At 41.1% G+C, this 144,179-nt stretch overlaps 1 protein-coding gene across 2 annotated transcripts; it reads left to right on the top strand.

The window, feature by feature from the left end:
* The first annotated feature begins 38,102 nt into the window (after positions 1-38,102).
* On the top strand, positions 38,103-131,184 carry PTCHD4 (patched domain containing 4). 2 transcript variants are annotated; one of them, XM_052810100.1, is made up of 3 exons: positions 38,103-38,654; positions 63,469-63,949; positions 125,789-131,184. In XM_052810100.1, the coding sequence occupies exons 1-3, from the start codon at positions 38,229-38,231 to the stop codon at positions 127,420-127,422; spliced, it is 2,541 nt and encodes an 846-aa protein (XP_052666060.1). In that variant the 5' UTR covers positions 38,103-38,228; the 3' UTR covers positions 127,423-131,184. The 2 variants fall into 2 exon arrangements, with proteins under 2 accessions (XP_052666060.1, XP_052666059.1); XM_052810099.1 differs by having other exon boundaries at positions 38,103-38,828.
* Positions 131,185-144,179: the final 12,995 nt, after the last annotated feature.

Here is a 144,179-nt window from a genome sequence, read left to right as displayed (position 1 = left end):
GAATATTTCCACTCCGTCTCTGGCGGAGGTGGCCGTTGTTGTGCGCCCAACCATTTACCCTGGCTAGTCAGGCCTGGACATCCACAATACGTGTCTAAAGTATTTAGCATTGATAGGTATGTAAGTGCCCAGTGAAATCCAGGAGGGATTATTAGCTTTAAAGGATCCTAGGCATCCAAATACCTTTGAGAGTTTGAGAGCAAGCTTTTTTCTTTCTTCAATTAGTCTACACTGACCTTTATTGCTTTCCCTCGGCTTTCCCTCTGTTCCTTCCATTTCTTGAGGTCTCTGTGGTGCTGCGAGTATTTGAACCTGTCTCTCAAAAGACACAAATATCCTGATCCTATGGCTCTCTCTGCATCTTTTGCAGGTCTCTTCTTCCACTGAATTCTTAAAATAAAACTCCTTTTAATTACACTTTGGCATTCATTTTTGGGTACAATACTAGGATAGTTGCAGTATTTACTAAAACTATAAAAAGAACATGAAAAGCTGATGTGATGAAGGAGTAAAATAAACAGGAACACAATACTCCTTAAACTAACCCTTTTAAACTTAGTTATTGCATTCTAAAGATGCCAGCAGTGCAGATAAAAAGGAATCACATCAAGAAATGTGAATCACAACCCCGTTCGAAGGACTGCACTGTAATTAGGTTTTCTTCCTCTTGGCAGACTCACTAAATAACTGTTGAAAGAAACACTGATGGCATCGGAATGCAGGAGTGCAGAGCCCATGCCACCACAGCACCGTAGCCATCCTGCTACCCTGCTGCGGGGTGCAAGGTCACATCATTACACCGATACCCACTCTGAAAGGGAGATTTCAGTGTGAAGTCAGGCATTCTTCTGTGGATCCGGGAATGGTTTAAGAGGTCACTGACCCTCAAGCTCTCCGCTACCTATGCTAGCTGAGAAATGATAACTGATTAGAGCAGTCCTAAATCCATGCCAGCGCAAAGTGAAACAGGTTTTATAAAGAAAAGCCTCTCAGTCTTTTCAGTTCACATCTCACTCCAGTCAATTAAGAGCCATTTTTCAGCTCAGGGTAGGAAACAGCTCTTGAGGCTGAAGAGGTGAGTCGTGCTAGTCACCTCATTTACTGTTCATACAGATCCACCTGAGAGGTGTACCTCAGGAAATAACAATTACTGGTGTCAGCTACCCCTTACAGGGCAGTTTCATGGCAGCCAGCTATTGCATAAGCAAATATTCATTATTTATATTTACTGTAGCTTCAAGAAGATTAGTGCAGCTTTTTAGGCTATATATAGTGACTTCCAGACATGAGCTAGAAATCAAGGAAGTCAAGAAATGCTGTTAGAAACATAAATGTGCATTACCTGTGTTTAAATAGGGTATATTGCAGTATTAGTAGGCATGAAGAACAGTCATATGGCATTTATAAAATCAATAATTACAGGGATAATTACTTGGTAGTTTACATTCAAAATTTCAGGTTGACACAAGCAGGTGGTCACTGTACTGGGAAGAAATCTTACCTAATTTACCTGAGTTCAGAGACTACTTTGCAAAGGTTTCAGGGGATCTGGAAGTCAGAACCTCAGCCTGATCACAAGTTCAGTGCCAGGGAATGGCATCTCAGCACAGAAACCTTCTCTTATTGCCGTATCATCTAGTATAAAATCATCTGACTCTGTACAATTGTCAGGTGTTCTTTGTATTAAATTATTTTAGTCTGTATAAAGTAGATAACTGCAGACGTTGGTATTGTAAAAATAGTAAACAAGTGTATCTCATGCAAGCTGGCTTTCTGATCAGCATGAGAAAAGCCCCAACCCATTACTTATTTTTTAATATTCTTACTTGCCACGTTTTCTCATCCTCTTTATTTCCTAATAAGTAGCAGCTTTTCATTGACATTTTATCAAGCAGTTTTCATATTGTTATTTCTGATGTTATGCTGCTGAAATATTGAAGTACACTAAATGAATAGTTTAAATGTTAGGCTTCATACCTTGCAGATGCATCAGAAAATTGACAGAAGTTGTCCTGTAACATACAGTTAAGAGCATTTAAAGAACACAGAACAAAAGGACAAAACTAGTCAGCTGATCTCCTTCAGTGAGAAACAGGGTTTCAAAAATACCTTATGTGGAAGCCTGCAACCAGACTGGCTGATCTGAAAGTGAGACCACGTGGTCCTCCTTGGGCTGAATAAGCATCCTGCATTCACTGCCCAGGAGATGAACAATGTAGAGGTCTATTAATCATAATAAGAATTGCAATAAATTGTAACAAGGATTCTGTCCCAGCCAAGGAGTGAAGCAAACTCCGAATCTGGGGCTGAATGCAGAGACAAGTTAATTCATCAGTGAATTGTCAACAAAGAATGTGCCTTAATCTTAATTACTGGTAGACCACCGTGTCAGAGCCCTGAAACATGTCTGAGTATTAATACAAAGAGCAAACAAGGTGTCAGCATGGAGTGATGTACTAATTTCACATCTTGAGGTGATACTGGCTACAAAAGGGAATGCGTCTTAGATTCACAGGTACCTTTAGTTCTTGAGCATCCTCTCCTTTATGCGCCAAGCTGCACCAGGTGTAGCATATCAGCCAACAGCAAAGTCCTTCTCTGCCTTCCACGTTAGAAGCTTATGGATCTCAGGCTGCTAAGGAAATGGTATTTTTTAATTTGCCTTTGAGCATGACGGGGGAGAACTTGTGGCTTCTTGCACCCAGACAAGGTAATCTGTACAATCTTACCCCTGGTGGGGTATTAAGGCAAATATAGTTGACAGTAATGAAGATTTTTATATGCGACACAGCTGTCCAGATTCCCTTTATAATAATGGAGAAAGGATTAGATGCTTGTAAACTGAAATGTATTTTATCCTAAGATGGATGTTCCATGACTAATTTTTTAAAAGTGCTTATTTCTCTCCACTGATAATTAAGAGAGTGCTGGTAGCACAGTTGCAGATATCTGCACAGGAAACTTCTGAAGGCAAGTGGGGAGAATCTCCTCCTGGTTTCTTGAAGACTTGTTGCCTTTGGCAGCAAGTACTGTGTGGCGTGTTCATGGGTTCAGCAGGGAGACACGTGATGTGCAGCAGAGCTCCCAGCACAGACCAAGAAGTGCAATGTCTCTGTCTTTCTATTAATCACTCTTAGGAAAGCAAGAGAAACATTTTTAGAAGAAGTTACCTACATGTGTAGGCTTACACTCTACTACTCTGAGATCAGTGTTCTCTCTGTCTTTAAAGTGATGCTGGCAGAGGAGGCCTAAAGTCCTCTGTAGCTTTGTCTATAAAAGGCACAGACATTTTTATTTAGTCCCCAAATACCTATTTCTTACCCATTTTTATATCCCATGCATTAAGGTCACCAAAGTATGATGACTTGCAGGCATTTAGTTATCAGCAAACCTGATTGGATTCAGGGATAGTTTTTCTTCAACCAAGAAAGTCTCCTTGATATGTGTCTGATGAATGAAGTTTTGCAGTTTATATTTTCATCCCAAGAGGAGAATCCATGAATTTGTGAGTGTTAAGTGCCTGAACTGTCATAGACACCAGCTAGCACTAGTTTCTGATCAAATTTAGGGTTTTTTGGTTAAGAAAATGAAAGAAGTAATCAATCAAAACATTCTGTGCTTTCTTGCCAACATCTTCATCTCTAACTAAGTGCCATCTTCAGCAGTGTATTGTCAATTTCATTTATTTTTTTGTCTAAATGCTATACCAGAAACTTCTCTATCACTTTGGATTTTCAGCTTCAAACATAGTCAAGCGATCTGTGTTCTCTTTCAATTTCTGCCATCATGACACTCCCATCTTTTGGACATTAAAGCCTGGAAGCTCATGCAGAGCAATTATTGCTGTAACTTGGCAATTTTTATTTGTAGTTCATACAGTTTTCCTTTCAAACTTTTTTCCTCCTTACTGCATTTTTTATTTTACTGATGACTGTGAGCTGCTCCTTTCTAAGGTGACCTACAAAGGATTTTTTTTTTAATTGGACTTACACTTTGTCTCTTTATGGTGTACAAAGATATTCTTTCTTTTTGTTTGTTTATTCATAGCAATTATTTTTGCTTGGCTATTTCAGGAATGTCAGTGCTGGCCTTTTCTGATTTTTCTGGATGCTACTTTGAATCTTCCCAAGGACAGTTATTATTAGCTCTTACATTGCAGCTGACTGGATATGGGTGTTGAAAGTTTAATCTGTTATCTCCATAAAATATAATTACTTGTACCCACCAACCTTGAAACGAGCCCATATTTATATAAAAAACCCAACTATTTCTCAGTGAAAGCAAAATTTACTAGCTACCTCGTATCTTCCAGAAATGTTCTCCAAAACTGCTAGCTTCATTACATATATATCATCTTGACTAAATCTCAGCCAGGCTTTCTTATCTATATACATGTGCCTAATATTAATAAAGTAAAATCTTGCAACCTCCCACTCCCTATTCCATAAAGAAACATGTTGTATCTAAATTCCTTCAAAACTCCCAAAGAAAGATTTCACTGACACTGTGTAGTTGTCTAGCTTGCAGTTTCTTATCTTAATATTAGTGTTTAAAACTGATCAAGTGAATCAAACCTTAAATGCCTATTTCTCTTCCTTGTGTACAAAGAAAACTGCTGGCTTTTACAGCAATACACTTTATTAGGTGAGATGAATCCCATGTCTTGTCTCCATTCCCTGTTTTCCCTTCCCCAATATGTTCCTCTTATCCTCCCTACGTAAGGCTATATGGTTTACATTGGATCATACAACATGCAATATACACGATCGATATTGGCCTCTGTGCTGTCAGAAGTAGCAGTCAACTTGTGTATGACCCTGAAAACTTTATGCACAGGTTGGCCTTGACATACACGGACCACATGCAATCTATGACACTGGAACTCTGTAAAACATGTGGCCAAGTAGTGACTTCTGCCAGCCCTAAGGGAATGCAGCCTGAGCTGTAATGCACCCGCATCACCACAGTGAAGCATTGCCTAAAGGAAAAGATCACAGCTCCTCGTGTCTCTGATGCTTACATTTTCCACAGCTGACTTTAAAACCATTTTTGGTGACTATTTGGGCCTTTATGGTAATTAGTTCATCTCACTCCCCTGCTTTATTTTTTTACCTCAATGGATTCTCATCCCTCTCTTCACAGTTTGTTTTATTACACTGAATAGGCCAAGATCCTCTAGTCCTCTCTTGACAGGGACACCCTTTTTCTCTGATCTTCCTTGTAGACCTCTGTAATTTCTCTTCCCTGGTGATGCATGGCCAGGACAGTATTCTAGATAAAGCCTTACAGGGACTTTCTGCAGGGCCATTAATAAGAAATCCCTCTCAATGGATACTAATACTTAGCTGTTAAGTAGGAAAGTGGACATCACTGAGGAGGAAATACGCAGGACTGCTCCACTCAGTGAAATGCCTTTTCTCAAATTTTGCTACTATTGCTTTGTGGCCATTTGCCGGAATAAACAGCAATCCTGTGTTAAAATAAAGGAATCCATGGCTCAAACACCAGTGAAGAGAATTAGCTGTTGAATTGTGTCCTCACCTGCTGAGGCTGACAAGCTCAATGACAGAGATAAATGTAAGTTGGCAGCATTACTGGATCCATATTTTAAGCAAAAATTGAAACCTCGCTTCTACAAAGTGCTGACATGGCTATCTGGGAGGATGAACCTTTAAGTGCAGGATCCAACCTCCCCCACCTGCTGTGCAGAGTGCTCTGCAAGTTGGTATTTCACATGCCAGTGGAAAGAGCCACTGATGTAGCTAGGCACTCTTCTGAGTGGAAATAATACCCTAAACCCAATCAAGGTCAAAAGCTCTGTAAGAAGGGACAGTGAGCCTAGGGCAAAGGTGTTTGGGGTTACAGTCTGACATGAGACATGGGCTGGGCAATGTACAGCATCAGTCGAACACAAATCTAATTCTGTTGTCTAAAAATAAGCGTCCAGTGCTCTCTGGGATGCCCCAAGATACTGTGTCTGGTCTATAGCTGCTGACTGAAAAGGGTGCAGGTTTCCTATATATCCAACATGGTATCGCTTAGCCCTGTGCTAATGTCTTAGAGGGTCTAATGCATCTCATATGCCACCAGGCACTTATGTGCTGAGAAATGAGTTGATCCCCTAATGCACCAGACCCCTAAATGTAAACTGCTAGATTTAACTGTCCTCACCTCAAGTTGAATCCCACCATTGTACTTGGTCAGCTGAATCCCACCTCATGTTTGTGTCCTGCTGTACATGCTTGCAAAGGGAGCCTGTGGGCTGATCTGAAGGTGTGGAGGCAGGACAGGAGATGAAGCATGCTGAGCTGGTCCGTTGGAGGACTCCTTAAGACCAAAACATTGCCATTTACGGTTTTTTGATTACTTGGTCCTAACTGGAGGGAACATACCACTTGTTTCTATATAGGGCAGCAAATTATATTTGTGAACAAGACTCTGTCTGCTTTAATCCTGTCTATTCCAAGAACAGGTTGATTAGAATATCATTCATTTTGTATAATAATTTATTTCTGGTTTGTCTTAGAAAGAGATTCATCCATCCATCCCTCAGGAGCAATTTCCACATTTTTCCTACACTTCCAGAAAATCCTGTCTGATTTCAAATAAGTGGTTGATTGCAAAGTGATGACCATTTGTAGATGTCATCACCTTCAGTCAGATTTCTGAGTGATCAGCTATTCTGAAAATTAGGCATATATTGTCTGATGGAGAAATTCCTACTTCTTGTGTATGAAATGAAATATCAGGATAGTCCATGTAGGCTATGTTTCCTACATTTTTATCCCTATACCCATAATTTTCATTGACTAGTTGGCTGTATTTCATACATGCTAGCTATCCAATTGTTTATACAAACAGTAATACTGATATCAAATTATTTGGAAATGGTAAACATACTTCACTGTTAAATATCACCTATAGGAAAGCCCAGAAGAAAAGGTTTAGGGATTAATCTAAAGGAGGATCTTGACTAAAGCTTTACATTGAATTAGAGGGGGTTAGAGCTGTAGGGCTAATACAGTGATGATTCTTCAGTATTTCCCAAAGCCAGTGTCCCTTTGTGCTGCCTGCTAGGTGATTCTTTAGAATTATATATTACCTTCAGCTATATTCAGTTTATTCCCATACGACTGGTGTCTGACAACAACAAAAATGTGTGCTCTTAAAAGCATAGCCATTGTAGTATCTTCTTTTATTGTCTGGTAGTTGCAGTGTGTTCTATTACATTACACGAAAAATAGAGTCTGTCTCTTCTCTGATTAGATAGAGAGGAAAGATGGGTGCTGTATTTTGTCAGAATTTAGATAGGGGTAAATGAATAAAATATTCTAAGTTAGTGTTTACCTTGTTTCTTCCTTTGCTGACTATTGAGATTGCTTCATATTCTTTCCTTTTATGTAACAGACTTAGCCAAAAGCACATTTTTCTTTTTTTCTGATCTTCATCTTATTTATTGAATGCTGGAACTTATGACAGTGAATCTAAGTTTTGCAGCGGATGGCTGCTTTTTGAGCGGGCTGAGGGAAGGATTTTTCTTGCACTCCCTAAAACGGGTCATTTAAATAAAAGAGCTAAAACTGATGACTAGTATTGACCCTTAAAATCCTATAAAATCATCACCATCTAAGGACTGTTTCCTCTGCTACTCTATTTGTGTGTGTGTGGAAGTGGAGAAGTTCTGTGATGGATAAATCTAAAGCCAAAAACCAGAAGTGAAGATTTTTCTCCCAAGAGATTTAGCTTTTAATGCATGCATTGGTTTCCTGTTTCTCAGAAGGCTTTGGAGACTTTCACATGAAAGCTGCCATAGCAAAACCACCACAGGAAGAAAGTATAGGTGAAGCATGCCTGGTATCTATTACTAGCTCTACCAAAATGCAACCCAATGGAAGAATATCATGGTCTACATTTCTAAAGGAGGATAGTAGTTTTTGGGGGGCTTAATTTTCAAAGCGGCTGAGTATCCAGAGATACAAGTTAATTCCATTGGAACTATTCTTGACACCTCACAGTCATGTGTCTTCCTTTGGTCATGATAAATTTTTTTGCAAGCCTGAAAAACAGAGACAGCTTTGGAAATGTGGGAATTTTTTTGCATTTGAGAGAGAAAAGATTCCATTCATGAAAAGCAAAGAAAAATGAAACAAACTCTTCTATAAATGAGCCATAATCCATCTCCCATGCCCAATTAAAATGTCAGTATATCTCTAGTTTGACTTATGTCTCAGTTCAAACTCAACATTGCTAAAACAATATTCCTAATCTCCACCCCTTTCCTGTACTTGCATTCTTCTCTCCTTTTCAGTCATTCTCAAAAATAAGACCATCATCCTTGTCAATCAAGCTTATCATTTGGTCATGATATTCACCCAGATGGATTTCTCTCCATCACATCAAGCTGTTTCTAAATCTTGCAGACATTTCCTGAAAAAAGATGCAGTTTTTCTAATCCACCCACCCAATTAAATTGTATCCAGGCTCTGAGTAACTACCTGATGTCTCAAGCCTCAATAAACATAGTTGTGTCTTATTGATGTCTATCCAGAATTTGGGTGCAAAAGTAACTTTTCTACTGCATTGCTTTGATCACATAATTTATTTCTGTATATTTCTTTAATCATGCTGTGTCTTTTCTGTTGCACCAAATATAAAAAAGTTCTCTTTTTCATGGTTTTACTTAGCTTTCTATATCTTAATAGTGAGAGATCTGCTTTCAAGCCTCTGCTTCAAACATAATGCCAGCTTACAGCTTTATGTTTTGTCCCAGATGCTTGGGGTTAGTTCCCCAAAACAAGCTTTGGTTTAATATAGTCTGAATATGAATAAAAGTCCAGAATATCGATTTGGTACAAGTCAATGAGGTTACTGATTAGGAGTGGGAAGACTGTGACCAACCAATAACATAGATGATATTATCAAATTCTGGTCTGGTATGTGCCTCGGTGACTGTAAATGAAGACCAGTTTAAGAGATGTTCTTGGACAGAAATATTTTTTCACCTTGTTGATGGCATTGAGTTTAATAGAAAGTTCCAATCTCCACCCAAGTCAAGAGCAAAAGTAAAAAGTATTAGGGTAACAGGCATGCAAGCTGTAGGTCTGACTCAACCAAAAGCAATTATTCAGTAATTCTTAGACCGTCCATCGTAGTAAAAAGCTATAGAAAAAGTTTGGCTGATCCCTTAATATAATTGTGTTTACAACATAACACTATACAGACCATCTGCTAATAAGCAAAGAAGCTAAATTAAAATAGCCAAATAGCATCATATGCCAATGATTTGCAAGGTCATGTCTTCTTTCTTCTTCATATTTTTTCTTGACTCTCTTCTCTCCTGTGATGTCTATAAAAACTTGATAGCATTCAGATTAGATGGGTGCTGCAAACCACTGCCTGTAACATCATCAGTTTCTTTGTAAGTGCCTTTTTTGCTCACATATTAGAAATTACCTGCTTAAGGAATCACTTTTTCTTTTATATTTGTACAGTAGCTGTAGGCACTACAGTAAGATTTAAAACAAAAAAAAAAGATAGCTACTATATTTAAACCGAGTTACTCAAAACATTTCTAAAAGTGAACAGCTTTTAAAAAAATGCTTTGAAACAGCTAGCTCAATTCTAGCCAAATATCAGAGTAAACTTGTGAAAGCCATCCCCGTCTTTATTGAAGATAATGACCTTCAAATAAAGGTAAATCTGAAAACATTTGCAGTCATCCTTCTCTATAAGACTCCAAGGCACACATTTTAAATGGGATCAGTGTTTACCTCTCATCTTTACTGAACTGATCATTGACTTTATTCCAGCTTGGTTACTCTACAAAATGAAACTAATGCCTTCTAATAACGGTTGGAACAGAATGCCGTGCTACTTGGACATGTTTACATGAATTTTACATAAATGAATAAGTAAAATAATGGTGGCTGTCAGTGCAGTATTTATCATTACTTGCTGAATTGCGAGTGCATAGTTTAAAGGACATAACTTACTAGCAATGAGAATCTGCACAGGTTGCTCTAGCAAATGTCATCTTTTGTGATTTTAGCTTCAGTTGCAACCTAGCAGCCAGCTGTATTAGCTATAATTCATTTGTCGGTAAAATGGAGTTGTATTGGTAGAAAACATCTGCAGCCTCACTGCTCTTCAGGGCTGTATCGTTGTGATCCTGCACCAGAACCACTCAGGCAGGGAAAACCCTGTCCCTTTGGATCCCTCCTGGAAGGAGGTGCACGAAGCTGCCCCATAGGGTTCCTGTCACATCTGCCAGAGCCAGGTGGGTGTTTCAGATACTCTGTTATTAAAGTTATTAAAGCCTAATGTGTGAGCAGTTGTATTGAGTTGCTGGGTCGTACATAAACATGTCTGTAGACACCTGCAATTAAGTGTCCATCTAGACTGGAATACCATTCGAGATGTCTAGACGATGTTACCATACGCCGACTGACAGGCAGACAGCGGAGAGAGGGGTATTCCCTGAAAGTGAACCAGTTCCTCTTAAGACACAGGGAATGAAATAATCTCTGGACATACCTTGAAGATTTTTGCATCTAGTTAACCAGCCTAAAGTAACCATGTAACAGTTAGACATATAAAATTTGGGGAAATTATTGCTGGCCCTGCCCATAAAAAGGAAATAACAAGGAAATGGAGCTCATGATTTTTATCTAATAAAATCTGACTGCTGACACAGAAAAAGGATTGAAGTGGGGGTCATCAGCACTGAAAGAACATGACCCTATCAGATGAGCTGCAGAAATAGCTCCTAAGGATTAGTACAGGCCAGTCTGAGTAGCCTGGAGGCTGTGTTTTAGAAACATGCCTGCATGTGCAGAAGCCCAACATAATATGCCTGTATACACTTCATATTGTTGAATTTCCCATGTACTTGCAGATGTTCATGAACTGGGACTGAGCTTGAAAAGAAATCCTCACATCACTTCACAAGTCATTCCTGACAGACTGAAAAGGTGAAAAAATCAACCTTAAGGAGCTTATTTCTGAATCTACATGTGCAGAATTTGAGGATGACTGTGATACCAACCTACCGGGGGGGAACCCAGCAAGAGATGTCAGGAATTGATACCTGAACCAAACCCAACCTCCAGGAAGACAGTAAAACTCACTTCAGAGGAAAAAGTTCTTACTAAATATAGCCAACTATGCATGGTTTTTGGTTTGTTCCTTTTCAGTTTCCTCGTTTAGTGCTTTGTAACTAGAATAAGAGAGGTGGCACCTCACCCAGATCCCAGAGTATATGCTTTCAGAACACAATTCATTTCACTAAACTTCTGCTGTCCAGCAGTTAGCCAGATAGTCTAAGGTGGTTGTCTCAATTTCTGCTGCAGTCAGCTTACCTCTGGGGATGGATTTATCAAACCTGTTTTGACACCTGCCTTTGAATGGGATGAACTCACTTCAGGAGATGCCCATCTCTGCTGTCCATGAGTGTTTCAGACCAGACATCCATCGCGTGATGGTCAATGTCAGACTGGACAAACCATACCTTCCACATAGAAAGTCTTAGCAGTAACTGAAGTAGACCAAAACAACAGCCTGCAGGTCCGCTTTACAGTGCGTACCTTGAGTTAGGAAGTGATAGATAAGGATAGATTCATAGTAATAAGATTTCCTTTGGCATATTTCCAAACTGCACAGCCTGGTGTGGTGTAGGATCCCAGTCTTAGGATGGGAAGAAGCTCCTCCGTTGAGTTACCTTTCCCATTCCCAACACCCTGTACAACACCACTACATCTGCATTTAGCCTTATTGCTCAGGCTTAAATTGGCTTACTGAGTGGCATTGATTTGAAGCGAGAATCACGGGGGTGGGGGGAATGTACATCATAATTTTTCAAGACTTTTTGCTGATTAAATTCTGAGTTGCCAAACACTGGGAGGATAGTCATAGATTCTTAAGAAAAATTGAGTGGATATTGTATTGGAGCTTTGCCCAAGTTCTACCCTACCCCAAGCTACTTTTAATATTAGCTCAAGTAGTTAATAAAACAGGAGTGGTGTTTTAAAACAGTCTTATCCGAGCAGCTTGTTGTGATGCCTGAGAGCAATTTCTTATGCCTGCCCAAACTGGAGCCATCCTGGCTGTAAGTCAGTGACACATCGGATGCTGGGCTGTTCTCAGCCGGCCTCTGGGAGGATGTTTGCACCCATTCAGAGCTTGTCCCATCGAACACAACCACAGTCTCTTCTCTAGAACTGCTTGGACTTCAAAAGGTTTTAGGAGATGGTTCCCTGTATCAATGGACTTCACAGTGTTGCTTCTTATCGATGAACAAAATTGTCACAACTATTAGTTTTTGAGCAATTAGGTTTCCAGCCTCGGTTCACACAAGAGATAGGTTTGGGGCAGGATCTAGGTTTGTCACAATTCTCAGAGAGAAGAGGAGATGCTAAAAAGCACTGACCCATCAACAAGCTCTCTGTAATTTTCCTTGCATGCAAAGTGATCTGTTCTGAGTTATTTTAGCTGAGAGACCACATTCAACATGCAGAGCCAATGTTTGATTACACAGTTTATCACACCTCTGAGTTTAAATCAGGAGTAACACTCCCCAACGCTTATCACGGTCACTGTGCTGCATATAAAACCTACCAAAGCTCCTCCTCCATGAAGCGAAGGAAATACGTGTAAACATCAACAATCAAGGTGGCAGACCCAGCTGTGCCACAGCGCCTAGTTTATAGATATAATTATAGCTATAATATAGCTATATTTTATATATATAACATTATATAAAAATATGTATAATATAATAATATAATGTAATGTAGCATAATATAAAATTGTAGCTATAATATAGCTATATTATATATAAGATCTTATCTATGCAAGAAAAAGTATAAGCTATGAGCATATATATAAAATCATAGCTTATATTCTTTCTTGCATAGATAAGTACTAAATCAGGTCTTGCTATGTATCTAGTTAGATGCAAAGAGTGTCTTCACCAGCTTTTCTGTTGACTTACCTACATCCTTGGTGTATGCTCTCTTCCTGGAGGGGCAGCTGTTTTGTGTTCGGGTATAATTTGCACAGGATATATAGCATGCATGGCTGTGTGCCGCAGTTGTCTTCCACAGGGACCGCATTTTGATTATGATTTTCCCTCTAGATAACACAGAAAACATCCTCTTTGAGATTCTTTGGCTACTGCTTGTACATGGAGCAGTATTGCAACGTCTATATTTTTCCCAGTGACCCCTCAGGCAGCTGCATTCCCTTAAACACCTGGATGTTCCACATTATGCCGTGTTCTCTGTAAATGGCTGGGATAAATGATGAGATTCAACTGCTGGGGGAGTAACCTGATCAACACACATGGTCACATTCAAAAGCTTGAATGTAACTTCCCAGTTAGAGCTATGTATCAGGTGGAAGTCAGGAGATTAAATATTGATGATTTTCTTCACTGGCTAGTGATCTTTTTTCAGGGAAGCAGTTACAGTTTCTCGGCCGGTGTCCATGTAAAAGATGCATTCTTCCACTAGGTATTTTTTCTTCCCTTAAGTCAGTAAAATAAATCTCAAATAAAATCTGAAGAACTACCCTGCAGTGAAGACAAACTCAGAGGTGGTTTTTTTCCATTATTCACATTGTGAATTGAAATCGCAAAGATAATTGGCTACATTCTGTTTCCAATTACCCCTATTTCTACTCCATTGATATCATTAGGGATTGCATAGATGCTGCAGAACTGAATTAAGTTCACATCTCTTCAAGGCAGTAGGTACTTCCATGTGGTGGGTAGATTGTTCAACAGGAGAGGTTTCTGATGGGAGGGATAAACAAGATCTAGAGGCAGCCTTGGTGCACTGAAACAGCTGAATCTGAGCACTGCGAGAGGCGTTCGTTGCAAGGCTGTTCGACCACACTAGCAGCGAATAGGGCTTTCCCCCTCTTCTCCTTATGAAGAGTGGTGTGGCAGAGTATTTCAGTGACCAGAAGAGACTTTCAGGCTGCATCTTTCATAACGCCTGTTTCTGGGCTGTGGCTGTCACCCATCCTATGCAGCCATAGATTTGCTGTTCATTGTTTTCCTACTCTTTTACCCATTACCAATAATTCATTGCCTTCTCTCAGCATCATACATTTGCACTATTTGCATGATATTTTTCAAACAGTAGACTCCTTGAACAAAGGGTCCAGAGGTGTTTGAAAGTTTGCATGCTATTTGGAGGACAGTTTTTTACTACAAATACTGACATTTATTTGAAACTAAGTGTTTGTTTTCAAAGTGAAGTAACCCATACCCCCACCCCAAAATATTATGTTCCCACATCCCCTGGTCTTATGACATGATCTGAAGAAAAGGAAAAGGAAAAAAACCTAAAAGTTTCATGTCAAGTCCATCTACACTGAAAATATAGCTTAGATATAGTCACAGGGCAGTACCTGAACTGAAAATACTTTTTTGCAAGCTCCCGTTCTTTGCATAGGCTCTTCATATTTGTTGATAGCTGGAGATTTTCTTGCTGTAACAACTGCTTCATTGTGTAATTAATTTTACTGGAGAATTCATTCACACTGTTATTGCTTTGCATTTTTCTGTAATTAATTCCTAGTAAAGAGGTTCATGTTTTTTGTATATTCCCTGTATTATTCCTGAATTGTCTTCACTTTGTTAATGTCACTGCAACAATCTTCTTCCCAGCCCTTCTCTCTGTCCTTGTCTTGTCTCTCTTATTCTGTCGTCCAGTCCTCAGCCCTGCAGCACCCTCCAGTCCTCACTCTTGACAGAGCAAAGACAATTCTCATTTCTTGCGTCATGGCCAAATGAAGCCAGTTTCAGGACACAAAAAAGAGTGGATGGATGAGGCGGTTACAAGGCTTTTTGGAGAATGAATCAAGCAAATGCCTGGCTGGCTCTGGGTTTCTTGGCAGTGGTAAGGTGGTCCCAGGGACAGCAGGGTGGGCTGGAAGTAGCCAGTCAGGGTTTGTGAGGTCTGAGGTTAAGGACTGGGAGGACTTTAGGAGACTTTACAAGGTTCCAAAGACCTGGAGTGAGTGAAGGGGCCAGGAGGGAGATTTCAAGGTGCCTAGTGGGGGGAAACATAGATGAGACCACTTAGCAGGGTTTCAGAGGGCTCTTGGTAGAAGGAGGTCCCTTCTGTCTCCTTACTGTGAGGGGTCTCAAATAGAGCAAGTTTGGTGAGGTCATTTCTCCTGGGAGCTTCAGCAGATACTCTTTGTTTTTCTGGATCATAGCACTCAAGTCTTACACCTCATTGTGGCTTTGCTTTGAATTTTGATATTCACAAAGTTTGCATTTTCTTCACAGGTTGGTTATTTCTCAAATACAGGCTTGATCTCAATACCTGTTTCTTAATGTCACAGAAAGATGTCTGCATTGTTACATTGTTTATTAGTTGATTTCCCCCCATTTGTAGTGCTTGATCAAACAAATCAATGGTAGGGCAATATTTTATTATTATTATTATTATTATTATTATTATTATTATTTTCTGTGATACTTTTTTTCAATTATACATTATACTGATCACTGTCAATAAGTAAATGGCTTTTTGGTATAACTTTAGCTTTGCAAAATTGAATGTGACCTTATACTTTTTTTGTCCTGGACAGGAGTTATGCCAGTGTTACACAGAGTGGACTTTTTATACGCCTTCGGTGGATACAGTTAGGTGGGATGGATCCTCCGCACGGTCTCTTAGAAGAATTTCTTAAATGAATTTGCATGTTTACAGGTTTGTGATTTTGGTTTTGCAAATATTTTCTATTTCCCTCAAGCTCATTTTTTTCCAAGTAAAATTTCTACCACAAAGTTTGATTACTCCAACGTTTGTCTAAAGGAGATGAATAAAACTCAAAAAGTTAGAGCAACATTATTAGTTGACTCCTTTGCTTAGTCTAAAGGGTACAATCCAAACTTTCCTAATGACTTTATTTGCCTTTGGATTAAGTTCTGACTGCAAAGTTTGGTTTTCAGGCACATTTCTGAAGGACAGGACACTGTGTTCAAATCACCAGCTCAAAAGATATCTGTGCTTCAGGGAAAAGCAGTCAGAGCACAATTAAAAGATGATGTCTGGATTTATCAAGCTTATGGAGACCCTTTGTATCAGAGTAGTCTTAATATGTCAGGGCTCATCTACCTTAAATAGTCCATGATATTCCAAATATTATGTTCTAAGTTGCTTATCTGAAATATTCTCAGTAACCATCGTTAGAAAAGTAATACACTCTTTAGGGATTAATCCAAATATCACTGAAGTTACTACAAGCTTTACTTTAAATACATTGGATTGGAGATACACCTGATTAATCTGCCTGTAATCTGCTTGTTTTGTAGCTGATTTCATGGCCTTTTGCAGATTGGTATGGGTTCATTCAACCCACAATCTGTAATGGCTAGGAGCTATTAATAATGGCAGCATGACATTGACTTTGAATTATGGTATCTTTTTTCTCCATATAGCATCAGATCTAGTTTCTCACTGATCATGACTCTGCAGCTTCTTGCCAGCTTGAAGTGTGGACACTGAATGAGCTCAGGTCTGCCCGCAGAAGATGCTGCAGCACATTGTCCTCCGGCGGTAGAGAGCCTTAGCAACAGAGAAAGAGCAAATGTTTCAACCTCAGTCATTCAAGTCTCATCCTTTGAAAGGCTCTGGAAGGACAACCTTGTGCCATTCGCACAGTGCAACAACAGACTGGATACTTGGCCCTGTTGGAGGCACAAAACCTTTGTTGTTGAAGTTGTTTATGCAGGTATAGCCCATCAGGATCAGCACATTAGATGGACTCAAGATGCTCAGAAAGTCTGTTCTTGCTTATCCCTCATTAAAACAAGATTTAATATGAACTTTATTTGAATTCATTAGCATACATATATTACCATTATTCCTTAATATTTTATCATGACAACACATTAAGATGGCTATATATGGGAACTGAGTCTCTGCTGGATGAAATTTGACTGTATAATACACTCACACAGGGTTCAAGCTTTCCCTCATCCCTGCCAGCATAAGGTGTTCTTAATAACGTTAAAATAAAATTTAAAAAAAATTGAGCTAAGACAGAAGTGTAGTGGCACATGGTTCCTTGCCATGGAAACAGAAATGAAATTTATAGTTCAGGAAAGTTTAATTACAAAAAAAAAAAAAAAAAGGAGAAAGTAATTTAGGTTTAACATTTCTCAATTAAAAGTGACAATTCCAAATTGAAAAATTATGAGTTACATGATAATTTGTTTAAAATTTTCATCCTGGATTAGGATGAAAGCATTTGGGAAAATAGTTTCCAAATGTGTAAATCTCAGTATTTCCCTCAGGATAGAACCTCACATTTGCTATTCAGTCGCAGACTCCACAAATGCTATGTACAAATGCTTGCAAATACTGTGTCCTCCATCAGAGACAAGGGAAAATGTTCTCACTTGGCTAAAGGTCTTGCTCCAGGCTCAGTGAATACCTGCAACAGATCTCCAGTTCCCCAGCATTTCTCGCTTCTTGCTCCTGCAACGACCTGTGTCCATGGTCCCTGGATGCAGCCTATATCCCTGATGAAGGTATATATCCCATGAGCCTACTTTATTCTGTGAATTAGTAATGGTATTAATTCTGACAATTAAAATCAAACCTTGGCATGCAGTTTTCTGGTAGCATCCTAATCATGAAGATTAAATACGTGTAAACTATGCTTTCCTTGGTGTTTCAGGGAGGCCTTTCAATGAGATTGAAACTATAAACAACTGCACTTGAGAAACTCGTATCAGCTTTAATCTGAGAGATGTGCAGACTATATGCTCAGCCATCTTTGTCATTAGAGCTATTAATTTCTGCAGCTGCTGCTGCAGAGTTTATGGGCCCTATAGGTTCCTTCCTTCTTAGGAAGACAGACATGACTATCTGGATAAAATTTCCTCCTGTAGCGGAAACTCATATTTTCCTCAGCAATTTTGAAGCCATGTAAGTTCTTCAGGAGAATGCAATTTTCAGTGAAGGATTAGTTTCTTCACTGAAATGGATTCCTGTGACAGTCTGTATTAACACTGATTCAATTTGATTATATGTTATTTTAACAAAGCCACATATTCCAAAGGAAAAATTGTTTCCAGTCAAAAAAGTTGACCAACTTTGATATTAGCTGCAGAAATCTATCTTCCTTTTAATTTCTGGATGGCTTTCAGCTTAACTTGTTCTTTCTTCCCACCATTCAAACACACTGAATCCAGGAAGAGTAGCTGTGGCCTCCAAGAATATAAAAATATATAGCTGCTTCGTTATTTAAAAAAAAAAACACCACACCTATTTACCTCTCGCTTTAATTCCCTTTCACTTGAATAGTAGCATATTAAGCTAATTTTTTAGAAGATGTTAAGAAAAAACACATTTTACACTCTTTGTGCTTTTCTCCAACAGTTGTTTCAAGCAGTGATGTTCTCTTTCCTCAGTTTTCTTTCTGTCTTATGTCTTCCTGCTCTTCACTTGCCATTACAAGACAAACTCACGTGATTGTTACAGTTACGCTCACCACCAAGGTATGAAAACATATCATGGTTTACTTTTTTGGCTAAAATACCCACGTAATTTTGCATCTGATGTTTTTTGACATGTATTGATCTGTGAGACTTGGTGTTAATGTGGCTGTCATGCCAAAAAATTTAGAATAAAGCAGAGATTAGTGGCCTAAAGCTAAATTGATTTCTTCCACACCCTCCTCCACCAGCTGTGTTTTGCATTATGTATTAGGCTTTTTTTTTAATGCACATAATCTTTAATGTCACTGGAAAGTTAGGGAGGAAGAAAAGGGAATGTGTTTCAGTGTTGGATGGCAGCCAAAGTTTTTTTGGCAGGTCTAAGTTAAGAAAGCAAGAGTGAAGTTTTCAGAATCCTCTTTTGAAGATAGAAGTTTACCAAGAAAAAAAAAAAAAATCAGATTGCCTCAGCATATTCAAAAACACCAAAAATTTTAGAAGTTACATCCTGACTCCATTGAAATCCCTGGCAAAACACCAACTTGTTTCAATGAGGCAAAGGTATTTGTTGTAAAATCTCTGATCTTGGAGGAGTTTGCCTGATGGAAGTAATTGCAGATGATTTGTTAATCTGGACAAAGAACAATCAATTAAATGATGAGGAACTGCATAATGTTCAGCAGCCCACTGAAGAAAAAAGTCTTAGCCTGAAAAAGACCAAATATCGAGTCAGGTAGGGTTTGTTGTACAGAGCAGGATTAGCCTCACCCAATCTCTTTAAAAATCAGGAATCTCCTCTGAGCTTGTCATAGAGGCTGGGATTCAACCTGCAAAGCGATTTGACTCATGCTACACTCAATGCCATGATGCTGTTTCCAGTCACAGGGAGGAAAACGGTATCTCTGGAGGGCAATTTATCCCACTAATTTTGACACAAGATGGACGGAGCTCCCCCATGGGCCATTTGCCTCTCCACTGACCACAGAGAGAGCCCAGAAAAAACAATTAAGATTAGACCTCTGAATTGCTGTGCAAAATAAAAGCATCTTGTAACAGGAGGGCTTTTGCAAATGTTTGTGGCAGGCTAACATGTTAATCAAATTGATTCCTAATCATTACGGATGTGCTGCTTGACTCCAGTAGCTTTGTGGCAGATAGAGGATGGTGCTGGGATAATTGCCTGGGGTAAAATTTCTGGACGGGAAAAAAAAAAAATTGTCAGAAAACCACTGGCATTGAAACTTTGAGATCACTAAGATGCTTGAGATTTCTGTGGATGTAATATATGTGAATGTGTATATCAGCCTTGAGCACCGTGGTCATGCAGCATTATACCTTCTCCATGGAAATATGCTTTGGAGCATTTTCCTCCCTTGACACGGGACTTTTTTTTTGACATCTGACTCCTACCTAAGAATGACTCCTTAGTGTGCTTCAGAAGGGAAGATGGCTGAAAATAGAAGGAATACTGTCTTAAAAATGGGAAAGCTATTAAAAATAGGACGGTACAGCTTGAAAAAATGAATCTTTTTATAAGTAATGGCTATTTTTAAAAAAGCAATTCCATAAGTCTAACATTCACAAGCTCTTCCAATCCCAAATTTAGGAAATGACAGGGATGTAGTGTAGAAAGGTTATGCACTTAGAATTGGAGATAAGGAAAAAATGGAAAATAGATAATACTTACTTTGTCACTGAAAAACAGGACAGATTTTTATGTCTAGTATGGTGGCTATACATGTTACCTGAAATCCATCAAGAACTGTGCATATTTGTCAAAGCTAGGCAGTACCACAAAGCCCTTAGTGATGAACCTTCCCCTTCTGGAGCTACAGATAACCAATTTGGAGGTGGTCAAACAAAACCTGAGGTACTGGAAACTAGAAAGGATGGAGGCAAGCACGACAAGATCGCCGTCTTTGCAAGTAGGAAATAGCATGAAACTCTAAAGAGAAGAGACTGTAAAGCTGCCAGATTAATACCCATAGCTTCCTCACCATGGCTGCACATCATACACTAGAAATTCAGTCCCTCAGTAAGAAGTGAAGCCTTCTTAATAAAACTAAAAATATTGCCTCTGCTTTTAAGAAACATCAAAATCCCAAAGGTAGGTCTCATGTTCTCTGGGTGAAGGCTCGCAGGAAGCCTCTATGCTTGGATTATGAAGGGTAACAGAAGCAGGAAACTTAGGCTGCAGGTAAAGCATAAATAAAAGTGGTCAAACTGGAGAGGGAACAGACTTGCAAAGCTAGCTGTCAGATTACGAAGGAGGTAGGAGTTGCTGTATAGGAGCTATGGTGCATTTTATAAATGAAATTGAACTAGATGGTCAAAACGCTGCTACAGACTCTCAGTGTTAGAAGATTTTGATCAGCAATATATCCTGGGAACTAAGTCTGTGGATTTTATTAATTGGCTGCAAAGGGCTACGGTCACTGCTTTTCATGGATTTCTTTTTATTACAACATGAGAAATCATTAGTTAGGCTAACAAGAGGGATGGTTCTTATGGGTCTCTGGATAGAGGAGTTATCAATTCCCCTAACACAATACATCTTTGAGATATTAAGAAACTGTCTCTCTAGTTTCTTCCAGGAAGCACATATTTCTTGAGGTGTTAGCAGGCTATAAACAGTAGCTTTTCACTGAATCCACAATTTAATAAGTGCCTTCAATTTTTTTTTTTGTTTGGCATTTGAAATGCCACAGAACACTATAGAGAATGAACATCATTTTCATGTTGTACTGGATGGGTTTTGTCAGTAACCGTATCTGGCCAGTCTTAGAATCTTTTATCTTCATACAGAAGTAAATTGATGCAAATTAATGCTGGGTTTTATTTCCATTCTATTTTAAAATTTCATTACTGGCCACATGCTTAGGGTGATAGTGCCCCATAAGATGCATGGTATTACCAGGTTATTCTCTTACTTTGTTTCCAGGCACAGCAAAAGGACTATTAGCATCCACTGAGAGGCTGTGATTCTGCGGTCACAGTTTATCCCACGCTGTTCGTGCATGTAGCAAGCCCTGCTCCAGTGCAAGGAAGGAAATAGGCCTGCGGTCTATCCAATTGCCAGGACTTTTCCCACCAGCACCCATTCTTCTTTACCAGGTACGTGAGCTGGTCCATCCCATGAACCTTGGTGCATTCCCATCATCTGTGTGTTCAAAGACCTGCTCTACCTTGCTGTGAGCCTTCAGCAGCGTGAGGCTGGAAATACCCACAGAACTGTAAATTCAATACCAAATTTGCTTAAGAGATAATGTCAGTGCAATGCAGTGCTGTGACAGGATAATGGTCTCCTGACACAATAAAACTGCCAAAAAGAAGCCAAGCAGTTTATAGATAATAAATGTCAAGACAGAGGTAGATGTTTATTTTCAGAGCATCACAAGCCTATTATCCTATCAGACCCTCCTGTTTCGATTTCTTTATTTCCATTATACTAAATGAATAAAGAACAGTAAGGCATGAGATATCCCACAGGCCAATCACAAGCCCGTTCAGCCTGATGGCTCCAGCAAGACATTAGTTCATGTCAACGTATGTCTTTATTGAGGAGCTGCATTGCTCTGAATCACTGACACATGAGCTTACAGATGAACAGAAGTCCCTCCGTCTCTTCCAGGAGGTGTTTACCTGCCAACCATAAAGTACCTGTTGCTGTTAAACCATCTTCACTTCAGTGAAGGGGAGCACATGTGGAGGAAATAAGGAGAAAACATTTGTCCCTGCATTACACTACTGGTGTCTGTATCAGCTTGGCAGAGATAAGCATTAAATGGGTCTTTAGAGGGGGTAGATGAGGGTTGAGGGCAGTCAAACAGGTATATATTTGTGTAGGTACAACGGCCACAAGTATCTAGAAGGGGAGAATGGGTCTCCCCCATTATGTTTATGGAGAACATAAATCTTCATTTGTGTCCACATTGCTAATAGATGTGGGTTGAGTAAATCCACTGTAAACTCTTACCTTGACATATGTTTCCTCACATGAACATTTTGCATCATTCACTCATCTTTTGTTGTTGTTATTGTTGTTATTATTATTATTATTATTATTTAACAATAAGTATGTGTTTTATGGAACGGACTGGTAAAAATAATCTCTGCCCCAAAAGATGGCGCAGTCTGGAAGTGAAAAAAAATCTTGTATGTGGCTGAACAAAAAAGGGAAGTGGAAAAGGAGCTGGTTGTGCTTTTATTTGCTGCTGCATATAACAAATAAAGTTCAGAGCTGCTGTAGTGTTTAAGATATCATGAACAGGCCATGCTGGCATGGGTCTGGAGAATGGATCTAAAGGGAAGCAAGCAAGAGTATCTGAAATGAGGTGAAAAGGGTGTTTCCAAAGGAAAATACACTGAGAAGTAAAGACCATCAAGCAAGAAGAATGCTGTGGTGACATTTGGTCTCAAAAACATTATTTATTTCCTCTGCAGCTTTCCATTCACCAACTAAGTGAAGTCAAAAGGCCTCCAGAAAAAGCAGCGTGACAAAGGAAACTCTTGGCAGCTTTCCTATGCAGAGAATGCCAAGGGCAGGTATTAACCTTCAGACATTCCGCTGGTCCCCTTCTCCTCCTTTGCTGGTTCTCCTGAGGCTTCTTCTCTTGGGGGAATGGCATTGCATTAACATTTTTTTACTCTCCTTCTTTCTTTATGACTGAAAGAAAAACACCCACCATAAAAACCTTCCACAGAGGAGTGCTCACCTGGAGATGAGCCCTAATATTCCCTGGACAGCAGCCTGAACTTTAACTCACGTACTGCCTCGGAATGCCTGAACATCCAATGGTCGGCGTGTGAAAAATGCACTTCCAGGGGGAAGATTGATCTGGGCACCAAGGGGAAGTGCCAGCCTGTCATGGTGAGGCTGTTTCAGGATTATCTCACAGTAGATAGGTGCAGTCCTTTGTGATTGCTGTGAACTGTAATTGCATTCGTCCACAGAGCCATGTTAAGTAACATCAATACAGAAGGAGGACAGACTTACTGAAACATGCCAAAATTTCTGCCCAGAGGGAATTTTCCATGCCCTTCCTGGCCAGGCTTTTCAGCCCCATTGCAAGGAATGATGTCTTTGGTAGACCACCTGGATGAATGATGGTAGCTGACAACGCAAGTGACCCTCATAATCTGTAAGAGTATGTTCATCTTACCCGACTTCAGCCGTCTGAAGGTTAGGTATCTGGTCTGAACTAACCATCAAGGAGCCATCAATAGTCCCTGGAGGCAGACAGTCACGTCCAAGCACTATTTCATCCCCATCTAACAAAAAGTTCTAAGATAAATCTAAGATGAATCTCCTGGTGAAGATGTCTTTTTGATGATTATTAAGGGACCTACCTAACTAGATGAGACTAGGCACATAATTTTTAAACAGCTAACGTTAGGTGAGTTGTAACCCATCCCATAAATTAATTTCATGACTTCTTATTGCATATTATTTCAATATTGCAATACAAAATACACTGTGTAAACTGAAATCACAGTAAAAATAGATAGATAATAAAATGCTAAAACCCTATTTTATCAGATGAAACGATGGGATTTTCAATTATGTTTTTATTTCAATAATAGGTGTCCTTAATATTTAATTTTTAATTCTGACACTTCTGTTAATCTACTTAGAATAACCTAGAACTGACATATATAGTTACTGCCATTTATATAAATCATTTAAATTAAAACAACTTCAAGCAGTTCAGGGTTCTTACCAAAGTTATGAAAATGTGAAATCATTTAACCTGTGAAAAGCACTGAACAAGTAGCAGGAAGTGTAATTTGTTGAAGAGCTAAATTAATGCCAATGTCTCTAAGCTCTTTCTCAGTGCAGAGTATTTTCTGTTTATACCACTGATAGAGTCAACTAGTTTGGGTTCTAGCATGTTCAAAGTAAAGAAATCAACTGGGAATCAAAGAAGGGGGAAAATTCTTTATTCCCATCTGGAAGGATGAGATCTGCTACTGTAACGCTATGGTAAAATCTTGTGGAGTTCTGAAGCAATCTGTTCAATTTATTCGTACAAATTATAGTTTAACTTCATCCTAGATGCAAAACATGTTGTTAAAAGCTCTCCAACCCTGCTTATGCATCTAGGACATTTAAGATAATTTTATTTAACTAATAAAAATGATTTTTAAAAACTTTGGTTTCTGTACTTTAATTAAATTCTTGGATCCTTGTGAAAGCTCTTTGGCACTTACTATGCGGGGGGAGGGGAAGTTAATTACATCTTTAGAAAATAAGAAATTTGTCATTCACACTTTTTCAGCAAAAGAGAAATGAAAAAATAAAGAACCTAAATGAGGTTATTCTGGGTTATTCTGTGTATTTTCTTATGTAAATGCAGATAGATAGAGAATATCCAATATTTGCAAAAGTGTGTCCCAGATTCTGCCGACCACTGAAAATGAACATAAAAACATCTATATATTGCAAATGTTTTTTTCTTTCTCTGCTAGTTTTAGGAAAAAAAGTAACATCCAGGTTTTAATTTTTTTCATCCCTGAGGAAGGTGAGATTGGAGAAGTATGATCTGCTCCACAGCTGATGAGTTTTGCACGCATATTCCTCCATTAGGAGGAACTTCAAGACAGGGACTACTAGGAAACTCATAGCAGACTCATAAAACCTTCCAGTGTTGGAGATGGGACTGCTTCTCTGGGCAGCCCGTGCTAGTGCACTTTACCTTTTCTCTGTGTTAGAAGGTTTTGGTGCAATATCCAACAACCTGCTTGCTGAAGTTTATTACATGTTATCCTAGTTACCAAGGACATGCAAAACACATTAATTCTTCTTTTATATCTGCTTTCCATATATTTGAAAAAGACCAATGTCCCCTTTGTTCTTGCCTTTGCATATGTATACTGCAAGGAATATTTTTCTTAAAGGGAGCAGTGCTGTCTCAAGAGGAAAGTAAATAGGTAAAGCATAAAGAATGGACAAGTTTGCAGAGGGAAGAAGGTTTAGGATTAGGAAGAAATCTCATAAATACTTGGGAAGGGGAAGGAGTGTGATATTGTCAGAGTATCATATCATATTCGATAAGTTGGTCCTAATATGCAAAGTACTTCATGAACTTGGCATGGCATTCCTAAAACAGAACCAAATTTTCTCCTTTTGGCAAGATGGAGCCATTCACAGCAGAGAGAGGTCAATCAGGTCAGCTTATAGCAGAGCCCTGTGCAATTAGTTTACTGAAATGCTACTTCATAGTCCCTCACCATGGGACAATGTGTAACTGGAATCAGCTCAGCAAAGGTGAACAAGGCACCTAATGAGTTTCATAGCCACTGACATTTCAGCTGGGCAACTTGACTTCACAGGAGATAGAACCAGAAATATTTAAACAGAGATAAATTTGCTTTTGGAAAGTTTTGTTTATCTTTTATTGCAATTTAATTAAAAGCCATTGATATCAAATGATGAGGTTTCTGCTGCAGTAAGTTGCTCAAGCAGTCATTTTCATGCTGATGGTGACAGAATCTTGAAGTCAAACCCAATAATTAAATTCAGCAAAGAACTTCAGAGGAAAAATATTGACTGAAGCATCAATTCATGGTTTGTTGAGGTACGATATCGCATGCCTTGCAGTGGAACCTGCTTGTAGTGAAGTCAGTCTGATGCATCTTGCAGCTGTTTCTTGGGTAAATGGTATGAGAGAGGTGAGCACTGGTTCCTGAAACTTGCTATCATACAGATGTGAATTTTCAAGGCAGAGAGGAAGAGGGCACTATTGCAATGATAGAGATTTCTACAACTTGAGGAAAGTACAGAGGCAGTGATGATTTATGTCCCCTTTGGGATGGGAGAAGAGTGACAGTCACATTGCATGACCACCCGACTTATGTTGTCTCCTCATAGTTTCTAATGTATAGGCAATGGAAATAGTCCTTCAACAAATGAAACAGGGGTGACCTTTTTTTGCTAGAAATTAAAGCTCAGAGTAGACTGGCTATCATGAAACAGCACTGAGATAGGATCTTTCAAACAGCGTCTGGTCCTTGAGCTGTGTCCTCAGAATTAAAACTTCAAGTCCGGACTGCACTTTACACTGGCCAAATCAAGTGTGTTTCTGGTTCATATCTTTATAACTTGCAGCAACACTGAGGCTAAACCATATCGGGCCTTAAAGTATAAGCAGAAGGATTATGTGACACGTCTTAGAGACATGTTCCATATAATGTTTGGCTACTTTGGAAACTCCCTGATTTTGTTGAAACATGCCCAGATTGTGATGCAGTAAAAAACCCCTTTATTAAAAAATATCTATTAATCCAGACATTCCATATCCTGTCTTAAGGTGATTATTATCTGAGTGTACAAATGTGCATTTAGTTGAATCGCATGCATTTCTTCCACCCTGTTCTGATTTCTATTCCGTTCTCCAGTCCTTTCAGCCCTTGCCCTACTCAATCCCCTTTGCAGGTGTAATACTCATACTCCCTGTTTGATCATCAGCATAACTCAAAATATTTGGTAATACCAGACCAAAGAAAGAGTCTTGAGAAATCTGTCACAGTACATCTATTTGGAAAATGAACCAATCATAATTACTTTCAGGCAGCCATTTTTGAACCAGTTTTTCACCCACCTTACTTTAGTCTTATCAGGAAAATCTTTCTCCAGTTTGTTTGTGAGAAAATAATATGAAACAATGTCAGTAGACATCCTAAAGTTTAGTATTTAACTACTGCTTCTTACCTATCCTGAAGCCTGCTGTAGAAGGAATTGACACTTTTTTTTTCTTAACAAACCCACATTACTGCTCATTTCTCTCTGTGAGCTTTCAGATAGTTATTGTTCCATTATGCCTGGTTGGCTGGCTGGTCAGTATCCTTTGGCCTTCTATTCCTCCTCTTCCTTTTTAAAAATGTTCGCTTTATTTGCTGTTTCCTATCTTATGGGACCTCATCTGACTTCTAGGCATTCACAGGCAGCCAACAATAACACCAAGCTGTTTTTCCATAAATTATCTGAGAATCCAATTTAAATTCATCTAAGTGTGCAACCTCTACTATTTTTGTTCTACTTTGATTTTTATTCCTTTGTTTCTGGCATTCACTTTTTTAGCTCTCTGATTTGATTACACCTGACCCTCTTGCTGAAAATGGAAGAAAAATGCTATCAAATATTTAAACCTTCTTAAGGCTTCTAACAAGTAAGGGAGAAAAGCAGTTTATGAAAATATCCATCTTGCTGAAGGATCAAGAGGATCCAATCTAAGAAAATGTTAATGAGTTTGATGTACAGCAGTGTCCATTCCCTCCTGGGATGAACTAAACCATCAGAGATTTCCCTTCTCCTGGCCGAGAATAGTACCAGATTCTTGCAGCAGTGGATGTGGGCTGAGAGGAAGGACTCTCTCCTCATATACAACAGCTCTTAGAAACTTGAGGTCTTTGGCGAGGGCTAGGATCCACCAAAGGCAGAAGAAGCTGGTTAAAGTAGACGGTTTTAGAGAACCTCTAAATGCACAAGCAGAACGGAGGGGAAGAAGGAGAGGGGGGAAGCATTTGTGTAGTGGGATGGTCTGAGACTGAAGTGACAGAGTTAAATTTTCCGTGGATAGGTGCAGTTCATGTCAGGTCATAATTGCCTATTAACCTTCTCACTATTCTAGCTCTCTGTACTAATTCTCACATGTCAAAACTAACAGGCTCATTGGGGACTGGAGCATCTTTTCGGCAGTCGCTACCTCTCTCCTTTCCTCTGTATTCCTCATCTCCCATAGAAGTTGTCTGAAATGACACCCCTGGTTTTGACACAGCTACTCAACGCAATCACAAAAAACTAGAGAGGCTATGTATCGAAACACAGGAAAATTGCAGGCTGAGGCAACCTTTATGCCCAAGAGTTTCTAGAAAAGCATTTTCCAAAAGAACAGAATCCAGGGGATGTTCGAAAGGGTGGAAATTGATTGATTGATGTGTGTCTATAATAACAAATGATGAATGAGATCTCCTGGGAAAGCCAGTGTAACATCAATAATAGAACTGATACAGGAAAAAAAAAGACAAAATTAATACAAAATTAATAAAGAATAAATAAGTAATAGGGAATATAATTAATTAATAGTAGTCACCAAAATTTTACAGAAAACATGCCTCTTAAAACAAATGCAATTTAAATATTTGATGATTTTCCAAGGCTGGCTAATTAAGGTAACAACAAAGATATAATCTATTTAGACTTCTGTACGATGTTTGACTTTTTGCTGCAAACATTTTGATTAAAAAATTAACTCCACATAATATCAATACAGCACACGCTAAGGAGAATAAGAACAGGGTAATTCACAAACCCGCAAAAGGGTTTGTCAATGGGAAACCCTGATGGCGAGAGGATGCTCTTAGTAGGGTTCTGCATAGACTGTTGCTAGGTCTGTTGCTATCCCGTATTTCTGGAAAGCAGTTTGCAATCACCGTTGGTAATATTTGCAAATAGCACAAAGGCTGTCAGCATGCTAAATAATGCAGAGAACGGAGCAACAGTGCACAGCAATAGACATCACTCAGCAAGTTGATCCCAGACAAGGTTATGGAGCCAATGACAAGGAGGAGTGGGGAGGAGGATTGTCAGGGCTTAGCATGCGAATCACTCAACAGGAGCAGTGGCGTGTCAGGAAAGGGACTGCAACCTCTGCAGAGAGCAAGCTAGCAAATAGGGCAGAGAGGTGAGTCTTTGTCGAAGGACACGCTTTTTTCCTTTCATTGCCACCCCAACACTTGCAGGGGATTTTTCTAATATATCTTTTCCTGAGGAGGGATCCACTTTGCTTGGGTTGACTCTCTAAGCAACACCTGTACTTTTGGCTCCTATCAGAGCAGTCCTACAGTAAGTACCTAAGTTCCCAGGCAAGTAGTGATGACAGATGCCCTGAAGGCCTTGAAAGGAAGATCCACTTTATCTAATTTAGGTGATTCAATTTAGGCAGGCAAGATCTCTCCTTGGAGGCCTCCAGAGCACCCTGCCTATCTCCACTGACTATGTTGGGAATTTCAGCTCTTCTTTTGGGAGGAACTTGACGCCGAGTCAGATAAACTGGATCACATTCCCTGTGAAGCTGCTTGGCCTATATAAATCTAGAGTCTCTACTGATAGGGGAATCTGTATTGTGCACTCACAGGTATTGGCTAAGCAGCCTTTCTTGCTATTAAGTTCATTAAATTAGTCTAGTGCCACAAAAACCTGATACCATACATGAGAATCACCTTTACTCTATATAGTGCATACACTGTGTCAAAAGTTAAGAGTATCCAGAGTTTTCATCAAGGCCAAGATATGTCCTGAATTAAATTCATGCTTTGCCAGGAATTTAGGACATGAAAATTGAATTTCCAACTGGTGTAAATGGGGACAAAATCACTGAGTTCCTGGTTTTATGGAGAAATAATGGTACCTCCTTTTTCTAATGGTATGCTTTTCTTTTCTCTTTGCCTATCTCTCGGTTCCAGTCATTCATAATCCGCTCTTCTATTTTTCTATTTTATAGCCATCCCACAGGAGTAATGTGAAACATAATCAATCAGTATTTGTAAAGCACTCTGAGGCTATCAGGTGGAAGGAAGTGTATAAATGCAAATTGTTACGATTGCTCCTACATTGCTACCAAGGGACCTGCAAACAGAATCAGGCCCTCATATATTCAGATATACACAGACTTAGTCACATCTTGTGAAAGCAGCCAGAAGATAAAACCTGAGGAAGCACAGGAAGATAGAAGTTTAATAAAATATAGGAAAAGACGGTTCAGGGATTGTTAAGACTAAGTCTTTGTTCTGCCACAGATTTTTGCCCAGTTTTGCTTCTAGCACTGTCTACAATACCTACATTTGGAGTATAATTACCCTGTGTCGTCTATATTGGTCCATGTTGTTCATAATGTAGTGACCTACTCTTTCTGGGCTCCTCTTACAGTCAGTGTTATCTAATACAGCTTTTATGGTGCAATCCATGTGACCGTTATTAGACATCCACTTAATGATAAATAGATCTCATATGAGTGAAATTATGCCCAAGTGTTTCTCTTCATTGACTATACATTGTCTGGGGTAGACCCAGACAACTGTCTCAGATGTAGGCATCTACATTTGATTAGGCAAATCCCATCCTATAATTACCTCTGTCAGTAGATTGAATGGTGCCAGGGAACATTCCCAAGCCCTGGAATTCAATCATCTATATTCTTCAATTTTTAGAATGCTGCCTGGAATAATTTTGGCCCAAAACAACCAGCACTTTCCTGAGTGTGGGTCAGGATCCAGCACCAAGCAGGGACTGTTCTGAGCTGTCGATTTGGATGCAGCTACCCTATTCCGGAGACTGCGATGCTTTAATGCTGTAGACACAGCCAGGCTGTGCCAGCTGGCCCCAGAGCTAGAAAATGGGCCCTGGCACTGCCTAGTTTACAAGGATAGTCATATCCACAGCTCAACACCCATCACAACTGCAGCTGGGAACGTGCAGTTGTTCACCAAAATAGACCTGGTGATCCCAAGTCGACAAGACTTACAGCCCTGCTGGATCTAAGCTGTTTGAGTAGGATCCCATTGGAACAACGGGGCAGAGGCAGGAACAGTACCAGATCCCCTCCAGGCAGCATTCAAATATTTCACACTCCTGCAGCCACTGTCCCACTGGTTTCAGTTTGGGGTTTGGGGTTTGTTTTGTTTTGGGGGTTTTTTTGGGGGGGGGGGGGCGGGTGTTGGTTTTTAATTCTGCATTACTCTTTAAAAGACAGAAAGAAAGAAGTTGAGACATTTTGCATGGACTCATGACCATGTAGGTTTGCTCTTCATGAAACATATTCTCTGGCTCTCTATTATAAATATCTTAAGGCAATGCAGCTTTTAGGAATAATAAAGTACTTTATCTTGAGACTCCTTTCCTAGGTAATAAATTAATTAGTTTTTAAGCTCCTTTTTACCTCTTGTTGAAACCATCATGCCCTTCATGTCATTAAACAGCCAACACCACCACTAGGTGAGATTTATTGCATATCTCTTGATTTCATGTCAGTCTAAAGAAATGAAGTTCTGAAGTTGACTGCATTTTCCTCTTTCCCATCGGTTTCTGTAGCAGCTTCTCTTACGGCGTTCAGCCCTGTCCTCACAGGACTCAGAGGCCACAGGCCATCTGAGGCCACCTCTGACAAAAGGCTGGCAAAATTAGCAGAAGTAGCCTGCAGTAAAGGAGAAGCAGGAAACCTCTTAGGAGGAGTTTTATGAAGGTGGTTTCTTCTAAGAGACCTATGGTATTGCCTTTCCATTCTGAACCCACCACTCTAAACAGAAAATAACACTGCAGTATGGCACCACCCTCTGATTTGGGCTAAAAACCAACACTACCCTCCATTCTTAGTAAGGAGGTGAAATAATACAAGGCAAGTATCCAAGATGTTGTCAGACCAAGGATTATTATCATCTATTTTCTTACTGGGATTCCTGTGCTTAGGTTTCTCTTTTCCAGCTTCCTTTGGATCCGTAGCATTAAAAATACATTACAGTAGCTTCCCCTGTCAGCTTGAAAACCCACAGGATAGACATTGTCTCTGTATAAATCTCTTAAGGATGATGAGGGTAGCAGGTGTAATTTACAGTTCCACAGATCTCCATCTAGAGATGGGTTGTAGCAGACACCTTTGTTTTCAAAGTAGGCAGGGACATGAAATAGGCAGGGACATGAAAATAAAGACATATGGTAATGGAAGAAATGAATATTCATTGTTAGTCTTTTATGATAGTAGGAAGCACAGTAACAAGAGCTGAAAAGATGGGGCTTAATTTTTGCAGAAGCGATAAGGAGAAACACATGTGGGAGCATATTTGTTCGATTTTTTCACTCATCTGAGGTAGCTTCCTCAGTCATTTCCATTTTCTCCAGCTGAATCAATATTTTCTCTCTCACAAAAGAAAACAAAACCACAACTTAACCTCCCCACCCACACAAAACATATTACTTAACTGCCTGCTGCTCCCAGCTATCTTTGCAAGTTGTCTTCTTTCCCCATTTTGATTTTTCAGTCCTCTCCAGAAATTTAAAACATCAGCATTATGCATTTGATGATGATCTTATTTGTCACAGATCTCACAGCTCCTTGCTGACACCAGAGGCTTTTATCAGGTAACAGTGTGAATTAGCTATAGTTGCTTAGAAAATGGCAAGTATATTTTTGCAACCAAAAAAAAAACCCTAACCAGGAGCAAAACCTGTTTTTTTCTTTCTAATAAATTCCCAAGAAAGCTTACAATTTTTGGTGAAAAACTGAAATTTTAAAAAGAGTTGCAGAATTAATCAGAAGAAAAAATGTATTTTATATCAATTCCCAAAAGCTTGATTTTTGAATTGACAGGTTTTGCTTTTCAAAACTAAAATAACTTGTTTGTTGTAGGAGAGACAAAACAATCCACTAAATGTAGAATAAAACGGTGGGTTTATGCCCAATATTTTTCAAAATCTGTTTTTCATATGTGAAAGTATTGACCAATTTTATTCAACAAATATTAACCCTTTGAAAACACCGGCTTGGCAATTTTTACTTATGTGAGTAGTATTTTAGCAACTTCACCAACTGCCCTGCAGCTACTTAAGGAAATAACACCTAATTGGGGAATAAAACTTTTATAATTTTCATGGTTTAACCCCAGCCAGCAGCTAAGCACCACACAGCCGCTCACTTCCCTCCCCACAGCAGGATGTGGGAGAGAACTGGGGAAAAAAGTGTAACTTTTGGGTTGAGATAAAGACAGTTTAATAGGACAGAAAAAGGAAGAAAATAATAATAATGGCAATAATAATAATAAAAGAATTAGAATGTACAAAACAAGTGATGCACAATGCAATTGCTCACCACTCACTGACCGATGCCCAGTTAGTTCCCAAACAGCGGCCCCTGGCCAGCTTTCCCCACAGTTTATATACTGGGCATGACATCACATGGTATGGAATACCCCTCTGGCCAGTTTGGGTCAGCTGCCCTGGCTGTGTCCCCTCCCAACGTCTTGTGCCCCTCCAGCCTTCTTGCTGGCTGGGCATCAGAAGCTGAAAAATCCTGGACTTGGTATAAACACTACTCAGCAACAACTGAAAACATCAGTGTGTTATCAACATTCTTCTCATACTAGATCCAAAACACAACACTATACCAGGTACTAGGAAGAAAATAACACTAGCCCAGCCAAAACCAAGACAATAATAAAGCTGAACATTTGAAAATATATCAATACATAAAGGATCTGATACTTGCTTCCTCCTCCCATACAAGAGTTTCAAAGGCTCTCTAACATCTACTCCTTTTGTTATTACCACTACAGCCTCTTGTGTCCTCACTAACAGCCTGACTGTCCTTGCTTTTCATCAGTCTCAGGTGTTTCTGTTTAAAATCTCCAAAGTCAATGGGTGCAGGTTTCTGGTCCTACAGGGCCTGACATCCTTCCTAAAAGGCATGAGGCACCTCAGTGTTTCATGCCTTCCATTCCTGCAGCTGGCACGGTTTTCTCAACTATTTTCAAAACCACCTCATAATGCAAAAACAAACCAGCAAATTCAACCACAGTAAGAAGAGTTCATTTCTTTTGCCCCTGAAGGGTCACCCCAGCTCTTACATTCTTTTTCCAGTGCCCTCATCCCCCCAGTACTAAGCACAGACCCCCTCTGTCTCCCTCTTTCCACCCCTGCCCTCCCTGCCTGGCACCTGTGTAGTGCTGGCCCTGCAGTTCGAGGAAGTTCAGAACTTAAATAAGACTTGCTAAGGGATTTTCTCTTAAAATCCACATTTCTAAAACTAAACTCTATATCACAATAGAGTTTTTCTTTCCTGTTCAAGGTAGAAAATCATATAAGTGTATGAACATGAACTGCTAGTTGGTCTGAAGTTTGTTTTATTTACTCTTATATACACAGCCTCTGTGGCTATTCTAAATTATTCCTCTGGTTTTTCACTATTTAAAGTCTTTTTGTACAATTAATTTTTATTATACCCACCCAGCTATTAAACCATAACAACTTAAAATCACTATGTCAATAGGACTGTTTGTAGCTTTACTTGCTTGTGAATCAATGTATGGCAATCTGGCTCCCGGGCACCCAACTCTACCTTCTTCAGTACCTAATCAGTGCACCTATGCCAACCCCTCGAGCCCGTTAATAATTCTTATTTAAACTATTGACAAGTTTACTGTGTTTTAGTAACCCTCTGAGCTGAACACGGTCCCCCAGTGCAGCCACATCAGAGTAACACAGAGGGGCTGTTCCTTCCCTGCTTTAGGATATCTCTGCAAGTACATTTGTGTTGCTTTGACTTTCTGCTATGTAATGTTTTTTTCTGAAACCATGTCTACCTTGCCCTGTGCTGTAATCCCATTTTTTTTGTGCCAAATCGTTTGTTCCCAAAGTTGTCTCCTTCTGGGAGTAGGCAACCCCAGTTATTTTCCCCAGATACAGTTGCATTTTTTTCCAAGCTGAATCTTGTTTCTGAGTGTTTCAAATCTCTCTGTGGTTTGTTATTTCTCTGGGCTCCAGACTCTGTGAACCATCATTCAGTTCCCCCAGCTAACATCCCTGACATATCGGTTATTGCCCTTTAAAGAAGCTCTGTTGGATGACACCAACGCTGGTGCTGATGCCCTGCTTGTTTCTGAGATGTGCTTCAAACTGACTTTTTAGATCCTCCATGGATTTTGCCATTTGAGATGACCAATGCAATGCATTGGTCACTTTATCATCCATGTTACCTGCTGGGGCTCTTATGCCAGATCACACTTTCTTATCGTGTACTCCGAGAGACAGGCAAGACCAACTGCCAGTGCCCTTTGGCAATATTGCTTTATTTTCTTGCTCGGGAAGGAAGCAGCGTGTGCTCAGTCGCACCTTTCATTGCACGTATTTCTTTGCCCTCTCTGTGCATGGTCTGTGCTTCAGCAATGCTGTGTCTGAATGCTCCACTGCAGCATCCTGGCAGACAGAAGTTGTCCAAAACTGCGAGAAGCTGCATAAAAACCCATCCATTGCCACACCTTATTTAGGCACTAGAGGGACCTGCTCCTCCTAGGGCAGTCCGGATTGCTTGGACTGTGTTCCTGAACTCTGCCTGTGGTCAACAGGAAGATCTGGCCAACCTCCTGAGCAATGACCAGCTCTGTGGAGGGCTTAATGGGCAAGGCCATGGCAACCAAGAGAAGTGATTGCAGCTTTCTCCCTGCCAGACTAGGTACCAACACCGTGTAAGTCACAGAAGCGACGAGTACCAAGGACCCAGAGCTTCTGCAGCTTGTGCTGAAGCCCACAGGGCTAAGGTATGTCTGCCAGTAGCACCCATAGCTTAGATATAGTGACATACTCTGTCAAAGGCTATTATAAGCCTGCATGTATAGAAATGAGGAATCAGGTTCTGACTTCCCACTCAAGGTCTCACTTCTGTGTGTAAGTACAAAGGCTCAATAAAGCCTTTGCCTTTAGACTTTATTCACTGGGAGCACTCAACCATTGGCATAAGTGCATCATAAAATAGACAAAGAGCTGTAATTTGTACCAATGGAGCTTAGCATTTCCTGGGGTTGTTGAGGCAGATTTCCATCACGGGCAATGCTTTAAGATGAGCAAAGAGGAGGCTGATAGGGTCTTTTCTACAGAATTTCCCACCTTCGACCTCTCCTTCTTGTTACCTGTAAGAACTCCAGCCCACATTTGCAAGGACCTCCAGACAAGCAGTATCTAGGCCACTAAATAAAAACAGCCTGTATCTGAAAGGTGTGATGCGCTTGCAGCACCCATTCAAATATCTAAAAATGAAGCCAGTTTTACCAAAGCAGTTGTGAATCTTAGCCACTGACTCCAGACAGGTAGGTTTCCAATCCAATGCTCCCAGCCTCTCTGTTGCATCCCTTGGAAGAATTTCACATTTCTGCACTTCTGCAGGACCTCGAGCTCCCAATCGGAATCACTGTCTCTGCGACCTAACACAAGCCCTCCAAAGCCCTGAAAGATGGGCTCCTTCTTTGTATGTCCTGTTCATCCACACAGAAAAGTGTGTGTAGGTGTGTCAGCATGAAAGGGATTGCTGAATATGCCTTTTTTCTCCAAAACACTGATAATTACTTCAAGCTGAGCATAGCCAGCTGTTTGCCTAGTCCTGGATCGGGCAGAGTCTGCTAACTGACGGTCTCAAGCTCCCCAGTTTCCACTCTCCCTCCTTCTGTTTCAGGAAGGGTTTATTATGGAAGAACCTTGCTCTCTCAGGCTTTGCACAACGTCCTTGGTCCCATCCCAAAATAAATCAGTTTCTGTTTGAGAAAACTAGCTAAAATACAGCAGGAATTTGGTGGAGGGGGAGACACAGAGCAGAGATCTGCATTTTTCGGGTTTTGTTTTTTAATTACATTTCTGCGATTTAGACTTAAGTGTTAAGTAGAAAGCTCCTGCAAAGCAAGCCTGCCTTTTCTCCTGCCTTGCCTGCAAGGGGCTGTCAGGTCTGCTAGGGCTGGATCTGCTGTCCCAAGCAGTCCTGGCTGAAGCTCCTGGAGGAGCAGAGCTTGCTGCCTGGAGAGTTGGTGGGCAGCTCTCCTACTGCAAATGCACGCATTTCTCTGCTGCTCTCCTTTGGTCTGGGGAGCTGCAGAATTTTTCTCCTCTTATGTAATGGTCTGCTGATGTCTTTGCTTGGAAAAACCTCTTTCTCAGCTGGAGGGTGTCAGGAGCCCCGTCCTACCTCTCTTGGGTCACTGCTCGGGGAGCTGCTGGCCGGGGATTTGGGGGGGGGGGGGGAGAAGGTACCGGGCTGTCGGGCAGCAGAAGGGAGCAGCTCACTGCCCCTTCCTCCCCTTGCCCCAAACCTCGTCCCGGAGTCACTCTCCCCCCCCGTGGGAGCACGGGGCAGCTCCGCCTGGGTGACCTCGGGCTGCAAATGGGGGAAAGGAGAGAGGTGGCACTTTGGGCTGGGAGCTTCGCCTGGGTGGGTGGGTGTCCCAAGGACCACGGGGCGGCTGGGGCAGGGCTGGGTGCGGCGTGGAGGGGGGGATGCAGCAGCCGTGGGACCGGGGGACGGAGAGCGAAGCTCGGCTGCTGCTGCTGCTGTGGGGAAAGCGCTTCGCAAAGTCTCCGGGCAAAGCTCTCCCTCCTCCGGCAGCCGGAGGGGAGCAGGGGTGGCCGGGCAGGGCGAGGGGGGGGGCCGGCGAGGGAGGGACACGGTGGGGTCGGGGGACGTTAAAATGCAGCATCATCCTCCCACCCCCGGCAAATTCCCCGTGTGTGTGTGTGTGTGGAGGGAGAAAAGCGAGCAGCGGTGCTTTGTAGCGGGGGGAGCCGGGGGAAAAGGGGGGGGGGGCGGCTGCCGGCGCTGGCTGCACCGCCCCGGAGAAGCGGTGCGCACCGCGGGGCTGCGCGGAGCGGCCGCGGGCGCGGAGCGGGCACTGCAGAGCCGGCAGAGCTCCCGGTGCGACGCCTGAGCCTCGCCGGTGAAAGGGGGGCACCCGGGCGGGGAGGGGGGGCGATGCTAGTTGGCTGGGGGGGAGGGAGGAGAGAGGGGAAAAAAAAAAAAAAGAGGGAAAAAAAAAAAAAGCAAGGACCCCCCCCTCCCTCCCTCCTCTGCCCGGTCCCTTCCACCCGCGACACGCACACACACACACGCGCGCACACACACACACCCCATTGATCAATATTTGGCTGTCTTGCTGCAACTTGCTGCAGTCTTTTAAAGGAGTAGTAGAGAGAGAGGGAGAGAGAAAGGGGAACTGACAGGAAGGGGTAAGGAGCTACACATGTCACATGTGCTTTCTAAGACGGCCAGGAGCATCTGCAGGCTGGATCTGGTGGAGGATGCTGCGGCAGGTGATACACAGAGGGCTCCAGTCGTTTTTCTACAAGCTGGGCTTATTCGTGAGCAGGCATCCGGTGTTTTTCCTCACTGTGCCCGCAGTCCTGACCATCATCTTCGGCTTCAGCCTGCTCAACCGCTTCCAGCCTGACACTGACCTGGAGAGCCTGGTAGCCCCCAGCCACAGCCTGGCCAAGATCGAGAGGAGCTTAGCCAGCAGCCTTTTCTCCCTCGATCAATCCAAAAGCCAGCTGTATTCGGACTTGCACACCCCGGGGAGGTATGGCAGGGTGATTCTCCTCTCCAAACCCGGAGGCAATATTTTGCATCAGGCTGATGTGATCCTGCAGATCCACCGAGCCGTGCTGGAAATGAAGGTGAACTACAAAGGCTATAATTATACTTTTTCCCATCTGTGTGTGTTGAGAAATCAGGATAAGAAATGCGTGCTGGATGATATTATTTCAGTGCTAGAGGATCTGAGGCAGGCTGCCCTCTCCAATAAGACAACAGCCAGGGTGCAAGTGAGCTATCCCAACACTAAATTAAAGGTATGCTCTTACTGCATGCTTTTGCCAATTAAAGAGGCAGCACTTCATTTCTTGTCCTAAGCAGCAAAGAGAAATATAATCATATCTATCTCTCTCTATCTAAATGTGTGTGAGCTGGGCTTTCCTCGGGAAGCAGCTGAAACCGGTGCCTTGCTATTGTTCTGTACGAGGAGGGAGGGTGGGGGGACCGTACGCTAACCAGGAGAAGCAGGGACTGGAGAACAGCCTCGGGACCGGGAGACCTTGCATTGCCTTGAAGGGTTAATACATCGGGGAAAAGGGGCAGGAGGTCGGGGGAGGGTGAGAGCAGGGGGGGGGTCACTATCACCTTTTCCACCCCCACTGCCGTGGTGGGGTAATTTATCTTTAATATGGCCAGAAAAGGCTTTCCTCAAATGCACAGTGAGCTCCTCTATCTCCCTGCCTCTGCGAGTGCCGTAGGAGCAGCAGGAGGTTTGGGCCAGAAGCGATTTCAGGTGTCCTGCCTTCTTTTTCTTTACCTGCATGCAAAGGGGATGGGAGGTGGAATTTTTTTCTCTCGGTGTGAAAATAATTAACTCTGCCGCTGATGGATGGGCTGGAGTTTTGGGACGGATCCCATCAGCTAGAGGCTTCCAGCAAAGGCGAAACAAGGTAAAAGGTGAAAGAAGTTTCAGTCCTTCCAATTAAAAGAATAAACAATTCGGCACAAATGATCTCGGGAATATTTCCCTGGCACACAAGCACCCATCTGCTTTCCCTCTCATCTGGAGCAATCCAGTTCACCAGGACTAACCTGCCGTGAGCAAATAAGGTGCAAAGTTTGCAGGTGGCTGCCGAAAGAAGTTTCTGTGAATTACTGTGTATCTGCATGCTCCCCCGGACATTGTGCCAGAGGCAGGATTTATTTAACAGAGTGTAACAAACTCCCTAGCACACTAGTTACTCATGGCTCAGGTCATAGGGAAGAGGATACGGTCCTTCTTGTAAACCAGAGAGGCTCTTGGGGTTACCTGTCCCCCTTTTTTCAAAGAGCTCCTCAGGGATGAGGGGGGTAGGGCTCTTGCAAGTACTGGCCAGATCCTGAAGTTATCATTTGTTTCTTACTGTTCATTTACCAGGAAAAAAAGTAAAGCTAGTCCCTGCCCCAAAAACTGAAGCAGAGACATAGATTGATTTTATTGGTCTTTTTGCTTCAGTAAAAGGGCCGGGTGGGACCGGGGACCCCGGACCAAAAAGTTGGGGTTTGGTCCCGTCGCTCTAGATGTCACAGTAATTGCTTTGTGCAGAGTTGTGGCTGTTTGAGTTGAGAGTGTGGAAACAAAAAGGTGTCCTTGCTGCTGCTGGAAAGTCCTGAGTGCAAGGAGTGCTCAGAAACACAAATTGTTCTGGACTAAATATCCCTGAACAAATTTTATCTTTCAGTTTGCTGGGAAGACAATCCTGCTATGGCAGAATTAAAGTGCTTTCTTTCCATTTGGTTTATTTTTAAAGTCAAGATTAAGTTAGTTCCGTGGAGAACACTGACAATCTAGACTAACATCATTATAAACCAGCTTTATACAGAAATAGTCATTCTACTCCCACAATCCAGGTTAATTTCCTTGTGTAGAGAAACCCTAACTGAGCTTGGCAAAACTGGGATGGGGTCACTTGCAATGTAGTTTTTTACTAGGAGAGTGCCTACATCTCCTCCTTTTTTGAAGATAAAAGCAAAGGAAAAAAATAATGTGGTCTGGATTCGTGATTTATTGGAATAAAAGTGATCGGTAGATAATTCACACAGAGAAAGGTTTTTCCAAAGCATTGATGTCTGACTCTGAGCACTGCCGAATACCAGCCCGGCACCTCCAGTCCCCCAAGTAACTGTTGTGTATCATCTTCTAGATGAAGGAATAAATGCCCTTAAGTATCTAGGTTTAAAGTTGGACAGAGCAGGCAGCCTTCTACCCACTTGTCAGTGAAGGGAGGTAAAGCCACCAAAATCTGTGACTGCACCTTAGAGAAAAGCTAACAGTTACAACCCATTTCTGCAGACAGGGAGAGTCCCTGGCATTACTAAGACAGAGAAACACACTTTGCCACAATTTTTCTTTTTCTGGTACGATAAGGACTCTGTTGTGGAACTGTGGTCAGCCCTGAACCCGGACTGCCCTTCAGCTGTGGCGTATCCTCAGAGACTCACCTCCTCCGGTCTCTTCGGCTCCAGCTGCTGGGAATAAATTACTACTTTGTATAGATTAATTCACTAGGTCATCTCTGTCATCTCTCTTGTCCCATCTACCAAGGGTTACAAGTTGTGGGCAAATGTCTCTTGCTCTCCTTCAAGCCATGGCCAAAATCTTGGTTTAGTCCAGGCTCCAAGGCTATTTACTGACCTCCTTCTCTCTGCACCTCTGAGCAAAGGCTGTAGAAACGCAGGCCTGTGCTGCTTGTTTTGGGGTGTCTAGATGTGTTTAACCAGAAACATCTCAGATGCTGCACCCACTAGGGGAGATCAGCCTCTGGATGTTCAGCAATGGGAAACAACCCCTATGGCTGTAGCTATGAGGTTTTTTATTTCTTTTCACTTGAGTCATGACATGAAGGAGCGGTTGTGGCTAGACCTCATGGGAACGTAAACGAGAGGGCCAAATCTGCCTGCCCTTATTCAGTATGGACCAGTGTTCACCACACTCACCAGTCCATGTCCTTGGGAGCTTTCTCAGCTAAACTTCCCTGCACCATAAGGACCCGCCAGGATCTTCTAGGTTGCCTCAGTTTCTCAAAGGACACGCTGCTTGGTTAATACTGGTAGATTTTGCTCTGTCTTGTTCTTTTAGTAATGGCCTCAGATTGAATAAAATTCTTCTAAGAACAATACAGTGGGTTTACAAACTGTGAAGGTGTCCCAGATGTGTTTAGTCTGCAGCCGACATGGGCCAAGTGTCAGCCTGTACTGGTTTGGAAACCACAATGACAACGTTGAGCTGTTCCAACCCCTCTCCTGCTCCATCTGGGAGCTGCAAAATCATCTTGTAGGTTTTTTCATCAAGCCTTGTGAGCACCACTCACTTTGTCCCTCTTCTCATCTCCTGCTGGAGGCCAAATTGGTTTGATTCTCTCAGGTGAGGCTGGCTGTGGGAGAGCTCTTGCCAGGTCTTTCACGGGAGCTTTGTCGGAGCCGTACGAGCAGGTTTCAGCAAAAACTGCTCTGGTTTTGAAACAGCTGTTACTGGGCTGCAAAATCTAATGAAACTGCTTGGCTTTTCCTAAGAAAATCTGGCTGTGAAGGGTAATGATTGTTTAATCGTTACTTGCTGTAGTGTTGGAAGAGCTTATAGCCTTGAATGCATCTATCTTCACTGCCCCTCTGTAAGTTGGGAAGTCTTGGTCTCTCCGCTCGCCAGATAAAGAGCAGAGAGATGGCACTTCCATCCAGAGTGCAGACTGCAGTGTGGTTTCAAATGCCTGAGATGGGATTAAAATCCACTCTGGCAACACAGGGTTCATTGTAGGCTAGTTTACTCTTCTGAAAGGCCAGGTGAATCAGGCTGTAGGAAAACACCTGCTCCCATTGCTTTGGGGACACTGTCTAGCCTGTTCACCGTTATTGCTACGCTACGCTGCAGTCTGCAGCCCAGCCAGAAGAGTGACTTGCCCAAGGTCATGCAGATAGACCGTGGCGGAGCAGGAAAACAAAGCTGGATGTATGAAGTCTTGATGAAGACTTGTGAGATACGTCCTGGAGTGAGATTTCTCATGCTTTCCCCAGCCCGGGACAAAACGACAATGTTCCTGTGCTTGGGGTCTGGATTGTGCCCTAGCCACATGGACTGGACAAGTCTACACTGAGCACTGAACATCAGTCATTAAATTGTTAAATCACAAGTTTTGACAAATCCTGGCATAATTTTTGTCAATTAAGACTTCCAGGACAGTGCCTGGACATGATTTGGGAGGTAACATGGGAAAGGGTCCGCTCCTTGTTGGTGTATTTACTCCGTTCTGGGGATAACCGTGTGTATCTGCTTGGATATGTTGTACCCCTGTCCCCAGGGCCAGAGTATGGTCTGAGGCACATTATATTTATTGGTATAGACAGAATTATTGATTACATGGGGATTACTTCTTGTGTACTACCAGATATGAGGAAGGAGATTGTGTTTTGACCCTGATTTGCCAGTAATCCTAGCAAATTTGCTGTCCTTATCAGGAAAAAAGAAAAACAAAAAATCACTACAAAGAATGAAAATTATTTCTGAACACAGTCCTTACCCAGAGGAAAAAAAAAGGCATGAAAGCATTTTTTCAGGTATTTCACCTTTACTGTTTCTTTTCATGTTTATTTGCTAGTTTGTCTGAGAAAAGATAATAACTTAGAACTTATCTCTCTCTGAGATCAGAATGAATATGACAACTGCTGGTTAAAAGCAGCCTTTGTAAGCAGATTGGTTTTTGTAATACCACCTCCAATTAATTAAGTATCAGCCATTTATGAACACTAGGCTAAACAGCAGCCAATAAAGCAGACATCTCCATGACCACATTTGTGATAAACACATCAACTGGATATTGAATCCTTTATTGTGTAAGTAGAAAAGTTACTTGGATTCACATAGCATCTTGAAACCTGTAACTGCAGATTTGCAACTGCCCAGATTCTCAATTTTTCTTACACTAACAGCTGTACTTTTAAATGACTCTTGCTCCATTTGCGTTCATGGAGTCTTTCCCACTGCTCTAAGATCAACCCCTCCTTAGATGACCCCGAGGCACCAGCCACCTTCATGGGACAGAGAGGATATAAAACCAGAGCCCACCTACATCACAGTAGGCATATGTGTATCAGTAATATCCAAAACCTGATTATTCCTCCAATACAATTGGTCCAAGTATAAGATTACTCTGACTCCTAGGACCATATGCTTCCTTGGAGGCAATGTGGTTCTGTACCCATTTGTGATACTACCCGTCCCAATCCAAGCCTATGGCGCAGGATGCTGTGAAGTGCTCTGTGGCTGGCAAAAGCTGCTAAGTCAAAGCAAAGTAACGAAACATGAACAGGGAGAAGATCAGGAGAGGAAGGCTGGAGGCTGCAGATAGTTTTCATCTCAGCCTCTCGGATCAAGACAGGATTGGGCAGGCTGAGCTCGGACTAGTTACTCAGTAGCATGAAAGCAAGTGGAAAATGTTTGAAGGCAAGTAACCTCTTCTGGCTCACAGGTTAGGAAACTTATTTGGAGAAAAAGAAAAAAAAAAAAAGAGCCCCTTGCTCTTCCAGCTGTGTTTCCATACTGTCCGGCAGGACTAGGAAGGGCTCCTCACCCTCCTCGCCTGGAGGGACCGGCAGAGCTGGTGTCTGTGCCGTGTCAGCTGTGCTCTTGCTGGGAGATGTCCCTGCAGCTATCAGCTCCGGAGGACATGATCAGACAGCCTGCCTGCTCCGTGTGGGCAAGAAATGAAGTGTTTCCCTGCATTTTTTAGGAAAATTCTCCACTCCTTCCTCTACTTAGTACATTAGGAAAGGTCTCTTTCTTAGCTCTGATAGACCAAGTGTTAAGACAACCCTCTTGCCTAAAAGGCAGGACAAAGTATGAGCCCTGACTGCACCAGGGACACGAAACCAGGTTACCCTGTACAAGGACAAGCTATCCCAACATAAACAAACAGCAGAAAGACAGCAGAAACCTATCAAAGTAAGGATGGGGTTTAGGGTTCTCTTTTTGCATTGCCATTCTTCAGTTATGAACTTAACTTTCCGTACCAGTCCCTGGGGTAAATTCCACCTTCACCCCACCAGGGCTGTAGACAGCAGGTTCCTTGGATGTGGGGCTCATTCATTCCCAGCTAGCAGCTGAGAGCAGTGGCCATGTCGAAGACCGCAAAGAAAATATTCTCTGTTGACCTCTCGGACGACCTTGTCCAGCTGCTTCTTGCCTTTCCCTCCCAGCTATTCCACTTTTTAGTTGTGTCAGCACGTGCTGGGGCACATGGCCTTTTATGCAGTGCCAGGCCTTCTGGAGACCTTGCCATGATGTGAATAATAATAAAGAAGCAATTGGAAGGTTGTCTGGGTAGAGAGAAAAGGAAGATGCAATTGCAAGCACCTTCAGTCAGTAACGACTGCTCATCGCTGTGGGTCTGGGTGTCAACCCCTTGCCAAAGGTAGAAAGTCCAGTAGCACTTTGCCATCTTCCTACAATAGCTACTCTGCTGTGGACAGGAAAAAAAAGTTATTTCCTTTACTAAATATTCAGTTAATGCTTGGCAGTGTTTCTACACTGACATAACATCTTCTAATCTCAGCCATCCCTATGCCTTTCCAAAATGTCTTTGGAGCCCCTTACTGTAGTGACTGTGTGAGCTGTTGGAGGGCTCTGAACTTCTCCCTCTGGATTTACAGCAGATGGGTATTCTTGCTATCTGTAATAAGAATTAAACCAAATTCAGATACTGCCATGCTACCAAGGTGAGAGAATACAATTGACAAGCCTTAGTAAAGAAGATGTGGGATCTTCCCAGCCAGAGAAAGATGCTTTTGAGGAGAGGAGAGGAGAGGAGAGGAGAGGAGAGGAGAGGAGAGGAGAGGAGAGGAGAGGAGATCCTTAAACTAACATTAACTGATTAAATATATATGTTCTGTGGGAGAAGTGGGAGGAACTTTGCAAGGTGAAAATTAGACTAATAAATTTGTTGAGAAAAGTTCTTAAATTATTTAATGACCTTTATGTATATGTAGGTATGTATATTACATACAGGTCTGTCTTAGTCAGTAAACAATGATGTAGATAAGGTTGTGCTAGACATTTTGAAAATAATAATCTAAAAACAAAACCTGTATTAAACCTTTCCAGCCATTAAGAGATAAAAGACCCCTATGCAGAGCTCTGCACAGTTGTTATTATAGAAGTCATGGTGAAAAAACCTGCTGACTGTTTTTCCGAGAGGAGTGAATCGAGTTATTAAAATAATGATCTTGCATTTCTACAGAAAAATTTTAATTTATGCAGACCCCGCATCCATTGCACACTCCTAGTGCAAGCAGTGAGACATGCTGTGCATGGCTGGGACTTGAGCTGAAAAGCAGCTTTAAATATAGATGAAACAAAGTCTTCAACAACATAGGAAAGCAGGTGCTGTGTGTGATGGAAAAGAGAGGGGAAGACAACGGGAGGCAGAAAGGGCAAGCTATAAAGTCTTTTATACCTCTGTTGCTTACTATATTAGTCCTGTTCTCTGTTTTCTTACCTACTAAGGCGCAAGATGCTCATGTGGAGAATAGATAGCAATGGAACTTCTTGGTAGTGGGGCTGCGAAGCATCCTACAAAGGGGGAGATCAGTGACAGAGCTCCTGAGCATTGCAGAGATGATCACATGCAGTGGCACATGTCATTGCCCTAGCCCTGGATTCACTGGGTGTGAATTACCCTCACTTTTACACTGGTCAGGCCATTTAGGAGCAGGAGCTTTGGGTCAAGTGCTTGGAGATCGTTGATGACGCTAGCAAGTGTGATCTGGTGGCAGCGGGACAATTTCCAGCTGAAAAGAATTACCATGGAACCAGCTCAAGGGCAAACTGGGAATAACTTGTTGGTGGGCAGCTCTGGTATGGCACCAAAATTTTGCTGAAGCTTTTTTTCCTTCTTAACCTCGCTCACTCGTTAGTGGGTAATTCCTGCACGATGCCAGTTCTGCATGCCCAGCAGCGGCTCTGTGAGATGTCGGACAGCCCTCCCACAGCTCTGAGTCGACCAGATCAGCTTTTCTACCTAGTTTTGTGTTTTGGCACCAAACATGCCCTCCTCCAGTCCACTCTCACTAGCAAACTGGTACCACGGCCAGGGAGCTGCTGGGGGGATCGCAGGTTGTGAGACCAGCATGTCACTACCTGGCTAATATTGCAGAAAGGTTTTGGTCTGATAATGGGCTATAACTAAGATGGAAAAAGTCAGTCAGCACCAGAGGTGTATAATGTTTCCTGAATACATATGATGGCAAATGTTTTGGCGTCTCCCAGAATAATTATTCTTTGAAAATTTGCAATTGCACAAGCCCTAAAGCCCGCTTGTCTGCTCTGAGGGCATCTGAGAAGGCAAAGGGCAGTCCTGCCTGCCTGCCCCTTGCTGTTGAAGGCAATGCACATTGCAAAGACTTTAAGTTTAATGCAGCCCACCTACCTAGGGTATGCAAATTGAGATTAAAGGTCAAGCTCCTAATGGGCCAGTCTGCCATAATTAGTTTCCTTGTGCAGTCGGTGGGAAACCCTGGAGGTGCCATTGAATACCTCCACAGGGAAGCCCAAACACCTAATGTGTATCCTCTTGCAATATATAGGGAACATAAACATCACCTATAGGACCGGTTCAGTGGGCACCCAAATCTTGTGCCCAAGTTAGGTACCTAAGCAAGACAGAAAAGTTGCCCCCGTGTAAGACAGGGTCTTGCTTTTCTTACACCTTGCATAATTGTTTCCACCAGTGTTACACAAGTGTTGTCAGTCTGATGCGGAGGTGTTATTCTTACCACTCACATGGTGTGGTTTTGCACATGTGTCAACAGCTTCGTAAAGGGTGCTACGATTCAGAAGTGGTCATGGAGCATTTTGCTGCTTCTGTCCTAAATCATGTATTACCTGTGCTAAATCATGCATTACTTGTGCTAAATCACACATTACCTGTGCTGCATATAGGGCCGGCCTATAAAATTTCAGCTGATTTTTTTTCTGTCAGAAGTTACAGTAGTCTTGAAATCAAAAGCATCTGTGAAACAATGTCTACCTTGCCCTTAATTTTGTCTTGGAGGAAGAGAAGGGCACGTTCCCATAGTTTCATTTTGACATGCTCCCAACAAAACACTTCCATTTTTTGTGTTGAAATGGTTCTTTCAAAGTACTCTTTCAAACTTCTTTCCAAAATATTTTGCTCTCACATTATACTTTAGATTAGAAAATAAAGGAGAAAAAAAAATATGTTACTTCAAAAGGAAATATCTTCCCATGTTCAGACTTTGGAGAAGGAGAAGTCGCTCTGGTTTGAAAATCGCAGAGAAACGAAGTCACCCCACCAGCGCTGCCTGGCAGGATCCCTCCACGGCTGAGGACACACCCCAGTCCCCGTGGATACGAATGTATCCCCTAACAGGGTGCTCTGGCTCTTGTTAATGACATTTTTCTCTGGAGACCAAGGCACCATATTGATGGGCCAACTGATCCTCACTTCCAGTTTTCCAAGCAGGTTTAGTTTGTAAAACAGTTTGCAGTTCATTAAGAAGGAAGATGCTGTTAGCAGTACTTCATTATGCAACGCAATCTCTTGTTTGATGGGAGCTGTGACTTAACCATAAATCACCCTTTTCCTAACCATTTTCCAGGATGGTTTCTTAGAGTAGATTTTGATTCATTAACAAAATACATTAACAAATTCAATGCTGAGCAGATGCAACATGGAAATATTCATGTGCATTTTTCTCCTAAAATCCACACTTCACTTTTTGCTCATGTTCTTAACTCCTGTCCCACTGAGTGAAGATTTATTTACGGAGAAGTACAAAACATCCTCCAAAAGATATTACACCACATAAACTTTTGGATCCAGATGACAAACCTGCTTCTCTTCAGGACTGGGTGGAAAGTGTGGTAATAAATGCTCTACCAGTGGTGTTTCTTTGTTAACTAACATTAATTTTCCTGTCCAGAAGGGATTTTTCCACTGCACATAAAAACCACTGGCCACCCAGTTGATGCACAACAGATTTATCATTGTAAATTGCATAGAAACTTGGGACACCAGCAAAGAAACATGAACATTTCTGAATATTTACAAATGTCTCTCCAATCCTTTCTTTCCCCAGGCTTCAAGATTAGCACAAGTATTAGGCTTTAGGTATATAGCCCAAAATAAATTTCACAAGCTTGACAAGCTTAAAAGCTCCCCTGCTCTCATAAAGTATTTGATGTTTTGTTTTTCAGAAGAAATTAATTTTAAAGAAAAAGTATTTTGTTCTCCTAAAAGAATAAAGCTAGTATGCTTACAACGTTTACCATCTTCTTGCATCTAGTGTAAGATTTTGGAGGTGGGAGAAAGAGGAGGACATCCTTGAAGGGAAATTTGTGTTACCTAAATGCCAAATACTGTCATTGCATATGTTCAGTGGTCTTTTCATCAGAATATTTACCTCAAAAGGAAGGTTAAAACAGGTCATTTGTCACTACTTAGCAGATCTGAACAAAGCTCCTTTAGGAATGATTCTGATACTTTTCTTGTGGAAAACCCAATTACTCTTAGAAGTAGCAAAAATGACAAGGAAAAATAAGGCAGAACAAGACGTTTTTTCACTTCCTTTAGAGCAGCTTAATAAAAGGTAACCAGGATAGAGAATAGCCCAGAATGAAACTCAAAGAAATTCAAGTGCACCCTTAAACCATTTGAACTGGGTCTCTGAGCTGAACTATAGCCTCTTTGATGAGGATACAGTGGACAGAAAGGACAACATTTCAGATGCCGTTTTGTGAAGGAGCGGTTTGGGCTGTGGGATGGTGATTTTGGTGCAGAACCATGTATTCAAGAATTCATATTCTGCTGCAACTCAGATCCTTCTCTCCCTTACATTGATTTTCCCATCATAAAGGAGTGCTGTGGTGCCGCTGGAGAAATTCACAGAGCTGTTGGAGTTTTATGAGCAATCTCATGCCTCTTCCATGTAACATCAAGAGGTCAAAGACATAAAAAGTTTATAAGGTCAGTCTAGCCTATTCCCTGGCCTGTGCAGGATTATGGGGAAATCCTAATAAAAAAATTAATTCAAATTGGCTTGGATGGGAAATCAGTCATGTGGGTTGGAAACTGGCTGAAAGATTGTAAACGAAGAAGAATCATGATAAATGATAATGTAGCAAGTTTATGGAAGGTATCTTGCAGGGTATCTGGAGAATTTGAGTTAGGCCTGGTCTCATCTAACATCTCTATTAATTATCGGGAAGTGGAATTGAATTGCACAGGAATGAATTTCACAGATAATATTAAACAAGGAGGACATGTCAGCAGCAGCTGAGTCAGAGAATTTACACAGACAGAACCGGAGCAGTCAGAAACCCGAACAGAAAATAAAACAATTTTCTGAAGAGTTTTGGTTGCATTCTGGTCCCCAAAGGGCAATCTAGGTTTCTCCCTTGGAACAGATTCCTGTTAGCTGAGTTTTGCAAACTTCGAATTGAAGATACAGTGCTTAAATGATATGACCAAGGTCAAAGACAAAGTTGATGTTAAAATTGGGATTTTACAACCCTCACAGAAAGGGCACTTAGTTTTACTTCTGACTCTGACTCTGCTTTGCAAGTATGGACATTTCACTACTCGGTGTTGTCCTTCATCCTTCACCTTCTTGCAGATCAAGTTCTGCAGGACAAACACAGCTTAGTATGTTGAGTTTGAATGGTGCTTTGGAGGCTGTAGATGATGTGTTAAATGATCAGTGAAGCCTTGATAGATTGTTGCTTTGCCTTAGTCCTTTTGTTATCTTTCTAGAGTGAAATCGGTTTTCTGGAGTTTTGTGCCGACTGTGCGGATTTGGAATGGGCCAACCTTGAATTTTTTCTGCCATGTGCATCATCTGATTGTTCCTCAGCACTTCAAATATTTTCATACCCCTAATGTCACAAATTGGCTCCATTTTGTCCCTGTTGAATTTTGTCATTCATTAATTATATTCTGGTTGTGCCAGGGAAAAATTCTCGTAGCAGACAGTCTTAAAACTCAGTTGAGCAGCATAGTTACAAAATATTCAGCTGGATCATTTCTACTGGTTTTCGTCCAGCTTGAGTGGGATTGCAGACCAAGTCTCTAGGAACAGGTTGGTGATGTTTGTGAAATGGATTTTGGAATCAGGCCACTTCTACTCCTCTTCTTGACAAACGTCCACAACGTCAGGGCATTTGCGGCAGCAGATGGTACCTGGTCTGGTCTGCAGAGTTAGGCTGTGACCCTGACCTGGCACTGAGGGTCCATGATGTAGCAGTTTGTGGAAGCTCCTACAGAGAGTCACGATCAGAATATTCATCCCAAAGATGGGATATATTTCTTCTAATTTCAGCCCTTTTATGTTCAGCATCTAATCTAAACTGGCCCCAATGTGCAATCAGAGGAGAGAAGGGTGAACCTCCAGAAGCAATGCATTTAACTTTTTCTAAACAACTACATTAGGAGGGGATGAACTCACCCTTCAGAGGCATCATGGACCAGAGACACCAGAGTGTTCATATTATGCATTTACCTTTCATATGGTTAAAATTAGGTGAGCTGAATCCCACCATACATTTATTTGAAACCACAAAAACAAAAAAGTTCCATGAAATTTCCATAAGCATGGGAATATGCTAAATTTGAAGATCTTTATAGAAAAGACTTCTGTCAGGTGAAGCGTTTCCGAATGACCTAGGGAATAATCTATGTTTGTACTGACATGAGAAAAAACATCCCAGAATAATTTAATGGGGAAAATCAAGGCTTCTTCTCAAGTCCGTTGCAGCTTTGTCTCACACCAAATCTCTGACAGGGTTTTGAAACACTCTTTTTGGGAATTATTATTAGACAGTTGCAAAAGAACTAAAATACATTAATCTGAATAAGGAATTAACTTCCACTGAAGGAACCGGAATAAAATGCCATCCTCCTGAAAAATAGATTGCTAGATATTGGCATTTTATTGCAGCAGGGAGACTGAGATTTTGCAGAGTACTCAGAAGACAAATGCTGAGGTTCTGTCATCTGGAAGTGCTTTACCATCTGATTACTCTGGCTTATTTTATCAGAATTTTTCCCTAAATATTTATTTGTTTGAAATCCAAAAGTGGCTAGATACCACAAGGTCCCACCATCTGCAGCACTTTTTTTAAAAATTAAAAGTCCAATCCTTCCTGTTCTACCAGAATCAAACCCTTTCCAAATAGATTATACTAATGTAAATTGAAAAATCACTTTGCATTCCAGGGAACTTTGAAAAGCCTTTTTTTTTTAAACATGTGTTATATTAAAGTAACTGTAAAATGTCTATTTGGGGAAAAAAAAGTTTTGATGTCGTGCAGGGAAACATCTCAGATAAGTTGAAAAGGCGGTTGTTGCTGTTATGATTATTATTATTATTATTATTATTATTATTATTTACAATGAATATACTACATTTCTTCAGAAGTGCTTATACACAGTAACTAAATACTCATCTTACTTGGTATCTTGAACTCATTCTTAACAATAGCACTACATTAACATACAAATCTATGTACACATATAACCCAACTTTAAGCATTTAATGAAGGTACTTAAAATAGAGTTTGGGACATTGTAGGCTTTAGGAGAACTACAAATCCTAAGAATGAGATTCAGTCCATTTAAGATCAAGCTTGCCCTCTGGAGATGCCCCGTTTTTCTCTTCTCCTTGAGCAGGCAGCCTGGTAGTCCTGGCATTTCTAACCTGGCAGGTTTGGTTAGGCAGCCTGACTCAGGACCGCAGAGCCCAAATTCTGATTTTTCATGTTTTGAGTCTTGTTCTGGCTGAAGAGGCACATCCAAATCAGAAACTCTGCTTGAAGTTAATAGCTACTGTGTACTCGCACGAAAGGACAAATACTCAGCCGTGAAATACAGCCACCTTGAGGATGAAGCTATTCAGGTGTTGCATAGCTGACACCACCACCAGACTATGGGGTTTGAGCACAGGAATTAAAGAAATCCTCTGCCAGCTGGCAGCAAGGAAGGGATTAAATCTTTCTTTCTTTTTTTTTTTTTTTCTTTTTTCCTTCCCATTGAGTTTGCATAAACCTGGATTATTTCTCCAATCCATTTCACCACATGCCACATGAACTGCTGCTCCCGAGCTTGGCAGGGAGGAGGTGCAGGCTCAGAACGGGGAGGGAAGGGACCTCTCCTTTGCCGGCATCACCAGTTCATCCTGTGAAATACAGCGACTAAAGAAACTCCAGCATCCGATGGGAAGATCTTTGGAGCATGGGCAGATTCTCCAGTTGTGCGTTTGCATGGCACCTAGCACAGCGGGGTCCTGCGCCATGCCAGAACCTCACTGGTGACCAGGGATTATGGTCTGAACCAAGACCTCAGCATCTGCTGTACCTTGTGTGGGTCCTCCCGGGCCTCCGCAGCACAAGGGCTGCATCAAGATGAATTGCTCCCAGCACGTGGAGCTTGATCAGCAGCAGTTGTTAGCAGCTCCTGCAATCTCTAGATGAAAGTTTTGGGCTGATGCAAAATTTTCAGGTTGTTGCACGCTGTTGTTTAACACTTGTTTATCATTGCAAATGTGCTCTGTGCCGTCTGAGACAGCACGAGACACCCTCTCTCACAGAGTATGGCTAAAAAAATAAAGAGAAGCTGGCCCTCGTAATGTCAGCAAACTTCCAGTGGGAGAGCTCTCCAGTGATGGGAGGCAATGAGAAGACCAAAGTGGAGATAATGACATGAGCTTTACTTTTTTGACTGGAATAAGAATTAAAGAAAACATGTTAGAGAATCATACATGACAGCACCTTAATCTCTATGAGCTACTAAGAACATAAGATTTTATCATGAAGGGCACACGTTACAAGGTGATCTTGAGACAGATATTACAAATATAAAATCTACCTGCTGATGTTCATAAGTGGGGGTGAAAAATCTCTTTGAACATACTGAATTCAAAAGTACCTTGGGTGGGAGTCAGCTGTCTCATATGCAGATCCAGAACCCCAGCTTCAGTTATATCTTAATGCATAAATACAGGCCTACTTAAATGCCTCATTCCCACTCCCCCTTTCCAGATTCTGGTCCAACATTATGAAAAAAAAAAGGAAAAAACATCTGAAATTAGACATTTTTTTGGCTCTCTCCAGCTAACAAATGTCCAAACTCATTAAAAACCAGTGTGTGCTGGAGGGAAGGGAAGGATGCTTCAGGGTAGAGAAATTGCTTCACAATGCCAAATTTGAGATTAAAAAAAAAAAGAGAGAGAGAGAAAACTGATTAATTATCTCTTAAAAAGGAGGAATTTTCAGCTGGAAGTGTTAAGTGTCCTTAACTGTATCTGCTTTGCGCAGTGCTTTGTTATATCTTATTGAGCACTGCGAGAGTGGAAGCTCCTGATAGGACTTGGGTAAGAGCAGAGCAGCACCTTGCATTTGAAGGCTGGGCTTAGTTAAGCCTGAAAACTGCTTAGCTGGAAGTTAACCTCAAGACCATGCTAGCCCCAAAATCTTGCCACATCACACTTGGCTTTGTCTGATTCTCAGTTATTTCTTTTCTTCTTGCCTTTGATAAAACATTATCGCAATGTTTCAGTACTTTGGCTGCTGGTCCCCAGAGAAACCATGAAGAGCAGAGACAAGAGAAAATTAAAGAGATGTTTGCCAACATAAAACATAATTTAAAAAGAAAAAAGCACCCTTTTCTGTGTCATTATTGAAACTTCAGATTGTAAGAGCTTAAATGATTCCCGTGGATCTGCTTTACTCCTCACTTTTTATTCTCTGCTGTTTATTTTTTAATATTTCCTTTAGATGGAGTAATAAAACCAGGCAAATCCAATTCCTTTTGCTTCCTGGCAGGTTTTCTTCCTATTTCTTGTGTGTATTGGACTTCAAGCGGTGTAGGAAAAACAATTAGAAGAGGTACACAGTGGGGTGCATGCAAAGCAAGAGGACCTACAAACCTAGCAGTGAAAACGTGTGACCCCTCTTTAGGATCTCCTTTTAGGGACAATTGTTGGATCCCATTCTTATCCCCCCAAAACCCTTCAGCTTGGGCATATGAAGCGCGTGGTGAAATTTTGCAAACAGTTTTGTGCCTTTTTGCTTTTGTTGATAAGGAAGACGACAAGAAAGGAGGTTTTCTTGATTTTTAGTGTTTCCTGCTGTCTTTTTTTTTTTTTTTTTCACTTTAGGGATTAGGTTCTTGTTTAGCCTATAATTCCATAGACTTCAAGAAAACTTTAAGATTAGACCTTCACAAGAGACAGAAAGTATTCTGGTGGAATATTGTGCTGTTTTCTCCCATTTGGAGAAAGCCATGACCATCTTCAGATAACAAAACTCTCTTGGATTTCACTGAGGCACAAGATATCTTTAGTTCATTAGTCTCGCTCACTTTTTGTTGCCAATTTCATTCAAATCCCTGCATTTGGGAGAAGGATTTCTTGGTTAAAAAATAAACAGTTGCATTATTTCTCCCCCTTCCCAGCAGCTCACTTCACTTTTTTGTTTGTTGAAGAGCTGGAAAATCCACAATAACTATGAGACTCCCAAAGGTGTCTTCCAGCCATGTTATGGAAGACACTGTCTTGGTGTGTCGTGCTTTAGAAATGCACAGAGACTGAAAATTGGGCTAGATGGACCACTGGCTTGCACTGAAAATGCATTTCTTGTCTTTCTATGCTCTTTGTAATTTTCTTCCTTTCCTTTGAACATTTTTTAACATTGAATTTGAGCTATGGATGAAATCAGAATTAATATGGAGAATTCATTAATATAAAGTACTCGTGCTACAGATTCTTAGAGTTTGCCAAATACGAGAGATGGTAAATGTGTTCTTCATACACATGCCTGCATACATGAGTGTAAGTGTTTAACTGTATATATCCAAATATTAGTGTTTTGTGCATCTCCCTTGAGGACTGCTTTCTCCTTAGTGATTCATTCCTACATTTTTCCTTGGCACAAACAAAATCCTTTGGGATGAACAGTAGCTGTGCACAAGACCACGGAGGCAGGCACAGCTTTTTTTTTAATTGGAGCTGGGTATTCTTCACGGCTTAGCACCTGGCAAAGGCCTAGATGTTGTCCCAGTTTGCACAGGTGGAGGGCCACAACTGTACCATGCAATGCAGGAGCTTGGATTTCCCCTCCTAAAGCCATGTGGCACCTCCTTGCAAAAGTGTGTCATAAAGCAGAATTTGAATATATGAAAAATATGAATGCTGTCCTGCTTGGTGGTGTGAAGCATGGAGGTCCTGGGGTAGAAAAACAGTTTCTGAGGAAATTCCCACACCTCAGTGCAAAGCTCTGGTTAGCTGAATCAGCTTGCCGTGATCTGGAGCTTGCCTGCAAACAGTGCAGGCTCCGTTCAAAAATCTCCAGTAATCAGGTCATGGTCCCGTGCAGGGTGGGAGGAAGCCACTGACCCAAAACCCAAGTCGCTGCTCCTTCCCAGACCAGAGACAGAGATGGAGTTACTCATACGACCCTCTCCCTCTTCCCCCACTGCTCACCCTTTGTGTCTCGACCTGTTACCGGCCGCTGGGGAGACCCTCCGAGCTGGGGATGGGCTTTGAAACCTCCCACGCTGTGTTCTAGGGCAGCACAGTACGGCCACACAGGGCTTGTGAACCAGACGTCCCAGAGCACGTAGACATCAGCAGGAAGAAAAACCACATGTGCTACCCAGCCTGAAGTGTGACTTTTGGAGTGGAAATACTTGAAATTTCCTGTTTTCTGTTGAGGGGGACGTCAGTTTAGGGTAGCTAAACCCAGCCCTGCATCATTGCTGCTCTGCTCGGTGCTACCGTGTAGTGTAGCCTGGGGTCCTGCGGGAAGGTGGGAAGGAGGGAGCTGGAGGGGGACGGGAAGGCATCGAGTGCTGAAGCAGGGACTGCAGTGCAGGGCTGTGCTCGTCTGCTGCCACCGGCACGGTGGCACAGGGCACGGGAGACGCAGCTCTGCTGTTTGCAGGAGGGTGTCAAAGCTACTTTGCTCCCACCTGCCTTCTCCTGCCCTCTGCCCGGGTGGTCAGGGTGCAATAAGAACTGCTGCTTTTGTTACCCCTCACCCTGTATTTTCCCTCTCCTGGCTTCCTTTTTCATACCTCCAGTCTCTTCAGGGCACCCGGCTCCATAGTCCCACTTTTATTTCACAACCACTACCAACTCCACTTCTTTTGCATCACTGACCACTTTCTTGCCACACAAATCCCCCCACAAAGCATACATCCCACTCGGTTTGTCTGGCCACTGCCACCCCTCGGACAGGAACCCATTTGTGGATGGGCAGGGAAAACTCTGTGCTGGTGTGCAGTGATGATTTTTGCAGTCATCCTTCGTCCTGGGGGATTTAGGGGCCACAGTGCCAGGATGCAACCTGACTTTTTGCTCCGTGATACCAGGGAAGCTCCACTGGCAGGAACAGGCTGTGAAAAGCAAAGGGGCTGAGCCCAAGGTTACTGCCTCGAGGGCTTTTGATCCTGGACAGGACAGAGCAGAAAATCAAAGGACAATATAAAGCAGGGAGGGAGCTGTGGCTCTGTGCTTGCTGGAAACAAGAGGACAGCAGTATTTTAAGATCTGACCTGGTAGATTTACACACCCAGGCTTACCAATGACTTGAGAGGTCCTGCTGACATGAATCTCCTGTGGAAAGCAAACTGGTGTCACCGACACCAAGTTGTGCTGAGCCACCCACTCGCAGGGCTTCCTATCCTGCCATCCCACCAGTCCCTAGGCCACTGGGCACCCAAAGCCATCTGCACCCTTCACCCCTGGATCCATCTCACAGGTCTGGGGTGCAGCCACCGATTCACCAGCCGCTGCCTGAACTGTCAGTGCCAAAGCTATTTCACGGCTGTGCCTGTGATTCTGCCTCTGGTGGAGCGGAGAGAAGAAAAAGGCAGATAGGCCAGCTGTGCCCCAAAATTACCTCCCAGTGCTTGTGGTCCTCTTTGTGCTGTCTGTAAACCCCCGTCTTCCAGCAGTACCCTTCCCCATGGAGGGGAGGTGTGTAATCACAGCCAACATGGGTATTACTTTAGCAGCTTCAAGGACACAACTGTGTCCTTGACTGCATGGGCGCAGTTTAGGACAACCGGGGCCAAAGTTGGGCTGGGAGTGAACTGGGCAGTAAATCCCCATCCCTTTTTTCCCAGAAGAACTGGAATGGGACCTGAGATGGACCAAACAGGAGTCTGACCTTGGGAGTGAAGGAGTTACTTGAATGATGAAGAACTTGACAGTAGGACAAAGAATACAGGAGGCTTAAGAAGAATGTAAAAGTGAAATACAGTCTGGGAGGCAAGGTTTGGTGTGGAATGGAGCCGGTCTGGGAGTGAGAGGGCTTATCTTGTATTTTTATTCCTGAGGGATGTGCAGGGGAAGCAGTAGGTGGAGGGGACAGCCTTTTCTGCTTTCCCTCTGGCCTTTCCCTCTCTTGACAGCTGAAAACCTGACAGGGTGATACAGAAGGAACAAAGTGGGGAGGACTGCTCAGAAATACAGCATGTCCAGCACCAGAAGCTCCTCCACAGAGATGAGTTCTCTAATAGCAATCACACTTTGCTATTGCACCCTTATGAATTCCTCCATAATTTGATTTACTTGGAAGGAATAGATCTGTGTTAGGAATACTTCTTTTATTCCCTGTTATTGATCCTAGAGTATATAAGTGTCTTGAAATACTTTTCTCCTGCTCTTGTCTCTTTTCAAATTACCTGATCTAAAACGAGAAACCCAAACCAGTAAGGGTCTGGGCTTTAGCATGAGCCCAGACTTATCAGAAAGAGGTGCCAGATGGTTCTGGTTGCCTTTTCGGTGTTCTGGGTACACACCTCCTGCACTTAAAAAATCACAGTAGTAATCCTTGATTTCCCCGGGAGGTGGCTCAAGGTCTGTATGTTTGCTAACCTGCAGGACATGCCTGTGAAGGGGCCCGTGTGAGCCAGGAATGACAAGGCAGGTCAGCTAGTTTTGTGTTTGCATCTGTCACTGAAGGTGGGTTAATATCTCCTAGCTTTTTAGCCTGATAAAAGCTAGGAACAAGTCTTAAGTATTGTGCCTCTGCTGTAAATGGAGACAGACAGGCAACTGCAGAAGGCAAGTCTGGTTTTGACCTGTACCTTAGGATGGGGTGGATCATCCTTTGGATGTGCCTGACTCTTCCCAGTGACTACAAAACAAATTTGCTTGACTAGCTGGTGAGCTGAACCTCATCATTGCCAGATAGCTGGAAATAACTGGGTTGCTCTTTATTGCAGCAGTGACCTAGAGCATTATTTCCTGGATAGCTTCTCATGGCCACTTTCATACGTTTTTTTTTGCTGAGTGAACAGACCACATGGCCGTCACTGTGTCCCCGTTCCCAGCCAGCCGAGGTGCAGTTTTCCCTCAAATGCGTTGCCCTCGGGGCTCACTTGTCCTGGACTCTCTCTCCATTGCTGAGAATAGCTGCACAGGCACAAGTACAACAAGCAGTCTGGTGGGTGTGCAAGAGCACCCACACAGCTCTGAGGGCAGGAAAACTGCTAGGCTGGTGCCGTTCAAAGCAGGGAGCAGAAGGCAACCTGCCCAGGGCTGGCGCGGCCGTGGGCAGTGACCACACGGAAACCCCGGGGTGGGAGTTGGGGCTGCAGCAGCTGCACTGACATTATTAAGGAAACAAAAAAGGTCCCCGGTAATTTAGTAGTAAGGGAGTATTGCTAGTATCCCTCTGGGCTGCACGCAGAGAGGATCTGTGCCTTCATTAACACCAGCAAAAGATATTTAGCTCAGTAGGAGCAGCTGGTTTTGTTTAACTTGAGAGGTCCTGCGCTCAGCTCTGGAGCAAGCCAAACATCCCCATGCCATTTACACATCTTTTTAGGATATTAAAGGTCCAAGCATCCTTTACAGAGAAGTTTCTAGCCTGAAATATGGTAGGGGTTTATTCTGCATCCATCCATTCACCATCAGTGATTTTTACTGCTGAACGGACAAGGAGTTTGGATTTTCAACAATGTGCAAGACCAGGTCTGCATATACGCAGGCGGCAAAGTCCATCATGCTGGGGGAAAAGGAGGATGATGCTGTCCACGTCTAGCAACTGTCACTCCTCTGAGAGTCCTTAGTTCTCATCCTCCTCCCTTTTACAATCTAAATTTACCAAATGGCTTTGGGCCATCTAGAAAAAGAGAAGGGAGTACACAAAAAACAATTTACTAGTATCCATCAGAGCAAAGATTTTTGCTTGGCTCCTGTTTAAGATCACATGTTACATGCCCCAGCAAGTGATCTGTGTTTCATGCCATTTTTAAAGATGCTCAGATCTGGAGAGAATTAGCTGCAATCCGAATGGACGATGGCCCTTTTTGTCCTTTGGGAGAACAGACACTGTGAAGTTTTTGTTAGACATTAAAAAAAAAAAAAAAAGAAAGAGAAAGAAAGAAAGAAAGAAAGAAAGAAAGAAAGAAAGAAAGAAAGAAAGAAAGAAAGAGAAAGACACATAGAATTTGGGACTGGGATACCTGGGAATCTGAAATTCAGGCTCCAGCCATGCTAGTGACCTTGCTAAAGACAGTTATCATCTTGTGTTGTAGATCCTCTGGAGATACATGGGTGTAAAATGGTGTACAATCAATAAGAATTATTATTACTCTATTTTTTGAGTTTGCTTTTCTGTATATAAGATCAGAGAGTAGCAACATATGTAGGTAAAATGTGTAAGAGATCTGTAGTCTGAAACATGCAACTATTGTTATGAAATTAAAAATAGCATCATGTAGGCACACAGCAGGAAGGACTTGCTAACAACAGAAAGTGCTTTTTTTCATTGAGGAACTAGGTGGAATGAGGGATCTTGTTCAAAACCTGCCTGGTCTTCAGGCCTCATTTATACAAGTCACTGTGGCCTCATTTTGTTTCCCAGACCTTAGGCTTAGCCCAGGAGCTTAGCCATTCACGTCTCCTTCTTTCACCAACGTGGTCCTGGAGGACAACAGAGAACTTGGGATGGTGAATAACTCCTCTGAAGTGCCCGTGAGACACCAAGAGGTAGTTAGGTCCCTGGCTTGGAGGCCTCTGGGAAATGCTGAAGGTCATGTTGGCAGCACTGGGTCTTCATTTTCCCACACTTCAGTCTCCACCTGTAAAATGGGATGAAAGATGATACTGTTCCCCATTTTCTTCTGTCTTCCTTGCTGAGATTGTAACCGTTGCAGTGACAGCCCTGCCTAGCACAACAGGACCTTTATCTCTCTTAGAGCATTTGGCAAAGACAACATATGAGCTGTATTAGAAAAGGGTCTCATTTTCCCAAATGCCATGGTGGCAGGTTCGTGTTTGCATGCTATAAAAGCAGCAAAGGAAAAACCCTTGCATAGATAGGAAGCAATCTGCCTTTGGAAGGAAAGGGACGGACAAAATGACCTCAAAGCAATTCAGCATCTGTGATTTCCTGGATTCCATCTGAAAGCTCGCTCTCTATTTTGCTGACATATGAGCTGGGTGCCCTATTGTACATCAGTGTAACAAATAGCCGTTATCTTCTGTTTCGTGGAAGATACGGCAGAACATGATTTATTTGTGCCTGCTCTGTTGCTTCTTTTGAAATGTTGCTGTCGTTCGGTGCACCTTTCGCAGCGGAAGGCAGATGGTCATCGCAAAGTTTCCCGTAACCTTGCCGTGCGTGCTGCATAGTGAATCAATGAAACCTGAATTACAGTCCATTGTCTGAGTTTGGAGCTGTGTTGCTAAAGTATCCTGCAGTGGCTGAAAACATTTGAATGTCAACACTGCATATATACTGAGGAAATATGACATTTCTCCCTAAAATTTCAAAGCAGTGCCAAAGGGGATTTTTAACTGTGAAGTTGCGTCTGATGTGAGCAGGGACTGCATTGCTCAAACCTTAATTACCAGCTTGGAAATGTACCTTTTGTGGGTGTGTGAGTGTTAGGTGTGACCCCTCCTTAGAAAAAAAATAGAAATAATGAATCAAAACAGGATTCTAACATAAAATGCCAGAGAAGAGGATTTTTTGGAGTCCAAACAGGACCAGCTGCCCCTGTGTGCTAGCTGTCTCTGCTTATTTGACATTTGCAATGAGGCTTCAGGTGATTTGAGAAACTGGCATTAGACTGCAAATCACCTTTTATGTCAGCTCGTGCCAGGATACCTCGCCAGAAGCCGTTATTTCTGTGGGAAATAACAACTGGGAATAGGGAAAAAATGAACTTCTGAAAAGCACTTTGTCACGTTCCCTGGGCTGTGGCAGGCAAATGCTGAAAACAATGTGAGCTCCTGCCATGAAAGCAGGCATAGGCAAAAATTTCTCAGTGGGAGGATTACCTCCTTTATGTACCAGAGACAGGACAAGGTGAGTATATAAAATATTAACACTGTCTCTCAATTTCTGATATTTATTTGCCCTATGAGCAGACATGCCGGAAGACATCTATGTTTCATAAAGCCTGGTACCTTGCTTCATTGATTTTTCCTTAGGATGGGAATCATTACAACGAGCAGGTCTGGCAATTTCAGATAATGACCTGCGTGCAGCACAGGTGTTTCTAGAAATGGCTAATGTTGGATGTAATAGATGTTAAATGTGTCTCCCTCAAATGCTTCTGGCCTTTTGCAGATGACTGCTTCCATGTGCGTGTGTAGAGCAGAGCATCTCCCAAATTCAAGCTGTCAGTCAGCTCATTCCCATAGCCCATCTAGGCAAAGAGTGTTATCTCATGTGAACTCGCTGCTGCAGGATGTTTTATACATTGACCGGTTTGAAAATTTTATGTTTTTATTAAATACAAGATGAAAGAAATCTGAAAACTTATAATCCAATTTACAGGGGAAAAAAAAAGCAAAATGTTGTTATTTGGTGTGCAACAGACATTAATCCCTGGGTTTAGAGTTTTTTGATCAAAGAGATTACTTGTGCTAGGACATTTTTATCCAATATCTACTGAGTCTTCTTCCTCAGTTTGCAACTGCGTTTGATCTTCTAAATCCACGCAAGCTTCCCCTGTCTTGAAAGGGGCACATCACAGTTAATCTAGAGAACTAGAATAACCAGGGGCTTAAAAGCAAGGACTTTCCTCACAGGACCTTTCTTACAAAAAAGAAAAAAAATCATCTAAATGTGACCAGATAACTCTACCAAAAAAATGATCTGGTCTTGTAAATAGGCAGGAGCTGATCCTGAGTGCACGTATGTGTCCTTTACTGATTGTCATGGAGTATTTTATGTCCTAGCATATACTGAAATAAGTGAGAACAGAGTAAGGTTCATATTCTTGAAATATAAAACCACCAAATCCTGGCTAAATCGAGGTGTAAGGTAGATTCTTTTCTCTGTGCCGCTGATAGAAATCCATGAAATTTCAAATAAACAATTCAAGAAGTCTGATTTTAATTATATTTTTCTAGAGCCAGAGGAGCTATTAAACTTTGTGGATCCGTCTACATTTACATCTGTATACTGAGGAACCAGGCCTCATTTTCTGTACATTTACAACTTTTTAAAAGCATTTCCAAAGTGTCAGGAAATCACAAATCTTCCAGAAATTGATCTTCATCTCCAACTTTTCATACTTCAGTAACTGGAGATTTGTTGTCTGTCAGAATTAAAATGTGGGAAAGCGATCCTCTCCCACGGGGTGAGGAGCTTGCATGCTACGTTTCAGTCCCCGAACATCTGGGACCGCAGTGAGTATCAGAGCAGTCCCTGAACTGCAGCACAGAATTGCAAATGAGGCTAAAATGAGTAAGAAACAGAGTCGTGGCAGGGAACAGGGATGCGTCCCAAAGCCCACTGAAGTGAACGGCATGACTCCTGTTGACTGCAGTGGCCTTTGAGTGGAGCTCTCGGCATGTCTGTGAAAGGAAGGTAGAGTCAAACGGTATCACTGTATCACATCTTACGCAGGATAACCACATGCTCATCTTTTTTACTTTCTCTCCCAGGATGGAAGGAACAGTTTTATTGGCCACCAGCTCGGAGGGGTCATGGAAGTGCCAAACAGCAAGGACCAGAGAGTCAAATCAGCCAGAGCCATCCAAATCACTTACTACCTCCAAACGTATGGCTCTGTCACCCAGGACCTCATTGGGGAGAAGTGGGAGAGTGAATTCTGTAAACTGATGCACAAGATGCAGCTGGATCACCAAGATCTGCAGCTCTACTCACTAGCGTCCTTTAGCCTCTGGAAGGACTTCCACCAGACCAGTCTCTTGGCCAGGGGCAAAATTTTGGTGAGCCTGATGCTGATTCTCCTGACTGCTACCCTCTCGAGCTCCATGAAGGACTGCCTGCGTAGCAAACCTTTCCTGGGACTCTTGGGAGTACTCACTATCTGTATTTCCAGTGTCACTGCGGCAGGGATATTTTTCATTACTGATGGAAAATATAATTCTACTCTGTTGGGAATCCCTTTCTTCGCTATGGGTAATTATTTATCTTCATAATAATAGGATTAACAGAGCTTAATGACAGGATTGTAAATTACATCCTGGGTTATAAAGTGCAGATTTTACCTTGAGTGAAAGTCTAAGTCATTTTCATCTTGTTAAATTGATCTGTGCCTTGCCAAAAAAAAAAAAAGAAAAAGAAAAAGGAAACAAAACAAAGCAGTAGCAACAATAAAGAGCAAATGACGTTGCTGGAATCTCGGCCAATATGAGAAAGGGGCAGTTTTATTGATCTCTGTTACAAAACGAAGGAGAAATTGTTATTGAAAACTAGTCAGCTCAGCACAGAAAATGGATATGTGTTGACCTGACTTTGATGGGAGGCCAGCTGAAAGAGTAAGTTAAAATAGGAGGGCACCGAGGAAGGAAAGATTTTAGCATCCTTCCCAAGGAGGGCTTCTCTTCCAGCTCTGTCTGAGGGGCAGAGGTGAACGGGTTGGTGTAAGAATAAGATTGACGGGCTTTATCTCAGAGAGGAGATTACTGTTGTGGTGTTTGCCAGGCTGTAAGCAAAGGGGCCTGTCAGTATCTGTAGCGCATAATCCCTCGGTTTGTGAAGTCCCAGATCAGCTGCAGAGATTTCCTTTGTGTCGCACCCAGGCAGGGGAAGGTGCAGACGAAGAACAAATATAAAACCCAGCTCTTTTAGCAGAAGAATTGTTTTCTTTCCTTCTGTTCTCATTTCTGTTCCAAGCACTTTTAGTGCATCTGTGTGGTTAATGAGTTTGCTGGAAAGGTACGTTGGAAAGGAAAAGGGAAACGTGCCCAAAATGGCTTGCTGAGGCAGCGTTGTTTGGTGCAATCGCATCCAATTTTGTCAGAGTTTCACCATATCACGAGTCTGAACCCCAGCAATGACTCTATGCAAAATCTCAGCAGTGGCAGCCCAGACCCAAAAACCTTCATTCTTGCTTTTTGATGGCAGGAAACCTTACGTGCGGACAGAACTCTGTATCTTTACAGTTAATTTCTTAAATTCCATTCATGCCTCAAGTACTCAAGCCCAAGTCCTATGCTATGGTGAGAGATAACTAATTAAGCAAAGCCACAAGCTAGAGTCAAGATTTGGAGAAGGGTCTTATATTTTTTTTAAAAACCTCAAGCTCCCAAAACCCTACATTTTCTTGCTCTTCCCCTCAAGAAGAGTCTTGTAGGTGTACACCCCCCAACCCTCTGCCTCCTATTTTGTCTGTCCCCTGATAATGCATCTGTGTCACTAACCAAGGGGGCCGAGCTGTGGCCTCCTCAGTCCTGCACCCAGCACCTCTGGAGCAGCTGGCTGAGGTGGGATGGAGTGGATGGTCAAGATTCCAGAGGGAAAGGGAGGACTGAGGCAAAAGACCCCAAGGAATTGCGTGATTGGCTCAACCTCATTAATAGTGATAAAAAAAGCCATGCCAAAACCTAATTCAATCGTCTGCACTGTTAAATTGTGACAACGGCCCCTGGCATGGTCTGCCCTGTGCCAGCTCTTCAGATGCTGTGCAAAGCTCTGCGGTGTAAGAGGACTTGGTGGAAAGAAAGTGCTGAGAGGGGGAAGGGAAGAACACTGGCAGGAGGAGCAGAGAACGTGCCCAGTTGTGACAGGGATGGATCCTGACGTAAGCGAGTGGTGTGGGGTTAGGAAAAAGAAATCTGCCTGGCAGAATGGAGAAAAGGATGACAGTGGGAAAGGGGAGGCTCATGCCTGTTACCAGATTATGGCAACCTTTTTGTTGGGTGTCAGGACGTGCATATCAAAGAGAGGGGCCAAATGGCCTCAATTGTGTATTCCTCTGCTAGTGTCCCTTTTTAGGCAGCTGTAGATATGGGTGGCCCATACTCTTTGATTGGCAGGTCCCCAGTTTGTCACTCCCAAGGAGCCCCAAAGAGTGGCTGTAAGTGAAGCTCATCTTTGGGCTGACCTCAAAAGCATCAGCATCCATACAGGCCAAGAGAATCAATTGACGTGGCATTAATATTGCGCTCAATTTATACAGACCCTGCAGCCCCAGGATGAGACAAGGGTGGGAGTTTCTGAAAGCAGAATGGCTCCGTTTCCCATCTAGGACGGTGGTAATCCAGGATTTTGTTTGCTATCTGAGGAAAAGTAATGTTTATAACTTTCTGTTGTGTTTTGCGCTGTCATTCTTGCCACAGCCGCTGCCAAGAGCAAAAGAAAAGAAAAAAAAAACCACCTCTCTTGAAGTGAGATATTTGCAAGGATTGCTTCTATAACATTATATTGAACAAACTTCAGGCTGAAAAAGAAAACACTTAAGTAACCCTTCTACAGATATTTCATTCAGGAATCTCAGACTGAATTGGAAATATCATTAGAGAACAGCTTGCAATGCCTGGGAACTGCTGCTGGTAAATATCAGGCAACAGTTTTACAGTTTGGTAAAGTAAAACTCAGGAAGCATGTCCTACCAAAGTCATACTGGGTTATATCCTGCAAAGTTCCTTTAGTCCCTTAAGTGACAGTGCCAGCTAATGAGACCTTGCTCTGCCTGTGATATACCCAGGACCTCGCAGACCTGGGCTCCTCACAGGGCAGCGTTTTCTACTGAACCTGCTTTACCGTGAACTGATCTGACACCTTAGAGTAGATCCACTGAAGACCCCAAGACTTTTGATTCTGTGGGTCAATACATAACTCTGGCCCGTGTTGTACCAGTGTCCTTTGCTGCTAGCACAGCAGAAAGCAAACAATACATCAGGTAATAATTGAGTAAATATAGATGAAATAGTGTGTAAAGCGGGGTTTCCCAGAATTACAAATGCCAGATTTGCAAGTCAGCCTTTCAAAGTCAAGTTACTTAGATTAAAAAAATAAATGGCAAAACAGGTAATAACAGCCACAAAGTGCCTGCAAGTGCAATGCTACACAGAATAAACAGGCAACCTTAATTTTGGCAGTTCCTAACTTTGGAACACTTCAACCTGACATTTGCAAACTGTCCATTTAAAGTATATTTGTTTGGTCAAAAATACACAGTTTCTTCTGACATTCACTTTTCAAAGGATTAATTTTAATTTGGTGATGTTCTTCTGCACTTGTCCTTTTTCCTGCAGAAATGGCAGGATTCTGCCATCTGAATGACAGGAATAACCCTGGACTTGTACAAATGTTTAGGTCCATAATTCCTATTGCAGTGCAGAGCTTCTGTGGGTTTCAGTATATGGTAGAAGCCTATATGAAAGTAAAATGTTTAATATTTTTCCAAATTTGGACTGAATGACCTACACATTAATTATTTGCTGTAGTCCTGCTGTGAGGGAATGGTCTGCTGGGATTAAGCATCTCTCTGATATACTGGGGGAAGTGTGTTAGCCCAAATTGGCTTTTCTCTTTATCCTTGAAGGCGAAAAACTTCAGTCTTAAGTTAGGCATGAGGACAGTGGTGGAAAATCCTGCTTGCTCTGACTCCACGATACCATGGCCTTCTCAGACAGCTGCCACAGGAAAACCAGTTTCCCCAGTACAGTGTCTACCACTGTGGTTTCTGAGTCTGTGAGGAGCAAGTCTTCAGAAGGGTCCTGTGCAAATAATGCTCTGACTGCCAGGATCTCCTGCAAACAGGAGCAAGAGGTGCTGATTTTTAGCTGTTCATACCCAGACAAATGGCTAAATGTGATGAGGTAGAGAAAAGGTGCTGCTTTCGTTTCAGGACTTCCTCCTTTAGGAACTGAAGGGGACCTAGGTGTTTTGTTTGTCTCTTTTTTTTTTTTTTATGTTGGGTTTTAGTAACCACCATGTGAAATCAGAATATGGGACAGTTCTACCTTGCATTTCTCTTCTGGGACACATGCAAACTGAAGTTTCTTCTGCAAGTTTGACACCAGCAGAGCTATCACCACTGGATGTGTTTCAGATAGGGGATAGAGGGTCAAATCATTGAGTTTCAGATTTGTTCTAGATGTCAGAAATGGACCTGGTTAGGTGTTCACATCTGCCTTTTGTGTTTGAATTCATGATGCAGTTTCAAAGGGATGTTATGTACGTGACATAATTATGGTTTCCCATGCCTAATCATCACTAATTAATATAACCAGAAGGTTAACTACATAATTGAGATATTATTGCTCCCATGATTTGCTTTTTAATGCACAGGAAACAGACTGATATCATCAGAGAGATAATGATTTAACTCAGCTGAGGATCCGACTGTATATTTTTAAATGCAGGTATATTAATTATGTCATTTTACACTGTAATTATTTTTGGCCAGTCCATGAAGTACCTCGTTATTTGGATTAGTGGAAATCTTATGTTAAAAATGTAACTACTGTATAATTAGAGTATAATTATGCTTTTTGGATTATAAAGTATATGTTTCTTAGAAGGCTTATTCACAGTGGATGTAAGAAATATTTCATGCCCTTTGTAAGTCCAGACCATGAAGACCCTAAGATCTTCATGGGAATGGCTATTTCTTGTTGAGTCTTTAGAGACCACTAAGCTCAGTGGATGCCCTACAACACATTGCAATATTATTACTACTACTACTGCCAATAACAACACTGTTAGTAGTGGTGTAGTAAAGAAATACAAAAACTTTAGGAAGCAATAGACTACCTGTTTCCAGCAGTAACCCCATACCTGATGTAAGAATGCAAGATAGATGGCAGAGATTGTACTTACAGTGCAGACTTTTCTGTTAAAATTCCCAGTTATTCCTTCCCTGAGTTATTCAAATGGAAGGAGGAAGCAAGGCAAAAGCAGATGAGACTCCAGGCAGTTATTAGCATTTCAGACAGAAGCCATCTAACCTCCTTTGGATGACAATTGTTAAAATAATAGCTGGTGATCACCTTTAAGTAAATTTGAAATGTCACAGTATTACCATTAGTGGTAAAGTTGTGGTAAATTACAAAAAAAAGTCCTAGTGCAGGTGAGGAAATTATTTTTTTAAACCTCAGAAGACAAATGTGAGTGCACATTATCGCTAGTTTACCTGTACATGAAGTATCACACTGTTTCTAACCTTTGCTTCAAGCAATGGTCTTTCTGATTACAACTGCATCTTAGAAATATTTCAAGAGTGACCCTGACTTTGGTTTTGTCCTTTTGATGCAGCAGTAAAGCAAATCCCATATGAACCTCATGTTATATGATCATCTCCTATCTGTATGAGGAGCAAGAGAATAACTCTTTAGAGCAAAAAGACCTACTGACATAAACCTCCACCACTCCATGCCTTAGAAATAGTGAATCTGTCATTTTAGATTTTACAGCAGTTCATGTCCCCACCCACTCAGCAGATCATTAAGGACTTGGAAATACTTTGTCCTTAATTAGAAAATGTCCGTTCTTGACTTCTACTGTGGGAAATAGGAATAACAAAAAAAACATGGGGCAGCAGGAGAAAAAAAATGGAAATATATAAAAATGTTTAAAATGACCTATTTGGATAAGCAGATAACATAAATAATTCATATGAATGGGTTTAGACATTCTCCGTATTTGTAAGGCTGATTTCCCCATAACCTGGTATAGTCCCTAGCAAGTCTATTCCCAATTGCAGAGTGTTGGTTTTTTTCATTTCTATAGGAAAGGTTAACCTCCCCAGAACAGTCTTTCCTGGATTTTGAGTAGAAGACCAAAGCCTTTCTGGGATAATCTGCTACGCTTGCACCATGCAGTCTGGCCCTGCAGCTATGTCGTGGAGCTGTCATGGTTAGGGAGAGGCAACAGGACTGGGGCTGTCCTTCTCTCCTCAAACACGAGCGAGGTGAGGATATTTCTGTCCGGGTCCTTTGGGCCTTCTCATACCCCGCAGAAAGGGATGCAAAAAGAAACACAGCCAGCCTCAGTCCTAACAACAGGGTTTGTAACACCTAATTTCAGGTGTCCCGAATGTTCCTCCCTTAATGACACGATCTCAATTTCCTTTGCAGTCGATAGAGAGAAATAGGTAACTCCAAAGTCATTTGGACCATCACTTAGTACATATGTGGGTGGGATGAGTGGCACTAATCTGTAGAAGGTCCTGTCCATCTCTGAGAAAGCTAGGATGACTGCTTAGACTTTAACACCTAAGGTCTATACATAAGCTCCAAGATACATATACATGTGTGCATACACAGCATATATGCATAAACTGACTTGAATCCCTTACAGATTGAATTCTAGCTCTTCTTTTTCTGTAGAGACTTACCAGAAAGTCTCTTATCACCTCAAATGTCACCATCTCTTAGGGCAGTTGCCCCACCCCAGGAGGTGGGTTTGCAAGTCTGCTGGTCAGTGATTCTGAGGCTCGGCTCAGGTTGAAGCATTCATCCTTGGACCATTGCCCGAGGACAGACCATCACTACCAGATCCTCCATAATGACAGAGCAAATACAAAAGACATTGGCCAGGTTTGTTGCTTGAGAACAGTCAGCTAAACTTTTCCTCCTTCTGACTCTAGTGGAAACCCAATTAACCCATTTGTCCAAAGTGAAGTCTCCAAATACAGTTGTCTTTTATTTTTATTATTATTATTATTAAAACGGCTTTCTTGGCTCTCCATCTGCAGCTAACAGACTGGTAACTGTTATTTGAGCTGCTTCTAATTTGCTGCAAGCATTGCATTTCTACAATCCGTTGAAAAAAAGTGGTTTGATAAGAGAAGAGAGCATGTTTTGAGCTAAAAAGTCAAAAGCTAAAGGGAATGGTTTTCTTTTGCATTTAAAAATGTATGTTTAGTACTCTTAATCAATATACAAATTCTGTTCAGATAGTAAAGAGTATTTCCTTTCCAGATGTCTCACGCATTTGTCTGAACACCACTTGCTTTCATTTTTCTACCCTTTCATGGCAATGCTCATTCCTATGACTGGGTTATTTAAGGTTCTTTATTGGATGCACCTTTTCTGCGTGTTGATCTCATTTAGCAGGAGTTTCGTTCCTTGTACTTAGTATGTATCGATGCACATCACATTTACATTTGGCTCATTTGGGCTGGAAAGGAGCTGCCTCGTGGCAGAAATGATTTAGCTCCATGTATATCATCCCTAATAGGGCAATGACAAATCCAGCCTTGAATAGCACCATTGCTAGCAATTCCATAACCTGCCTCGACAGCTTGTTCCAGTGCTTAAACAGTCATACATTTATAAAGGTATTTCTTAATATTTTCACTGCTACAGCTTATGCCTATAACTTCAGAGTCTGTCTGGCCTGACTGTGGAGTGTAATTTTTCACAGTATCTATGTACTGGCAAATACTTTTAGGATATTTTATACGTAGGGCTGTGCTTACTTCAGCTTGGATATAATTTCCTACCAGATCTTTTTTCCCCCGATATTTTACTGTAGTTCACATTTTCCTGTGAGCTCCATCCATCCAGGAAGATTGATGGTGGTTTCTGGTCTCTGCTGGAACACTGCGGATCTGCAGGAAAGTGCAGATGTGGGATAGACTGAGGATGTGTCCTGTGCTCTTTGGTGTGTGGTGGGAAAATGCAATCTTGCATTGTCCTTTCTTTTCTGCTGAGCAGGAAAGGTGGGCTTTGCTACCAGAGGGAGCATAGAGTGAATGATCCTATGCGCTGTCAAGCATGCTGTCTGCTTGCCTTAGGTACTGTGTTCCTCTGTAGGGAAATCCAAAGTTGTGCCTCTGGTTTTTAAGCAAAAATGAAAGGCAGAAAATGCATTGACTTTCTCCTGGAATACCTTTTGTGTGCAAATAGCCCCTGGAACTCACTGTTGTGAGCTATGGTTGTGGCTCCAAATTCAGCCTGGTTCAGAAAGGGTTGGATTTTTACACAGCTAGCTAAAATATCTTCATTATTTTGAATAACATTGCAACACTAAAACATAATAGTAAGGAAGAAATACAAAAATTAATGACCATGTTCAAAAGCTCAGTTCAAAAAAAAAGGTACAAAGAAATTTGACTTGTGAAGAAATTTTCCCATAGCTGCCCTCTTTCAGTCTGATAATTTTCCCCCGAAGAGTTAGGAAAAGGATACAGAATTCAATAGACCATTTACCAAATGTTCTAAATCAATATTTATCTGCTAGATTCATCTGCAATGTCAAAAACTTTGCATAGAATTAAAGGCTTAAAGAGTCTATTGCAAATACAAAACCAACTAAAAAGACCTTACTGGATATTGTATCATTTGTATGTCCTTTTTTGTGCAATCACTAGCCAGTTGAGCTTTTAATAATTCAGTTTTATCCTTCCATTTCTGATCCTTTTCTTTTCACTCCATTTCTTTTCCATGAAGTGACTTCTCCTCTCTGGTAGGATAACTGCCTACGGTAACATACAGCATGCTGAAGCCACACTGGCTCAGGGTTCGTTGCTCCACAAGTGATAACAGATGATAGCAGCAGCCTACATTATTCAAGAAGTATCTTCCATGCCATTGGCATACACCTGTGTTACTGGCCTTCAGACAAAGGCATACTCGGGTATTACAGCTATGACTTTCCATGTGTTGGTCCTGCTGGATGTGATGAAGCAGGTCCTGTTTCATCCACGCTTGTCTGACTGCAAGATGAAGAAGGGCACGCTCTTTTGGATGCTCAAAGCGGTAGTGAGAGCTGCAGCAGCAAGAGACGTAGGCACAGGGCTGCAAGTGGTACCACCAACTGAATGAGATGAAAACCTCAGGCCTTTGCAGCTTCGGATCACTAAAGATACTCTTTAATTTTTGTTCTGCAAGATTGGGTATACTGTCCTCACTGTCTTGGCTGAATTTCAGTGTGGATAATTGCATTTCTATCTTCTCCAACTTCCCCCTGCTGTGCAGGTTAGATACAGTATTGGTGAGCACTGCCTGGCTGAGAGCAACGTGCAGGTGGTGCTCTGTTAAGCAGATGCTAGTTTTTACCCAGACAAGGCTATATTTCTCTGGTGAATGCAATGGCCACATTTTGTGGCTCAGCAGTCTCTAAAATCATTCTGCATTCCCTAAGAATATGTAGCTGTGTCTTGGCATGTTGTCATTGCAATTTCCTGCGATAATCTGGCACTTCAGCAGTAGAGAATTTTTTGCTCATACTCTATATTCTTAAAGTCCAAGGAAGAAAAGCATTTCTTTGCAGCCTGATATGACACTTAGACCTGCCCAACCCATACATCCTAACCCATATTCAAATGCAAATTTGCCACAGAAATTTTAAATGCTGTAGCTTTTCCTGGTGTTATGAACTCCATTGCTGTTGATATCCTGCATATAAAGAAAACTATTTTGCTAGCATAGCCATGAAACCAATTAGTACTATATCATTTTGCAAACTGTACATAAATTCAGAAACTGCAGGTATAATCTACTAGAGGGAGCACTTGCATCGCTTTATGAAGAGGACCAAGTGGCAGATTACTGCACACCCGGTGAGACCCTAGTGGGTGAAACTTTCTGTGTTTCTTTAAGTTTCTAGTTGATATTTTCACTATTACTGTTGAGAAATTATTATCCTTCAGGGAGACACAGAGTTGTGGAAGTTCAAGGCAGAGAGGTGCTCTGCATACTGAGTGCAGAGCAATGAAACCTTTTGTCCTACAGTAACTTAAAACAGTTTAGGACAAAGTTTTCAGTTAAGACAATTTAAACCTTCTGAAACTAGACTGGGAGCCCTGGGAACAAAAAGCCTGTTTGTGCTTAGAGTAGATACCACAGCAAAAAGAAACTGTGCAAAAAGCAAACCCAAACCCCTTCTAATGCACAATCTTCTCATGGGAGCAGCTGAAAGAGAAGACAACCCCACAGGAGAGATGCTAACTACGCTATTGAAAGCATTACCAGAAAGTGCAATGTTGGGGCTGTACAAGAGCTGACTATATTAGACAAAAAACCAGTGCAAATATCCCTCCCATCACACTTCCAGTCAACTTCAAGGCACCACTTTTAGGAGTGAGAGCCGCTGGATTCACCTAGTCTTTGGCTCGCTGCAGAAGTACAGCTCAGCGTCTTTTGTAATCCCTTGTGTGGGCTTTCAATGTCTCTCCCATCAGAGCTAAGAAACAGGAAGGACTTTATCATGCAGTTAGCCTGCTTTTAAATGAATAACCTTGGTAGGATGTTGAGGGAGAAAAGGCTTTACTAATCATAGATACAGATGTTCTACCTCTTTCTTAGGTTATTTGAAGTCAGGCTCTGAACAACGCAGTTAATGAAGCAAGTCTCAAAAGATCTCTCTTACATGGATTTTGACCTCTAATATACTTATTCTTTCCCTGAGGGGAAAGTAATAGAATCTCTTTGCGGGCTATTTCCAAAAAAAAAGTGTAGAAATTTATTATGATTGAAACCTCTTCTGCTCTGCTGCAATTTTTGAAATTGGTCAGGAGGTATGAAAGTAGTTGGTGGTCAAGGACAGACAAACAAACCCCAAATGCATACAGAAACATAGAACACTGGGCAAAACAAGACAAAGATGTCAATCCATTTTCCTTATGTATAGTGTGAAAGAAAAAGTAAAAAACTGTGTATGTGGTAAACAGTCATGACTTGGCTTTTACAGCAATGAAATCATTAAACCTCATCCACTCGGGAGTTTTTTCTCACAGGTTGGAAAAGATACTTTGTCAGCTTTTAAATTGCAAGAATATTGTCAGTGCTCCAGGAGACCTTTGTTTGTCTTTTGTGACCTCTTTTACCCAACCCTGTCATATTTGCATACCACTTCCCTAGGTCCTGACACTGTATTGCAAAACACACATCAAACAATGTATTCCTTGTGAATTTTTTTATTTTAGCTATTGATGAATTTTCCTTGGAGTTTATTCAATGTTTATTTGAAAAGATGAGGAGACCTTTAGTTTCATTATTCAGTGACACAAATATCCCCTTTAATCTCTTTTACCGGAATACATTGCAAGGCTTTTAACTCTTAGAGGGGATAGTTTGACCTGACATTAGTAAGGAAAAGTGAAAGCATCACAGAAATTGTTGAAAAATAGAGAATTTCTTTTATCTGCAGATCAGGTTCTTCCATGACTTTTCCCTTAACAGTGTGTGTAACTGGGTCACTGATCCACTGATAACTTTAGCAGGCAAATGGAGTACACTGGTCATATTGCAGGTCCCTTAATAATAAATTTTAAACAAAGTTATTAGGAATGATTTTTGTTTTCTCATAGAGAGGATTGGGTTAACTTGACATGACAAACCAAAAATGACATGTTTCAGGATGATAAATTTTAGCCTAGTACCCCTCTACTGAGTTTGGTATATTGACTAATGGGTGAAATTAAAAGGAAGCTTTAGGTCATTGAATCCAACTCCTTGTGACTGCAAAATCTTCATCTTAGCATGCCTTAATTCTAAAGCTCAGTAGATGAGTATCATCTCAGCTAACTTTAACCTTCTACAATTTGGGCATCTGTTCGAAACTTTAGGGTGATTTCTCGTATCATTAGGACAAAGAATCTGAGAATGACTCTGCCAGATCAGGCCAAGGTTTCATCTGAATGCCCTATCTCTGGCAATGCCTGGTTACAGATATCCTGGAAAGAACAGCAGGACAGGGCAAGTGCACAGTTCCTAGACTATGCCTCTGGTTCAGGGAGTCACGGATAATTTCTCTGCACTTAGCAGCTCTTCTAGGATTTTGCTGAGTTACTTTTTTGCCATGTGAACTTGTAGCATCCACAAGTGCAGCTTGACTCCATGTTGTGTAGAGTTACGTCTCTGAGATCTGTCATAACTGTGTCACCAATTAGTTTCACTGATGACCTTAGTTCTTGTGTAGGAAGAGAGAGTGAACGTGTCTTCCTTAGAGATCTTCCTTGTATCATTCATGATTTTATAATTGCCTTCTCCATAAGGCTGATGAAGTCCTATCTGTTTAAGCATCTGTCATATGAAACAACTCTATATGGGTTTGGCCGTGCTAGATTCCCTTTTAATGACACCCGGAACCCAATTTCTCTGAAAACTCTTTGAAAAGCCAAACCCAAAAGCTTGCAGGAATATCAAGTTCATAAAGAAAGAAACTACTACCCTGCAGACTTTATAGTTTAGGGAAAGGTAAATCTGCTCAAAGCCATAACACCCAGCTCATGTGCAAGTTTTGATATCCAACAATGTACAGAGAAATACCAATTTCTCTCTCAGAGTTCCTTAAAAAGAAAAGGAAGTTCACAGAACAAGAGCTAAACGGTCACTGTAATCTAGAAATGTAGCTGGAACTAAACTCTTATAGCCAAGTTAAAACTTGGTTGCCAATATCTACGTAGCCAAAGGCATCATGGGGCATCATGGAGCACCATGAAAGGAAATTGCTCAAGTGTCTCAAAGACCTTAATTAGATTTTGTAGCCCCTGATTAACTTCTGTAGTCAGAAAACCCAAAATGACCCTTGTCAGTATCTGGATTAGTACAAAGTTACTGAGGGTTACATGAGCTTTACCCACTCATCTAGATTGATGGGGGGAGACAACTAACAGTTAAAAATATTCCTCTATCATTTTGTGACTCTCCCAAGAATTTGGAGTTTACATTTCAAAGAGTCCTCAGAGAATTAGATTAGAATAGAATAGAATAGAATAGAATAGAATAGAATAGAATAGAATAGAATAGAATAGAATAATATTGGTTGGAAGGGACCTACAATGATCATCTAGTCCAACTGCCTGACCACTTCAGGGCTGACCAAAAGTTAAAGCATGTTGTTAAAGGGCATTGTCCAAATGCCTCTTAAACACTGACAGGCTTGGGGCATCAACCACCTCTCTAGGAAGCCTGTTCCAGCGTTTGACCACCCTCTCAGTAAAGAAATGTTTCCTAATGTCAAGTCTAAACCTCCCCTGGGGCAGCTTTGAACCATTCCCGCGAGTCCTATCACTGGATCCCAGGGAGAAGAGCTCAGCACCTCCGTCTCCACGTCCCCTCCTCAGGAAGCTGCAGAGAGCAATGAGGTTGTCCCTCAGCTGCCTTTCCTCCAAACTAGACAAGCCCAAAGTCCTTAGCTGCTCCTCAGAGGACATTCCTCCCAGCCCTTTCACCAGCTTTGTTGCCCTCCTCTGAACGCATTCAAGTACCTTCAAGTTTTCAATTCAGGTTTCACCAAAAGTCAGCAGAGTTAGACAGTTATTTCTCATAAATTCCTTTGAAAAGAAATTGTAAAAAATTGTCATTGGTCCAAATGTAGGAAACTTTTATTTCCTGGGAAAAGGAAGTGATAACTGTTTCTAGTATTTAAAACATTCAAGCTCTTTATTTTCCACTCTAAGACCTCATTTTATTTTTCCTCTGAGAAAAGGGGAAATAGAGAAAAAGGGGAAGAAAAAAATCAGAGTGTGAGGAAATAAAGGAAGGAAAACATCCAGGAGTTCCTTTTGCTTTTTAAACTGTAAACACACAGGAAAGATAACAACACATTTTAGTAGATAGAAGCTTTAAGTACAAAAGTTCCAACAACTTTATCTTCTAAAATCTTAATGTTTTATATAATGGCAACAGATGTTTTAAAACCCTAGATCAAATATTTATCTGGAAAAACATCACTAAATATTATCCTATAAAACGACTTTTTAAATGGTGCAATAATTATTTCCATTATATAATGGGAAATAGGTCTTATTAGATAAACCTGATTTTTTGAAATTAATCTCCAAGTTTACACAAGAAAAGAAACTATGCTGGTGTAGTATATTCAGGTAATGGTAATTTGATTTACACCTGCACAACATTTTGGTACACGCATGTATTTGTACTACATTAAATCACTGTAGCTTATATTAAATGTAATGATGAAATACTAATTTGTAAATGTGCACTCTTCCTTCTGGGAAGACATAAATAATCAGGCCAAAAAAATTTCTTCTATGCTATTCAACACCTTTCCCTATGTTCTGGAGTGAAAAAGAAATCAATAGTAGTAAAATTCTCAGATAATGCAAGGTTTGGCAGATAAAAATAATGAAAATGCAGCCCAAGCACATCATCAGGCAGGCTCATTTTGTCAACATGTGCTTCATCACAGTTAAGTGCTAGATTATGCATCTAGAAACAAAGAATGTATTCACATTTGCAAGATGAGCAATTACATCCCCCGAAAGCAAAAACGATGAGATCACAGTAGATAATGCATTGAATATGAATTCCTAGTGTACTGCTGTTGTTAACATGGGAGGATGAAATTGCAAATGTGTGTTAGAGAAAGAACAGGAAGGTGACATCAGTTAGGTGAATGACTTTAGGAAGATGCTAATTAGCATTTTGAGTGGGATTCACCTGACAAAATGTAGATGTCTATCATGTATGCAGTATCTCTATGGCACTGTTGAGCCTTTCCTGGAGTATGTTTCAAAATAGACTACAAAACTGGAGTCCTTCACTAGGAGGAATACAACGTTCTTGTTTTCAACAGCAGGCAGTTGTATAGGGCAGGTGGAGATGGCATAACAAGATCCAGTGTCTGGAAGCTGCAGTTAAACCACTTCATACCAGAATAAAGGTGCAGTTCTTTTACACTGAAAGCAATTAACCACTGGGACAATTTTTCAGGGCTTGATGGACTCTGTATGACTAAAAACTTTCAGACTAAGACTGCATTTCTGGAGTGTACAGGCTATACCTCAAAAACTGTGATTTTTATGCAGAAATGATAGGTTACAATGGTTTTGGCATGTGATCTTAATAGTTTTCCCTAGTCTTAAAACCTATGAAGTTTGTGTTATGGAAGAACAGAAATTTTGTCTTCTGTCTGTGTAACAAATCGGCTTTGCTCTTGCTTATCCTAAATTTTCTTCTTCTCAACTTTATCCCACTATTCCTATTTCATGCCCACCTTTAGGGAACTTCAGATAATTGTCTTTACTCACCAGACTCCTACAAATATTCCTACAGAATAGTCTTACGCTCATATCTCTATGATACGTATCTTTTATTTTGCAAGACTTTGATAATAAAAACCACTCCGTTAATCAATGGTATTTTGTAAGACTGTCAGGTTACAACCAACAAATCAAAAATCCAAAATCACTTCCAAAAACTTTCTTCTTAGTACATTTTGATAAGTGCCCAAGCTCCACTGACCGATTTGATATACACAAAGGTTTTGCTGTTTTGCTTCATTTGTTCTGGAACATATCTATCTTTTAGGCTCTTCAGAGCAGCCGTGACTCATCTGGCAAACTCTTCCAGGCCTACATGTCTTTTTACTCATATAAATCCAATGCATGTAAAAAAATACTGGAAAGCTATTATTGTTCGTATGGCTCACTGGCTTTTGATTACATTTTGTTTGAACTCATATAACAGTAGGACTGCGTGAGATGTTGCATCACAAGGATTTTCTCTAAAAGACGTACTGCATTCCTTTATTAGCTTCTGTTTTCATATTACTTCCAGCTACACATTAGTCTTAACAACATTGTGTTTCCATAAACCCATCCAGTGTTTCTACCTTGTGGCTAGTGCGGGGTCCCAGAAGAGAGCCAGTGAAATGCTCATATATCTATTAAATTGTGTGTTGCCTCTCAGCACAGAGATTAATTTCACCTAGTTTCCTTATCTGGTACCTTGTTAACAGTATTCCTCTTTAATACTTATCTTTCCTTCTGCCTGGACATGAAAGCTAGTTTCGGTGGTTAGCAATTGCTGTACTCTCTTAAGATCAGCATCATTATTAGTTCTTCACATCTTCAGTCCTTTGACACCCCTTTTTATGTCTTTCCAATACAAACTGGCAGCAACTCAGTGAAGCTGGTCACAACCATCATTCCCTTCACCCTGGTACAGTAGATGAGATGGCTGAGTATTTTGGCTTTATGAAATGCAATGATGGAGGAAGTCTCAGTAAGACCTGAAATTCAAGCTCTTCTTGCTCCAAGTTGTAGCACTTGCTTCTTAACACACTCGCTGGTTATGTGATAATCACAATCTGGATTTCACAACAGCATAAAGCCCATACGCAGTGTCTCAGATTGTAACAGAGGGCAGAAATAGACTACTTCAAGTTTTCTTTCATCACAGCTATCCCTTTATGACTTTCTTTTCGTTGCTTGCATTCCTCAGATCACTGCTGGATACTGAATTTCCAGCATGACAGATTAAGGCAATATCCAAATCATTTGGGAACCTAGCACTTTCTGGAAATCAGAAACTGCTGCTTTATGCAATCTATGTTTAGAATTACTAGCAGAAAGGAGCAATTTTTAAGGGAAATGGAAATAAAGCAGTTATATTGCTTTTTCCTTTTTAACCCCATTATGGCAGTTTTACTTGCTGCTGACCATCTCCTAGAGGTATTGCCATATCATTTCCCTGCTTCCACAGATTCATCTAATCATACATTTTTCTTCCACTCTATGCCTCCTATACTCCAGGCTTCCTGTGGTCCATGCAGTTCATCAAATGTTCTTCCTTCACCCTTTCTTCCCACAACCTTATATGCCCTTGGCTCTTCAGCATCAAACTGTGGTCTTTCTTGTTTCTCTGTATCCAGTTACAGCATTTGATTCCTATTTGCATCAATTGTATGACATGTGACCATAAGCCTTCTCTAACCGCTTTGCAAATCTCTTCTTTGGTTCCTAAAGAATTCAGGATAACAATGTTTCCCCACTACATCTTCTTCTTAGAGGCAGTATCCTCATAAATCCCTCTGTGCCAGCTGCATGCTGCATGCGCTGATAATCCCTAGATGAGGTGACATTGTCGAACCATAATCCATAGTCTCCTTGTTGCCTCTTCATATTTGTTAACTCCATTCCTTTAATAGTCAAACACAATAATCTTCCAAGTGACAACTAAGGCCTCAGCTTATCTGCATGGAGCGGCAGAGGATCCAAGCAGCAAGTAAGGCTAGAAGGGGAATTTGCTTCCAACCCCATCCCAGCAATCTTGCAATATGTGCTGCCTGCTCACCCAGGTGCTGGTTTGTAGTGTCTCCCCACACCAGCTCCCAGGATCTGGGAAAACACAGCTTCTTGTGGGGGTTGGGACTGGGACCACGGTGAGGAGCACTGAAGGACCTGACTGACTAGAAGGTACTCGGCTCTCAGCATCCTGGCACCTTTTCCTACATCTTTTGAAATTATCTCATTGCTCTTCAGAAAACATAGTGGTAGAATGAGCTAGGTTCCACTGTTCATCTGCACTTTACTTTTGGGATTTTGATGGGTGAAAATCTGCCATGGGCTGCAGGAGTTGTGTTGCTAATTGCCTAAGTGGGGTCTGTTCATCGTCCTTCAGGCAAAGTCCAGCTCTTAGGTTTACTTGTCTCAGAGACCCCCGTCTTATCCAATCACAGGCAGTCAAGTGCCTACAGTAAGGACAGAGGGAGCTCTGAAGAGCCCTGCAATGCCTGTGTCAGGAAGGACTTGCTGGTTTGGTCTTGGTATGAGCAGAGAAACAGGAGCATCATGAGACAGGAGAGCTCTTTGTACCAGATGCTTCAGAATGCTTGACTAAGATGTATTTATATTTTTCTGTTAGAAAAAACAAATATTGTTGGCTTTGTAGCGAGATAAAATATGTCTGTGGTGTGTCAGGGAAGGGGCTTCTCTACCTCACCCTCCATTGATCTCCCCCCTTCCTAAAACTCTTCTCAAAAATCAGTGTGGAAATGGCAGAAATCATGCCCTTTTCTCCCTGGCTTCTCATTGTCATGGCTGAATTCACAGGATGAGTCTATCAAAGTCAATGGAATTGCCTCAGAAATTAATTTGTCTGGGATAGCTTGCAACAGATGTGCTGTTGGCTTCTGCTTTTATTATTTCTGTGCTTGTAGCATGGCCCTGTTAAGTGAGATCTGTTCCAAGCCCTGAGGACCCCGCAACACAAACTCGCTCCAGAAAATGAGAGAAGGGAAACCAGAAAGATTTGACCAATATCACAGAGGAGAGCTGGCTTTAGAAATGTAATGTCACCCTCGTGTCTTCCTTGCACAGTCTGATTTTGGACCATGCAACCCAACTGCTATAAAACATGGGTGGGAGTAACCATGGAGAAGGCCAGATGTCTGCTTGGGAAGGTATCCAGGGCTTGCCATCACCGCATGAAAAGAGAGAAGAACAAGCCACTCAAACTACTTTCTAATTTGATACTTGTGATTGAAATATTTTATCTCACTGCAAAGCATTTATTCATGATGGATGCAACTGAACTGGGTTGGAATCAGGCCATCAGTTGCTTGGCTAAGGAGGGTATTGCTGCAGAGGTGGAAGTGCATTGCACCACTGGGGTATAGCTGTTTGCTTCATGTTTGGCCATGAGCCACCACCAAAACTCTGTCAAAAGGACTGAGACAGCTGCTCTAATGCTATATATGTCTATGCTATGCACTGTGGGACCTCCATGTAAGTGCAGATTAGCATTTAAGGTGAAAGAGGGTAAAGAAGGGAAGCAGCTTGCTTATCTGCTGGTCTGCACCCAGACATACCCACCTGAAGAGCTACAAGCAAGTAAGGATAACCATATCCTCTTAGGAGACCCATAATGATATTGGGAAGGTCAGAGTCTTGCTGGAAATACCTCAGAGATACTAGACATTGGCTGATAAAGGAGAAAAGAGGAAAACTCTTGCTCGATGAAAAGATAAATGAACAAGAGTATCAGTCATGGTGCCAGCAGAATTGCTACAGGTGCCAGCTTTACCGGAGAAGCAGCAACAGCAATGGCAAATAATTTTAATAATCCCTGCTGATATCAGCATCCTTCTGTGCAAGTATCTAGCTGAAGTCACAGCATAATTAACCTTGGCTGGGTTATAAGATCAGCAATGTCCTGAAGAGACTTGCACTGAAAGAATATATACTGTCACATATGTGAGTAGGAAAATCATAAAAAAATCTTGCCAGAAATTTTGCATATGGCATTTCACAGCTAAATAGGAGCATTTATAGGAATGAAATATGTTAAAGGTGAGATATAAGGCCTGAATCTTTTTAAGAGAAATTTTTTTCACATCCCAGAAGTGCATCCAGAGTCACAAGCGGGATGAGGCTCAGGTACATGCTTTCATGATTACCAAAATACTAGTGTACTATATAACTAACTGTGGTTATCAAAGTACTGTTGATTTGGTGTATTCTTCCTTAGTACACAGTTCAGTTGTCATGTGCTTTTACATCGGAGGAGACACTACCTCCCCAGAAAACACCAGCAGGCAGTTTTGCCCAGCTGTTCCTGCGTTGTGTAGTGATTTTATGAAGAGACTCTCATTTTTTGTCTTAGTGGCTGCCAGCCCATCTGGGACAGGCAAACAGCAACAATCATTGCAAGGCTGTCGATAAGGCTTTATCCTGTTTCATCCTCCAGCATTGCAATGTATTTAGGTAAGAAAAGCCCCAAAGTTACCACTTAAATATGGATTAAAGCCAGATTTTCTCCTTTACACATGTTTTATTGAGTAGATAAGAAGGCTAAAACTTGGAAAATTACTGACTAGGTTTTTGATCTGAGAACCAGGCCTGAAACAGAACAAGCACCCATAAGCACCTTTATGCTCTCCCACCAGTAACACCTTCTTGGACAAAAATGGAACATCTATCTAATATGGAGAAAATGTGGGGAGAAATAATTTAGATGAAAGGGTGTCCTTGGATGGGTGAAGAGATTCAAGATGAGGCTTAGGAGAGAAGAAAAAAAAAGAAGAAGAAAGAAAAAAACACCCCAAAAGAAACAACCACACATCCTGAATCTTTTATCTATTCTGATGAAGTTTTAATGACTTAAGTTTCTTCTTTGTGTTAAAATATTTTTGATATCTTTCTATAAAAATAAACGTCTACTCTGACAGAAGAAAAGGCATAAGGGATATATTCTCAGGAACAGCTACTATAATTACACTGTAGTTATGATGAGACGATAACATAGTTACATTGCAGTTAACTTTGAGACAGTTTTCGTGCCCAATTTTACATAATTGACAGTTCATCTATGTGATGGAGTTATTGATTTTTTTCTCTATTTCTTTTATGCTTAATAAGCATAGTTTGTGGCATAGAAGTAGTAACAACAAAAGTATTTTAACCTAAAATATAATTATACAGAAACAACTTCAAAATTACAGCATAATTGAAATGCTATTACCCTCTACAAGCAGTTTTATGTAATGAAGTGTACAACCATGAATGTATAACTGACAACTTTTGAAGTGATTAGATGCTATACTGGTAGATCTGGTAGGAAAGCGAAGTCAGATGTCTTTTAAAATATATTCATGGGTCTTCCTTCAGCTGGCGTATCAGCTCCATGGAAGGTTCTATGCTCAAAAGCTGTGGTTCACTCATCCTTATTTGTTTTAAATAGAATATTAAAAAATACAAATTAGTATAAGTATATGGCCTCTAAGCTCGTCTGAGTATTTTAATACAATTTCAGCTTTATCTTTCTGTCCTTCTAACACATCCTTAACTCTAGTATAACTAGGAACAAGCTGAAAGTAGGAATCTTTGACTTATGAATTAAAATGTGAGTCTGATAATTAATGAATTACAATAGCAACATTGCTCTCTATTTTGAGCCAAATGAAATAAAGAGGCTAGGGGGATTCTTTAATAACAATAAACATGGAACTCTAATTCCTTTTTATGCTCTGTGATCAAATACAAAAGATCTAATAAAAATAATTGCATTAGATGTCCTATTTTTGGAGAAATGCATAGCTCATATTTAGGAAGACTCTTATTGCTCTGATTTATCTATTAATGAAGCAAAACCTAGTTAATTACCTAATTTACATAATATTTTGCATCCACATAGATGCCGGGATGAGCACTGGGGAGAGGTTTTGCATCAATCCATTTTTAATAAGGTAATGAAGTTGGCTGGACTGAATCTGCAGATCAAATCACTGGATGCTTTTCTCCTGTTGGACTGAGAACTTGTAAATCAAAGTACAGATCAAACAAGCTTGTGACCTGGAGAAGGCAAGACCTTTCCTTCTCCACTGCCAGGGTCCTCTTACTGTACTGGGGCTGCAAATCAGTAACCTGCTGGAGGTCCCACGTTGTTGTTCCGTGGCCTTGAGTGGAGGCAGTGAGGAGGATATCGTAGCTTGTAGCCTCCTACCTCTTACCTTCTTCCCTGCCTGCTCCACTGCACCAATGCTCCGAGGCAGGATATAACCTTGAAAACTGCCAGCCAGAGCTGGGTCAGTAATATCAAGGCAGAAAGTGGTCGGTCTACTGCTGCTTTTGCTTCCTTTTTACATCACACCTTCTGTGCTCCATGGTGTTTCTTCCCACTTTTTGTCTATCACTCCTTTGTCCCCTTGTGTCGGGATGCCTTTTTTCAACCTACCTATCCTCCTGTCAGTGTGTGCTTGATGCTTCTGCACCCCATGTATCTGTCAGGAGATACTGCCTCAAGAAAAAAAAAGACTTATACAATTTTCCCTGAGGCTGTCCCAAGCCCTGTGCAGTAGAGGGTCTGATTTGCCATGTAAAGATGATTTGTACAAGAATGCATCTTCCCTAACATTAGCTATTTAAAACCAAGGCATCCCGTCTAAGCCAGTTAGTTGTCCAGGCTGAGCCTGCGGTGGCCAGACAGAGCAGTACGTCCAGGGAGTGCTTCTTCCCGTCCCGAGGTGGGAGCTGGAAATAGCTTTGAATCCCCGTTGATGTTCTCCTCTCTCTGTGCTGACAAGAGAGGGAGCCAAGGACAACAAATTTAGATTATACACAAAACTCTACATGGCTAAATTTAGGAGAGATTAATTTAATCCTTAGGGTCTTCTGAAAAACTCCTGTATGCTCTCTGCAAGCACAGGAAAAATGCCATTAAATATGAAAACTCACGAAACAAACTAGGTCTTAAAATACAAACATCTGCCATTGCAGAAATGAAGGGATTTGGCAGGAAAGAGCTTTCCAAAGAACAGTCCGTAGTCTTCCAATCTCTGCTGCTTCAAGTAACAGCTACAACGTATGAGCCATTTAATACTGAAAAGAGGGCAGAGTCTCATCACTGGAGATAAATTACTAGTTCTGGAGACTCAGCTACAGCATAAAAGTAACAACCAGCTAAAAAAAAAAATTGTCCTCATTACACTGGGTCATATATTGAAATATGGTAATTTGAGTGCTGAGTCACCAACAGTGCTGAGGAAAAAGTTTCTGCTATAAAACAAAATTGAGGAAGTCTGTGTTTTCTGGTTTTAAAGCCATCATTGGGAATAAGATAAATAAAACCACATGGGCTTTTGATCTAATCAATGCAGTTGTGCTTGATTTTAATTCACCATTTTTTTAATACATTTGGACTTTTATTCAGATGATTTACCTTTGTGTCTAAGGTGAATTTTAACAGCTAACATGATATTGAAGCTCAAAGGGCAATTTGAGCTCCTTATTATTCAGGGCAGAAAGAATGTGACTATCTCTGGACCCGGTGGAGAGAGGTAGAAGCCTACATAAAAGCTCATCTTGTGTATCTTAGCTATTCAAAACTTAGGCTTATAGCCTAATTAGTTATATCTTGACTAATTTTCATAATTGCTGGTGTCAAACAGGTACCTTAGAAAGTGATCAATCCTACATATTTTACCTACTTAGTGGTATGTTGAGGTGCCTGCCTCTCTCCTCTGACTGTAGATGGACTCTGACAACTAGTTTAGACTAGATGCATAACTTTCGGACCTCTAAAATTAGTGAGATGAATCCCATCTGTGCAGCAGATGATCTTCCATGTGCTCCTAAATTCAAAACTGCATTGCATTTAGAGCAGGCAAAGGGTATATTTTTACCCTGATATTCTACAGCACTCCTGGCGGGTGAAGTGGAGGGGTGTGATTTTTTTGATCTATTATTAAGGGGGAGTTATGAAATCACTAAGTTCTCAAGACATTGAAATTTCTAGCTTGTTGGACATTAAACATAATTGTCATTAAAAGATTATACCTGCCTGAAAGAACTTGCAAAAAGTATAGTTTAATACCAATGGAAGCCAGTAGAAATCCTATTAACTTGAATTAATATTTGCATTAAGATAGCCATAATTCAAGGAAACATCTCTGATTATGAAAGTATTTAATACTGACGTTAAGTATGACAAAAATAAAACGCTCCTGAAGAAGATGTGTTCAACACATACTTAATGGCTGTGCTGAATTAATGCATTTTGGATGACACCAGAGGAGAGAACCATGAAATGATCATTCTCATGAAAAGCTGTTCTAGTGTACCAAGGATATGCCTGAACTACTGCTCACCCGGACTTGCTTTTACAGAGAAGGAGGCAGCTACAAAGGGCAATCATCCCTCATATGGTCTCAGGAGGATACAGAGCATCTGCTGTTCCTTTGCTGCAAAGAAGACTGTCCTCGGCTTAGACATCTCACCCAGGGTTATCTGTGAGGGCAGAGGACTGCCACCTCCACTACCAAGTGCTTGTGATAACATCCCTATCACAAACATGTGACCACGCTTTCCTGTTTGGATGGAGATATCCTCCCTCAATATTTGTGCCCGGGCATCTTTTCTGAGTTTAACTGTGGCAGAGTGTGGGCTAAATAACCTGGTGTGTACCTGGCCGTTGTTCATCTGCAGCTTCACTGAGAATAATGCAAGATCTATGTAGATCTCATGCTCATGAGATAATCCTCTCATGGCATGCCATGTAAACCTGATGGCACGTAATTCGTAAGAAATAAAAAGACTTCCAAATACAGGTTTTAAAAAGTACTTGGCTTCACTGAAAGATGTCCTGGCAGCCTCGGTTTCCCTTGCATTGTGCAAGGGACGAGAAATGCCATCTGATAACACAAAAAGAAAACAAGATGATAAAAGTCTCAGCTCAATTCTAAGGGTAATCACCAACTTTCTCTGTTTTCTAAATGCCTCCCTCAGCTTAGTTCAATAATTACCTGTGGGCATTTTTGAGATTTTGATCTGAACTGCCTAGTTACCAGAAAGACAACGAAGTATGACTAGATCATGACAAAAAGGAAAATGTAACCTAATGGACTTGTGTCAACCTAACTACTATTATCATAACATAGAAAACATAATACAACATTGGGACCCTAAATTCTGCAGCAATGTTTCCATACTCTCCTTCCTATTTTAAATTCTGATGCTCTTGAGGAACAATAAAAAAAATTCCAGTTTGATTAGGCTAAAATTTCCAGCTCAAAGTAGCACACAAATGCATGGTACAGCTAGCATAAATCAGTCTCAGTCCAATGAAGCTTACAATGAATTGAGCTCTGCTGTTTTACCCAAGCATTTTTCCCTGAGCATTATTTTCAGCCCTGGGTGATGCACCAATGGAGCCCATTGCTCCACGCAGCACAGGCTTACAGACACAAGCACGTATATCAGCACTGTGTCCATATTTGTATCAGCATGGCATCACTACCAAGTATTGTTGGGCTCCATTTTCTAGCCACAATGCTGGAAAATTACACAGAAAAAACAGGTAGCAGAAGAACTGTCGGTTCCAGAATTTAATAAGGAATCAGCTGGTGACTTAAGAAACTACTTTCAGGAAACAGATATATGAAAACAAAAAAAGAACAGAAATTCATCTCTTAAATCCTCTCCCCTCTCCTCTCCTCTCCTCTCCTCTCCTCTCCTCTCTCTTTTTTTTTCAGAAGAACATCTTCCTCTGGCATCTTAAAATCACTGTAAAAGTCACCTCTGGGAATAATAGTCCAGGCATCCCTGAGCTTAAGCTCTGCTTGAGAGCAAAGTAATGTGATTCCTCTCTAATTGCCATAAACTTAGCACACAGTGCAACTAGATGTCAAAGTTTTAAATTCCCTAATCAGGCTGGCATTTAATTACTCTGACCAATGAGATGGGAAAATTATCTTAAAATACAAGTAAGTATATAAATACATGTTTGTATTTCTGAGGATAGAATTAAAGTGTCTTGTTTCATTTGTGAGAGCCTTACAATTTTTTTCCGCAGCTGAATGTGAGGTCTGACAAAGTAGGAACATGCTCTCTGGGCTGATTAAACCATGGGAATTTCACAGCCTCTGCAGATGAGGGTTGAAGGTCTCCTGACACAGTAATGGTGCATCCTCCACTCCCAAAAGGTGGGAGAGTATTATGTCAGGTCTGCTGAGGGCTGGGCATTTTATGAAGGGTTTATTGCCACATTGCATTGGTCTGTGCTAAAAGATCCTTCCTCCATGAGGAAAAGCAGCTGACACTAGCAGTTTTCGAGTAAAATTCTTTGTAGGACAGAATAACAAAAGACCATTGAGATTTTCTGATGTGACCTCCCTTCCAGGACTGACAATAGAAACTCTTGCATTTCTGAAGCAAGTAAATAAAGCAAGAAAAGAATGAAAGATAAGATGCTTTCATCCTCCTTGTGCTGTTACTTACCTTAACTCCACCGAATTTGGTGTGAGCCCTAGATTCATGGCCCTTGTGAAAAGCACAGATGGAGATTTTTTCAAGATGGTAACCCAAAGTGAGTGAACACTTCTGAAAATGTAGGATGCAGTCCTGTTATTATCCAAGTTCATTGCATTGGGTCAGACAGAAAGAAAACAGGCAATAGGCAGAGAGTAGCTGGGAAGGAATATGACCATGGGGAATAAAAACACTCATGAGGAGGGTATAAGGGCAGGGAGAAGCCCTTGGCAGCAGGTATAGTTCCCGTGAGTTTGTCAGTAATGACAGCCCAAAGGAAACCTGGCTCTTGCAAAGGGGGAAAAAAAACAAACCAAACCAAAATAGAGAAGGAACTTGCATAAAGAGGAAAAAGGCTAGGCCAAAGGGAAAGGAAAAGTGAGTTTGTTTAAGGGCTGGCCATGACGCTCTAACACATAGAGGTGGAAACATTTTTTAGTGAGATGGAGGTGATGACAACTGGGAATACATGTTCCAGGCTCCTCAGCCACCTCATAGCCTGTAACACAGCCACATGTTGAAAAAAACAACCACCGTTGTCATCACTGTTTGGATGTTTCCTCACTTCCAGCACCTGTTGGTACAAGCATCTCCCCTGCAGTCCTTGGGCTGTAGAGAGCACGGCTGAGGCTGCATGACATCCTAGTCATTGCTGGGAAGTGCATTTCTTCTTGCTGTTGTGAGTTCATTTCTCAGTCATTTCTACTTGCACAGTATTACACCTTGCTCCTCTAATGATTACACAGCCCTTACTCAGAAAAGCACCTTTTAAAAAAAATAGTCCATCATAGCACAGGGAAAAAAATGTGAGGTTATTCTCCAAGGTGAGGTTGGTATGACCAGATATTGTTCCTTCCCTGATGTACATACTCTTCTGATATTTATTGTTGCATTCCCTTTGCCTCATTTTTTATTTTCCTCAGAGCATGATATAGAAACTTCCTCCTTGACCGGGTTTTGAAGACAGAAAGTTGTCAGGAACTGCCCCTGAATTAGACCCCTTTCTTCAACTCATGGTTAGTTTCCTAGAAATGCATCATATCACCTATTCGACACCTTTCTCTGATGCACCCTGAGGCCCCCCTGCTCTCTTCTAACTTCAGACACTCATCTGAGATGCCTGCTTCCCCAAGGCACTCTCTATAGCCAAATGGAAAGAGGGATCTCCAGCAGGTGGTTCTGATCTCAGTAACCTAGCTCTTCCCAGGGATTATAAGGAAGACTGGTGAAACTAACTACTAGTGCAGGTACCTCTTAATTGCCTAAAACTAGGTGGGATGAAGCCAGGAACTAGCATGTAAGACTGAATGCTATATTCCATGTAAAAGCCACACAGACATTGTACCCTCCCCATCTCTTAGGCTATTGCTGACCTAAACTGGATGATCCTTTCTTTGAAACCACGCAATGCAAAAACCAGCTGCTTGATCTGGTCTTTTTAAGCATTAACCATCACTAGTTACTCCATCGCTACTCACACGAGTATCTGGATCTTGTCTTCCTTTTTGTTATTAGATCGGTATTTTCATAACAATTTTCACTGTGACAACTTCTGTCCATGAAAATAATTCTGCTGAGTTCTGCTGATGGCATTTTTGAGAGTCAGCTCAAGCTAAGAGAAAACAGGCTGAAAAGAGATGATCTCCTTTACAAAGAGACCAAGCTCCCACCACTCCTGGTAAACTGAAGGTGATCTCTTACTCTTCAGTCTCTCCGGAATTTTAGTTGCTCTATTTTTGAATTACTGAATCATGTGTACAACTATGAACAATGAAACTGGAGCCTGGGAGGCTAAAATATGACACCAAAATCTCATCTAAGCTTTGCAGTAGACTTCTGTGATAATTGCAACCAGCATCATTCACCACCACCAAGGAATATTCCATGATTTATCACTTTAATCTATTTCTTTGTTGCCAGTTTTTGCCAAAAGGAAAAAAATCTATGGATTAGCTATTTGACAGACGTGAGTAGGAATACTTCCAGTTAACTCTGTAGACTTATGTCCTCTAACATCCTCTGGTGGTTCTGGTGCTATTTATCTGTCACGGAAGAATGTATAAATGCAATGGAATAAAATATACCTTGACACATCTGTGGTCTTGCAAGAACCATGCTACTGCAAAATGTCCTCCTTAGCGCAAAATAGCACAAGCCTTTGACTATCATGTAATCAAATAACAGTATTAGGAAAGGTACGAACTTTTCTGCAGCTGAGAATATTTATACCTGCTTTTTTTTTTTTTTTTTAATGTCATACTGGATAATTTGAGGGGCCAAGCAAAAATTTCACTTTTTCTGGACCAGAAAGTGGGATGGGAGTAATCATATAATCTTAGCTGGCCTCACAAGGGAAATTATTTTCTCTCTAGTACTAGTGAGAACTTGCCTTATTTGTATATTGTGTTAATGCAGGAAAGAAAGTTTAAGAAGGCCAGTCTGTAAAAGCATGTTACTTTCTTTAAACTTCAAGGTGTTGGTATTTCTCCTAAGAATAAAGCAGGCACATAAATTTATGTTGTTGTAATTTTATAAAGGATGTCTCTAGCAGATGGCACATTTTAATGAGGTTGAAAAATCCCTATGGGTCTAAAAGAAGAACAGGGAATATAACAAACATTTTATAAGGAAGCTAAATCCAATATATTTAAAAAACAAAAGAAGAGGTTTTTTTCCAGTAGCCAAACTATATACTGAATGTTTTTATTCTATGGGGTCTTTAAAACAAAACAAACGCCAACCATTTCAAATGTCGCTGAAAATCATTTTGTTTTCCTCTAGGATGTTTCTGATGAATGTTTTACCTCTGGTTTCCACCATAAGCATACTTGAAGAATTCTGTAGAAATTTACTAAAAATGACAGTGTGTTTTTATTTCCTAAGGGCTGTGAGAGAAAAAAATCACCCCTTCCCTAATTTCCATCAAGACAGCCTCATCCTTGGTATAACATCTTAGATGACAAGAGATCTGCTTTGAATAAAATGAAGCTGAACCAATGGAGCTCATTTATAGAGGAGTGAATCCAAAGTAATTTAAGAAATTTTAGCAGATGTACTTGGGTTTAAGACAGTATAATTGAGATGGCAATTCAGAAAAGTATTTAAGCACAGACATAACTCCATCTCTGTTCATGCATTTAAATCCAATCACTTAAGTACATGCTTAAGTATTTTCCTGAATGGGATGCTTTCCTGAATCACAGCCTAGAGTCTAGAGTGATGTTCACATTTTATGATGTGCAGTATATTTAGGTAATGTCACACTTCACAGGCACTCAGAATGGGAAACTTAAAGTGGTAGTGATGCTTTAGAACAACCTTACTGTTTATTATGCAGACTTGGCTTGTGGAGCTGTGTTTAAGGCTGTTTTGACTTCTTTTTTCTACTAAAAAATAATTTAAATTCCTTATTTTTTTCCAGAGAGCTTCAGTTACTTCACCATTATGTTTTGAACTCTTAGTCAGTAGGTCTGAACAACCTCATGAAAGATGGTAAGGAAAATGAGGTGTTAATATGCTATATGGTGAACAATGTACATGGAATTTCAAAGTTCTGTTGGAATACCTTGAGAAGTCAAAGATTTTAACTATTGAGTTAACCACTTTTGTTTCACATCCAACCATTTACAAAGCGCTCTCTTGAAACACATACTATATCTTTTTTTTTTCAGACTCTGAACTGCAAGATTTGTGATACTTTAAAATTTCAGACCTTGCCCACACATCAATCTTCATAAAGATTCTTTTGAGAGATTAATCTGTTTAAGAAGATCAGTCATTACAGGCAAAAGGATGGGGAACTTGAGAAAAAAAAAATCTCTTTATATCCTGTGTATTGTCTAGCATGATTAAGTCTTTGGATATTATTTTTAAATAAATAAGCCATAATTATTATCATCAAATCACTTCTTAATATTTCTCAGTAGATAGAGGTACTTATCTCAGGTACCTGGAGGGTCTCCTTTCTCTCTCCAGTGGCCAACGAGGGAGCAGAGGTGATCATCTCGGACTAGATTCCTTTCCCCTTGGCTGAAGATAGGGAAGATGTCTCCCAACCACCCTTGGTGTCCATAACGTTATGATCTTCACTATGGACTGATCCATTACTGCAGTAGAGGCATCTCCATTTCCAGACACTTCTAGATTCTCTGAGGCCACAAGGCAGTAGCTGAGGAAGTGTGACATGAAGGCATGCTTCATTATGGTATTTATGCAAGCCAGTTTGGGGATTTGCATTTGTTTCCTCACTTTTTCTTTCTAAAGCATAGCTGATCAGAAAATAATTTGTTGAAAGCATTCTCATTGAATTTCTACATGAAAGCACATGCTTTTCCCCTGGGGTAATGTTTGTTTGACAAAAACAAAAGAAAACCATTGTCTCTGCTTTTCAGCAAACACTTGTTTTTAGGCAAAAAGCAACACATTTTGACTGCTAGACATCTGGTGGTTTCTAGTTACCTGGAATTGGTTAAAAGTTCAGGCTACCTGAAACTCGAAACAGTGAAAAAGTTGAGACATTCCTTGAAAAAGTTAATAAAAAAATGAGCTTTCTGATAGGAAATAACTTGTTTTTTCTCACTGAGTCTGATATTCTGAACTGTTCTTTATAAGCACAGCTTCTTGAAATAGTGTGCAGTCTTATTCTGAATGAGATTTGCTGTGGGTGTGCAGCTAATTTTGTGGAAACATATCTACTGTGTTCACCTACATCTGTTTAGATATCTTGCATAAGAAAAGAAAGTGGGCTGATATGTCTTCACTCTTCAGGCTCTTCGTGTTCTCTACGCCCTCACATTTCTGAACTGATAACATTACTGGTGCCACTACCACAACACTGCAGCTGAATACTCTTGGCTATTTTTGCAATTAGATTTTTGTTTAGATTAATGTCATAGAAGATAACTTCTTCCTTCCCCCGCACTTGAATGTCTTCAAATAACATATATTATAGCCTTTGAGCTATAAAGAACCTATGCGAATGCATTTCTAATCCTGACAGATGTCTCCGGACAATATTTTAGTAAAATGTATTTACTGCCAAATGGCTTTTCAAAGTTAATGGTCCATTGTTAAAAATGGTATCTCATGGTAATTTGAGTTCTTTCTGAATTTAGGGCACTTCACTATGCAAGAATGTAACCTCATCAGAAAGAAAAATGAATTGATGTGTGATATCCTGCTTTAGTTTCCAATTTACACCTTCTTGCCCAGTACAACTAAATCTGTTTTGCAGGAGAAACACACAGTGAAATAAAAAGATGTTTAAATCCAGAAAGTGTGTTCTCCAAACCCATTTTTATTAAAGCTTGCAATATGTTTTGCTGGCATTATATCTGAAAGAGAAATGCTTCTGGGCTTCCTTATCCCCTCTTTCAAAAAAGTGTTGTCAATCTAATCCAATAAAGTGGGAAAAGGGAAAGCACAAGAGAGGCTGCAAAGATTTGCCTGCCTCATGTGACACAACGTATACAGTGGGCTGTACCATGGTACAGGTAGGACATCCTTTGTCACCTCTCCTTCTCTCAGACAACAACCCCTCTAGTAAATTTGTGACCTTTTGTGATTTGAACTCATGTTAAAGCACGCAACCACTATAAGATGCTGTAAATTTATCTCCAAGCTGAACTACAGGTTTAGATCAAAGTAAATGTTTGCAGAAGATGTGAAAAATTATATCCTTCATATCTCCACCTCATCTTTGGAAAGATAGGAAGGAGAAAAATAACATTCTTTGATGTCTTCTTTTCCATAGCTACAAATTAAGCAAAGCCTGAGCTTTCTGAATGAAACTTTTCCATTTATATTTACTCTTTTTGTTCTTCTTGATGCGTGCAAGACTCTGCTAATGTTTGCTGACCTCACAGAAAATGCTTGCTGAACATTGATTGAAAAACTTGACTTCCAGACATCTTAGTTAAGATAGATGCTGTTTTTATTCTAAGGTATACAATACTTTTTAAAAAAAGTTACCAGGGAGATTATCATATTGCACTAAGAACTTATTCTTGTCCTGACAGCTTATCCTTATTCTATTTTTTCTAAAAATGTATTGCAGTAAGAAAATTAATTATGCATTTGAAGGGCAAGATCCAGGGGGGAAAAGTGGAGGAAGACATTCTTTCTTAGCTTTCGAGGAAAAAGGTAGGCCAAATGTATTAATTTTCCCTGAGCTGCAATGGCAGAGAAAAGCAGGTAGCAGTGGGGAACATTACCTATGAGTGGATAGGCTAAAGAAAAATCACTTATGAAACTTGGTACCTGCTAGTGCTGTTCAGAGTGACTTCCAGACGTGTTCAGATAGTCCCCATAAACCAGTGAGCCTTTGGATTATTCCAGTCTTCTGGAAACAAAAGATCTAGTTCTTACCTCCACGGCTGTTTAATATGGCATAAAACAGAGCATGACAAGATAACAAAAACAACCACACTTACCTGTATTTCCTATTTGACAACTACTGCTGTCAATATTAACTTCTTATCTGCCTCTGCTCTTGGCACTTTCTCTAGCCTTTGTCACCGTCCTGGTTTCAGCTGGGATAGAGTTAATTGTCTTCCTAGTGAGTGAGTGGCTGCTTGGTGCTTAGTTGCTGGCTGGGGTTAAACCACAACAGTCATATATTCATCTTACATATTTTTCTCTTCCTAAGTATGAAATTTATACATGGAGATTACATAAGTCCCTCTCCAATGTCAAGTCTGTCATGGTAGCCCTGATAAGGAAGCTCATACTCCAAGTGGGATCTTCCAGGAAGAAGGCTTTTATTTCTGTGAATGCTTCCTGATGGCCAAACAATCCCAACAATTCAACAATTGTTGAAACAATTCAGTCTGGTTCCAGGTCTGGGACTGAAAACATTCCAGGACTCTTAATGTCAATCTGATAAATGTTGGAATACATGATGTATAAGTTGGAAAGTTTCACCTGACAGGGAGAGAACTTTATACGGGGCTTCTGCTATAGAGGAATGCCTGATGTTGGAGAACTGAAGAGGGTCTGTGGTGTTGTCTGGCACCCCGTGCGGGAGTTACATAGAATTTCATTGCCAGACCATGGTATCTGTATGAGAGCAATCTCAAAGACCATTTCTTGACATTGAAGGAGAATCATGGCCAACAAGGGAGGAGAAGGTGGTGAGAAAATGGGGAAAATTAACCAGAGGAAGCAAAGTCAGCTATTAGATGAGATTTGCATCTCCCCCCTCTATTTTAAAGGATAACTGACAACTTTATCCATTGCAGAATACTGCAGCTTCTTTGAGGAAAAGTTCACTTGTTTTTTAAATTCTGCCAAGGGGCCGTGTCTAAGCTTGCAAAGCTGTTTACTGTTTGCCCATCCGGCAACATGCAAGCAAAACACATGAATAAAAGAAACATCTTCTCTAGGCCTTCAAGTCAGAGAGAAAATGTCACTCAACCCAGGAAAGATAATTGAATATGACAAAACCCCAGAACCTCAAAACTATTTGGATATCTTATCCCACTGATAAGGTGATGGTTATGTTCCTGTGCACCTTAGAAGATTTAGGAAAGATCAGAGGCTTTTTTATTCATAAGACACCTCTACCAATCAGTTACGGGGAGAAAAAGCATAGAAGTACTGAACTGTGTTAATTATTTATTCTGACAGTCTGAACAAGCAATTGAATTGAGACAGTTTGGGAGTCTCTGTTGACTAATAGGAGAGAAATATTCAACAGCTTAAAGGCAAGAAGTGAATTGAGAGTGAGTGTTTATTAATACATGATTGAATTTACTACTCCAAGGAGAAGTTTATTAGTATGTTATAGCTCTTTGGTCTTCATCTACAGAAAAGGATAATTTGGAAAGGCTCTAGAATTCTTAGGCAGACTCTGAAACATAAAATCATTAAGACAGTAAAAAGTTAGAGGGAAAATCCTGAAGGAGAACAAATAAGATGTACATCGATCATCATTCCTATGCAAAGTGTAAACTAGACAAACAGGAAAGAAATAAGGTAACTAGAGGAAGGACTTTTTTTTTTTTTTTTTTAAATGAGGACTAAAAAGGAATTACACAGCATAGAACATTTAATATCACAGAAAACCAGAAAGACAACAGACTGATCTTGAGCTTGTTTTATTTGGTTTAAGTTTCTTGGTTTCAGTACTATGATGCCAACTAACACTTACTGAGCAGTAAAAGCTTTGTAAAAACCGAATTAGAAGGCAAAATTGAAATCCTGAAACTCACAGAAGCCAGAAACAATAAAGGATGAGCTATGCACAGTATAGCTGTCTGAGCTGGTTCCCTGAGCGAGTCATCGTATGTTCCCTTTGTAATCAATGGGATGAAATATGCACTGCTGGGTCATAATTCATCTGTCCTGATTTAGAAGCCCTCCTAGACTGAAATGAATTGTCCCCTAAAAACATTCTCCTTTCATGGACTAAAAAGAGGGTCTGAACAGCTAGCTCAGAGTTAACATGTGTTCACATGAACCCCACTCCAGATGTTTTATAAATGCATGAAATTCCAAGGAAGAAAATAGAATCTATTTGATTCTAAGTAGAATCTATATGTAGCAAGGAAGAAAAAAAAAAGTAATAATTTGTAGCTTGGATTCCCATTCTCTTAAGTATTTATGCATCTAATAGCCACTGGAAGCAATGGCTGTATCCATACCAGCTACCAAGACTGTGCCACTGTTTATTTTTTATTCTGAGGGCCAGCTGGCATTTTCTGACAACATCCATATGTTCCAATTCTCCTAGCCTTCAAAAGAGAGCGGCCATATACAACTTTCCTGTTGGGAATGGTTCCTGGCCTATAATACATCCAAAACTGTGCCTGGGAACTATTTGTGAGAATGCTACTTGGCCCAGACCAAACCTGTGCCAGGGACCTCTCTGACAATCAGAAATATGGCAAATACATTTGCAGTGCCCATTCCAGGGTGTTGTTTAATGTACTGATATGGAGGTACCCATTGAAAATTACTTTATAGCACAGCTTTAAGAATTTGGGCTTCAATAACCTGTAGCACACTTCAGTAGAGACAGTGGCAAAAAAACACCTCAGAGCATGTTGGATTCAGCTCCGAGTTATCTTGTCTCCATTTTCAATAAAATACAAAAAGAGATTTGGAAGCTACAAAAGAAGGTGATAATATAGTGAGAATGAATGACAGCTGGTGCTGATAAAGGGGAATATATGCTGGGTAACCTAAGTATATATGAATATAGGAGATACGATCAAAGGGAAACAGGCATTAGTGATCACTGACAAATAACTGAAGGCAAAGCAGACCAAAAGAACAGAAAATGACTACATGGTTTATTTCTGATCACTATATAATGACAAGAAGCAATCACGACAACATAGAATTAAGGGTACAGCTTATCTTTTAAGTCAAGAAGAGGATAAATCTGGAGTTCCACAATATTGCACATCAGTAAATAAGTAGTAAGTGGTCCAGTCTAACAATGGGTATGTCCTGACAACTCACACTTGATCTCAGTAGGAATAAGAATGTCACCAACCATAACACTAAAAGAAATATCTAGATCAATCTGAAAATACAGACTTTCAAAGAGAGTGCCAAGATGATTAAAAGCCAGCTTGGGCTCTCAGGGAACAACAGACAAGATCTGGCTGGTTACTACCAGGCTTTCCCTAGCATCACCATTAGTTTAAGTAAGAGGTACAGTAGTATTGCAAAAGATAAACTTTCTCTATGGAGGAATAGTATTACAGTAGAAATGATATTTGAAAATGAAAAAAAAAGGAGAAAAGAATTTTAATTAGGAGTAGTAGATATTTACATATCTTGTGCAACAGAAGTTGATTCAGTTACTTAAACAACGAGGTCTGCTGCTGCTTGAATCATGCTAAAGGACATTACTTTAGAGACCTATGGGAAACTCATGTTTTTCTTGAATCACAGGTAGAAACCCACCAGGCTGTCTACCCTAGGACATCTTTAATGGCATGAGATGCCTATCCAGGGGCACCTGAATCAAGATAAAGCTTTTTTGGTTCCCATTGTATCAACAGAGGTCAATGGTGGGATTCAGCTGCTTAAATGCAGGCATCTTGTGCTGTTTAAGAAGCCCTGGGATATATTCTGTCTGGCCTCCAGCTGCCAAATCAAAAGGACATGAAGACACCCTGTGTCATTCTGTCCTACCTTTGTCTGTGTGTCAGATGCTCAAAAGTATCTGAAATGTCAGTGGATGTCTACATTTCCACAACTGGATTTCATCACTAGTAAACAAATATAGTCAAGAGAGCTTTTCAGTTGATCAAATATATTTGTCTGCTTCAGGATGTGCTGAATACTTTTATAGATTACATTGACTATCGAAAGGACTTCCACTGACTATGATGAGAGCATTAATACTTACCTCCCAGGTGCACACCTACACTGCAGATACTGAAAATTACATACCTGAATGTACATCTGAATCCTTCCCCTTTCTGTGGGTGTCTGAATCAACAAATAAATTCCACTTTCAGGACTCAGTTCAATTTTCTAAGAGTATGGATGCTGTCAGTCATGTCTGGATATCTTGAATACTCAAGCCCTGGACACCTATGTTTAGGCATCTGAATGGAGTCCCTAGTGATTTTGGGTAACCGTATATTGTCAGGTAAGATAAATGTCTCCAAGCCAGCAGAGTCTGATGAAATTTAATTTCCAAACATTCCAGAGACTATCTGAAATAATCTCGTAAACTTTAGCAATCACTCCCTTAAAACTTGTGGAGGCCAGGACAGGCCCCAGAGGATGGGAGTAGGGCAAACATGATACTTATCTTTAAATAGCAGCAAAAAAAAAGAAGGATCCAGAAACTTATAGACCAGGCAACATAACTGTGAAAGTCACAAAGATAGAGAAGAAGATTGTTGAACAATCACTTTGCAAACACTGGCAGAATGATAAGGTGATAAGAAACAGCTAACATGTATTTGTCAAGAACAGGTCACATCCAACCAACCTGATGCCCTTCCCTGATGGAGTAGAAGCATAAAGTTTAATGTAAGGATATATAAAGCAATTTATTTTAGTGATTTTCATATTTATTTTCATTTTCCCATAAAGAATGGAAGCCAGATCATTAGTCTCTCTTCAAGTGCTTTTTATATCTTGCATGTGGCAAATGCTTCTGTTTAATGCATGGTACATTCCTAGGAAAATGTCATATTGTTAATTGACACTCTGCAGTAGCTGCCATACCTTGGCAAGAATAAAATGGGGCATAGGTACCAGAATTTGTGATGGAAGTATTGCCACCATGAGAAATTACTCACATCCTTGAGGGATTCCCCCTTCTTGAATCACAGTTTTACATCTGTGTCTATCATGGTCAGGATTTCTCAGTTAATCCCATTCTGCAATGATGCTATCAGCCTGATTTCCCCAACACTTCCAGTAGTACTCAGAATGTTGTCATCATTAAACTACACTGATGTAAAAGAGTTATGAATCAGGCTCTTGATTTACAGAAACAACACTAAATTCAAAAGCCCTTTTAGAGCAAAAGGGAGCTTTCATTAAAATGACTCATGAAAATCCAAAGTCCTTAGTATTTAATATGAAAATTATTGACTAGTATTTTTGAAAGCCCAAGGCTTCACTCTTAATGCTTTTCTGCTAAAAGTGTTATAAGGTAAATGACTACAGTGTTCAACTTTTTTGTTTTTTTCCCCCAGCACTATCATGGTGGACTTTTCAGTATGGACTCCTAATAATATTTCATTACATGAAACCTGCACTGAATTATGAGTTGGCTTCCAGTAAAGATTTCAGCAGCTAGAAGGATATAAAAATACTAAATAAGCTTGGTGCACTCATCTTCTCTGTATACAGATTGTCAGTACTTTCTCAGCTTTTTTAGATTAAAATAGTTCTCAGGAAAATTGGTAGGGTGACATTTGTGAAGTTGAGCATAAATCAAATTTCAAAAGTGTCTAGGGGAAAACTGACAAATGTTAATATGTCTACACATGCATACATAGCAGGATTTTCAAAAATGCCTTTGAGGTAGATGGAGAAATGACTTAGATGTCTATCAACCAGTTTAGATGTCTACATACATTTTTAATTGCCTTTTTAATGTTATGAGTGCCTAAAATCTCTATGTTATCTCACCTACAGTTAGCAGTCTGAAAATTAGATTTCTAGACTCCCTCAATAGTCAGTGATGTGAGGCAGGTGTTCCCAGATGACAATCCATCCCACTTATTTTAAGATCCAATTAATCATTTTTTTTTGACTACAGAGGAAGCTCAGGTGCCTATCTTTGGCTTGGTGTCTTTGAAGAGTAAACAAGAAATATCAGGGCATACGATGTACAACCTTGCAGAGAAAACAGCTGGGGGTGGGAACTGAGAGAGCATTGGGCTGGTGGTTTCCTGTTTTACTTAATTATGGACTGAAAAATGAACGTGAACAAAATGAGCATGTAAGATGTTAAAGTAGGACTGCATGTGTTAAAGCATCTAAAATTCATGTGAAAGTTAGTGTTTACTGAGGCTGTTCTCTGACAGAGAAATGTCTATGTTCTTCTTACAGTCCTCTAAATATTTCTTTGAAGTTCTTTTCAAAGTTTCTTTGAAGTCTATCAACTTACATTTAAGCACCTAAGGATTTTCTGTAGGACAACTTCTTCATGGATTTGTAAAATTCAGGTTCAAGGGGGAGAGTCTCAGTCTGAAAAACTTGCATCTAACTCTCCATCCTTTTCTTGCCAACATGCTCAAAAAAAATTACTTTGACATAAAATGTTCAATTTGGCCTGAATCAAAGCACTTTTTTAGACCCTTGGGAAAAAAAGCAAAGCAAAGGCAAAAACCCCCTGTATTAACAAATGATGAAAAGTATCCCTGTCCTGTCAGTAGATCAATGGAAAGAGTGCCTACACTTGCTTAGATCCAGATCCAGGGTTAATTCCCATGTCTGCCTGAGAGCATCAGTGCCCACTTGGTTCACCGTCCAACACAGTCTCTGCATCACCACGCAATGGGAGCACTGGGGGTGAGACAGTGCCCATCTAGGCACCATTAGTCTGTCTTGACAATATTTGTTGAATCAGTGATTGAATTGAGATGTCACTGGATTCAGTCCCAGATGAGTGACAAACAGGACAGTCATTCTCTGTTCTCTCTCTTTGTCTCGTCTCACTTGGTTTATGCATTTAAAAGACACTTTTAAAGCCAACTCCTAAGAACAGGAGAGGAAAGAATTGTGTGTTTTTACAAAAAAAAATTAGTTGGTTACATTTGTACTCTGTAAATTTATAGCAAACCAAAACCAAACTTTATGGTACAAGACAGCAAATAGAGTGAGATATAATGGCAACAATTCAGTCCTGAAAGAATAAGGATAGAAAAAATTTCCCACCAAGATTCCTCATTGTTCCAAATCTACTCTCAAATAAGCCTAAAACACTCCTATGGATGCTGAATACTTACCAATAAGGCTAAAGTAATTCCTCTTCTTTAGTTGAAAATAAGAGGTGGATGGGAAGGATTATTGAGACATGATGGGGTACTTCAAGAGCAGTGATAAAAATTGTTAAGTATAACCACAATAAAAAGGTTTGCAGCTAGCTCATTTTGATTAGCTGCATCTTTGAGTAGATGTTCAAGTCCATCTATGCCTGTGCAGGTTAGAATATGTCTCCAAGGTCCTCCTTCAAGGGATAGTGTTTGTGGGGTAAATTACTGTGTAAACAAGTTTCCTGGCTAACACACCTGAAATAATAGTCAAAACAGGACCCTTGCCTTAAGTAACTTCTATACTTGTATTTTTTAGTTTAGGTTCTTCAGCCTTGTAGCATAAGAACTTAAAATAGTTACTTCCTTTGAACAAAAACCTGTGATTTCCATCAGAAGTTTGTCTTCTGTTTAAGGCAAGCTCAGGTCTAACTGACTAGCATTAAGCTTTTTGCATTTGCGGACAAAAATGGGTGTCACGGAGGAAGTGCAATCATTCACAGCAAGGCTGGGACTGGCTTTCCTGCCAAGCTGCAAGAATCACTGCAGTGGGAGTCACCAAGTGCCAGGGGACACTGAGCACCCTTCTACCAGCGAATAGACACTGGAGAAGAAGAAAGCTACACCTGAACAAACAAATCTGTGAAAAGCAATTGGGAAAGATCTCTCAGTTGCCTATGCTGAAAGAAAGAGAAAATGAAAAAGAGGTAAAAGGGCCAATATGAGAATGAACATTTTGTTTTCTGTTCTACTTAGTTCATACCTGAAAGCCCAGGAAGCAGACAGAGAGGAGATATATGAGCACACCCTGACTTCATCTGGGCTGCTGGCAAGTCTGCTTGGACACACCACCTCCCATTCTGCTGTTCCAGAAGTAATAAAATCTGCCATCATCATTCTGCTAGTGCCAAAGGCAAAGAAGAGTTTTCTGCAGAATGGTTTGTGAGAAAATTAATTGATGACGGGCTTCTTGGCAGTTTGCAACCATAACATTTGTATGATCTGCTGATGCCATGGTTTTATTCCCTGCTAATCAGATATTGCTCTCTTTACTATGCAAGGGCATCTCTTCTAGCTATTGTTGGCATGGAGAAGGCAGACCTCCTAGCAGTAATAACTCAAGCCCACAACAACTTTCAGTTAATACAGGCACATATTTTTATAAAGTCTCAGAATACTCCACGGAAACAACCCCAACACATAACAATCAAAATGTGACAATCTACCTGATCACTTCATGGTGTGGAAATCCAGCTTCGCCAGCCACCTCCGTAGCTTCAGTACAAATCCCTACCTCACCAAATGAGCCAATTCATAAGAGATAATCTTAGTCTTTATTTACACACACCTGGACTCATCCCACCTGACATAACTGAGTTGTCTACATCTGAAGCTCTGTCTTGAGCTCCCTCTAAGTCAGAGGAAGGAGACAGACAGCTGCCTCCAGATAGACAAGCTATGTTGTCCTAGACTTGAAGGGGCAGGGGGATAATATCAGGCCTGCCCGTGACAAGCTGTGGGATGACAAGCCAAGGTTGGAGGGATGGGGTGCTAGTGAGGGCACTCAGCTCGTTGCTCTGAGACATGCTGGGTACAGTGCAGCACACCTGAAGTCTTATGGAGATGAGCCAAGGGCTCCTGAGGTAACAGGAGCCAACAGAGAAACACCGGTGAAATACCTCAAAGGAATTAAGGTGTGTTCCTCTGAGAAGGTGACACGGCCAACAGCCCAGCTGAAGTGCCTCTACACCAATGCACACAGCATGGGCAACAAAGAGGAGCAGCTGGAAGCCACCATTCTGATAGAAAGCTATGACCTAGTTGCCATTACTGAGACTTGATAGGACAAATCCCATGACTTGAGTGCAGCTATCGATGGCTGCAGGCTGTTCAGAAGGGACAGGTGAGGAAGGAGGGGTGGAGGGATTGCCCTCTATGTCAAGAAATGGATAGATTGTGAAGAGCTGTCTCTGAAGAATAGCCACGAGCAGGATGAAAGCTTATGGGTAAGAATTAGAGACTGAGGCAACAAAGGGAACCTTGTGGTTGGCATCTACTACAGGCTGCCTGATCAAGGGGAGCCTATTGATGAAGTCTTCTTACTCCACCTACAAGACGCATCATACTCTCGGGTTCTTGTCCTGCTGGGGAACTTCAACCACCCCCACATCTGCTGGAAAAGTAGCCCAGTAAGCTGTAGACAATCCAGGAGACTCCTGAAGAGCACTGAGCATAACTTCTTAAACCAGGTAATAGACAGCCCCACCAGAGGGGATGCAATACTGGATCTGATGGTCACCAACGCAAGTGAGCTAATCAGTGACGTCAAAACTGGAGGCAGCCTGGGCTGCAGTGATCATGCACTGGTGGATTTCACAATCCAGAGGGATATGGGTCAGGTGAAAAGTAAAGTCAGGACCCTGAACTTTAGGAAAGCAAAATTCCAGCTGTTCAAGGAATTAGTCAATAGGACATCCTGGGAAATTGCCCTCAGGAGCAAGGGAGCAGAACAGAGCTGGCAGATCTTTAAGGACGCTTTCCATAGAGTGCAAGAGCTCTCCATCACCAGGTGTAAGAATCAGGAAAGGAAGACAAGAGACGGGCATGGATGAGTCAAGACCTGCTGGTCAAACTAAAGGGCAAGAAGGAAATGCACAGGCAGTGGAAGCAGCAGGAGGTGTCCTGGGAAGAGTATAGAGACGTTGCCCTGGTTGTGTAGGGATGGGGTAAGGAAGGCCAAGGCACAGCTGGAGCTGAACTTGGCAAGGGATGCAAAGAATAATAAGAAAGGCTTCTACACATATGTCAGCTGGAAAAGGAAGATCAAAGAAAGCATACCTACCGTGATGAACATGACTGGCAAACTGGTATCGACAGACGAGGAGAAGGCTGAGGTACTCAACAAATTTTTGCCTCCGTCTTCACTGGCAATCTCTCTTCCCACACCTCTCGAGTGGATGGACTGCAAGACAGGGACTAGGTGAGCAAAGTCCCTCCCACTGTAAGAGAAGATCAGGTTTGTGACTACCTGAGGAACCTGAACATACATAAGTCTATGGGACCTGACGAGATGCATTTGAGAGTCCTGAGGGAATTGGCTGATGTAGTTGCCAAGCCACTCTCCATGATATTTGAAAAGTCATGGCAGTCAGGTGCAGTCCCTGGTGACTGGAGCAAGGGAAACATTGCACCCATTTTTAAACAGAGTAGAAAGGAGGATGCTGGGAACTACCAACCTGTCAGCCTCACCTCTGTGCCTGGGAATATCATGGAACAGATCCTCCTAGAAGCTATGGTAAGGCACATGGAGGACAGGGACGTGATTCGAGACAGCCAGCATGATTTCGCCAAGGACAAGTCTTGCCTGACCAACCCAGTGGCCTTCTATGATGGGAGTGACTACATCAGCAGACAAGGGAAGAGCTACGGATGTCATCTATCTGGACTTCTGTAAGGCCTTTGACTCCGTCCCCTCAAAATCCTTCCCTCTGAATTGGAGAGATATGGATTTGATGGATGGACTGTTCAGTGGATGAGGAATTGGTTGGATGGTCACATCCAGAGGGCGGTGGTCAAGAGCTCAATGTCCAGATGGAGATCAGAGAAAAATGGTGTCCCTCAGGGGTCTGTGTTGGGACCATGTGATGGGTTAACCCTGGCTGGACGCCAGGTGCCCACCAGAGCCGTTCTATCACTCCCCCTCCTTCTCAGCTTGACAGGGGAGAGAAAATATAACAAAGAGCTTGTGGGTCGAGATAAGGACAGGAGAGATCACTCACCAATTACTGTCACGGGCAAAACAGACTCAGTTTGGGGAAAATTAACTTGATTTATTACAAATCAACCGGAGTAGGGTAATGAGAAATAAAACCAAATCTCAGAACACCTTCCCTCCACCCCTCCCTTCTTCCCGGGCACAACTTCACTCCCGGATTCTCTACCAACCCCCCAGCAGCACAGGGGGACAGGGATGGGGTTTACGGTCAGTTCATCACACGTTATTTTCTGCCGCTTCATCCTCCTCAGGGGGAGGACTCATCACACTCTTCCCCTGCTCCAGCGTGGGGTCCCACCCACGGGAGACAGTCCTCCACGAACTTCTCCAACGTGGGTCCTTCCCACGGGCTGCAGTTCTTCACGAACTGCTCCAGCATGGGTCCTTTCCACAGTGTGCAGTCCTTCAGGCACAGACTGCTCCAGCGTGGGCCCCCCACGGGGTCACAAGTCCTGCCAGAAAACCTGCTCCGTGGGCTCCATTCTCCACAGATCCGCAGGTCCTGCCAGGAGCCTGCTCCAGCGCGGGGTTCCCACGGGGTCACAGCCTCCTTCGGGAACCCACCTGCTCCGGCGTGGGGTCCTCCCCGGGCTGCAGGTGGATATCTGCTCCACCGTGGAGCTCCCTGGGCTGCAGGGGGACAGCCTGCCTCACCATGGTCTTCCCCACGGGCTGCAGGGGAATCTCTGCTCCGGCGCCTGGAGCATCTCCTCCCCCTCCTTCTGCACTGACCTTGGTGTCCGCAGGGTTGTTTCTCTTAAATGTTCTCACTCCTCTCTCCGGCTGCCGAATACCGCCGTCCCAACTTTTTTCCTTCTTAAAAATGTTATCACAGAGGCGTTACCACTATCGCTGATTGGCTCGGCCTTGGCCGGCGGCGGGTCCGTCTCAGAGCTGGCTGGTATGGGCTCTCTCGAACACAGGGGAAGCTTCCAGCAGCTTCTTACAGAAGCCACCCCTGTAACCCCCCCCGCTACCAAAACCTTGCCACACAAAACCAATACAGACCAGTACTGCTTAATATCTTCATCAATGACATAGTAGGATTGAATGCACTCTCAGCAAGTTTGCAGATGACACCAAGCTGAGTGGTGCGGTTGACATGCCTGAGGGATGGGATGCCATCCAGAGGGACTGGGACAAACTTGAGAATTGGGCCTGTGTGAACCTCATGAGGTTCAACAAGGCAAAGTGCAAGGTCCTGCACCTGGGTCAGGGCAATGCCCAGTATAAATACAGGCTGGGGGATGAAGGGATTAAGAATAGCCCTGCGGAAAAGGACTTGGGGGTACTGGTGGATGAAAAGCTGGACATAAGCCAACAATGTGCACTTGCAGCCCAGAAAGCCAACCCATATCCTGGGCTGCATCAAAAGAAGCGTGACCAGCTGGTCAAGAGAGGTGATTCTGCCCCTCTACTCTGCTCCAGTGAGACCCCACCTGGTGAAACACTGGCACAGGTTGGAAACATTCAAAGCCAGGTTGGACGGGGCTCTGAGCAACCTGATCTAGTTGAAGATGTCCCTGCTCATTGCAGTGGGGGTGGACTAGATGACCTTTAAAGGTCCCTTCCAACGCAAACCATTCTGTGATTCTATGATTCCTCCGGTTACAGAGGGAGCTTAGGATGATTAGACATCTCAGATAGATATTTAAAGTTACACAGGAAAGAAAGAGATCAACTGAGAGAAAGAGATCTGCTCAGGGTGTCTACGTGGAATGAATATCCCAAGGATGACCTTCAAGCTGCATGTATACTACTAAATCACAGTGCCAGAGGGCAGGCAGGGCAGGACGGTGGATCCTTTGTACAGTCTCTGGCATGCTTTTGGTCAGGGACAACTCTGATTTTCCTAACTGATTATTAGACATAGTTTGAAAGTCAGGAACTATTTAGCAATAGCCATTCAGTCTGAGAAGAGACATTTAATGTTAATGTTTAATGTTTTCTGCTCTCCTGGTAGTCTGGTGTCAGAATTTGGGGGCTTTCTTTGCAAACTAAGAGTGTAGAAAACTTCATTTTGCTCAGCTGAGGGTCGGGATTCTTGCACAGTCCTGGGATACCAGAAACTGGAGCTGTTAGAGGAATCCTGGGTGCCACTGCAAATCCTGAGAAAACAGCATGGGGCTGCAATAATCTGGTGCTAGAGCAGCAGATCTCCATATATAGTGAGAGCACAGGTATGTGAAGCTTTCACCTTCCCATTTAAAAGGAAAAGATATTTAATATTAATATTACATATGTAAGCATAAAATTATATCTAAAAAGAGGTTCCAAAATGCATATTATGTAGTAATTTTTTTATGGGTAAACAATTGTTTCAGTAACTTACTGCTTCTCTTGAAAAATACACTTTGGAAGACACAGGGTACATCTTACAGACCCCAGATAATGTTGTTGTAAGAAAATGAATTTTAATACTCCTTGCTGTTACATTTTTAACTTTTCCCCTAGTGCTCTGGTTTGTATTTAGCAATCTTTTAAGTTTGTACAGTGCAGTTGGAGCCTTATGAATGAAAACACCATTACAACAATCATTTATCAGCTTGAGAGATATAGGCTGAAACTGTACAAATTTCTGGTTCAGTCTTACAATGATAACTCATGACAATATCTAAAATCACTTTTCGTTCTTTAAAACTGAAAGGAAAGAGCAATTTGCAATGTCATAGTTTGGATGAATGAGCAACGTTCTCAGAAGCAATCATCTAAAATAATCTGATATATTGGTTCCTGTAGGAGGCAAACAATTTTAAAATCTCTTTCTAAAACAAAACATAACTTTGCATTCTGTCCCACATTTAAATTGCAGTGATTTATATACATAGTTTGTTCATTTTATATTTATTGTTATCTGCCTTTCTGAGTAAATTCAATGTACTGAGAGCACATCATGAAGTGCTACTCACAAAGCTTTGCTGACATAGAAGTAATAAAAAGAAGTATACCGTGAGATCAGTGATTCATTGAGAACAGTCAGCACCTTGCTTCTGGTGTAGATTGTAATTTTCTTTCTCCTGAGCTTAGCAAGCAAAACCCTCCTTTGGTAACAGACTAACAGGCTGCTTCTTTCCAGACTTTTTACATGTCTCAGTTACATCTACCAAGCAATCAAATGTGGTCTGTAGTGTGGGTTCAGGTTCTCTCTGCCTTACGCCCATTGCAATGACTGACAATGCAAATTTTAAAGTATATGAAAAGCACTAAAACCAGAGGGTTTGGAGGAGTTGGATCTAGCAGTTTCCTCATTCCTCCTTTTTCTTTCACAGCACTGGGCTTCTTATAAGGGGTAATCTCCTATTTGTCAGACTTTTTAAAGAAAGGTAGCTGAATCGGCACATCAGATAAAAAGAGAGGCAGAGATCACCTCCCCAGTTCCTATTACCATGAAAAACTCTGCTGTTTCTTAATGGCTGGAGAAATTAATGAATGCACACAGTGAAGTCAGATGGGAGTGATGAGCTCAGAACAGCCGAAGGTTTGGTCCTAAAGCTGGTACTTGTGATATACTATTGTGTCAGTTACCCTATGAAGTAAAGCAGTCCCTTTCCCTCCCACCAGTACAGCTGTAAGTATGTTCAACCAGTGTAGCCATCTCTATAAAAGAATGATAAACTCAATTAACATATTGTGCTTTCTCTCATGTCCACAAAGAAATTAAGAATCCCCACCCATGAAAGTTAGGTACCTCACCAGAACCAGAAAATTAAACATCTATTTGGTTCTTGCATGTGCACAGTCGCAGAGCTGCATCACCTTTTGGCTAAAGCTCTTTCTAGAAAATAGAACAGGGCCAGGGCTGTGACTGTCCATACAGTATTAAATTGTTTACACTCTCCCTGGCATGATATTGCCCTTCTCGTGGGACTTTCCCAAATAATTCCCAGGTTTAGGGACAAACAAATTAAGGTTTGGATGTGGCCATTCTATTTTGGAGGATAAAGAAGTAAAATAGCATAGTGATGCTTAGAATGCACCAGCTGGCCTCCATGACAGAAAATTAACCCTAGAAATTATTTAATTCATTAGAATGGATGTAGATTAGGAATCTCCAAAGACCTCTGTAGGGACCTCTGCACAACAAAAGATTAATCAGAGAAAGCACTCCCTCTCCAGTCCTCTTCCCACTCTCTTCCTCCTGGAGGTATTAAGAAAGTACACATTCAAACTAATCTCATGTTCAAAATTATTCACATCTGAAATTATGGATATTCAAAATAATACTGGGAAAAAGGTGGGCAGCCAGCTGGCTTACTCCTCCTGGTATTCCTAGCAAAAAGGACCCCCCCAAATCAGAAGTGTTTCTCATATATTCTTTTAAGGCTACAGTGAGTTTAGGCAGCATAATAATTAAGTGAAAGTTTAATTATACCCCCCTGGGACAGACTGCTAAAGGTCAGATTTCAGATACATTAATGAGCTGCTAAATGCTGCTGGGAAAGGCTTTTTTTTAAGTCCTGCACAAGCCAGCCCACTCATATTTTTAATGCCAACACTGGGCATATCAGATGTCTGTGGGAGTTTTGCCATGAATAAAAGCTCATCTTGTGCTTTATTTACAACCACTTCACCGGGTTTTATGAGAAGCAGCTTGAAGATGAGGCCGTGCACCACAAAACTGGGAAAGAGCTTGTTGGTCTAATTCCAGCTCTTCACGGGGTCCTCTGGCCAGTGATTCGGGGGGTGAATCAGAGCCATGCAGGGAAGGACGCCTTTGCTGGTGGCAGCCCTGCCTCTTGAAAAGGCTGAAAAGCAACAAGGGCAGGAGTCTAGGGCTTGTGGAAAAAGCAGCAGTCATGTGCTATCTTCAAAATTGGGAAAGCAACATATTTTAACAGATCCCTATTAGTTTCCACGGTTTGCTTTTTCTGTGTCTTGGTCTAACACCCAAGGTATGAATCCCCAAAGTATGACATGCATATATTGGTTGATATCAGGTTTTAAGCATCTAAATTGCAATAAAATTCCTGTGTTACACGAGAACAGCAAGGCCTAGTCAATGCCAAGTGCTCATTGATGGATCCTGGTGATATTTTAAAACTAGATTTCTTTTTGCCTCAATTTCCCTGCCATAAAACTGGTGTAATATCCATAACAATCTCACAGAGGTCATGATATTCATTAATGTATGTAGTGCATGTGGGAATTGATGCGTGCACTGCCATATCAACCTATGGCAAAATAATCAATTTGTAATCAGTGCTGTGTACGAATGGTGAGGTTAAATAGGACCTGAGACCATGCAGTGAATAAGGCAAGTATTTTATCAATTCAAAGACAGGTTTCTAAATGGTATTACTATAAGACTAAAATTAGAAAGTCAAAAACTTAAATGCCAGAATAAAGGGCTGAAGGAGTTGCACAGCTTTCATTCATTCTTCACATGCATATGGATTTTAATGCAGTGAGCCCCATGAATACATAAAAGCATTCAGACTGATTCAGGCCAAAGGGTCCATCCAGCTCAGCATCCTATCTCTGATAGTAGCCAATGGCAAGTGCTTTAAAAATGAGACTTCCAACAGGTCAGGCGTAAAGTCATACTTTCCCAAAACACTCCCTCAGGCTCCAGCTGCTTCTTGGCTCACTGGCTTCCACATCCAAATGTGTCGTCTCCGATTTTAATGACCCTTTCTGTGCGGTTTTCCTCCATGAATATACACAAGTCCTCTTAACCTCCTGAATGATCCATATCAGTGTTACAGGTTTTTGAACAGTTTTGATATCAGTCTAGCTGAGAGTCGTGGAGCAGCAGGCATAGCATCAATATGTTGCAGTTGTAATTTTTCAATAGAGCTGCATAATGAAACGTAAGGAGTAGGGTTTTATTCCAGTCATTTGGATAAGTCATTTCTTCTCTCTTTGGTTCATTTTGCTTTTCACTCTTTGTATAATGAGAGGAAACTCTTAGGTCCAAGGATAGGCTTTTGCCTATGCAGAGGCATGCTGAGGACTGTTATAACCATTTGGCAGCTCAGCTGAATGAATTCTTGCATCTACAGCATTCCCTGGCACTGCTGTTTGATAAATATATGTATATATGATAAATATAAGTATATATGCAACCTACACATCCTGGATCTGCAACCTGCGATCCCCAGGCTACATTTAGAGGGACAAGCTGGGAATATGGGAGAGGGCTGTTGCTCCCCCACAGCATTACTGTGTGAGCAGCACAGCTCCTGTATCTTGACGTGGAGCAGCAGCCGCTTGAGCAGTCCCACCAGCGGGACGACCCGAGCCAGAGCGGGGATGCTGTAACGGGGCATCTGCACTGCACCCAACGTCTCCTGCCCGAGCGCCGTCTCAGGCTTGGCAAGGGCAGCAGAGCAGCCTTCCTCCGCATCCTTGCGCAATGCAGAACCTGAGCTTTTGGGAAAGGAAAAGGGAGATTTGATACCTCTTTTTCAAGCTGCTGAGACAGTCGCCCGTATTTCCTTCATTCCCAGCAAACAGAAGCAAAAGGCTAACGTTGCCTCCTGCTCTGACTTCCCATCCCTTTTCTGAAGTAAACAAATGTCAGCAAATCCTGCACTAACAACAGCACTGTTAAAAATATCACCCTGTCAGCAAATGGGTTCATTCTCTTTGGTCTGGAGCTCTCTCTTCATTGCAGAAAAGGTGTGGGTTTACATCAAGATAAGTAGTTTAGATGGAAACCTCAGTGGCCAAGTAAAGAGCAGGCGTGCTATGCTCTGCAGCACGGTATCACCGGCTGGAGTAATTTCCAAATAGAAATTATTAGAGAAGGAATGGATTTGACCTGCCTTAACTATCGAGATAGAAGTTAGCCCTGATTTTCTCAGCTGGAACCTGGCCCTGGGCTAACAATTAAAAATTAGCTACTTCAGCCAAGACGCAGTACTCACGCTCTTTAGCATATTACAAACCCCACGAACCAAGCTGTCATGGTTTAACCCCAGGCGGCAACTAAGCACCACACAGCTGCTTGCTCACTACCCCCCACCCAGTGGGACAGAGGAGAGAATTGGGAAAAAAAAAACCCCAGTATAACTCATGGGTTGAGATAAAGACAGTTTAATAGGACAGAAAGGAAGAAAATAATAATGATAATAATAACAATAATAAAATAATTGGAACATACAAAACAAGTGATTCACAATGCAATTGCTCACCACTTGCCAATCAATGCCCAGTTAGTTCCTGAGCAGCAATCCCCGCCCCGGCCAACTTCCCCCAGTTTATATACTGGGCATGACATCATACAGTATGGAATATCCCTCTGGCCAGTTTGGATCAGCTGTTCCGGCTGTGTCCCCTCCCAGCTTCTTGTGTACCCCAAGCCTTCTTGCTGGCTGGGCATCAGAAGCTGAAAAGTCCTTGACTTGGTATAAACACTGCTCAGCAACAACTAAAACACCAGTGTGTTATCAACATTCTTCTCATACCGAATCCAAACCATAACACTATGCCAGCTACTAGAAAGAAAACTAACTCTATCCCAGCTGAAACCAAGGACACCAGCTAGCCACAGAACCAGGTCTTCAGCCAGTGTGAAAAGATGGTGCCCCATTAGGCTTTGGGGATGTATGAGAAATGTCTGAGATCAGACAGACTATATCCCTTTCAAAGGGAGATAAATCCCCACAAAGCTTTGTCCAGGAGGGTTTCCAACTGTTCAAGCAAGGGGATGTCAGTCAGTCAGATAACTAATTTTACTGGGGAAACTGAAGGGTGCACTTTTTCCTGCTTATTGCTTGTTATACTCTGGCATCCTGCAGTTCAGAAATTCAGATTGTGCAGACAAATGTGTCTTGTCACTGAAAGGTAAAAGTTTTCCCCTTTCATAACTGGGTCCCACCACTGAAAACATTATACACTTCCCTCATGGATAACTCCAGAAACTTGTCCCACTCTCCTCAAACACTCGTGCATTCCCTTCATTTGCTCAAACTTACAAATGCACCAGTCATTTTTCAGACACATATTCTTTCACATCTTTTATTTGCTTCTCCAACTATTTCACCATTTTGTTGCTTTTCTTTGAAGAATCCACAATTGCGCGCTCTCTGCCAGAAAGTAGCAAATGACCGAACTCATTGTTTCTATAATGACTCAAGTACAGATTATTTTTTCTGGATGCCAGAATCCACACTCGATCAAAGCATTTTCATTTCTTGAGAGTCACTAGTACCTTATTCATGTGATTTTCTTTTGGATGTTACTGGATTAGCAAATTCAGGTGACAAACAAAGCATTCTGATCAGTGTCACAAATCCATCCTATACTTTTAGCATAAATGACTATATAATAAATTCATTAATAGTTGATCTAAATTCATTCCCTTGTCTTCTATGTTGCTTAAATTCTTATCAATGAATAGCAATTTCCATATGTGCAGTCCTTGTTTACAATGTTCATTAAAAGGCTTAGATGAGAAACAGCAAAAAGCATTTTAATTCATTGCTAAGCACAGCAGAAAACTAAGCAGGATTCCAACTTTATATACAAATTGCAAGCCGTATACATTAGCTGAAATGTAAATCTCACATAATGAGGTGTGCAGCCTGATGACTAATCATCACATCCATTGGAACATTCTCCTTGCTCAGCTCTGTTTCAATGCATGGGGGGCGGGGGGAGGTTGTTATTTAATATTTCAGTTCCTTCTAGCAAGAAGAAGAGGAGCTTCTAGGCATGAAAAATTGTAAAATTTGACCTTAAAATGAACTGTAGCAAACAAACCTTGAATGCAAAGTGGTGTCACTACAGTTCAGTTAGAAACATGTTTGCGTCTGGACTAGCAGGTCTTTGGCTCATCTCCAGTGCTCAGCCCTGGGCTTCTACCCAGGGATGCTTATGGTGAAGCTCTGGAAAGGCCTTGTCAATACGAAAGATCCAAAACTGGATAAGATTCAAAATCAGGGCTGCCAAATTCATGTTAGCATTAATTATTCTTAATTCAAATTAAGATCAAGGTCCCATTATGCTGGTCTCTGTGCAAACAGGGATAACAGTGTTTGCCTTGGAGAGTCTGCGAAATGAGAAACAGAAACTGATGAAAGATTGAGGATGTGCAGAAGGGATGTGACATGTAAGTAAATGATCACCATGTGATTTAGCCCAGTTCCCATAGTTGCTTGCTCATGTCTGGGCTTCTTTATGTTGTCTGAGACAACATTTATTTTGAGGTGGATGGGAAAGGGTAGAGAGAGTGAGGGGGGCTGTCAAGGTCTGTGGAGCTGATTAGCTGAAGAGAGTACATAAAAGAAAGGAGACCAAAAGAGCAAGTGAACCATCACTTTTCATCTGTCTTTCCAACAGATTCGCGTTAATGTAATTTACAGATTGATGTTCCTTAGGATCTGGGAAGGCAATTTAACAGAGGGACTCTGCTATGACTGCTACATCGTTACATCATTTTCTTCCTCTACAGGCATATGCTTCTATATAGACTTCCTTCTGCAACTGAAAGATTTAAGAAAACAGGATGGAGACAGAAGATATGATTATTCTCATGTAATTTTAGCACTTTAAAAGTCAGGCTCCTAGGCTAAAAGTCTCAGCTCCCTTTCTAACAGGTGAAAAGAGAGTGACATTTCTTTGGGAGAGTCGTGCAGATAGGTAACCTTAGGCTAAAACAGTCAACATCTCCTGCTGTAGTCACTGCAGGGAGATCAGCTACCACAGCTATGGCTGTGGTTGAGAAGTTGGCAATATTTTATGGGAGCAGTGTTAGGCTATACTGAGCTCTTCTGAAATGCCATTATACAGCAAACAATAGACAGAATCAAATGTTTGCCTCTCTCCTCACTGCTTTTCAGCCTCAAACACTCACAGGGTCGCTATCTGCCAGGCTCCACTGAAATGCCCATGAGGAGACTAACTCTTTTATATTTTGGTCTCATCAGCAGTTCCCAGAATTATTTAAAAGGCTTTCAGAAGTGCTTATGCAAGCAGAAATAAATGCAATCGCTTGGAGCACACATGAAGGCATCAGTCATAGTCTGTATGTTTAACAAAAGTGCCCCATGATGCACTGTTACTTTTTTAATGGGGTTCACATTGTAATGGGGATACACCAAAACTTGGGAGCTGGAAGTCACTGATGTGTTCAGGCCTGCAAATTGGTCATAGGCTGGCAGAAAGATTTTTAAGGAAATTGAAATAGCTATTAAGCATAACTGACTTCATTTATGATATTTGTGATAGCCTCAAGTGTACTTGCTGTGTTTGTCCAAAGTGCTAAAATCTAGCAATACCAAAGTCCCTTGTGTAGTACTGGAGATTTCCCTGAGGTCCTTGTTGCTAAAGGCACATGGTTCAACTGGCTGAGGTGTCATTGCACTTGGTTAAACACTCCTGCTATAAAACCTACCTCTGTATATTAGCCAATTTATTATGATAGGGACCTGTTACTTAAAAGAACAATTCCGCCCTGCATACTTTTCAAGATGGAAAGGCACAGCAGGATGTAAACCTCTCTGTCAGCATGTCTGCATAAATCCGATTAGAGAAAAAAATGTGTATGCCATGGTATCACAAGGAGAATGCACCTAGAAATGATTTAATTTCTCTGTTTAGATGCTTTTTAATATCACAAAATACCATGTATCAAGTGAGATAAAGAATCATATGTGCTGTGAAAACAAAAATTCTGCAGGTGATTCACCAGCAGATCTTGGCCGGACTTTATGTATTTGTTGCTGTAAGCTCAGTGACATTCAAAGGATGTAAATGCTGTAATATCACTGATAATCCCTATAGCTCAAGGAAATTCCTCCCTTTGGATAATGCTAGTCAGCAGTGCATCGCTTCCTCCGAAGACCCTCTGTCCCCAAAGTCTGAACCATTCCAGGCACCTTACTGGCAGGATGAGGTCCTACTTCACTTCTTGTACTAAGGTTCTGGAGAAAGAGTAAACCACTAACCATGGTGAGAGTGATTTAGTCCCTCATCTGCCTCATCAGACTTCCTTGGTTACTCTAGTTACCACTAAAACAGCACAATAGCTAAGGGAAAACTAAATAAAGAAGAAAAGGTCCAAAATCCGACTATATGAACAATTCAATTACAATCATTTTAAAGGTACCTAGAGAGATATAAAATTAAAACCATTCTTTTCCTACCTATATTTTAGATTAGTTTTAAAAAATATACTTTATCTTCTCCTTATCCTTAATCAAGCTGGGAAGTTGTATACTCGGCCTTGTGGTCAAGGCCCACCTCTTGCCCGGACGCATTGTGCTGAGATTTACCTTTACAGAACAGGATCTCCATTAAGGTACACATTTCCTCGTATATCCTAATGCTACCTAAGGTATCACCAAGCTTCAAATCCTCTTTGCCTTCTGCATTAAGGACCCCAAGGATTTACTGACTTTTCATAAAGAAGTAGTTTAATCATTCTTTCTATTCTTTCTTCCCTTCTGAAATGGGGATGGTCCTTAGTGACTGTGATTAATTTGCTTAATCTCTGTGCTTTAGTTTTCTAAATGTAAGTGGGGATACTAATATTAGTGATTAAGCAGAAGAACAAATGCATCCTACGTTGCACTATGTTGAGATGCAAAGTTCTTCCTCCGTAAAAAAATGATTGTGTGAGCCTAAACTATCTAAAATGGGGGTGTATTTTCAAATCAATAGACCTGGATAAGTTCATAGTTTCTTAAATTTTAAGGTCAGAAGAGAATATTAGATCACAGCCTCACTTTCTGAGTACCACACACTGTTAAGTTTCACCTAAATAAACTATATTGTCCTAAAACATTTAATTAGACAGAGAAGAGGTCATGTCAATGTGCTACTAATAGCCATGGCCCCTGCTATCATGGGACATTGATCAGATAAAAAAACCCCAGTTTTTCCAGGAGATGAATTAGCCTCTCTAGTGCTAAGGAAGACAAAAAAAAAAATCTCTGTGTGCCCTTTTTGTTTATTCCCAGGGGAAAAAAACTGTGTTTCCCCCCTCAAGAAGTTATAGGTTGTTTTTCTAGATAAAATAATGGAAAGGTTATTTCCAGTAGACTCACAGCAAGGTATTTTCATGTAAAAATATACTTAGCGTCCACCACTATGATTTACAACAAAGCTGTCCTTGCATCCTGTGTATACATGGCAAGATTACAGGTGTGGCTGTTAATGAAAATTGAATATAATATGTGGGTTTCTTAGTGCAGAAATGGTGAGTAAAGCTGTGCTATGGCACTTACTTCTAAGACTTTTTTTTATTTGAAATATAGCATAGACAGAACCAATATCACCACATTGACTGCTATCACCTATAGCAGCAAACCCTCTTCTTTATGTCTTGACCCAAAAAAGTACAGTCATGTTGGTCTTCTTAGAAAGTACCCTGGCGGTACCCAGCCCCTCCTTCCAGCAGTGCCTAGTGATTTCAGACTGGGGTCTCAGTGGATATTATGCTGAGTGACAAATGCAGCTCAAATTCCTATCCCAAGAAGTTGATGGGTCGTGGCAGAAGCAACAGATAAATGCTGAACAGGCATGCTTTGGTTAAGACAACACAGAAGGCAGACTGGTTGCCATGCTTAAGTATTCCTAAGCATCTTAAGTCAAAGTTAGGTATGATGGTACAAAAGTAAGACACCTCAGGAATCTGTATAGAATCCACCTCACAGCACTAAGACAGGATGTACCTAGCGCCTCCATTAACTTTTATTAATCTAACCTTTAGACTTGCAATGAAGAAGACTTTATGACCTCCTTAGATAGTGTGTTCCAGTGTTCAATGAACCTTAGAGGAAGAAAGCTTTGTTTTTTGTAATGCAAATGTTTTTTTCTGCAAATGAAACCAATGATTCCTTGGGCCCCCCAGTAGAAATGAGAAAGAATTGATTGCTGTCCTCTTCATAATAACTTTTTTCATGTTGAATGTTATTGGGTCCCCATTGACATTCCAGTCTATAGGAGCAAAAAAGCCAACAGATTCAGTTTTTCTTTGTGCTCTTCATATTTCACAAACAGGTTATTGTTTGCTGGTTTTATTCCCCAAGGCGTTCACCTTAATTTTTCCAAATTTTATTTAAATGTCCCTGCCCACAGAGGGGCTGGAACTAGATGGTCTTTAAAAGTCCCTTCCAACCCAAACCGTTCTATGACTCTATGAAAATATCATGCCCCGTTTCAAAACAGTGGTCCAGTTTATGACTCCATCATACTAGAGTAAGCAAAATTATTGCCTCCAAATGTTTATTACTGTTAATTCAGCTTTTTATGTGTTGTAACAGAATATTTTTTACTTTTTCCCTTTGAAATTCCCCATATCTTCTAAACAATCTTCTGTCTCACTTCTCCTTCACCTGTTATTCCTTATTATGCATTTCTTTCATTTGATTTCCTAACACAAAGTGCCTTGCATCTATCTTCATTAAATTTCATCTTACTGATTTCTGACCACTTCTCCAAGTTTAAAGTCTTGCTCTACAGAGGGTTTGAACTCCTCCATAGTTTAGCCTCACACACAAATTCCATAAGCGTCCATATCATTAATGGAAAAAATCAGAAAGAACCACGCCCAAGATGGATCTTTGATGCAATCTCTCTGATGCAATGTCCCTGTGAAAACTGATAGATCATTGGAAACAACTCTATATGTGCACACTTTCAATCAGTTGAATACATATTTCCCATTGTTTTCCTCTAGACAGTATTCCCTTAATTTTCTTGTCAGAATACTAAGTACAATAGTATTTAAAAACTTGCTAAGTCCAGTAGAAAGATGTTAAAAGCCTTACTGAGATAGATAGCCTGTCTCCTTCTCCTTCTTTCCATTAGGTTAGTTACTTTTCAAAGCAAGAAATTAGGTTGACTTGAGATTATCTGGTTTTGATGAATCTGTATCAGGTTTTTCTGATCACCTTCCTATCCTCTCAGTAATGGTAAATTGGTTTGCAATTGCTTATTCTATGATCTTTTGAGATATGAACTAAGCTGATAGGCGTTAAGTTCTGCAGGTCATCTTCCTTCTCCTTTTTGAAGACAGATACTATGCTTGTTCTCTCTGTTCTTCTTGGACCATCCCATCTACATTCATTCTCTAAGGTGACTGCTAATAGTTCAGAGATTACTTTGGCTTAGCTTTTAATTGATTCATTTCTCCAGGCTCTTCCAGCTTGAATAAATTTAACTGAATCAAGTGGTCTTTAATCTGTTATTTCACTATTCTTATTTCTATCCCTATCCTCTTCTAACATTTTAAATATCTGCTCATAATTGACCTTTTGTTTTGAAATTTGAGGAAGAAAAAGCATTATATATTTCCACCTTCTCTGCAGCCTCCCTTACTTGCTCTCCTGACCTAACAAGTAATGGAATAAGAATTTCTGTTGTCTCCTTTCTGCTTAAGTAGTCATAGGCCATTGCCTGTCTGGCAAATAAAAAGTTGCTGTACTTCATTCATGTCATGTTAGTACCAGAGAAACTTGGCAGTTTTGACCCAGAGCTAAAGACCCTGTGAACCTTCCTAGAACTGCTCAGTGAACTTAACTCCACTCTCAATGTTGTCAGTGACATTAGAGATGAAGCTGAAGGAACAGAATTTTACAGAGTGACTGTGGTGCCTGAATCATCAGAAATGTCAGAAAACGTTCAGAAAAAAAATGGATTTGTATCCTTCTTGGGAAAGGGGAATAGACCTGCTTATTTGGGGAGAACAACAGAGGCCGACTGGAAAACTTGTTATCAGAGTAATGATGTGGGAAAACCAGTCAGGGAAAGATTTATTCTTGTGGCAGCAAGGGAATTACTGCACTGTATTCCCCTGTTCCTGTATTTATGTGATAGAGCTGAAGTTATCTGTAAAAGGGAGATAAATGGAAATTTTACATTTGTGTAATAATAATCAACTTAAGAAAATCAGTGCCAATTTTCATCCTCAAAGAAGTTACAAATGTCAATATTTTATTACCTTAAGATGCTACTTGTTCTATTAGAAAAAAAAGTCTAGACCTTAACTACAGTATTTTAATTTTCAGTATTAACACAAGTTTGTGCATACATATTAGTTTATACTCTTGGGTAGTCTTTGCATACACGTTTCACAATAAATGCCCTTTCTATTAGTCATTACATACCTACCCTAAGATTAAATGCACCCAGGTACTCATCACTGAGAATGTGATACACTAAAATTTATAAATTAATAACAAAAAAACATGGCAAATATGCAACTGTGAACATAACATTACAAGTGGGCAGATAAGTGAAATTTTGGAATAAGCAGAGAAAAGTCAATATTACTGTAAATTGTTGATAGAGCTGGTAGAGCATTGCTTCACCTAAGGCTTCTTTGGAAAGTGCCAATCCATCATAACTTAAGCCGTTTCTGCGAAAGGACTTCTTTTAATAAATTTCCAATTTAACTACATTACAATGATCCGCACTATTGTTTTAACATTTTCAAAATCTTTTATTTTTTGTTTGATTTTGCCAATCACATTTAGCTCTGATTCCTAACAAGAGACTGCCACATTTATTCTTTCCATACATTCGCATGTATAACATCCTGCAAATAATGGGCCCATTTCAGTCACATCTAGAAGAGGGATAGAGATCTCAGAGACTACTGCAATCCTAGAAGCTTTGTGAAAATTGATGTCTAGAAAGAGGAAAAAATCCCAGATTAGTACTTCCTAGAGGAGTTAGAAGGCAGAATTCAGCTATTTTATATTTTATTGGTAACATCCAGATGGCAAATTAGCACATTCATCTTGGACAGCCAGCAAGGAGCACACACCCAGCTGTGGACATGTGGTCGATGAGATATGTCAGAAGGGTGAGGGATGCTGGGACTATTCAGATGGGAGATCCCAGGAACAAAGGACACATGCATAGAAAAAGTTTTATTAAAGATGCTGTTCATGGACCAACAGGTTTACATTTTGCTTAGTTCAGCCATAAAGTTTTACTGGCTGAGAGTTTGAAACGAACAAAGGCAAGTCCTTCCTTCATTCAGCAAGTATGAAGTTATAAGGATTCTGGTAGCAGGAGGCTGTGGTGGCCAAAAGTATGCATCCATTTAGAAATGGATTAGACAAATGAATAAAGGTCCCTCAATGCCTCCAAACATGACGTTGCAAATGTAGCCTCTCGTTTTGGCAGGCCTCTTGGCTGAATGCAAAAATCTCAGAGGCTGAAATAGGAAAGAATTACGCTATGTGTCCTGTTTCCAACATCCTTTTCTTGAAAATCTATCCCTGCACTTTGTCCAGTCAACTAGAGATAGAGCAATCCTTGGTTTGACCCAATGTGGCTACTGTCATGTTGTTAAAGGCAGAAGAGAGAAGTTAGAGAGGAAAGATGTTCTCAAAGTCCCATCTAGACTCTAAATTAGTGTTTCCAATGTGAGGTCTCTAGACCAAGGATTCCCTTTGTCTTAGATCACAGCAGGGTACCTGGGAGAGTGGGGGGAAGAGAGGAAACTGAGGTAGAAAACAGCATCTCCACTCAGTGTGATCACTCTGTCCTCAGTGGAAGAGTCTTGATGGGATGGGGAGATGGAAGGAATGACACCAGCAATAGGAGCAGAAATCCTGTGCTACTACTTATCCCCTCAGCCTTCCTCATAAGAGAAGAAAACAAAAAGAGAGAGAGAGAAAGAAGAGGGGTGCCTAAAGCTGGAAGAGAAGGGGCAAGAATGAGGTGAGGAGCTGGTTCGGAAAGAGAGGTGTTATGGACATATGGGATATGAACAAGTTTTAAGTGGTAAAGTCATACATTAAAGAGACCTTTGTCAGAAATGTCTCGAAAAGAACCATCCAAAATCAGTCGGTAGGTGGAGAAGGGGTGAGCACAGATATCTGAGGGACATCATTGCGCTCTACTGTCCCCAGAAGAAAATGAAACACACTCACTGAGGTGCTGGAGCGTGTCCAGAGAAGGGCAACGAAGCTGGTGAAGGGTCCAGAGCACAAGTCTTATGAGGAGCGGCTGAGGGAACTGGGGTTGTTCAGCCTGGAGAAAAGGAGGCTGAGGGGAGACCTGATCGCTCTCTACAACTACCTGAAAGGGGGTTGTAGCCAGGTGGGGCTCGGTCCCTTCTCCCAAGTAGCAAGTGACAGGACAAGAGGAGGTGACCTCAAGTTGTGCCAGGGGGAGGGTTAGATTGGATGTTAGGAAAACTTTCTTCACTGAAAAGTGTTGTCAAGCATTGGAAGAGGCTGCCCAGGGCAGTGGTGGAGTCACCATCCCTGGAGGTATTTAAAAGACATGCAGATGTGGTGCTTAGGGCCATGGTTTAGTGGTGGCCTTGGCAGTGCTAGGTTAACGGTTGGACCTGATGATCTTAAAGGTCTTTTCCAACCTAAATGTTTCTATGATTCCCATAACACTAAATTAAGCCATGCCAGGACATGGGCACTGGAAGTGGTAACCAGCCAGCCTGGTCCACACCCTGCAGGGTACTTTACACACTTGCTTTAAGCATAATATAAAATTTCATCTGAGTCATGGGATTCTGCACCTCTACTGAGTCCAAGGAGCCAATTCTTTCTGCTTGATGGTCCAAAAGTGACAGTGTGCAAGACAGCTGAGCCTTGAGAATTTGAACAGACTCACCCTAAACTTACCAGGGAATTCAAGGTCCCTCCTGAACCAAGATGCTGATTCACAAGAGAGCAGCATTTCCATACAGGCTTTTTGCTAACTGCAAGACTTCTGTAATACTGTATATTTATCTTTCACTGGGGACACAGTTTTGCACTAAAACAGGTAACATTCACAGAACTTGACAGTTTATGCTGTAATTTTCCCTGTCTAGAATTGTTGTCAGGAGTCTGCTTTGGGCAACATAAGCAGCTATATGAATCTAAACAATTTAAATCAAAAGACAAACTCAACAGACTTTTTGTTCCCTATTACACACTTGATTATTTGCAAATGTCCTGTTGTCATATTTCTGGTTTTGTTACAAGAAAATTACCTTTGTGTATGCTTTGTTGCACGCAATTCTGCTGCTGCAGAGAGTGAAGGCACACAAACAGAGGCAGGAGTATCTGCAATCTGCTTCTACTTCTTTCTCTGCTCAGCAGTGTGTTTTCTTACATCGTCGAGAATTTTGTCAGGGCTTGATCCAAAGTGCACAGAACTTTCCACTTTCTCATCCAAACCTAAATATGTGTTTTTAATTTTTGATGAAAAATTTTATTTGAAAGCCAAACCCTTTTGGCTGTGTTTTTTAATGTTAGTTTTTATATTTCCCCCCAAGCTGAAATTCTCTAATGGGAAATAAAAGAATATGGGGTGTATACACAGATATATATTCAACAAAAAATTATATAAAAATGTATACGTAAGGAATAACTTTTACTAGTTAAACCTTTTCCAGTAAGATTAGCTTCAACTTTACCATTCTGTCCCAAAGTTTAATAGCTGTAGACCTCCTGGACTGTGACTGTGATGAGTAAAATGAAAGTAAGTCTGTATCAAGCTTAAATTTATTAAAAAATTATACCCCTAAAATACTTCTCAGGATGGAATACAAAGTAAGAACCTGTCATGGAGCACTGACCACATCTGACTCTTTTTCTGAATGTCCTCTCAGATGAGCTGAGGGAGTTCCTTCTCACCAGGAGGAACTCTGGATAGCTGAGAGAGAGAAAGAGGGACATAGGGAGACATAATCATGAAAAAAAACCCCATACATTTTCTAGACAATTAATGTGGACCAATGATTTAGCCATTACTGTACTCTCCATCATTACCACCAGCATGTCAAATTTCACATAGTGTGGAAACTTGTGTACTATCACTGAGAAGTTCCAGTTTCACTCAGTAGGTAGAGAACCATCATACAAATTATTCTGATACTTAATGGCAGTGTATTTTTTCCTTTGTTCAGCATGAAGAACCAAGATGTCCCTTTCTTGGTCACACCCATTTCTCAAATAAAGCCTTTAATTTATACTCTGTGGAAGAAAATGTTGTTACTTGCATTTTTAAGTGTTTCAAACTGAATCCCTTACACCCTGAAAGATGTAGTAGGATGCCACAAGGAACTTCAAGAATGAACCCCAGACTTGAACTAAACTTCATGTTCTCCTTTGCTCTACATCTGCAGTCCATTTGGGAACTAATTCAATGCCCATCAATGAGTGTCTTTTAAAGAGTATTTCATCATTTCATTTCTGAGCATGGAGAGTCTCAGAATATCAGGCTGTTAATTTAAGCACCTGCATATGAATTCTGGTATCTAGCTTTAGGCAGATACTTCACAAATTTCCATTTGTTCAACTGGTGAAAAAATCATAACAAAACTTAGCTGGCAAAATTTTTGACTACTGGAGGATGAAAAACCTGGAGGATGATGGGACCCCCTTTATTTATGCACATGTATACACTTTGTTTTCTCATTTCAGGTCATGGAACCAAAGGAGTGTTTGAACTTCTTTCAGGATGGCGTCGAACCAGAGAGAATCTGCCATTCAAGGACAGAGTAGCAGATGCCTATTCAGATGTCATGGTCTCCTACACAATGACAAGCTCCTTGTATTTCATAGCCTTCGGCATGGGTGCGAGCCCTTTCACCAACATTGAAGCTGTAAAAGTCTTTTGCCAGAACATGTGTGTCTCCATCCTATTGAACTACTTCTATATCTTCTCCTTCTTTGGCTCCTGCCTGGTCTTTGCTGGCCAGTTGGAGCAGAACCGTTATCACAGCATCTTCTGCTGTAAAATCCCTTCAGCCGAGTACCTGGACCGGAAACCTGTGTGGTTCCAGACCATGATGAACGATGGCCATCAGCATACTTCTCATCATGAGACCAACCCGTACCAGCATCACTTTATCCAGCATTTTCTCCGAGAGCATTACAATGAGTGGATTACCAACATCTATGTCAAGCCATTTGTGGTGATACTGTATCTCATCTATGCCTCTTTCTCCTTTATGGGGTGCTTACAGATTAATGACGGAGCCAACATTATCAACCTTCTTGCCAGCGAGTCTCCAAGCGTCTCCTATGCCCTCATACAGCAAAAGTATTTCAGCAACTACAGCCCAGTGATAGGTTTCTACATTTACGAACCTCTGGAGTACTGGAATGGCACTGTGCAAGAAGACCTAAAAACACTAAGCCAGGGGTTCAATACGGTTTCCTGGATTGAACAATATTACCAGTACCTTCGAGTGGGTAACATCAGTGCAACCAACAAAAGTGACTTTATCAGCATCCTCCAGAGCTCCTTTTTAAAAAAGCCAGAATTCCAGCACTTCAAAAATGACATCATTTTCTCCAAAGCTGGAGATGAGAACAACATAATTGCTTCTCGTTTGTACCTGGTGGCCAGGACTAGTGAAAACACACAGAGGGAGGCGATAGAATTGTTGGAGAAGCTGAGGCCACTCTCTCTTATACAGAGCATCAAGTTCATTGTGTTCAATCCTACATTTGTCTTCATGGACCACTATGGTTTATCAGTAACTATGCCTGTCCTGATTTCTGGTTTTGGCATCCTGCTGGTGTTAATACTGACCTTTTTCCTGGTTATTCATCCTCTGGGAAATTTCTGGTTAATTCTCAGTGTCACCTCAATAGAGCTGGGTGTCCTTGGCTTGATGACCTTATGGAATGTAGACATGGATTGCATTTCTATACTGTGCCTTATCTACACTTTGAATTTTGCCATAGATCACTGTGCACCCCTGCTTTATACATTTGTACTAGCTACAGAGCACACCCGAACTCAGTGTATAAAGAACTCCCTCCAAGAGCATGGGACAGCCATTTTGCAGAACGTTTCTTCTTTTCTTATTGGGTTGGTCCCCCTTCTCTTTGTGCCTTCAAACTTGACCTTCACACTGTTCAAATGCTTGCTGCTTGCCGGCAGTTGCACACTTCTGCACTGTTTTGTTATTTTGCCTGTCTTTCTAACCTTTTTCCCACCTTCCAAAAAGCACCACAAGAAAAAGAAACGGGCCAAAAGGAAGGAACGAGAAGAGATTGAATGCATAGAGATTCAGGAGAATCCTGATCATGTTACAGCAGTCTGAAAGGCTTAGAAAAAATAGTATATTCTCTTTTTAAAAAAGCGTTGCACAGAGATGCAGGGAAAATAGAGCAAAGATCTCAGCTGCTTGTGCTGGCCAGGTCTGACAAGGCAAAGGAAGATCAAGAAGGGGTATTCATGACACATCAAGGTGCAAACTTTTTTTAACAAAAATAATGAAAGTAAAAATAATCTCAAATGTTTCCTTTGAATCCTCATTCTCCACCAGGGAAGAGTCTGTTGGCCATTAAGTGTTCCTGAATCTCAAACTGTAGCTCTGATGGGAATTGCCTGATCTGTCTTACGTAGGACTGAAGCAAAGGTGAAAAAAAGAGTTACCATTAAGTAAACAGTAGGGAAAAAGGCAGATTTGTTTGGTAAAATCATCCATGGAAAAGAAAAAGAACGGCAGCATTTCAAATGAGAAAAGGGAACAAGACCAAGAGAGATAAAAAAATGCCATGGTATTTTTTTCTTATTTTCTTGAGCAAGTTGGTTAAGATGAAACTTATGCACTTGGGAAGTAGATGTTAAAAACAATCTAAGCCAAAGTACTTCCCAGTTCTAGTGTACCATGCGTATCTGTAACACCACAATTAGAGTTTTATTGTGAATATGGATGGCAAAGCTATACGGCTAAGGGATAGATGGACTGTTCATATAGGAGAAGAAATAATCATAGCCATTTGCAAATTTAACATTTAGTTTCTTTAAATGTGACACAGGACCTTTATCCCAAGAGGTCACAGCTGGTAGTTAATACCGTACACCCATTTTGGTATTTCTGAGTTGTGAAATTCCCCTTGAATGAACAGATCTCACAAAACTAACCCAGGCCATTACCACTGCAGCAGTATTTGCAGTTCCTGCAGTGTAACACTTCTGAATTCTAAATTCTGTGTTGACATTAAATACTGAATATTAATCAAGCAGGCGCTTTAAACATAATGATGGATTGCATATCACAGGCATAATGTGATCGTGTAACAGCTGAGTCAGCTCTGGAGCACCTGCACAGTATTATCATTATGTATCTGGTCCAACGGACGAAGGGATATGTTTGCTGGTCCCTGCAATATGCTGCAGGAAGCGGGATTTTCCCCTTCTTTAAGCAAAACGTCAGTCAAATACTTGCCACACACACAAAAAAGACCTTGTTAAGGTTTGCACGGGGCTGAATTAACCCCTGGTTGTAAGAAGACAGATCGGTCCCCTGTGGGAAGGGGAGGGGAGGGTGAAATGTCTTTATTATTATTATTCCTAAATATTTGAGTGTTGATGTCTGCAACATAAAGCTTTGTTATGGCAGTTGAAATTTCACAGGAGAGTGCAGTAAATCCGCAGTTACTATGTGACACTAGAAATTGTACTGTAAAGAACTATGAATGACTTTCTCTGCTTTGTAAACTATATAGCTTAGTAGCCCAAGAGAAGGGATGAAAACAGACCTAGCCATTTCAGTTTGCTCTTGGCCCAGTTCTGCACTGGAGCTTGCCATGTCCATCTCCCCTTTCAGTATTTTAAAAGGGCTTGCTTTCTACTCTCTGGAACATTGTATAGCATCACCTACATGAGCAATGTCTTCCTGAATATATAGTATCCATGAGGACACTATGTAAAGATATCACTATATGGAGTGTTTATGTCTACTTTGTTTTACTTGTGGGTACCTTTAAAAGATGTCTGGAAGCTGTTTGCCTTCCAAAATGTGTATACATGTCTATTTGTGGCTGGTTAACTCAGTCTCAAACCTGCAGAGTTTGCTGATGAGGGTGTGTACGTACGTTTTACTAAAAACCTCTCTGCAAGAAGTTGATTCTTTGTTATGTGACGTCTCACCTCTTTCTACTGTTTCATGGTTAGGGAGAGCCAGAGAAAATTCACCTGCAGCACGAAAAGCCATTTGAATGCCAATTCTAATGTTCATTAGCTGCTTCTGTTTCCAAGGAATGCAGTTTTGCCTCTTCTCTATACTTTCTGTACTTTGCCATTACCATTTGCCAAAAATGACCTCTGTGTTTTAGGAGTGGTCAAAGCTCTTGATTGTTCAAGGAACCTTTTGTGTGCAACAGGTTTTAGAGAAAGATAAACTTTCTAGATAGGCAAAGCTTCCAAAGTTTGAATCCAGATTGAAACTTCAGGTGTAGCTAGATCAAGGTTACTGGTTTGACCCAAGGGCCAGCTGCAAAACTGAGATCTAAATACTTTAGTAAGGTTTAGGAGCAGGGGATGCTTTAATGTTGGGTTATGGCTCAGATGTGTCTCTAGTTGGGAAGTATTCACTGACCTTGATTTGCATCTTGAAGGCATTGTGCAATATCCATCCTTTTTAGAACAGTCAGTTATGAATGTCAAGTTTTCCATACCTCCTCTTACATTTCTTCCACTGCCCATACAAAACCTGGATTGTTGCAGCACAACTGTGACCCTTGGGTATCACTTCTGGAGGTGTCACAGGAGAAGTTGCTGGTCTTTTCTTGTGCTGCCCTGTTGTATCCCAGGGATCTCTCTGTCATGCATTGTATTGAAGAAAGTAGCGTTTTCCAAAGCCATCAAAGCCAAGATTCATCTCATCTGACTTTGGATGTTGACAATGTAGATATTTATACCTGAGTTTCCTTTATGGCCATAGGAGAGTGACGGACACTTCTGACCAATTTTACAGTTGTGCATTAGGTGTAAATGAATCACATCTTAAAAAAAAATGCATATTTCTGTCCATTGGTGATAAAGGAAGCTCAGCACAATTAGTTCAGACACGGACATTGGCAATGCAGACTCATCCAGATTTGGTAAGATTAACCTCACTTAAAATGACCAAATATCAAGTGAAAGAGAAAAGAAAAAAACCTTCAACTTGCCTCCCAAGCATCTATTTTAGGGATACATCTCAGGAGTAACTCAGCTGAAATTTTATGTTTGGCTTATGAGGTTTTTATGTACAACAGATAGTTTAAAAATTGCCACTGGAATTCCCCTAGCAGATAATGGTGAGCTAAGAAATCAGAAGATGTCAATATTGAAGGTGGGCTCACACAAATGAGCCAGAGTTTGACGAGATGTCAAACCAGCTTCTCTCTCAATATCATGCATGCGCAGTAGCACTTGTATATACCAGACACAAGATATATAGATTACACTCTGCGACTAGAAGTTTTTTATTTCTACATCAGTGCAGGAGTGGAGCAGAAAACAAATGAGATCTTCCACGGATGTCATTTTATTACTTTAGTTATCAACCATTTTCCAGATCCACCAAGAAAGGTGGATCCTTCCAGCTCACACTGGAATCATTTGGGGATGGGGAGTCCATATTTTTTAAATCCTTCTCCTTTTTTTGCTTATTTTGCTTTCAGTCCTTTTCAATAAATTCTGCCCTTTTCTGCAGCACCTGTTCAGCTCAACTGGAGCTACATAAGCACCTGTGAAGAAAGGACATAGCACATGCAAAACAATTTGGCGCTCTGATACATGCAGCATATTGGATCTTCATTATACACTTTTTTCCCAGTTACCATAAGTCCCCTGGGATATTGTGCATATTCATTTAATGTCTGGTTTTATATATGGTCTACATAAGCTGCCAAGAACCCTGTGTGCATTTCCTACTTGTTTTGGTTTCATTCCCTCAAAGTCTACTGGTTTGAATTCATTGCTGAGATAACTCTGTTGAAGTCAACAGATTTATTGCCGTGATATATCTGGCTTTGCATGCTTTCTATTTGGTAAAAAGTGAAATCATGACAAATGAACCTCTTACATTGTTGATATGCTTGTTGAACAATATATCTGTCTATACTCTATAGCCATTGTTGCATGCTGCATTCAGGAGGCTGCAGTGAAGGTATATTTTCTTTCTGTAATTTTTTCTTTACACTTTCCCATGCGGGCTATTTTAACCTTAATTAATCTATTCTTCTGTCTTTTTTATTAGAGTTAAGACTTCATCTCTGTAGTCCAGTACTTGATGTTTCATAAATTTATTGCCTAACAAAGCAACATACTTTTTAGGGCCAAGATAGGTACGGACGCATGGCACCTTGCATGTATAATTTAAAGAGATTATCTTCAGGGTTATTGTTCTCAACCTTTTACTTCAAACAATTCCTATTTAGGATGTAACCTGCCACATGCTAATATTTATTCAAGTTCACTTGAACAACTCTAGTTTTGAAATTGTCTCCAGTGGGAAGGAAAAGAACCAGAGGGGAAGGAAGAAATATGAAGTAAAGTAGTTGTGTAATCAGTGTTCTTTTTTCCCAAAAGGCTTTCACTGCTCTACTCTTAATTAAGTCACACTGAATAGTGACTCTAGCATAATTAAGATTTATTTCAATGGAGTTATTCCATATTTCACTGTGACAATAGCTTGGCTTATTGTCTTTATGCAAGTACCATGCTAAGTCTCTTTGATTAATTTTTCTGTAATTATAAACTTTAATAAGTTCTTTTTCATTGCAACACTAGGTTTTTGAGTACCTCAAGCTCTCATTTGATGTCTTAGGAAACACTGAAAGGAAGCAAAGTTAGGCAGTTAGTGAGCAAGAGACATGTTGTAGCATTGGGGAAAAGGGATACTTCACAAAGAGGCAGCGTATCCTCCAACAAGGCTTTAAATAAAAAACTATGTTAAGGCTATCTATCTGAGAAGATTCAGGTCAAGTGGAAACCAAGCGAAACATTGTCTGGAGGGTAGCATAATCAAATTCTAGACAGTCAAAACTTCGATTCTTCTTCCATACCATCTTGCACAAACAATCATGCATTTGAAAAGGGAAGGAAACTGAATATGGAAGGCAGCTCATCCATCATCTAAAATGCTTCTCTTCACCATTGCTTCGATAAAGCAATGTCACAGACCAAGTGAGTGCAGATTGTCCCACCTCAGCGTGGGCCTCTCCATGACCTGTTCTCCATGTACAGCAAGGAAGGGATCCCATCTTGGGTTTCACACCCTTGGGGAGGAAATTTAGAGCTGCTTCCTTACCTGACGAAGCTCTGAATGAGAGCTGAAAGGTGCACACCATGCTGCAAACACAGGTGTTTCATGCCCCTGTTGTTTGCTCTCTGCCTTCTTATGAGCAGCAACACCACAATCTCCTGGAGATATGCAGAGGTACCTATCCGGCACTGAGTGCTGGCATTCATAATTTCTCCAGGAGTAATCTGGAATTTGTGATCACAGCAGCTCACAGGCATACACTTCTGACCAAGAAGATTTTAGGAGCTTTTTTAGAGGTGTTCTTTGAGGGATTCCCTTTTCTCACTACAGAGCCCCACACATCACCTCATCTCCCGAACGCTGGAGAGGTGCAACTTCTTCTTCGGACATGTCTGTCAGGCAGAAGAAATTTTTCTGGAAGGCTTTCCTTTTAATCCTCAAGGCTTTCTTTTCCCCAACTGTTTCTACCTTCTTCATGGCTTAAAAGTAAAGGATCCAATGAGACATTTGGATGTTCATCCTACCCATAGTGGTGCGAAATGTCATTGCTTAACCACAAGGTTGAGGTGGGTTGTGGGTTTTCAGGCCAAACACAGGGATCTGGCCTTCTTGCCCAGACATACAATCAAAATCCTGCTGAAAACAAGTAAATGTGAAGCAGTTCTGATCTTCATCTTTCCTTGCTTTCTTTGTTTCCTCTCTGACGTACCAATGTGCCCACAACACTATTCTCATTTTCTTCCTGCTTCCTCATTAAAGAAAATAAAGTTTTTCTTTCCTGCTCCCTGAGGCTATCTTTCCTTTGCAGCTCAACTTACTTTGTACTTTAATCTTCTGTGTGTGCTCTCAACCTCTTCAAAATTTTCCTATTTATTTTTGAAAAGTCTGAAAGCATAACCCTGTTGAAATAAATGGAAGATGCTTGGATGCATCAAAGTACAGACCCTGGTACAGAATGAGCTAATTTATAACAGCACCCAAATAGCTAAAAACTTTATTCAGACAGAGAAGTGTCTGTAGGAAAACTCAGAAAATAATTAAGCTTGAGCTTCCATATTTCTGCACTTTTTATCTCATAAACTTCTACTCTTTCTGGTTCTTTTTACTGTAGGCATGTCTTTTTTCAGCTTTTATCATAGAAATGCCTAGTTTTTTGCCGCTGTTCTGTCTCAGCAACAAAAAAATACAGGCATTACTTCATGCCCTCAAAAAGAAAATATTGCCCCTGCTTGGAACATTTTGTGCCAAGTTTCTGTTCAGAGCACATTTTCCCGGCTGAATTATACAAGCCTCTGGAAACAAGTATTCTAGTAGAAATGTTGATACAGCCTTAACTAGAGAAAAATTGGTGGTACCTCGACAGTGTCCTGCTTAACTTCAACCCCTCTGCCTCAGCTTGCTGGGTACTCTGGGCAGTAGTTCTAACACAGATTGATAATGGTCTCCCCATTACTTGCAACACCACTATTTTGGCAATATCAGCTGCAGAGTTCTCCTGAGCACACATCAGAGCCTACCCTGCTTATGTACTAAAATCATGAACAGATTAGCACAACTTTTGCTGGAGAAGGGATATATCCCAAGGTAAGGCAGTGTGGCAGTCCTCTACTGTAAGACTGCTTCCCAGCTGTATGTTGGATGTTGCACTGAGTTCCTCCGTAAAGGACAAAAAGCATCACTTTTCTTTCAATAAGCCATTTGAGAATAGGATATGAAATATTGTAGATTTAGTCATGGATAGAAATTTTTTACATGGGAATTTGAATAGACATGTCAATTGAATAGAGAGTAAAAGTCGACATGAATAGAGAAATCTTGGTCCAAAACATTTTTTTTTCTATTTCTCTTGCAATTTTGCTATGATGCTTCTCTGATCTTATTTCCTTTCATCAATAAGGACTGAATTTTTTCACACTTATCACACCAAAGATAATCCCTGACCTACAAAAACATCCTGTCTGCCAGAAGCAGACTTTCTTTTGGAGGAAACCCCATTGGTTTAAACTCCATGTCAAGGGAGATTTTGCAGCATCTGGCACAGCAGAAGTGTTTGTTAGTATGTACCTATTCAGACATAGGCCCTCATTCCCGGTGTGTAGACCCAAATACTAAATATGTAGGATTTATGGCATGTGTGATTTTGCCTCTCCAGAAAAAGAAGAGGTAGTCGCAAAATTCAGTTCTGCGGCCAGGTCAACTTTGCACCGTGAGGTGGAAAAGCAAAGAGTGACCAAGGTGCCAGCTGAGCTGCAGTTATTGTACCTGTGTGAGAACTTCAGGGAGGGCTCATCTAGCTGTGAAAGCCTAAACAGTGACAGTATCTAGCCCTGAACAAGAATTTGTTCTCTTCTCACTACCTCAGAGAGCCACGCATATAAAAATAAACCGCTACTGAACATGACCATGAAACCTGATCTAAGCCCTGGGCATGATAAAGTCAGTTGAAGCACAGAACTTAGGGTGCAACCTCTTAAGACCAAGGCAGTTACTTTTAGAGGTGATTCCAGGTTTTGTAATGACACAGGTACTGGAATTTAATCTTCAAAACTATTAAATATCTAGGGAAGTCCCTGGCACAGCTTTGGTCCAGAAAACCAACACTATCCCCAGCAATTCCTGGGCACAGTCTGGGTGCTGGCATGGCCCAGGGACCATTCCCACCAGATGGCTTCTTTACAGTTACCCGTTTTTTAGTCTACAGGAATGTTTAATAGTACGGACATTGACAGGCCATGCCAGCCTCCTTCGGAGCCACAGAGCAACTCCTGACATTGCTTGGTTTACTAGCAAAGTTATAACTTCAAACAGCAATGCAGCCTATATTCATACTGGTATTTTACTTCTGAAGATCTTAATCTGGCAAAGCACTCAAGTAAATGATTTACTTTAATCAAATTCTTAAGTCTCATGGACTGGGACATCTTTAAATTTAAGCATGTGTTTAAGTACTGAGCTAAATAAAGATGTACTTATCTCTGTGCTACAAGTTAAATATGAGCTTTGCAGAAAAAGAGGCCTTAAAAGAAAAGGCCTTTTTCCCCATAACATACTAAATCCTACAATTATAGTAGCAATTTCACAATATGTAGAAAGACCGTGCCAAGCACATATATTTTTCAGGGTTTCACTTTCCCTGATGCGAGACAACTCAGGGACATTTTAGTGATTTGTTACTATCATGCAACACTCAGGCAAGAACAAAGCCTTGCTGAGCACTTTTCCTGGAAAAATAACAAGATATTTGACTCAAAATGAGAATACAGTATTTTATGATGTTAAAGCTCATTTCTAAAAGAAAAAATGAAACTTTTCATTTAACATAACTCATTATTTCTTTCAAGTGATACTCTGAAGTTCTTGATATGCTTCTATTATGGATAAGAGAGGAATTGCTCGATGAAGTTAAATTCAGCTTTGCCAATAAAAAAAAAAAAGAAAAGAAAAGCTGGCTTTGTGCCTAGTGTAAAACTTGACATGGCATCATCTATTGCTTTTTAATTAAATTAAATGTGAATGGTGACATGAACGGGGCACAAGTGGAGAATCATGCTATACATGACCTTGGGCTGCATCTGGTGAGGAACACTTACGTACACCAGGAAAAGAAATCAAGTCCCCACTCCTGCAAAAAAAAGATGGAACTGCCAAGCTGTAAACATTGTGAATAATCCCTCTGGCTTCAGTGGAGCCATCAGGATGTATATAAAGATATGTCCATAAGTCTTTGCCAGTCTGAGGACTGGGATAAGCAGATATTCTAATCTGAAAAGGAGACAGAGGGTGTTAAATCAGACATTTCCTCAACACCCTTAAAAAGGTTTGGTGTAACTGATCTCTGTTACAAGAACAATGCTTTTTTAAAAACTTTGCCCTAAAACATAAGCTCGGTAAAAACACAGGCACTATAAGCATTTAAGAGTCAAATGACAAACAGTGTTTTTCATGAAATAAGTCTTCCCCTGTAATGTCTGTAGCCAATACTTTACAGAAGCACATGACCAGATGGAAAGGGACGTGTAAAAATCAGATATCAAAGATGTCCCCTCCTAGGCTATAGTCAAAGGAGAGAAATGGGTACTGCAATTCATCCAGCTCAGATAGATAGCTACTTTAGGATGAGGGCCCTTGCACGCATCTGATGGCAGCTACCAGAGCTGGTGAACAGCCTAGGATAACTAACTCATATACTTGAGAGCACGTGTCTAAAGTGGGGTCAGACTAATCCCTCTGACGCATCTCTGTTTATTGTAACTGCAATGAAAACGTTGAGAAATAATTGTCAGGTGATAGGCAATAATCAGTTTGTTCACTTTGTTTGTTGGGGGGTTAAGATGAGTGATTAGGGCTCCAGGATGGCAGCTGAGTGACTGAAGCATTACAAAACGCAGTTGTGAGCAGCCAAGAGTCACTACAAAAAGGCCTGAATTAAGCAAGTACTGTAGGGAAGATGAAGGTCATTTTTTCTAACTGTTATTTATGTTCATTTGCACCCTATTTTAATGTAATGCTTGTTCTTTTTTTTTTTTAGCTTGTAATGGTCAGCTTTTCTATCTCCCTTTAAGCTGCAGAATTTGCTTAACCTTTTTTTGTATTAATTTAGCATTAGGTGTTTAATTACTGGAATTTCTCAGGTGTAGGCAACTTTACTATGCTACAAATAAACATGATAAGTCAATATTGATTTTCCTCCCTCGTAAACCTCCCCTGTTGCTGAAAACTGTTAATAATTTTCAAGATTATACCATGACCGTATTTGTATAACATCCTTTTACTGAGCTTGAAATTCTATACCAAATACTTATGTCTTTGAAAGACTGAAATCTTCAATAAAATATATTACTGTTAAATATTAGAATTTTCCCTTTCTTTAGTAGAAAGATATTCAGTATTAATGCATATTACAGGACTATTTTGTCAGGTGCCTGTTCCCCTACGTTTCTTTTTAGAGGAAATGAACAGGTTTATTTTTAAGAGCAAATGTGGAGCTAAGACCTTGGGCAGCACCGGGAACTGGCCCCTCGTCCTCACAAGAGGTGCCGGGCATTTCAGGGCTTGGGAAGAGTGGGTCAGAGTCAGGGAACTGGCAACCCTGTGCTGGCATATGGTCCCTTACACATTATCCTCAGATAGACAATTTACAGCTGCCCTGAAGCTATGCTAAATGCAACCAAATGTTTCAATTTCCCAGACAGAGCTGACTAGATAATGGTCTCTATAGGACATAATGCAGTTCTTTTCTTCACCAGCTGCTCATGCCAACAGCTCCTTTCTCACCAAGTTCTCTCGCGCTTTCACGTTCAGGTTTCTCCCCTCTCCTCCGCAACCCTCGTAGCTCTCAGCTCCTCTTCCCGCAGCTGAAGTTGGGAGTTCAAGCCCTTCCAGTGCAAAGGCACAGGGCAGGGTTTTCTCAAGTTTTGTCTGACCATCTCTGGGAAGCCTGAGGGAACCTGCCCACACTGTGCTCAGTGCTGCCCCACGGCTACGAGATCTGCCGCTGCCTCCGTCCTATCGCTTCTCTTGCTCTTGATAATGGAGGTACCAGCATGAGCATCTCGCAGGCCCTCGAGTAACGACTGAGCTTAGAAGGACACATTTAATAATATATTGCACATTCATTCACATTTCCCCCATCAAGTGGAAGTGGTAACCTTTAGGTTTTGCCTTGAAGTTTCTGGCTGTAGCCTGAAGTCCTGGTCCTTGGTACCCTGTCTAGAGGGAACCTACTGGACTAAGCCTCTGTCCTTACTCATGGAGTTGTTTTCCTTTCAGATGAAAAGGAGGGGATGGTGCAGCATCAGAGGACATGACCTTGTCGGTCATATTGGAGAGGGCACCTGATCCAGGATCTAGACTTGTCCGTCTTTGTCAGGCTATATTCCACAGATACACTTATTTTCCGTTTCTAAAACAATCACCATTTCCCCAGGTGAGTTTTCCAGCCAGTGGCCCCAAAAGGCACTGAAAAAGGACACTGCTAGAAAACTGCCTCTGCTAGTTGTTGCTGGAGAAACTTTCCGTGAAAAGAAAGTGGCTAGTTGTCATCTCACGTGGTGAAGTGGTAACTCTATTGTGTCTTTGAGCTGCAAAATATCTCCACTGCCAAACATGGGTAATATCAACCGCAAAAAACACATGCTAGTGGAATAATACTGAGGATGTTCAGCTGAACTGCAAAAGTCATGAAATTACTTCAGTTGAAATATTATTTGTCATCAAAATTGTACAGCTCATGTTGCAAATCACTAGTCATACTACAGCAATTTACCAAGTTACTGCCTAGAAATTCAGGACTACCAAATACTGCAACCTACACAATAGACAGCTGTAGCAATGTATCTGTGCTGGTCCAATCTCAAATACCCTCTTGTCAATCCATTGCACAGGCTCTTCTGGAAATCAGGCTAATTAGCTTATCAGAACGGTTCCTGCACGTACAGCCAAGAATCTCAGCTAATATGTCAGCCTGAATCGTATAGCTGCAAGTGAAGCACACTTCCTTACCTACTGAGGACTTTGTCCTCAAGTTTCTGTGTCTGATTTAAGGCTGTCGTACCAGAAATATTTAACCAACCAAATTACTAATATTGCCATAAGAGTTTCTTTCTTTTTCTTCCATTTTCTCTTTTCATTTGATGTAATTGATTTGGTGTAAAGTACACAATTTTCTCCATTCTTCTTCTTCTTCTGACAGATTTATTTGAAGGGGAAACAGGAAAGAATTTTCCTTGATTATATCATATCTACTTATACAGTCTTACCTGGGACTAGACATTCACATCAGCCAAGATGAATTAAACAGAGAGCTACTGTTGCCTCAGAGGCTCTGGCTTTGCATGCTACCAGAGGAAGTCAACCTTATTTCTCCTGACCTGAACCAGGTGCTGCCATTTCTACTTGTGTTGCTTCTGTGCTAGTTTCGCTTTCATGAGGGAGGATGCAAATTTGACCCAAACAGAGGTACCCCAGAGAATTAAAGTGCTTTTTTCACTCTTTTCTAAGTAAAGCCTAGTCCAGAAACTTCATAGATTGCTATGATTAAGAAAAGGTAGCCCAGAACTGTGGCATGAAATTTTCCTCTTCATTGCCAAGAACAGAAAAGTTTGACAAAGCTTTCTGTGCATGTTGCAAACGAAACAGTTAGAGTCTCATTTCAACCACTGAGCCTTTAAACTCTGCTGACCTCCAGGAAAGAAGGGTGGTGTATGCCTGGCTACAAAAGAGATACCCCAAAGGCTTGGGACTGCATTCAAGTTTGGTAGTAGCCGTAACATGATGAGGGCTTCTATATTTGCTATTAAAATTAGAGAAAAGCTCAATATGAATTTTGCAAACAAATTGCACTTCCAGAAGCTCTCTGGCCATGGAAAGTTTTTCTCCCTCCCAACCCAGGTTTGGTCTGGGAAATTTTAATGATAAAGAAAAATTGATGACAAGAAAACTGTCTTTCTGTCTTTCTGTCTTTCAGTGGCAGGTCTGACCTGCCGTCTGCAGGATCTCTTGTTTGTTGCTGGCCTCTATAAAGAATCAGTAATTACTGTTCTGGTAGATAAAGTCATTTAGTTGAGGATACTGGGGTTTTGCTATTTTAGCTTATATTGGTACTTATACTGCCCTCCAGTGATAAAGACAGTTGTTCCAATCTGTATTCTAGTCATTTGTAGCAGCTTATTTCTAGTCTTTGCTCAATTTGTACTGAAAACTACAGTTCTCATTCCAGAATTTTAGCCAGTTCTTGTCTAAAAATAATAATTATAATATAGTTCCAGTTATTTTTATTTGTAATTTTTGAAAAACTAAAAGTAAATGCAGATCAATTTATTGTGAGAAATAAAAGGAAACACAGATTTGAATATGAAAAAAAATAAATACATAATTTTGGACCTGCTAAAGTTAAACTGTCACCAATTAATGAGATTTTCAATTAATTCCTTTTTTTAATGCAGATTGACTTTTTAGTTTTAGTTCTGCCAAAAAAATGTCCATTTTCATTGTTGTTATTCCCGAAAATAACTCCCTTGTACTCTCAACATTGGATCCGTATGGATTTTGGTGGTGTGTTGATTGATGGACCTTAGATTTGTCATGAGATGTTGGTTCTCTCCCACACACATCAGCAATCAGTCTGTAGTGTGAAGGACAGGTGGTATCTTCACGGCAGCATACGGAGAAATCATGCAGTGGTTGTTAGCATTTGAAGTTTCTATGAGCTCATCACATCATGTACCAAAAGCATGTATATGGTCCTGCAACTCAAAGGTTTGGCATAGTTTCTTACAGCAAATGAAATGTTTCAGAACCATTATTGGTGGTGCTGCTACAAGAACCCATCATCTGCAATGAGCTGACCTATATCCTGGTTGTTTGTGGGTGCATATAGAAGCATTAGAGATTAGAAAAAAACTTAGCATATTTTACTCTGCCCATCTCATTCATGATCACTTTGGGATTTTTAGCTGTAATGTACATTTTACTTGGGAATGCTGCAATTGTGCTGATGGCTATTTCTCCATTTCTCCTTTAAAGGAATTCAACTACTTACTGCTCTTTCCTCAGATGCATTTCAGAGATATGACTTCAGCTCATACAGACACACCTGAGTTTTAGAGTATGGGACGCAAACAAAACATTTCTGAGAAGCTGAGTAAGTGCCTGCGTGATTGGCTGGTGCAGAAATCCCCTTTGCCCCGATTATCAGTAGTAACTATGCTATTGCTGTTAAAACTAAATTAAACTGTGGCTCTCACACACATTGCAGCACTCTGGTTTTGTATAGTGATTGGCAGGACAGGACAGGTCAGTACTCCCGTGGTGTGAATCTGAAGGAGGTGGCATGATCTTCCCTTGCTGAAGTCAATGAGAAGCAGCCACTGAATTTGTTAGGTGTAAGATCAGTCCAGGCTAAGCAGCTTTGCAACTACAACGCAATGATCAGAGACCCAGTGTGAGGTGGTGTGTCCACAAGGTGCCACTATATGGAAAGAAATGGTTTCTTGCTTTTTATTAGTCTGTGGTGGTAATTTAACCAATCTTTGTGGTCTAGACTTCCCTGCAATAGTATTGAACAAGAGCTTGAACAGGACTGTGTGATATCCAGGCAGAAAAACTGCTGTACAGATCATACTCACTGAAAGAGTTGATATCCAAAAAGGTTTGCAGAGTATCATCAGGGTCTGCTGGATTTAGGTCTGGTTTTCGGCAGCCAGTTCAGGAAATGATTTTATGTTAACAAATGATGTGCCTGAAGGTAGCACTGAAGAACAGGCCTAGGCATGGAAAACTACAAGACCTAATACCACACTAAGAGTTTTTACATCCTTTACACAATTGGAGCTGCCCTCCTAATCATCTCAATCTGGGCCAGGTTAATTGGAGCCTTCCCAGCCCTGAGTCAGTCTCACACATTTTCTGCATCTTTGCTGATTAAGAGAAATTTCACCTTTTATAGTTGCTTTAGTATTTAGAGCAGTTTGCCATGGGCTAATTATAATCATTGAGCGATGGCTTTAGAATTTCATGTTTGGGATGTCATTTTATCACATTAAATTGGAATCCCATAACGCTTCTTGAACTATGATAGATAAGGAGGTCGTCTCTATTCTGGATGTTATCAACTGTGTAAGTTTGTGCTGATATTGGGCATCTGCTACATTTTCATTCAGAACCATTGCAATCTCTTCTACTCTTCAGCTGAAGAGATTGGAAACCCATCCGATTCCTGACAAAGGAACACAAAAACACTGAGTTCAAGATCCAGGGCACAAGCCCTTTACCTTCATCCTAAAAATGATCTTGCTTTGTGTGATTTGGGAGAACTGGATACTTGGAGAACTGGATACCAGAGTACTGAGGGGCTGGAAGGAAGGAGCAAAGGCCACATATTGTTCGCATCTTTTCTCCTCCATTTTCAAAACAATGGCATTTTAGGAGCTTAATCACTGATGTGGTGTGGAAAGTCTTCAGTCCCCTTGAGCTGAAGGAGCAAGCAGAGGAGCTCAGTCTCACAACGCGGTCGTTGCTTCTTGCAATCAGCGCTGTATCACACCTTACAGCAGCTTTTCCCCTGCGCTCTGTGAAAGCTCCTGAAGTTGGTCTCAGGGGCTTCCCAGCAGTGACACTTCCCTGGAGTAACTCTTAATAGTTCTTAAAACTTGACACCAAGGTCCTGAAACATCCCTTTTTCTGCATGGCTGATAGCATTACTGCTTATCACTTTAGCTGCAACCACTGGGCCTTCAATTCAAGTTTGACAAAGCTGGAAATAGCCAAATCAGGGCATAAAGTAGAAGAAACATCACTGACTAATATAAGGATAGTTTACTTAGACTCATCCTACAGTCTGCAAGGAAATATATTTACTGAATTCAAAATCTGTGCAAACCTATAGCCTTGCAGAGACTCTTTCTACACTGAGTAGTGCTGCAGTGGTGAGAAGACAAGGCAACTTTGCAAGCATAGATGCAAAGCTGTGTCAGCATGGCACTGTGCTGGAGCTCATCACTGCTGCTCAGAAATAAGGCTATCATGTGAGTAACATCACACCAACACAACTATTCCATTTTCAAAATCAAACCAGTACCTTTACACAGATCCTCTACAATTAACACTGGTATCTCTAACCTGGCATAGCTTTACAAGCATAAATATTCCTACTTTTGCTTATATCTTTCAAGCACAGGCTCACATCTCACTGGCGTCTGCGGGAGAGAAGCATGTGCTTATGAGCTTTGTTCATTTTGTTTACGCAGGATTTGAGGAGTTTATTGAACTGTAAGTAGCTGGAGATTTAATTCCTTCTAAGGCAGCAATAAAGACCAGATGCAAATGGGATTTGCTTTGTTCTTGGTTGAGGGAAAAAATCTATAAAGCTAAAAATGAAATTTAGCAATACAAAGAAACAGCCATATCATAACCATGCTGCTGTTTCTTCTTGGCTTCTTGTTAGAAGACTAAATGTTTCTGAGTACACTTGATAAAGCTAAGGAAATAACTCAGAGCAAATCAGAATTTGTTGAAGTGCCTTCTTTTCAGTTCATGTCATGCTGGAGCCTGTTTTACCAGATTTTCAGTTAGACTTGAAAATTTCTATCTAAGGGGTTTTCTTGCTGAGGAAATAATGTCAAAGATAATGATCAAGTAACTATAACTGTAAATTTGAAGCTTAGGACTTACAACTGATCATATACATCAGGCTCGGATTTTTTCTATCCGCAGATAAGGTAAATATGGCTCATATCTCTCTGCTTCTGTTCTGTCATACTGTACAGATCACAGTCTGCTCTAAGTAGTTGACAAAATATAATCCCTTGAGTGTGTGTGTGGACCAGCTCAAATTTCACCTGACTTTTTATTGCCTTCTGTGCCAAAGGGCCACGAGATTTTGGGAAGCCAGTGCTTTCTTGTGCCGGCTCAAAGTCATGATAGTTAAGGAATAAATATTTATGTTTGAAGTAATGGTCTCAGCAGAGGTCAGCAGAAACAGATTTGAACAAATCCCTGAAAAATACTGCTAAACATCTGCTTTCTTAGGACTACTCAATAAAACATGCACCTGCAGCAATACAGAACTGCTATTCTAGAAAACCTCTCCAGGCTGAAGCATTTTCAGAATAGAGAGTTTCAGAGTTATGCAGCATTTTCTTTCAAAGATGCTTACAAATATGTCTCAACAAATGGCTGGAAGTTCACAGTCCTTATCATTTTCTCAGAGTACGTCTTAAAAGAAAGTGTCTCTGAAGGAGTCCACAGCCCTCAGAATATTAGTAAATCTACAACTGCAGAAGGCAAGAGAAAACTCACTCCCTTCCTACATATATAATGTC

This window comes from Harpia harpyja, chromosome 15 (genome assembly GCF_026419915.1).
Source record: "Harpia harpyja isolate bHarHar1 chromosome 15, bHarHar1 primary haplotype, whole genome shotgun sequence".
Taxonomy (NCBI): domain Eukaryota; kingdom Metazoa; phylum Chordata; class Aves; order Accipitriformes; family Accipitridae; genus Harpia; species Harpia harpyja.
The sequence above is the reverse complement of the archived record's forward strand: the minus strand, read 5'-3'. Positions and strand labels throughout refer to the sequence as shown.

What these genes read in the sequence shown, in the direction of transcription:
- PTCHD4 (XM_052810099.1), top strand. Translation starts at nt 38,229, where the DNA reads ATGTGCTTTCTAAGACGGCCAGGAGCATCTGCAGGCTGGATCTGGTGG. An exon ending in ATCCCAACACTAAATTAAAG is followed by an intron (nt 38,829 to 63,468) that starts GTATGCTCTTAC and finishes TTTCTCTCCCAG; the next exon opens with GATGGAAGGAACAGTTTTAT. An exon ending in AATCCCTTTCTTCGCTATGG is followed by an intron (nt 63,950 to 125,788) that starts GTAATTATTTAT and finishes TTCTCATTTCAG; the next exon opens with GTCATGGAACCAAAGGAGTG.